At 42.6% G+C, this 144,179-nt stretch overlaps 3 protein-coding genes across 11 annotated transcripts in view; all 3 read left to right on the plus strand.

The window, feature by feature from the left end:
• Positions 1-7,120, plus strand: part of ZMYND19 (zinc finger MYND-type containing 19) — an 8,701-nt gene extending 1,581 nt beyond the window's left edge. Inside the window, exons 2-6 of the mRNA XM_061550565.1 lie at positions 685-744; positions 1,882-1,988; positions 3,656-3,800; positions 4,937-5,116; positions 5,346-7,120. Of these exons, the coding sequence (XP_061406549.1) occupies positions 685-744; positions 1,882-1,988; positions 3,656-3,800; positions 4,937-5,116; positions 5,346-5,489 (636 nt within the window). The 3' untranslated portion in view covers positions 5,490-7,120. The remainder of the gene's footprint in view (positions 1-684; positions 745-1,881; positions 1,989-3,655; positions 3,801-4,936; positions 5,117-5,345) is intronic.
• Positions 7,121-12,362: 5,242 nt separating this feature from the next.
• Positions 12,363-22,331, plus strand: BCL10 (BCL10 immune signaling adaptor). Of its 2 annotated transcripts, none has more exons than XM_061550566.1 (3): positions 12,363-12,753; positions 18,793-19,081; positions 20,112-22,331. In XM_061550566.1, the coding sequence occupies exons 1-3, from the start codon at positions 12,634-12,636 to the stop codon at positions 20,945-20,947; spliced, it is 1,245 nt and encodes a 414-aa protein (XP_061406550.1). In that variant the 5' UTR covers positions 12,363-12,633; the 3' UTR covers positions 20,948-22,331. The 2 variants fall into 2 exon arrangements, with proteins under 2 accessions (XP_061406550.1, XP_061406551.1); XM_061550567.1 differs by having other exon boundaries at positions 20,124-22,331.
• A 4,807-nt stretch (positions 22,332-27,138) lies between these two features.
• Positions 27,139-70,427, plus strand: PNPLA7 (patatin like phospholipase domain containing 7). 8 transcript variants are annotated; one of them, XM_061550570.1, is made up of 39 exons: positions 27,139-27,186; positions 29,028-29,100; positions 30,438-30,515; positions 31,028-31,115; positions 32,399-32,481; positions 32,662-32,759; positions 38,125-38,265; positions 39,056-39,215; positions 40,319-40,399; positions 40,877-41,005; positions 41,607-41,687; positions 42,026-42,049; positions 43,527-43,674; positions 44,416-44,502; positions 44,971-45,003; positions 45,402-45,499; positions 45,753-45,980; positions 46,748-46,825; positions 47,143-47,348; positions 48,355-48,486; positions 49,576-49,699; positions 50,416-50,529; positions 50,695-50,770; positions 50,961-51,113; positions 52,054-52,117; positions 52,257-52,425; positions 52,888-53,070; positions 54,000-54,118; positions 54,625-54,781; positions 55,919-56,035; positions 56,231-56,300; positions 60,190-60,306; positions 62,284-62,432; positions 63,398-63,550; positions 64,396-64,512; positions 64,793-64,880; positions 65,930-66,001; positions 67,320-67,426; positions 68,897-70,427. In XM_061550570.1, exons 2-39 carry the CDS (start codon positions 29,047-29,049, stop codon positions 68,966-68,968), a joined length of 4,248 nt encoding a protein of 1,415 aa, XP_061406554.1. In that variant the 5' UTR covers positions 27,139-27,186; positions 29,028-29,046; the 3' UTR covers positions 68,969-70,427. The 8 variants fall into 8 exon arrangements, with proteins under 8 accessions (XP_061406554.1, XP_061406553.1, XP_061406552.1 ...); XM_061550569.1 differs by lacking the exons at positions 27,139-27,186; positions 60,190-60,306 and adding exons at positions 27,206-27,517; positions 59,418-59,534; XM_061550568.1 differs by lacking the exon at positions 27,139-27,186 and adding an exon at positions 27,206-27,517.
• The last annotated feature ends 73,752 nt before the right edge of the window (positions 70,428-144,179 follow it).

Raw genomic sequence — 144,179 nt, forward strand, 5'->3', positions numbered from 1 at the left:
TGCTTTATAGGAGGTATTACAAACTATACAGTATATCTGTAAATCAAGACGTTACATAGAGACACGGCAAGAGAGGAGGAAGACAAAAGCCTTTGGCTGGACGGGGAATTGCTACAATGCTGGTTAAGCATTGAGGGGTCTTGTAGCTTGTGAGCAGACACGTGGACGCATGACTTGCCAATGACAGCATGGGAGGGGAGGGCCATTCACCAAAACGTGCGTCAAACGTTACCGCTTTTTTAAATCCTTTATATTAAGTTCACTTGCTTGCTTGCTTAGGACCGTGCAAATCTTTCGGTCGTCTTCTAACCCACTTCCCGTAATCCAATCGAGCTGACATTTTGCACACAGACTCGTTGTGCGTGACAATTAATTTTTGTGAAATTTTTTTCCAAAATTTTACACTGTTTAGGAAAAAATAAATAAATATTTAATTACCAATTGTTTAATGCTGCCAGACAATCATCTGACCCATAGGTGGCAGCCATGTCAAGCCAGAGGACGAGAGGACTCTAGCCGCCCCGATGCCACGCATATAAATGATTTATAGTGAAAAACTTTGTTTTTACGGGTTTACTTGTTATCGATGAAATCACGTGAACGAATTGTTTTGAATGTTGCCTTTTAAAGATGGCAACAGTTGGCGACACGATGCCGTGTTCACGTTGTCCCTTGTCTTCGCAGACCAAGTACACTCTCATCGACGAGAGGGACATCCCGCTGGTCGAGAGCTACGCTTTTGAGGTGAGCTTTGGAACATCACAATGTTGAACCCATGACTAGCAGCGCTCGCGATGCTGTCAATTCTTGGGAGCTAAGCAGGTTGGACTATGAGCCTGAATATGACTTGGGACAGATGACCAACCAGAAAACATCAAGATTGTTTTTGGCTGCCACAGGCCAAGTTGTGGGCAGCAAGACGCCAAGGCAGCGAAATCCATTGTTTCCTGCATTATGTGCCCACATATCGCCCCCCACTTCACCAACTTGAACTGGCCAGCGCAGTGAAGAATTGTCAAATTATCCTCCACGGAACTTGTAGAGAGGCCCTCGCCTAACAGTGGATTGACACAATTGCTTTATTTGTGCATGTTTAATATCAACGCAAAGCCTGCTTTGGCAGCCTGCGCCAGTTATCCAGGACATTTTGGGCTGCGGATTGGTAGCGCACAGATTCGTGAATCTCCTAAACCTGCTGGGCTTTGAATTGATCACGAAATGTTAGTACAGCAAGTGGGTTCACGAGCCAAGCTGTGCAGTATTTGAATGTTAGAACCAATTACAGGTTTCGCCAGTTACCCTGGTTTCCTCCAATGTGCAAAACATAATTTAAAAGGGAAATTGGATGATCTTCCCGAATATGGGAAACCTATAAGGTCTTAAAATTGTGAGGCTTTCCTGTAAATTATGGGTTATATATATATGTTATAATATCAAAAATTTCAGTTTCTGGTTAATGCATGTGGATATACTGTGTATATGTATCTTATTGCTGTACATTATTGCTTGCAATTTTTTGCACGTATTAATTGCACATTTAAAAAAAGTAATTACTTGGTTACAGTTCCTAATTTTAAGTTGCCTGCTGTAGTAGATGTGGAATATGTCAATGGCTATTAATATTGCTTGCAATTTTTTGCACGTATTAATTGCACATTTAAAAAAAGTGATTACTTGGTTACAGTTCCTAATTTTAAGTTGCCTGCTGTAGTAGATGTGGAATATGTCAATGGCTATTAATAGAAAACGTCATTAATGTTGTTGATGGTGTGTTGATGTTGATTGCTGTAATGACAGAATTCGCTCTTTGCGATGCATGTGCGTATTTGTCAGTATGTAAATTAATTTTATTTGATCAAACCTCATGTTCGTATTCTGTAGGCAAAGATGGAGATAGATGCAGATGGGAACGGGGCACGAATCTTCGCTTTTGTCTTTGACTTGAACAAGGGTCGTAGTTCGGGCTGCTGGCTACACGAGATGCTGTGGTGAGTAGCACTGGGTGTCGCTGTTACTGTGGCTTGGGGCTAAAGCAGCTGAGAGTGTCATCGAAGCACGGTGCTATACCACTGACATTACAGCTCACTTTCACAATAATGCACTTTCACAGGATCACTTATCACCGTGGGATGAGAGTCGAGGCATGTAGCAACCTTGGCGAAATCCCATGAGAATTTTATACTAAAAAACACTGCTGCGGTAGGTTTTACTGGATTGTGCTGTCTGAAGTGTTTTTGGGTTTGGTCCATGTGTTCGGCACGATGTCAGACGTTTTGCTGCACATTCCTGGAGCCCCTTCTTAAAAAGAAAACCTAGACAGCAGTACAGGCTTGGAGAGAAGCTCCCAGCACGTGGAATAAAACTTTGGACGTCATGCTGAACAACAGTCGGTTCAACGCAAAAACACTTAGGAGAGCTAAGAGGCATAATTGTGATGTTTTTTTAATGCTCTGGCGTGTTATTGTGTGAGCAGACTGCTTTGTGCAGCAGTCGTTAAGGTATAATTAAAAGTACACAATGTGTATGCCATTATCATGTAGGTAATGTGGTGTTTTACATTCGGTACTGTGTTCACTACAACAGAGAACTTAGCCATAACCTTTTTGCAACTTACCGTCTCACGTAGTCTTTAGATGGAATGTGCGCAGCTGCAGTCTTGCATTTGGCACACACACACACCCATATCCAAAAAGCACGGGCTTAAACAAATGAGATCGAGCTCTTTGTGCTTTTGTCAGAGTGGCAGATGGTGGGTGGCATGGGCTGTTTAAAGGCTGTTTGTGTAAACTTTTACAGGGCCACATGGATCATTGCCAGGGCCAACTAATCCCTATTGACCAAAGAAAACAATGAAATGGTGGTGCATGCTTGGAGTGAGAAATAGTTTAGTGATTTGCAATGTGTGGTCGGGAATGTTTTGAATTTTATTTCTGCTATTTTGGCAACTTAAAAAATTGAGCAACCATTAGTAATCTGGCATTATGCTTTAGCCTTTTTTACAGGTGCATGATTTGGCTTGTATTTCCCTCCTTTGGAGAAGAGTAGTGGGAAACAGTAAGATTTGTCAATGACTAATCATGCACTGGTTACATTAAAGGGTCAATATTTCGCAGTGGTGAGGACGTTAATGGTGTACGCACTGGTTAACAAAGAAGTGTTATTACTTGGACATGTAATTCCCAATATGTTATTTGAACTATATTTCTTCCTGCCTCAGCAGTCCACCTGCTGTATTTTTTCACCTAAAGACGATAGCTTATGTTGCGATTGAAACATCATGATTTTGTATTATTTTTCCTATCTACATGACTTTACCGAAAGACCTAAAGAGTGTGAATTCCTGCAGTCACGAAAGCTTTAAGTCAAGATTTATACAGTACAGTTAAAGAAAATCTAGTATCTCAGAAAATAACACAATGTCCTATAAATAGCTATAAATGTAATAAAATGAAAACCATTTATATTTGAAACAATGTCAGCTTTGAAATAGTCGTAAATATAAATGATAAAATATTCAAATAGTGCAACTACATTTGCTACAGTACATTGCGGTGTCCATGTAGATTATAACCTTAAAGTGAAAGATGCTATGACAAATGTGTGTGGAGTGCGTAAACGAACGACGGGCTGAAACTGACGCGCTTGTGTGCAATAGGGAGCGGCACCAAGGAGGGATTGCCACGGGGTTCACGGTGGTGCACAAGAATGGAGTGACTGTGGACAACCGATTGGACAACTTGGAGCTGGTGCACACCAACATGAAGCCGGTCGTGGAAGAGATCCCTAGGAAGCAGAGGCAAGTACCTCGTGTTCGTCCATAGTATTACTACTGTAGTGACATTGCGGATGTCACTGTGTGGTGCCGGCCCGAGAGGGGCACGGCGTGCGATGTACTCGCATAGCGGACATCACGTATGTAGCGACATCGTGAATGTCACCGAGCAATGCCAGCTCTAGCGAGACACGGTGTACGATGCATCGTCATCGTGGACACCCCATAGGTGGGTGTAGTACCAGCCCTAGAGGGGGCTCTGTGAGCGCTGGGATAGCGCTCATTGGCACCACAAATGGCGTGCAGTGTTGACTCCTATAGGAGGGAGTGTGAGAGTGTCAGCCATGGGATGAGGTTACCCTAGGCTATGGCACTCTGGTTGACCCTGGAAGGCACGTGACTAGTAAGATCTACACAAGGGCCCCAGGTGGGGGCTAGGGGGTGGTCACGTGTCAGGGTGAGATCCTACGGTAAGGGTCGAGAAACGACGAGATGTTTCTCGAAGGTGGTCGTGGCCAAGGGCGGTGCCAGCCACGACCCGGGAGCATATAAACCGGGTCCCCACAGGGATCGGGGCTTAGCTTTGCTGTTGTCATCTGAAGATGTACGATCTACGTACAACATCCAAGAAGAAGTCTCCAACATGGATGAGGACCCAAGCCAGGGTCCTGTTGGTTGTAGCTACTCCCAGTAACTGGCATAGTTAGTCTGGTGATCCACCACCATAGGTTATCTGGTAAAGGGGCAGTAGTAACCCCTTTGTGTTAATGTGTTGGTGTTAATAAATGTGTTGCTTCTAAGAAGTACATCTGTGACTCGGTTGAATCCACGACACTACTACTAAACCAGAAGTCTCGTTATTGCATGGGGTAGGTCAGCTGCTTGCATTTTTATTCTTCCTGTTTCTATTCTGTTCCGCTCCTGTTGCCATCCAGTGTACTCATCTTCTTCCACCACTTCCTTCCATCGAGGCCGTCTAATCTGTAGTTATACACTGCTCTTTAAGTCACATTAAGCAGACTGGGATTTTCAGCTGCAATTAACATGTTTTTCGCAGACTATAAATTGCTATCTTATCTCAGCAACTGATGAAAACATGTATAACAATTTCATCACTGAATTGGTTAATGTCCTTGTGTGGTGCTGCTGTTGGGCTGCAGGGAGCAGAGTTTGTATTGGCTGGCCATCCAGCAGCTACCGAGTGACCCGATTGAGGAGCATTTCCCCGAGCTGGGAGTCCTGCGGTACTACAACGCCAATGGAGAGGCAGTAACGGAGGGAGAGGAGGAGAGTGGGGCCTACTACGAGTGTCACTACCCCCCTTGTACTGCAATCGAGAGACAGGTGAGTTCTAAGCTGTTTTCGGGCAGGGAAATAGCTTGATGTTGGAGATAGTCGTGTAATTTATTTTATTATTTTGCTGCCCTCCTGGACCCTTGAGTTAATTTTGTGTATTTATTGCCTCTCCTTGTCTAAAAACTGGTTTTCCAAAGTGCATGCCTTTCTGCTTGTGAACAGGTAAACGACTAAAATATTTGTATCCTTCTCGCTCTTTTCTCCGTAATCTGTGTAGCTGCGAGAATTTCACATCTGCGGGCGCTGCAAAGCCGTGCGCTACTGTGGCTCGCAGTGCCAGCAGCGCGACTGGCCGGCGCACAAGAAGCGATGCCGAGAGCGGAAGCGTTCGAGTCACCCGGCGCTGGAGCCCGAGCGGTGACTTCCCCTGCTGCGTATTTCTCCTTGCGTCGTTGAGCAAGGCCTGCGGAGAGTGATGGGAGGCGGCAGCGGTGCCCGCCCACCGTGCCACTTCACCCTTCCTGGACTCTGTTACTTTTAATGAGAAGAGGTTTTCGCTGGATTTACAAATGCTGCACTACTTATGTTCGCGCGTCTGGGTGGCCTCTACACAATGTGCGCTGTTGGATGAAGGATTTTAAGAATTGTTCAGCAGCCATACTGCGAAAGTTTTGAACTATTCGCAATTCCCTCAATTTCACAACTGCTACCTTCATTGTACATAACAAGCAATGGTTTTTAAGCCGAAATAATAAGTACAGTTTTTTCATACGCGTTATTGGGAAATGTTATTTATAAGTTTCAATTTGCATTCTGATATTTTCAAATGGAATAAATCACTTAAATTATTTGTAACTTGCGGATAGAACATCCAACTTCCTTTTTTATTATTTTAACTTGGGAGCAGTTTTGAATGTTGTAAGCTAGTTGTGGTTTTCTTGGCAGTAATGGTTTTTTACTGCAGTGTTGATTATTGTCAAATCGGATCGTCATTTACAAATGGTGCAGTTGACGAAAGTGTTTCAGTCGGCTTATATTCCCTACTTGGATTAAGATGTGACCAAGTGAAACTGATTATGGTTCACTCGTGCTACACAAATTGTGGCTTTTGACACTAAGCAAATGTACTTAAAAGTTCACAGCGTTACCGTTTGCCAAAGTATGTGGTGTTGGGTTGTTGATTGTTATTTGCAGCCATTGACAATGTTGCATATGGCATCAAACGTGGGTACTTTTGCAGATCTGTTAACAATTTCCACTGGAAGCAAGAAGCAACAGTTTTAAGAATCGATCGCTGGATTTGAGCAGTTTGATATTTCATACGTGTACCATCATTAAACAGTGCATACTTTCTCTGGGTAAAATTATGACGTAAAAACATAATCGGTAAGGTATGATGGCTGCGTAAGGGCAAAAGGGAAAGTTGGACATGCATAACGCATTGCCTGGTTCATCTTCTTGGTTCTTTCGGTAAAGTCACGTAGAAGGGAAGTAATAAAATAATAGAAATAAAACAATAAAATCAAATAATTTTCACGACGTTTCGGCTACAACGCAAGCAGCCGTCTTCAGGTGAAGGAGAATTATTTGATTTTATTATGTTTTATTATTTTATTACTTCCCTTCTACATGACTTTACCGAAAGAACTCAGAAGATGAATCCCTGCAGTCACGAAAGCTTTAAATCGAAGCATTGCCTGGTTGGCTGGAATTTGACTGTCAGGGAATTAACAAGTATGTCTTGTTGACACGTGTCACTTTTTGAGCAGAAATCTGCACCTCTGCTGGCCACTTGAAAGGCTCGTAAACGCATCTGTTGGGCATTTATTTTGCCTGCACGGAGGTAAATAAATGACCTGTGATTTGCAAAATGCTGGTGCTTGTATTGAACGGGAAAGTAAGTAAAACGTTTCTTGCCGTTTTTAAACAAGGGTGCCTGCTTTGCATAGTGGTTTCTTTGTGCGTATTGGATGTTGGCTCATTGACCCGTTGAAACACATTCACTGCTGTGATTTTATTAAAATGTCGGTAAAATAAAGAAGGTAAAATATCTGTTTTGACTCTTTAAAAAGTGGAAATTTCAATCGAGTGCATATGAGGTTTGCTCTTGTGATTAAAAGTTGACGGATATTACTGCATGGTCTTCTGGTGACTTGGCATGAGGGATTAGCAATGTTCTGAAAATAGGAAACCTAATAGGTTGTGGTAAACCCAACAATACTTTTTTGAAAGCAGTCTAGCGTTTATCATTTCTATGTGACGAGACACCTTTACGTGAGGGTAATACATATTTGGAATGTTTTCTGTGAAGTTTTTTCCTTTTTGTGCATTAATATTCGTGAGAAGCATTAATTGCAACGTTTTGGAGCAAACGTAAAGTTAATGCCATCGTGTTGACACTGTTTGACATGTTCAGTTCCTTAAGAAGCTCTTTGCAGGCAGTGACGATGTCGGACATCGTGCCGAACAGCATGGCGTAAAACCTGGAATGCATTCCGCAACTGCTAAAACCGACTTCAGTTTCATGTCCTTCAGGGAAATTGATTGTTTGATTTGAAGGGTGGGTCTTCGGCTACGTTTAGGTGTTGGCTTCCACTGAAATAGGTTACGCGTTCGATGCTCGTTTACTCCGCAACACGAGCGCTTCAATTTGACGTTTCACTTGTGCATTGAACCAAAGCGTCCCAACTGGGAATATCTCGCACGTCTTGATAACAGTTAATGGCTTGGATATCCCTCCTGCAGAGTACTTTACAGAATAAGAAAAAATTTTACCCGTAAAAACAAAAGTTTTTCACCATAAATCCTTTATATGCGTGGCGGCTAGAGGCCTCTCGTCCTCTGGCTTGAGATGGCTGCCACCTATGGGTCAGATGATTGTCTGCCAGCATTAAGCAATTGGTAATTAAATATTTAAATTTTTTCCCTAAACAGTGTAAAATTTAGGATTTTTTTTTCACGAAAATTAATTGTCACGCACAACGAGTCTGTAGAAAATGTCAGCTCGATTGGATCACGGGAAGTGGGTTAAAAAACGACCGAAAGATTTGCACGGTCGTAAGCAAGCAAGCAAACACGCAAGCAAGCAAGCGAACGTAATATAATGGATTTAAAAACATTGCGCGTATTTGTGTGACCGATTGGATAATGGATTTAGAATTAACTGTTAATACCTGTGACTGATAATTGAATGCAACGATTAAAAATCTCGTTTGGTCAGTTGCGCATGTGGGATACACATTGTGGGTTTATCCAGTCACGAGCCACGCCTTGTGAATTTATGTAGCCATGCTTCTAACCACAAATGGGCGTTGTTCAATTCGAGTAATCTTCCGTTCTGCACGGATATGCAGACCTGCCTAATGCCTATGCTGTACTGTATACACTTGGATTGCGAATCTATTGACCTGATGGAAAATCACTTTAGTTACATTTGAAAACAATACGATTGTATCCCAATAATTGGCTTTGTAAAGTCCATTGCACACGTCACCACTTTTAAATGGGAATTGGATTGGGATCCGTGCCAAGTCTGAGTAAAACTTAAACAAGAATCCTAGCCGCCTATACCGAAATCACCGCTTCTGGGTTAATTACTCCAATTATGCAACACAAGGACGTAGTTTATGTTTGTGCTCTGAGGATCAAGTGGAATGCAAAACTGCGGAATCAATGTCAGTTATTTATCTCGTCATTGAACATTTCGTATGTAGAATAATGTATAACTATTCGCAACCAACGAGAAATATAACTTGCTTGCGCATGTCGGTCAACATGCATACCCTTTCAATATGTAGCTGGCAGCAGCCTGTGAGATTACATTCGTGAGTGCAACAGTAAATGGATAGGCTGTTGTGTCTCGTACTCTGTAGGGTAAAGGTGCAGCCCTACAATTGCTTTCTAACGCCACTGCTGGCGGAAGGAGCCTCCACTAGAGCGAGCTCTGAAGAGCCAATCTACAGGATGGTCCAGATGTCTTGTGACCTCCAATTGAATGACCCCTAAAAAAAATCTAGATTTGAAGTTTTCGTGACTGCAAGGATTCATACTCTGTTTTTTTCGGTAAGTCACGTAGTTAAAAAATTCAAATGAATTAAATCACGACGTTTGGGAGGAAACAAGCTTCCGAAACGTGATTTAATTTAATTTTTTACCTACGTGAATTTTACCCTAAAAATTGTTCCCTTTGCTTATTCGTTTCTGTTTTCACAATCGGTGGTATACCAAAAAAAACATTACGTTTTACAGAAATGGGGTTCCCAAGACATCTGTATTATTCTGTTGAAGAGCATTTGGCCTACCCCTCCACACTGTACTCTGGTTTTTTCGTTAAAGTCACGATAAAACCAAAGAGTATGAATCCTTGCAGTCACGACAGCTTCGAATCTCGCCTCCACAGTGGCCAGACGACTTGGAAGAGGTTGGAGTTGTGTGAACATGGGGTTTCGTTCTGACCAGAACTTCACCGCTGGTCAGGGCGAGTCTGAACTGTCACTGACCTTGTCCTGTTTATTCCGTCTGTACGGGTGGTATAACCCACACAAGACGCTGGGGTAGTTTTATTTTCGTATTCAGTGTACTGGTACCGGTATGCAAAACGATGAGGAAATGGGACTTCCCTCGGACGGACGTCACTGCCCACATGTTTCGAGGATACTGCGAGTAACGGTGAGATTCAATCATTGGCACTGAACAATTCACTGCCCCCTCCACCCACCCAAGATTCGATTGTAAATATTCTGGGTAACTATTATCTTGCGGGAGTAGTAGCATCATTTTGGGGTGCATACACTTCTCGACAACACCATTGTCTCGATCAGAGGTAGGGCACATTTTCAAAGAAGAAGAGATAGTCTTTGGTTCTTTCGGTAAAGCCACGGAGGTATAAATTAGAATAAATTAAATCCGACGTTTCGGGCGCAACACAAGCGTCCGTCATCAGGTGGGAAAGCATGCTTGTGTTGTGCCTGCAACGTCGTGATTTATTTTATTCTATTTTATACCTCCGTGACTTTACCGAAAGAACCAAAGAGTATGGATCCATGCAGTCACGAAAGCTTCAAATCAAGAAGAAGATACTTTTTTTTGTCTTTGACCAAATTATTTCGAGAGCCTCATCACATGCGGGTCTGCTTGTATACAAACATTCGGTACACAGCAGCTGACAAACAAACTCTGAATTAAACAAAACAGGTTATGGAATAATTTAGTATTCTTGGTTCTTTCGGTAAAGTCACGTAGAAGGGAAATAATAAAATAATATAAATATAAAACAATAAAAATAATTATTGCTGTGGATTTCACACCTGATGATGATTGCTTGTGTTGCAGTCGAAACGTCGTGATAATTTTTATAGTTTTATATTCATATTATTTTATTATTTCCCTTCTACGTGACTTTATCGAAATAACCAAGAATATGAATCCCTGCAGTCACGAAAGCTTTAAATCAAAATAATAATTTCGTCTTTATTATTTAACAATACAGTTTGTACGTTTTGTCGTCACCAAAACGGCAACTTTGCGACTATGGGACAAGGTCCGATTTACGACGGGGTTTTTCCAAAATTGCGTGTGGGGCAATGAAGTCGGATTTACGACGATCATATTTACGACGGGGTTTCAACATTGCGTATTTGGTGAAAATCGGGTCCTATTTACGACGATTCTACATATGACGGGGTTTCAACATTGCGTCTATGGGGAAAAAACTAAGGTCCTATTTACGACGGGGTTTCCAGGAACGCATTGTGACGTCATGAAAGTGGGGGTCGGGGGGGCGTCTGTGCAAAAACTTGAAAGTGCTTAAAGAAGCGAATAAATATGATTTTAAGAAGCGAATAAATTCGATTTTAAGAAGCGAATAAATTTTATTTTAAGAAGCGAATAAAGTGAATTGAGATATAAAAAACACAAATACGGCGAGCCCCCCCCCCCCTCCCCCCTGTTCGAGACTTCAGAATTAACGAATCTTCCCATGCGCCTGTTGGCAACTTCCCCTTCACTGAATGAGAATTATCACGTTTTTTTTCTAGATTTGAAGCTCTCGTGACTGCAATGATTCACACTCTTAGGTTTTTTCGGTAAAGTCACGTAGGTAAATAATTAAACGTATATAATAAAAATAATAGAAATAATAATAGAAATAAAATAAGAAACGTCGTTATTTATTATTTTATTTTTATTATTTTTCATTTTTACCTACGTGACTTTACCGAAACAACCAAGAATGAGAATGTACATGACATCGTATTCTCTTTTATTGTTCTTTTTGCATCGCATCCAGCAGTGGACTGACCATGGCTGCTGCTGATGTTATTCCGACAAGCAAACAAAGGTCAAACTAAGACACGGTCAATTACGACTTTGGGAAAAACTGGACAAGGATGTGGATTTTTGTAGTTGTTTTGATTGTTAACGGGTGAACAATAAGCAATTTGGGGTCATCGAAAGGCGTTTGAATTTTTCAATTCGCTCGCCTAATTAATATTCATGAGGTGGCGCGCTTCGAAATCGGAACCCCTCGGAGCAAATGGGATTTGAGATCCTCCGATTGGTCGACGATTAGCATAAATTATTCCCGTCTTGAATTTGTGAGGTCATGAATATTAATGAGCTCCCGCGCCTGTGTGAGATCTGATTGGTCGTCGTTTAACATAATTTATTCCCGTGTTCAATTTGTGACCTCATGAATATTCATGAGCTCCCGCGCCTGCGTGAGATCTGATTGGTCGGCGATTAACATAATTTATTCCCGTGTTCAATTTGTGAGCTCATGAATATTCATGAGCTCCCGCGCCTGCGCGAGATCCGATTGGTCGGCGATTAACATAATTTATTCCCGTGTTCAATTGTGAGCTCATGAATATTCATGAGCTCCCGCGCCCTGCGTGAGATCGGATTGGTCGGCGATTAACATAATTTATTCCCGTGTTCAATTTCTGACCTCATGAATATTCATGAGCTCACGCGCCTGCGTGAGATCCGATTGGTCGACGATTAACATAATTTATTTCCGTGTTCAATTTCTGACCTCATGAATATTCATGAGCTCACGCGCCTGCGTGAGATCCGATTGGTCGGCGATTAACATAATTTATTCCCGTGTTCAATTTGTGAGCTCATGAATATTCATGAGCTCACGCGCCCTGCGTGAAATCTGATTGGTCGGCGATTAACATAATTTATTCCCGTGTTCAATTTGTGAGCTCATGAATATTCATTAGCTCACGCGCCCTGCGTGAGCTCTGATTGGTCGGTGATTAACATAAATAATTCCGGTGCCGATGGGGGTGTTCAGCTTCCTCGTTTCTTTTTGGTTTTCTTCTTCTTATCACGAGTCGAGGAGGTGGCCGGCGGCAGCACTTTGTGTGGTTCGCGCTCTTCGTGAATTACAAAACAAAACACAACAAAAATAACCAAACAACGAACAACAATTACTTAGTCGCATCGAATCGTCGAAGTTGAAGGAGCAGGTGGTCTTTGCTTGGGGCCCCCAGCCCTGGGTTTCTCTCTCTTCTTTTGGACGGGAGCCGCCTTTCTCTCTCTCTCTCTGGGGGTGGTGTATGGACGATCTGGTGGGGACGGTGATGACCACTCGTGACAACAACGACAGCAGCAACACCAGCAACAAGACGACGACCATGCCACTCGGCGAAGAAGTTGAGCAGGACATTAAACGAGAGGTAACACAGACTCGGTAGCTGTGTGTGTTGTGTGTGTCGGTCAACACACTACGGTGGAGATGGTGGTACAGGCAGAACATGTTGTGGGGGGAGGGGTGTAACTCACTATAATCGCTAACTCTTACCGTACTTTGCATGTTGGGGGTTACTAACTAGGCTCTCTAACTCTTACCGTACTGTGTGTGCATGTTGGGGGTCACTAACTCGCTAGCTTAGCTAACTCTTACAGTACTTTGTGTGCATGTTGGGGTCATTAACTCGCTAGCATCGCTAACTCTTACAGTACTTTGTGTGCATGTTGGGGTCATTAACTCGCTAGTATCGCTAACTCTTACAGTACTTTGTGTGCATGTTGGGGGTCACTAACTCACTAGCATCACTAACTCTTACCGTACTGTGTGTGCATGTTGGGGGGTCACTAACTCACTAGCATCACTAACTCTTACCGTACTTTGTGTGTATGTTAGGGGTCACTAACTAACTAGCATCACTAACTCTTACCGTACTGTGTGTGCATGTTGGGGGGTCACTAACTCACTAGCATCGCTAACTCTTACCGTACTTTGTGTGTATGTTAGGGGTCACTAACTAACTAGCATCACTAACTCTTACCGTACTTTGTGCATGTTGGGGGGTCACTAACTAGCTAGCATCACTAACTCTTACCGTACTTTGTGTGTATGTTAGGGGTCACTAACTCACTAGCATCACTAACTCTTACCGTACTTTGTGTGTATGTTAGGGGTCACTAACTCACTAGCATCACTAACTCTTACCGTACTTTGTGTGTATGTTAGGGGTCACTAACTCACTAGCATCACTAACTCTTACCGTACTTTGTGTGTATGTTAGGGGTCACTAACTCACTAGCATCACTAACTCTTACCGTACTGTGTGTGTATGTTGGGGTCACTAACTCACTAGCTTCGCTAACTCTTACCGTACTTTGTGTTCATGTTGGGGTCACTAACTCACTAGCTTCGCTAACTCTTACCGTACTTTGTGTGCTAATCTTGTTGGGGTCACTAACTAGCATCGCTAACTTTTACCGTACTTTGTGTGCTAATCTTGTTGGGGTCACTAACTCACTAGCATCACTAACTCTTACCGTACTTTGTGTGCTAATCTTGTTGGGGTCACTAGCTAGCATCACTAACTCTTACCGTACTTTGTGCATGTTGGGGGGTCACTAACTAGCTAGCATCACTAACTCTTACCGTACTTTGTGTATGTTGGGGGGTCACTAACTAGGCTCTCTAACTCTTACAGTACTGTGTGTGTATGTTGGGGGGTCACTAACTAGGCTCGCTAACTCTTACCGTACTTTGTGTGCTGATCTTGTTGGGGGTCACTAACTAGGCTCTCTAACTCTTACCGTACTGTGTGTGCATGTTAAACTTCCTTCGCGCCGTACGTAGCCAACCGCGCTAATCGGAGATGATGTTGTAAAGGACAACAAACTAAACACACACACACAACACAAACAGTTCTAAAGCCAATGAGTGTTCAATCGAGATGACTTAAAAGTTGCATCGCTACCAGCGTCTTCCTAATGTCGGGAGTAAAGGAGCGTTCCAGACGGCCACCGCAGAATCTGCGCATCTGAGAGGGCGAGCGATGTTACTGCTGCTGCGGTGACCACCGCCTTTGTGCGATGGCTTAGCCAGAGAATTCTAGATTTGAAGCTTTCGTGACTGCCAGGATTCATACTCTTATGTACGTGACTTTACCGAAAGAACCTAAGAGTATTAGCCTTAGAAGCCCGCTGCTGCCGATGTTGCTGTTGGCGTGATGATGATGTCTTGTGGCTCTCATTTACGAGATCAGCAAGGTATCGTGGTTCATTTGTGGCAAGCACTTTGTAATGAGTGCGACCTTATAATTTTAATAGAGTACAGTAATAATATATATTCTTGGTTATTTCGGTAAAGTCACGTAGAAGGGAAATGATACAATAATATAAATATAAAAAATAAAAATTCTCACGACGTTTCGACTGCAACACAAGCAATCATCATCAGGTGTGAAATCCACAGCAAGAAAATTAGAATAATGTTGTACTGTAGTATCGCCACACTCCGTGGTGGGCAGATGGCAGTGGGGCAAAACATCCTTAAGTCTGCTCTGACGGACCCTGCGTGTGGTGAAGTATAGTCAAATATTATCACGGTTCTCAGGTGTTCATCATGGTTCTAAGGCAGGGGTCGGGAACCTTTTTGACTGGGAGAGCCATAAAAGCCAAATATTTCTAAATATATTTCATTGAGAGCCATATAGTATTTTAACGTATAATAAATTAAATATGTCTTGCTTTTAATTCGACTTCTGGTGCTACATGGTGTTGCTGATGGCCTTGTAGTCTGGTTGAGCTTCATGCAGGCGTGACCCGTGCAATTTATCTTCAAAACTAATTTCTGTTTACTTTAAAATGACACGGTATTATTAAGCAAATATCACAAGTATTTTAAAATCAGTTCCAAACTGATTTTTTTTTTCAACTCAAAAATTGTCTGGGAGCCATATGCCGTCACTGGAAGAGCCATATATGGCTCGCGAGCCATAGGTTCCCGACCGCTGTTCTAAGGTGTTCATCACAGTGCTAAGGTGTTCATCTAAGGTGGTTTAACCTACAGCCAGGGCCGGATTAAGTCCATGGGCTTTAGGGACTGCAAGCCCAGAGGCCACCAGAGATGAAGTGAAAAGTTGTTTCATTTGTGAATGCTGGATTTTATTTGTTGTTAGCCTTGTAAAAGTAAATTGTATTTTTTTAAACTTTGTTTTCCTTTTGAAAACATTACTGGGGCCCTCACAGTACGTGTAGCCCAGGGGTCTACAAAATCTGAATGGGGCCCTGCCTACAATGTTCACATTCCTCGAGCTGTAGCGTAGGCAAAGTGGGTTTAATGTGTGTACATTATTACTCCTGTTGGCTCACCCAGTTTGCGTTACAGTACTATAGTGGAGTGTAATACTTTAAACTTGTAAACGTGAGCGACTCCCCAACTGGAAGGCAGCAGCCAGATGTTGAGCTGGAGCCAATTTCCCTCCCACTATCAACATTTGCGCTTGTGTATGTTCAGGTGTGATCGGCCAATTCATTAGTGTTATGTCACGGAGGAAACGGAAATAATCGGAGAAAACATGCGACCATGCATATTCTTAGGTTTTTTCGGTAAAGTCACGTAGGTAAAACATCAAAATTAATGAAAATAAAATAAAAATAATAAAAAAACCACATTCTGATGAGCTCCCCCCCTCCTCTCCTCCCCCCTCAACTTGCTTTTAAGGGATTACATCTTGAATCATTGCCTCACTTGATGCAGCTAATCCGGCTGTGACGGTCCCGCCTGATGACGGAGACTTGTGTTGCCTCCGAAACGTCGTGATTTTTCTTTTTCTTTTATTTTCATTAATTTCGATGTTTTACCTACGTGACTTTACCGAAAAAACCTAAGAATATGAATCCTTGCAGTCACGAAAGCTTCAAATCTAGAATTAATGCGACCATGCATGCGAAGGAGAAATTTTCTTATCCGATAGAGTTGGACATTAGTCCAAACGTGTTGTTTTACACTGTGCCTTCTGGCAAGACTTTATTTTAGCACAGGTAAAACCCATTGGGCAATAAATGCTCATTTTCGATGGAGGTCTGGTTACTACGGCAAAAAAATAATAATCTAAGGTGTGATAATCTCAAGAGCCACGGGAAGGGATTTTCGGATGTTTGTGTGAACCACCAACTCTTGTCTCCACGGAGTTGGATTTCAGGCTGTGTGCCACCGCTGTATCGTCATACGAATGTTGAACCTCGATTGAAAACGAACCTTAGAACTGCTTTTTGTTTAGTTTGTTATCGTTCCTCCTCACCTCCGGTTAGCAACATTTGGCTGCGTACGGCGTGAAGGAAGTTCAATATGCATACGTAATACCTTATTACGTTAAGGCTTTACCGAGTCAACTACGTTTAAGACATGACCTTTGACATTGAAGCGCACTACTAAAAACTCGCGCACCAACTTTCGTACTGTACGTACTGTACTTCAACTCTTAATTCTGCAGTCACAAGCCGGTATTTGCCTACACTGTACACTTTCTAGGCTTATTAATGATCCTTGAGCTGGGTTGATTGAAAATGAGTGCAAGGTAGTTGGTCAGATGAATGGCATACAAAGCCATTTACTTTTTGTAAACGCTCAACATCGTGTCTTATTCATAATTATAGAGCTCCTCAGCTCAAGGCGCTGTCCATAGTTTACAAAGCGGCGACAAAAGAGAGTGACTTTATTTGCAAGAACCTAGGAATGAGTGACAACAAAGGGCATGTAGGTGTCACGAAAGGATTAGTGTGGGGGAGTGACGGGATGAAGTGTATGGGGCGAGGGGAGGGAATGAGCAATAATGGTACTGCTTTTAAATACAGTACAACTTTTTTTGCACGTTTTGGGGTAATGAATAACACGTGGGCCAGAGAGATAGTGACTTTACCGAAAGAACCAAAGAGTATGGATAATAATAGTCGGAGACTGTACTTTACACCATTTTTTGTTTTGATGACTAGTTTTTTGTAATTATCCTGAATAGTTACCTATTATCAGCTTTTGGGTAACAGCCAAAACGCGTGTCAATGGCCGAAGCAGTATTACTCGATAAACTAAGTCGTATGAAAAGTTGCAGCAATATTGCATTGTGGGAAGATGTCTTCTTGTGAGCACATGGCACAATCCACTAAGCAATGAATTCCTGGACCCAATTATTACAGTAATTGGTGCAAAGTACAATTCTGTACTTCAACTTTTATCTACTCTGTTTGACCTTATTATCCATCTCTCTGGCCTTTTCTGTGATATGAAGAGGAGTTATTGCCCAAAGCATCATGTATTATATATATGTTTTAAGGCAGTGTTATTGACGAATTCCTTTTTTATTTGGTTTATTGCACACCACTGCCAACACAGCATCGAATTCTATAATTAATTGCTGTGTGTAATCTATAATGGAACTTAAAAAAATTATCAACTGAAACACAACCACAGTTTACTTAATCGGAGTGTCAAATAATTAGTAACTGGTCCGTGGGGTGGCCTTTGCCCACTCGGCTATTGCATCATAGTCCACTACAGGTGAATTCACTTGGTTCGCAGATAATGTTTACGATGTAACAAATATTGCTTCTGAATGGGGGGAGCAGGGTGGCGCAGTGGGTAACAACGCTTGTTGTGCGAGTTTCTTCTCTCTATGCTCTGCATGTCTTTCCTGTAGGTTCTGCGGTTTTCTGCCAAAGTTAATAAAAAAAACAATTTGTAACTGATACTTACCAAACATCCCAATGCTGAAAAATTACCCGCAAATTGTTTGATTTGGATTAACATGGCAACAAACCACGACAAAAAATTGGCAGATCGCTCCTGTATACTTCATGAGAAAAAAAAAATGGTATATAATCTGTTTAGCACAAGACTTGTCCCAACGTAGAACTTGAGGCTGACCCCACCCTATGAGTAATTCCAATCGATGTCTGCCCTCTGAGTTTTGGTGCCCGTTTTTCTTTTTTTTTTTTGGAGTTATAAACATCTGACAAACTTAAATATGTGTGACATTCTAGACATAATTACAATTTACATCGGTCGCAATAATACGTATGTACGAGATGCACAAGCCACCTTTATTATCATGAGCACCTATTTGTCCACTGTTGGATGAAGGCTTCAGGTTGTCCACTATCCCTCTTGTCTTGTGATATCATCAGTATCGCTCCTGCACATGATATAATTGTATTTGTGTAGTCTCGGCAAGCATTACAGTATATACATCTTCTACTTTCCAGCAATTTCTGCAGTGCACAATTAAGTAATGTTTTTTCTAGTAAACTGTAGTACTGTAATAATTAGTATTGCAGTATAGGACTGCTATAGTGGTTCTGATGTTTGCATTATTGCTGTAATAGACTGAAATAATTTAACTGTGATATGCCACGCCTCTATACCTTGCACTTGCCATGAGGTTACACCCACCTGACATTCATTTCAACTCTGCCTCCAGGTGTTGACCAATCTCTTGGATTACTTGACCGAGCGGATTCAGGCCGACAGACACTTCGCCTTTCTGCGTGCACGCAAAGTGCTGAGCCGCAGCGATACGGAGGAAATCTCGTACCAGTCGACGCGCCGACGGCAGGCCGAGCGACTCATCGAGTTCCTAGAGCTGCATCCGTTCGGGTTGGATGGCCTGCTCAGCTCGCTTCAACACGAGGGCACGCAGAAGCACATCGTGGACCGGCTGAACAATGAGTGGAAACGGCTTAGGCTCACCAGGACTGCACAGAACCCAGGTTAGTGGTGTTGGAAGTGGTTAACTTTGGATGTGGAACCAGACAGATCTTTATAGCTTCATGTTACCAAATAACAACGTGGGTTACACGTTTTCATGTGTGTAAGTACAGTAGAGCCCCGATTTACATCTCCCCTAAAAGGTTGCATCGATTGGCAAATTAGTCGTCGCTTTATTGATACCACTGCCTGATTTTGTGTCGCCTCCACCTCACACGTACGTTGCTGACAGCATCGTCCGTCCTTTCTCGTATTTGTCGCCTCTCCATCTTCGCCTCTACCTACTGTGTACACGGACGACTAAAGAAATGTTACAATACTGTCACGTACAATATATTATTTCTGTAAGTATTTTGGTGATTTTTTATACCGTACTGTATCTTTTGTGTCAAAGTTAACCGCTGTACACTCGTGTTGAGTCCTGTATTTTTAGTAATTTTATGTAACGTTGTGGATATGTCTGGGATGAAGGTGCGCCCATAAACACACCGCATCACCGTGTACCCTCTGTTGTCTGGGTTTAGCGCTCGTGTGAAAATTGCTGTAATTTACATCGTTTCGATATTCGTCGTCGCAACTTTCAGGAACGCATCCCCGACGTGAACCGGTGTATTACTGTAGTCTGAGACTTTAAATTTGCGTCCCAGAGAGCCAACCACCATGGGTATATTGCACATTCCTCTTGTCAACATCAGTGTGTTTAAATGTTTCGTCTAAGAATTTATATAAATTTTGCAAGAGGAATTATTATTTAATTTAAATATTTGTTACCAAAATATATCGTGCAGATTTACATGTCTCTTTCATATGTGTGTTAAATTATTATTTTAAGAAAAATAATATAAATGCAAATTCTTTGGAAAGGAACATTTTTTTGTGCAATACCAAATGAACTTGAAACAATTTGTGTTCAGTAAATGTTATTCTGCATATGGCTAATACTGGCTATTTTCTTTTCCATGTGCTTCTCAATGCTCTCCGTTGGAAATGGACTCCTTTCTGGTGCCAATGGTTGTTCTTTATCCTCAACAGCCAACGCATTAGACCGCTCCTTCAGCAGCCCCAGCTGTTTCCGAACAGTGCATCCTGAGAGTGAGAAAAGTGATACTTCACTGGGGTCATCATGCTCTGGAAGCAGCTCTTACCAACACAGCCTCAGCGTTCCGGACAACTTGACTGGGTTGTCCCCAGACGCCTTAAGGCACTCTCCACAGTGCGTTGTTAAAAGTCCTCCGCAGCAGCATTTGCACGATTGTGACAAACATTGTACCCATAGCACACACTTTTCGTTCCAGATTTCGAATATAACTTCCAGGCCAGGTGGTGCGTCAGACCAACCGTCGTACTACAGCAACCCACATATGCACACCACCTCAACACACGGAAGAAGCTCTCCAACTGCTGAGTCGATGGCTTCAGTACAGCCATTAAAATCCCCCAATGCTGATATGCTGCACAGAATACAACCTGGTTTACAAAGCAATCTAGGTGCAGAATCTCCACAACTTCCCAGCTCATCAATCGATCCTGCTGGCCCCAACAATGACTGTATGCCTCAATCTTTGTCAAGTCAATCTGTTCCTTTGAGAGAATTTCAAAAAATGAATCTTAGAACATCTCCTGAAATTAGAAAACCAGTGGAATCTGATGAGTTTGGAATGATTTATCAGCCTAAGAATGTCGCTCTTAATGCTGCTTCGACGGATAGCTGTGGGAAAAAGTCACCTCCGAGTACCACGACAGGCCTTGGTAGCTACATGAGCATTTCTAAGGTGTGGCCGAGGGGTTGTGAGCCAGGCCATTTGCCGAGGCCAGGTGAAGAGGGTGGTCCGCCACTGCCAGAGGAGGACCAAAGTGATGAGGTGTGAATGTATGCATTGTAACGGCAGCCCACGTGTGCTCAGAGATTGTGCTCGGATCTACTGAAAGAAGACGTCTTATTAGATGCAGCAACAATTGTGCTGTCTCTTTATTGGTTCTTTTACGTTTTTTGATGAAATGCCCATTTCTTACCGGACTATCAGAATTGTGACGTCAAGTTTACTGACTAAAAGCCAATCTGTCGTGTGGGTCTTGTAATGTTAATTGGCTTCACATTGGCAACTTTTTATATAAATTGACTTTTCCTCATGGAGTTTTTAGCATAAGGCACTGGAATTTGGATGCATACGGCTTGTTTTTTTTTGCAACAAAACGTCTGTGAGTAAAAAGGGAATTACTTACAAAGCCTATCTATTTAGGTGTGTCAGTAATTTATATCAGGATTCAATAAAATGTTCAATGCAGTCATTCTCAGTAATTTAATGAACGGGTTGGTCGATGGTGTCGTGCAGGAGTTTTAAATCATGCTTTGTCACTTGTTACCAGCATTTTGTCTGATAACTAATTTGATCACGAATTCCCCATTCAAAAAGTATTATAAAATTCAGTACTTGTGATTTGTTCCTGATTTTCAGAATCTGAAAATCAGAAAATTGAGCCGGGATGCTAAATTTTGGATCTGACAAGGGTACATGCCTTTTGTGATTTTTTTTTCACACCAAAGGTGATGTGAAGTGGCATTGATTGATGTCACTATCAATAGGACAAAGACATTAATTTGGTACATATTTTAACTCAGCGGTCCCCAACCTTTTTGGCAGCAGGGACTGGTTTCATGAAAGACAATTTTTTCACGGACCGGGGGTGGGGGGGGGCGGTTTATCATTGGGTCTTTCCCCCTTTTCAAAGAAGCTCTTCAGCGACGTTTGTTTTTTACTCATTTTGGCTCGGGTTCGCTTGTGGGCTTACCAAAACTGTGACTAAGACAAGTGCAGCAGTGCGGGAAAAAGGTGCGGACGGAAGTGGTAAATAAAACAATGGGGGCGGGCCATGTGCGGACTCACCTATCACCTGCTGCTGTGCGACCTGGTTCCAAACAGGCCACGGACCGGTACCGGTCCACGGCCCAGGGGTTGGGGACCCCTGCTATAGTTGATTTGAGTTTCCAAGGACATTCGAATTTGTGCTTTGAAATCCAAAAAACTGTAATCCGAAACAAATCGCTAATATGTGCACATTGTATATCGCTGTATATATTTCTCTGTAAATACCTTTGTCTTTATTTGACCAAAGAATGTTAGCATATCTATAATTTGGACATGCTGCTAGACAAACACTGTTTTTCCCTTATCTTTGTTCGCCAGTTTTACACACTTTTTTTTAGCTAGAATTCAACGTTTTATATCTAAATAAACTGATTTATGAAATGTGTGTTTTTATTTGTCTTTGTGGCATTGTAGAAAGGGCCGCTGTGAAATACATGCTGCTGAACAGTCCAGGGAAAATGCTGTACAAGGTTTGATTATAAAGTTCCAAGAATAGTTTTCCTATTGGAATATCCTGAGGATAGACCTTGCACGTTTTACTCCAATTGCAATGGTAGCGATCTACAGGTAATGGAGAGATCACATCAGCTCATACTGGTGTGTGGCAGGCCTCCGCAGCAGAGGATAATTATCTGTATGCCAGGATTTTCATGCAGATGCTGAGAATTATCCAATTTTTCCTGAGAAAATCATAACGCAATGGAATAGAAGTGTATACATAATCCCAGTCACGAAGCAAAAGCTGCCAGTGTAAAACACTAAATTGACCGAGGCCAAACCTGTGAATATGCTGACTGGTTTAATCATAAAACACTCGTCACCATGCATTTCTCCCAATGGTTCGCGAAGGAGACGTTCTGCCTGTCTATGAGATAGAGTTGACGCCCAAAAAAAACATTGATATTGCAGCATAATGGCAGGAACACGCCACGCTTTCTGCCGTTCCAGTACCCCCCCCCCCCCCCCACCATCAACATCTTGTACCATGTGACTTTTCAGTTCCAAAACTAAAAAATTGCTCTGAACGTAAAGATGTTTGAGTTTGCAATAATAATTTTTTATAATTAAAGCAACGTTATAGGCTACAGAGGATCATGAAAGGACTAACAGATGCGTTTCCAGAAGTTAAAGGAACGCTGGAAAAAGTGTCCGTAAAAGAGACCACTTTGAATAAGGTGGCAACCTAATCGGGAAGTGTAAGGATACATTCAAATGCCACTCTTGAAACATTTGTCAGTCATCCTGCGTTTTAAGTATTCCAATTTCACATTGGATTAAATATACCATCAAGGAATGCTAAGCTGTGGCCCTACAAATGCTTGTTCATGTCACCGTTGACAGAAGGGCTTGCAACAGAGAAAATGAGTATTTGATTTATTCCATTTGACCAGAGGTGGGCCGACCCCATTCACCATACGTGACCTGCAAATTATACTGCTGGGTGGACAGAAACTGGGGAATTATGAAATTTGTCTTTCTAATTTATGCGCTTGGACATGGAGTTGAACCTGCAACCTTTGGATTGCAAGTCTAGTGTTCTAACGAGTACACCACGGCAGCTTAAAATTTATTTGGCATGGAAATGGAAATCTGAGATGACTGTTTAAAGTAAGCAGCTTTTTGTTTGTGTTATTTTTACAACATTAAGACTACTGCACAGGCTTTTGCAATCCATCAGTTTCCAAAATGCTTCAGAGCAGAAGTTGAAGAGGAGTTTGTAATTATATTGTGTTTTTTAATCACAAGTTAATGTTTGTGCACTTGTGTTTTCCATGTTTCGGATCAAATTGATTGCTCAAAGATCCCAAATGCAGTCAAGTATAGTTTTTGACGGCATGTGTAACATCCTTGTTTGTGTATGCAGCGCTCCCCAGTAACAGAGGATTAAGTACAACTAACATTGGTATGTTGTATTGTGTTCTATGTCTTGTGGAATGTATAAGATGCCTTTATATGATGATGTTGATATTGTAATGAACATGATCCATTGTCTATCCATGATGCCACCATCTCTAATGGTATTGCTATGCCATTATCCATATAGTTCCTGCACATAAGCTGATATTATCTCACCGTCTCCTACGGTAGTCATCCTCATGACATTACCTCCTTTGGTTGTCATTCCAACACCGGTCTCATCCAGAAGCCATCCTCCTTTCCAGCAAAATGTATTGATCGATCCCACATACATAGATTGTATGGTGATAATGTAATGTGTACTACTGTATATATACAATTCAGACTCCAAAGAAGTTAAATATTTGTTTCAAACCTATTGCTTAGAAAGATGCAAACTTTTAATAAAACCACGTCTCAGGTAATTTCTGACATGCAGGTGCAGAAGGTTCAAGTCTGGAGTTCATTTTCTCTGCATAGCAGCAGTTCTATTTATAATGTAGGGTAGTGGTTTTCGACCTGTGGTCAGCTAGGTCGTGGGAAGTCGTAGTTAAATTAAGCACAAAGTTATTGGGGCATAGCAGCCTGCAAACGAATGTTGACAGTTAACGGTGGGTTCAGAAGTGTTGGGAACCACTGTTGCAGAGAACTTGCTCAACACATTCATTAAGGGTGCGGTTGACAACCGATGACGTCTGTTACAAAAAGCTTTATCGCTCACCAGATTTCTTCAGTATAAATTTTCAGAAACTGGAGATATTTCGATTTAAAGCTTTCGTGACTGCAGGGATTCATCTTCTTGGTTCTTTCGGTAAAGTCACGTAGAAGGGAAATAATAAAATAAAAAAAATACAAATAATTATTTTATTTTGTTTTAGATAATTATTTTATTATGTTTTATTTTTATTATTGTATTATTTACCTTCTACGTGACTTTACCGAAATAACCTTGAAGATGAAACTGGAGATAGTTGATTGTGGTTATGCTGCCGAATCTTACTATCGAATTGGACATGCTGATCTGAAGTCCTGTAATATATTTTGGATACTGATTATCTGGAAACAAATTATGTTTATGAACTTAACACGCATTAACCTCTTGAAATATATCGAAATATATTCGTGGGTAAAATGTTTTCATGGGTTAAGGTACTTTATACGTAAATGTTTGCAATGACATTCATCACGTCAAATGCTTCATTCCTGCAATATCAAAGCTATCCACACGACGGTATTTAACTGCATGCTACCTCTGATTAGCACGGTTGGCTACGTACGGTGCGAAAGAAGTTTAACATACATTTTCTTTGGGGGGCACATTTGCACCATCGTCACACATCGTCACAAATGTCTGACCCCCCCCCCCCCTAGGTGCGTGACATCATTTATGGACGGCCCCTAAGTACAACTACTTAGTTTCATCAAACCTATGTATTTATTAATACATTTAGTGACAGGCAGCAGTGACAGTTCAGAACCACTACAATAGAGTTTTACGTAACTTTAAACAAATTAGTCAGGATATGAATCACTTCCCATCGTCACACATTCAATGAGTCACGAATGGAATGTTAACGCCTGACAGCAGAGGGCAGTGCAGCACATTCCACATTACTGGTAGGGAAACCTCTTGGTTACACCAGCCTACAGGGGATTATTGTGTCCGTCGTGCAGGGAGGGGCTGGGTGGGGAGGGGAGGGTGGGGCTCGGTGGGGAGGGGCTGGGTGGGGAGGGTGGGGCTGGGTGGGGAGGGGCTGGGTGGGGGGTGGGAGGGGAGGGGCTGGGTGGGGCTGGGTGGGGAGGGGCTGGGTGGGGGGTGGGAGGGGCTGGGTGGGGAGGGTGGGGAGGGGCTGGGTGGGGAGGATGGGGAGGGGCTGGGTGGGGAGGATGGGGAGGGGCTGGGTGGGGCTGATCACCCTGTGGTGCCCTTATAAAACTCAACGTTTCACCTACTCACGCCGGCTTCACAGTCGGGCATATTTGCGGAATACACCACGCCGCCGTTGACCCTGGCCATTGACCGAGCAACCCAACGTTCCTACCAGCAGCTCCCTCCGCAGGAATGTGTTCTTTGAACTACTGTGCTGCTATGTTCTCCGCCTGCAGATACTGGCTTACTGATCAGCGTGGTGGTGGGATATGATCACACAAGCTCACACGACTCGCCAGGCCGTGGACAGGCTCTCATTCAGCAGTAGGTTGTGACATGAGCCACCGTGGCGAGATGTTAACTACCTCGCCTGGTATGCGTGGGTTCGATCCCTACCCTGACGACTGCTGTTTATTTGGGGCCGTCCATAAATGACGTCACGCTATTTTGTACGATTTTTGACCCCCCCCCTTCGTCACACAAAAAGTCAGACCCCCCCCTCCTCAAATATGACGTCACAAAGCTCTGCCCCCCCCCCCCCACTCTGCACTCTGATGTTGTAGGAGAAAACATCATCTAAAAGTCTATTTAATTAAGCAGAACGTGTTGTCTATATTTATTTAAAGTTGCACATTTTGATGTGACGTCACATTTCTCAAATCCAACCCCCCTCGTCACACATCGTCACAAATGTCTAACCCCCTCCCGGTACGTGACGTCATTTATGGACGGCCCCTTTGTTGAGCTTTCATTTGTGGCCAAGTTTTTTTTTTTAAAAAGCTAATAGCTCAGTGGGCCTTACCTGGTAAGATAAAGAGTTTAGTTTTATTTCTATACATATTAAACTTTCACTCTACTTTGCACTCATATCGTATTGTTTATTGTTGTAACGTCCTGACCAGCCCCAACTGGACACCTATGAAAAAAAGCTTTATAGCTCATCGGATTCCTCCAGTATAAATAAATATGATTCCGAAGGGCCACCTTGATTGACCTCGATGTCATATTTCTTGTGGTGAAACAGACCCGTTGCCTATTTTGTTTAACATATTTTGTTTAACATGTTCACAATGAACACGAGAGAACAACCAACAACTGAAGCAGTAACAGCGCTGTTCCCAAACTGCGACCCACTGATGAACTCCAATAAATGAAAAATACGATTCACTTCCTAATCGTACCGTACTAATCGACCCGATCGAATCCATTCGTCCTGCACTACATTTGCGAATCGACGATGAATCGACACGTCCGCAACGCACGATGTAATCGCACGAACACCGATTAACTGCAATCGGAATCGATTCACCACACACACACCCCCACCACGATCACCACCATGGTCAATACCGCCCTCGTGATTGGTCGAGCGTGCCGCCCCTTGGCGGGTGACGTCATCGGGGGGCGGAGTTTGGGCGGGGACCAATCAGCGGCGCGCAGCTGTTGACAGGCAGAAGGCGGAGAGGGCCTTAAGGTAAGAGGGGCGAGTCTCTAGAGCGGTGGTCGATTTTGGCCAAACAACGCCGCGGCTTTCGCGCAATTATCCACTGTTATCGTCCTCTCCCGCGTCTCTCTCTCTCTAATGTAACTCACACGGCTCCGTGTAAACGTTCGGCGATTGTTGATGCCGTTGTTTTGGGGGCGGTGGTTCGGTTCGTTCGCCGTGTGCCGTGTGCCGCGTGCGTTTTGGCAGTGACTTGGGGTAGCCGTGGGTCGTTCTATTTAAACGCAGCAGATCAACGTCGCGTTAAGAAAACATTGCGGCGAGATCGCTTACACTGACTCTTCACTTGTACTATACGCCGGTAAGATATTAACAGTGACACACACACATATACGACGGACGTGAGGTTGTTAAATGTGTGTCCGTGGTGATTGTATTTTTTTCCCTCATGGTCTCTAAATTAAGCACCGCTTGGTGAGACGATCCGTTTGGTTTTTAAGGAGAGCAGTGGGGTTTACTCTGGGATGTACAGGTTCCCGTCTTAAGAACGTGGAAGCTTTGCTGCTTGGCACGGGAATACTGTATCTGAAAACTGATACTGTTGTGGTGGGTCAGCACAATATCATGTTAGGTCCGCCTGTGCCAATAAATACATGGCAAAAGGTAGAAATTCAATGTTTTTGTTGACAAGCCAAGACTAGGGGTCATGGGTGGTCATTATAAGATATTAGACAAAATGTACATATTATTAGACTCCAATTCATCTGTAAGTTTGATCCATTGAAGCATCGCATCTGTTTCCATAACAGTACGATTACTGTGACAATTCTAGACCAGTTTACTCCCATTATACAGGATATCCTTAATTGACCACAATATAGGCTTACATTTTCATTTCAAACGGTAGTTTTAACTCAGCTGCATTTTTATAATTGATCACAGTCGTTTACGTAATCGCTGTCACTCATTGCAAATAAACACCGCTAGCTTGACTTATTCTGAGATCATGACTTTATCTGCTATGTACATCAACTGTTCTAGGCAGGTCACATTGGGGTCATGACTCAACTGGACACTGTGGCATACCGTGAAGCTTGCACTTATATCAATTTCGTTCATGACCACCGCCCACCGTTTTCTAAAAAGCGTCTCCACCAGCTTGCAGGAAACCTGAGCCCACTGTGGCCTCACGTGATTCTTGTTTTGCTTGAGAGTGTGAGATTGTATACAGGCTGAAGCAGAGGTTTGAGGAAATGTAGTTGATGGTTCTTGAGATTTAAATGGTCCGTGGATATGCTTCATAAAGTCTTATGATTCGTCGCTTCGTTGTGAAAACTTGGGCACCTGAGTGCAGTACTGTGTATGGTGGTCTTGAGGTGAGATGAGGGAACGTGTAAGGTAAACATTGTTTAGATTGATTATAGATGCAAGTAATAGAGAAGTAATACAAATGTACAATGTATGTTTGAGATATTTGCCTTCTAGCACAAGGCAGTATAGCTATAAAACAATCTTGACACGATTGACATTTAGCTCGTCGTAATGTGGCCCTGTGTTGGTATAATTCTCTGATTCTTTGGCCCAAGAGAATAGTTTTTCATTGACCTTCAAAGCAATGATATTTAACCGTTAGCATCAAATTCTCCATAAAGGGTTCAAAGTCTACTACAAAACAAATTGTATATATTGTACCCTGAGTCATTAGAACATTTAAATGATAAAACAAGCATGTTTTGTGCAATATCAAAGTTTAGCATTTGTAATCACCATCATTTGTGTATACAGTGTATTTGCGTTATACACGGGTTATCATAGGCTGCTTGACTTAACTGTGAACATCAGATAAAATCTGTCTTTTTTTTACAACACAGATCACCATTTCCTGCCACCATGGTTCTGGATGAGCTAACCAGTGCAGCAAATGCATTCAACATATTCTCACAGGTATTTCTTTTTAAACCACAGACAATACGAAAGCATTTTAATTTAGTATAACACATAGGCTTTCGCGATCAATATCATCCATAATACAGGTAGGTTCCTTTTGGGTTAGATCGGGTAAATATAAATGTGTCGTTAAACCCGCCATCACTAGACAGTCAATTAGTAAGGTTTCTCACGTAAACAGAACATGCCAATTCGTTATTAGTACAGCACACCGGTGTTATGGAGAACAAATCCACAACATTTACAGATTGTGTAAATATATAGATTGTAAATGTGTGACAAACTTTACTTTACGCGACCTTACTAATTGGCTATGTTGGGTTGTGTCGGGTTTAACGAAACATTTATATTTACGTGATCTAACCCAAAAAATACCTGTTATGCATTTTTATTTGTAGAGCACTAAAATGTAACAGCATTTAAAAATATTTTTGGTAAATGTTACATCTAGAATAAAAGGACATTAGGGATTGGACTAATTTTCAGATGTGTCAAGACATTTGTGGGGGTCATGTTAGGAGATGTCAAATGGAAGTGGTGGTGAGGCAGTAGAGCTATAAGAAGTCGTGTTGCATTTTGTTACAGAAACATTGCTCAGTTTAAGACATAGGCTTTCGCGACCAATGTCATCCATAATACAGGGTTTTTTTTGGGTTAGATTGCATAAATTTAAATGTGGTGTTCAACCTGCTACCACCCAACACAGCCAGCTCGTAAGGTTTATTACGTAAAGAGAAGAAACAGAACATGCCAATTTGTTACGAGTACAGCACACTGATGTATATCAGATGGTGGCGGGTTTAACGGCCCATTTATATTTATGCGATCTATCCCAAAACAAACCTTATGGAGGAACATTGCTACAAATTGTGTGAGTTATAATGATTGGTCAACAGATTGTGTTAATGAATTTGCTCGTTTTTTTAAAGAGGGAATTGACAGTGTTATATATGATAGGTTATTTGCACCTTTTATCAGGGTAGAATGGAATTGATTATATGCTGGTTCTGATTGGTAAGATTTTATGTGGGTCTTCTGTATATGCAAGCAGACTTCAAAACCACATGTTTTCACTTCAACATTAAACCAGCAATTTTTACATTACAAAGGGCAAGGGTGTACCAAGGGCAGAAGAAGGACATCAGAAAAAATGGGTTCAGTGGTGCAAGGCCATTGAAAGTGGTGGACAGGATAAGTTTGAAGGCTCAGTAGGAGGGTTCTGAAGATGCAATAAGGAAGAATCAATGGACAAATTACATATTGTTGTTTTATACTTTTCAAATGGATAATATAAGGACACTTAAAATATGTTCATATCAACCTCTATTTCACAGCTAGACCTCTCTGCCAACAGCCCAGCCACCACATTGCGAATTCTCATGTTTATGGAAGAACAATTACAGATCACTATGGTAAGCAGTAGTGTACACTCCTTCATTTTCACCATTTACTGTATTGTGTGATGCCTTGGTTTCTGTTATATGGAACAGGATTGGTTAAGAGGTGTCTGCTTGACTATTGTGTCATTCAACTGTCAGTTTACCACATCCTTTCTGGAAAGAACACCTTTGTTACAAATAATGTTGGCTGGTTTCATGTACAGTATATTGAAAGGACTGGTTTTGTGTACAGTTTCTTGAAATGAGATTTAACCTACAATTAAATATACAGAAATATGTATAATATAAGCTCAGCATCTACGAATTAAAATGACATTAGTTTGCAGGCATACTTGGAACTGAAACATGGGACATTTCCTGGTGACATACTACAGCATTTATCTAATTACAGTTATATCTGTTAAAACGAGCGTCATAGCTCATCGGATTTCTCCAGTATAATTACACATTCTGATTCAGAATTAAATATTCTGATATGTTTGCATGCTGTTTACCATTTAACTTTTCTTAATCTTGTGTTTCAGGTGTATGGTATCCTTATTGGTGCTGCGGTGGCTTTGCTCGTAATTGCTGTGGTCATTTTCTTTGTCTACAAAAAACTCAAGCAGAGATGTGAGTATCTAGATTTGTTATATTGGATTGTTCTATTTTGAAAGGAATCATTTATGGAGAACACTAGTTTATTTACAGATGCATTTTAGTGTTTATTTGTGTGCATTGGCAGACACATTGGCTCAGAAACAAATTTTAGGGAATTAATTTTAAGATACTTTGCTGATCACTCGGCATGCTGCAAGATATATCCTATGGTTCATTTTGACGCCGGAGGCTGGTATTTAATTTCCCTTTCACGGTGGAATAAATACGACTGTTGTTGGAATTATATATTGTGTTATCAATCACTGTATAGTAATTCCTGAAATTGTAACATTGATCTTTATACCAACTAGCAACTTGGACATCCTTTTGATCTAACCGTCTGTCCATCACAGCCAGCCAAGAAAACATTACATCTTTTATAGAACCCTGTCTCTCCACCTTTCTCTTGCCTTCTCTGTACTGTATATCTTGATTTATCTTCATATCTCGCATTGGCTCTTTCTCTATTCCTCTTCCTCCTAATCTACTACCTCGTCCTCTATATTCCTCCCCTTCCACTGTATCTCACGCACTTCTCTCCCCCCTGTTTCTCTCACCTCTCACCCTTGTGCTCCTCATTCCCACCTCTCTCTTTCCCATCTCAATCTCTCTTGCCTCTCCCTAATCCTCCTCCCACACTGGTTGTCGCTTTCCCTTGCTCACCTCTTTCCGTTTTGCTCTCTGACTTTACTCTCCGTTTCACACTTTCACGTTCTCCCGGTACCTCTCCTCTCATTCTCTTCATATATCTCCCTCTATCTGTATCATCACATTTGTGTGGGATACACGGCTGTGGTGGAAGGGGGGGGTGGGTGACGTCAGCACGCACGATCCTTGCTCAACACGGGATGTGGGTAACAGTTGACATCATCATTGCAGAAATGTTGATGTCATCACCACACACGTGCTATTTGCTGTGCGCCAGGGAGCCAGGCACAAATCTAGCCAGCAAACTTTTTTGGAATATAATGATTAATATCTGGGAAATACATAATTATCCCAAAATCTCTCAAGGCATTAATTTATTATAATAAATGATAATTATCAGTTGAACATGAAAGTGCTCTGTTTTGTAGACACTTCCATATGTATAACTGCCCACCGACTCCTTTTTAAAATTTGGTGATTGTGAAATATCAGGGAACATTCTGTTTTTTTAATTAAGTTTCATTTGAAAAACGCCCTAATTAACAGTAATAGCTCTACAAGAGGTATCATATTAAAATTCTAACAGCAATAATTTGTGATTATTATAGACCTTCAAAGGCAAGATGTTCCAAGGTATAGATTTCGCAAGAGAGACAAAGTCATGTTTTATGGTCGCAAGATCATGAGGAAGGTAAGACGTTTTGAAAACCCAATAACACATTTTATTGCTTGCTTGTGCATTAATCATAATCAAGGACATTAATTTGTTATAAATACGGTCATATTTTCTGTTTGGGTAAGCTCTGTTCATGTGTGTCAGCGTCCCTAGATCATGCACGTGTAACACTGCTTCCTAATATGCCACTCTTAGATGTCTCAGTCAACCTCTGCACTGGTGGAGAATGCTACGACAAGCACACAGAGGAGTCGTCTCAGAAAAAGACAGAAGGTCCTCAATTTGGCGAAAAAGTGAGTCTCACTACAACTACCATCTTTTTTGCCTCTGATAGGTCTCGAATTAAACAGGTTTAAAGTGACAACGACACATGGCATATGTGCATTGCGATTTGGTGATCAGATGTTCAGTTCATTGATTGCATTTTGGGAATTGTAGAAAATGGTAATGAGATGAAGCTTCTATTGTCTGAACAAAAACATTTAATTGCTTGAAAAATATGTTTGGTCTGGAAGTTTTTGAATAAGGTTTATATATTATTTGAAATGGTGCATGGTGTTATATGTCTTACCTGTATTTGTGTTTTAATGGTGTTTGCCTACCAAGTGGAATGAAAAGGTAATTATATCAGAACTGCTGTAATTACCATTTTTAAGCACTATACATGAACGATGAAAACATTCTCACACATTGTATGGCCGAATGTTAATTACTTAAGCAATTTTACTTGGAAAGTGTAATGGTACAGTAACCTATTTAACAAAGTCAGCATGCTAGACTAGCAGATGTGCAGTGGGCTGTATTGTATGTACATTGAACCTCTTTCACACCAAAAGTAGCCAACCGTGTTCATCGGAGGTGTGGGGGAAGAATGGCAAACTATTGTGATAAGTATTATAAGTGTCATTCGGGTCATGTGGGTGGTGGGTTCTGAGTCATTAGACGTAATATACACCTCCGTTGCTTTTAAAATCAGTTGTAATACACACCCACGAATTTGCAATGATTGTGTGTGTTGTGGGACACATAGTGTGCAGTCATCCTAATAGTCACATAAGCTCAACTTAGTATATACATGGATATTTAGTTTTTTCGTACACTGTAAACTCGGGGAAAGTGAAACCAATCAAACCTGTTTAGCAGATGCAATCATGTCGTTTGATACGTTGGATTGTATGTCTTTTTGTTAGGGGTCTTCAGCATTCCAAGACAATTTCGTACTTGCAAATGTGACCTTTATTATTATTTATTTTTTTATACCCCCTCCTATCCTTTCAAGTGCAACATTTTTTCTTTTACTTCAGGCACCAACTCGCAAAATGTCAGCAGATATATATCCTGACATCGTCAACCACTAGCCACTGCTAAAGTCATCACACTGTCGCCACCCCACATGGCCCCACGATGCCACTGTCCTCATTGCTTATTTAATTTTTCCATTTTTCAGTGTCTCAATGGCACGTTTTTTCCTTTGACTGCCATTCCATTACAAGCCTTGTCCATTGGCCATCATCCTTCAGTAATGCGCCTTGCCCATTTGCTTTCTTGAATATGATGTCTGATTTGCATTGTTGTCTCTATTTGTTCCCCTGAACCACATGTTCGGAATGTATCTCAGTGTATTTCACAGCGTCCATCTCTCTGTGCTTCTTTGCGTATGTCCCCATTTTAGTTGCATTTTCTTTGTTGGTATCCATGTCTCAGTATAAATACATTTTACTGGTAGGAACCTCCTGGTTCCACCAGCCCACAGGAGATTATTGTGTCCGTCCGTCATGCATCCAAAAATGGGAGGGGTGGGGCTGGGTGGAGAGGGGAGGGTGGGGAGGGGCTGGGTGGGTGGGGATGGGCTGGGTGGGTGGGGAGGGTGGGGAGGGGCTGGGTGTGGGGGGTGGGAAGGGTGGGGTTGGGAGGGGAGGGGCTGGTCACCCCGTGGTGCCCTTATAAAACTCAACGTTTCACCTACTCACGCCGGCTTGTGCCCGCCCTCACAGTCGGCCATATTTGCGGAATACACCACGCCGTCGTTGACCCTGGCCATTGACCGAGCAACCCAACGTTCCTACCAGCTCCCTCCGCAGGAATGTGTTTTGATAATGGGTAACATGCATTCATTTAAGACTTTCTCCTTCAGAGACTTGGGTATGATGCTTTTTAATGGTCAAATTCAGTATTCATTCCATCCTACTCTTGTTGCCTCTTCAGTTAATAATTCTCTATCCAAATATGTTTAAATAATTGCCATGGGGTGCTGTATTTTCCAGTTGTTGTCCTAGAGCAATACCTTTTCTTTGTTTAGCCAACTTTGTTGAATGTGACTTTTGTTTTTTGCCCATGCTTATATTGAGACGAACTTTGCAGCCTATTTTGGCAACTTCCTGTCGGTCATTTATAAATGTCTTATGATATCAGAAAATTGGAGACAGCTAATACTTTTTAACACCTATGGTTATGCCTTCATTTTTGCCATCAATTTTTTTGGGAAACATCGACTAATGTTGCATCGAATAGCACGAGTGAGAGCGTATCTACCTGCTCATCTCCTGATTTGTAGTTTGTCGCTCTCTTTATCCAAACTCAGTGTAGCAGTTTAATTAGTTATAAAAAGAGGTAAATTACTAATTCAACTTCTGAAGAGCCCCGCAGCGGTACGAAGTAAAATCTCGAGAGGAGAAATAGTCAGCATGCAGGCCATAGTGAAAAGCAAACTCGCATTACAAGCAGCTGCAAAAGCATACTTTTTTACATTTCATTTGTTAAGGCCTTATTTTTAATTCAAACTGCTTTAGTCATCCAAACTCGCACAAATGGAGGGTTTCATAAAATATTTAAATTATAAAACCATTTGTAAAAAAATATATTTATATATTTCCAATTAAACGATTACATGGTATGTAGCATTGAGATTACTTTTGATAGTGCACACAAGTTTGATGTTAGGGAGATGAACATGAGAATGTATAAACACTACTGGTATGTAGCTTATGTAACATACTGGAGATGTGCCAAGTGCAATGTTCAAATAAGTTATGTTGAAAGGCATAGGCATTTCATGTGATTTGGCCTTTGGTCGTGTACAGTCCTTGACATCTTGAAACGTGTTCTTTTCAGTTATTTATATAACTTTTTAAAATTGTGAATAGACTTGACTGGTATGTGTTGACAATTTGAGGTTATATACATTCACTTTTATTCCTACAGATCCTGCCACAGTCGATATTACTCCAAGTGTGCAAAGTTGGTTTAATGTTACCTAAGTGTCACTAACCTTTGTTGATTTGCATTGTTTCCCCTGGTCATTTTAAACATTACAAGCTATTTATTAAACACTGGTGGCCTGTCCTGTATACCTTGTGCTTTGTGTGCTAAGGCACTGGAGACATTTTACTGGTAGGAACCTCCTGGTTCCACCAGCCCACAGGGGATTATTGTGTCCGTCTGCCGTGTAGGTTTTTTCTCTACCTCCCCTTATTTTGTGCTTCAGAGAAAACTTGTTTTAACAGTTGGACAAGTATGTGGTTTGTCTGGACTGCTTGGAGATGGGCCATCTTTACATCATAGGGAGGTCACGTTTGGCCACCTCCATGCTGTCTGGTGCAGCAGAAAGTGGCACTCTACCTCGGCTTGTTGGTTCATCGGGGAGTGTGTGCAGGCCTCAGAGTCTGGTGGTTCCCAAAGGGCGCCCCCGTGCCCCCTGTCTCATGGGTCTTGTCTTCTGCGGTGGTGCTAGCTATTACTCGCATGCAGCTTTTGCTGTTGGAGTGTCACAGAGCTAGCTGTGTCCATTGCGGAACTTTTTTTTGAGCCATGTGAGTCCCGTGACTTTATCTACTGATTTCCAGCATCCATCATAGTCTACCTGCAATAGAAGAAGCATAAAAAAGGAACAAAGCAATCTAGAATATTGTGCCCTGGCTGTATGAGTTAACGGCAACACGGACTGTAAGTTCCTGCACCATCAATGCAATTTCCTTCTATGCGGTGCACAGATTGTTTTGTCATCTATTGCCATTTTGCTGTTAACTTAGGATTTGTCTGAAAGAGTCCTCCCGTAAGTTGCTGTGCTTTCCACTTCGTGCCACTCAGGGGTATATCCACCCCTTAAGGCTAGAAGGGGCCAAGACTTGAGGGGCCGCCCATTCTCCATGACAGTTCTGGGAAAAAAGATCCTTAACTGAGGGAACTTTCACCCCCACTGACTCCCAAGTGCTGATGGTACGGTCACACAGTTTACCCCCCCACCCACTCCTGTTTCCCAAGATCCCTTCAGGGGGACATCTCATGCTATTTGCAAGTATATGGGATGTCAGTCTCTTTGACTAGTGAGTCCGGGCTACCGTGAGTGGAGGCTACTCTCTTCAGACACCAATCACATCCTGGCATGTCTGCCGAGGGCCATGCAGCCATCGCGGTGGCCTCCGCAATTGAATTTGGATGCCCTGTTGCATCTTCCCCTGGTTCTAGATCAGCTCGCAAGGCTCTCCCATTCAGAACAACTCCCTGCCCCCCTTTCCCCAAGTGGAATGGGGAGGCGGCTTGCAGTTTAATTTGGCAACTTGAATACAGTCTTGAATCACCCTGTGTCCTGAGCATGCTGATAAACAGCTCTCCTTCTTTGTTACCGTGCACTTCACGAGGGTGGTGCTGACATTCTGGGCCAGCGCTAAAAAGGTCACCTTGGAATAAATTCATGGGGGAGCCACCTTGGCATATGCTACTTTTATTAATCTTCCATTACAGACTGAACATCCTAGTCTCTGCTGATGCAGCCTTTTTGTCAGGCAGTGGGCTTTTCCACTTATATTAAAGGGGTGCTGTTTGCTATGTTAGGGGAGACCTATCGGGTACCTATCGGGTACTAATGTAGCTGCTACCAGGCCAGACAAAAATATAATATGTTTGTAGTTGCATGAAAAATAATTTGATTAGGCTATGGCAGCGTCCACAAGGCTCCTGCCAACACCCCCCAGGTTCAGTAGCACGGCACTGGCCTGATATCAGGTTGTGAAGACTTTCCCCTCCACGACTGGGGAGGTCAGTGAATAGTTATTTTATATGCATGCGCTTACGTTCATGCCTCTGGCAGCTGTAGATATGTGTATAGCTTGGGATATTTGTGTATGTATGCTTGGATCACCAAGCAGGGTGTGGTCGACTCCTCTCTCTTCGTGTGTATGGAGGGGATTGGAAGCTGGCCAGAAAAGATGCTCTTTCTGCAGTCTGGTGGTCTCCAGAGGAAATCCCTATCAGTAACTGATTTGGTGCTGCAAATGCCAAATCAACCTTTATGCTCGTGCAAAATTTTAATTATTGCTTTTGCCGAATACTGATTCCAGCAATAATACCATGACATTGCACTGCACTGTAATCACAGTATATTGCTTACACAGCTTTTGTATTGTCATGTGTTTACCTAAGTTGTCGGTGTCATAGTTATTTGATTTACTGTACAGTATGCACTTTGGCATGAATGATCGTGAAAATACTTGGTTATTGTTGAGCCATGGAAAATGTAAAAAAATCATACACAAGTTTTATTTTTAATTAAAATATTGTTCTTTCCACAATAAGTCTACGTTTAATGAAAGGCTGTTGATATCACCAGATATCTGTTGGTTCTTTCGATGAGATATTAATCTTCTGGTCTATTATTTGCAGAATATTGCGCTTTAAAAAGGAGCTGCCAACGCTACAGCCGAAGGAACCACCGCCAGCTTTGCTAGAGGCTGACCTGAGTGAGTACGAGGTGTCCGACTCAAGGCTGCCCTCCGAGGTCCTCTACATGCTGAAGAACGTACGGTATGTATGTGTGTGTACATATGTATCTTGAACTTCTTTCGTACGTAGCCAACCGTGCTAATCGTCGGTCCCAGGGAAGGACGGAAAACTAAACACAAAAATCAGTTCTAAAGAAATTCGTTTTCTTCATCGATTTAAAAGTGGATAGCTCCAGTGGCTTCCTAATGTCGGAAGGAAGAGAGTTCCATCTGGCTGCAGAACCGCATCTGAAAGCGAACAATGCAATGACCGTCTTTGCCGCTGCGAGGATAACCGGAGTTTGCGTGATGATTTATGCTCCTTGACGAGGAGTGAACACCATTAATTCTACAGTTGGTGGTTTACTGCCATGATGATTTGATGAATTGTCAAGCTTTGGCATCACAGGTTAATTTCAGAATAGATTGCTTTGTTGAACTTGTGCTGTATGTAGAATCTCTAGTTGTATTATCCTTTATTATTTGTACTGCACCTCCCATGTGGTATATTTTGAGGTACCAGAATAAAGGGATGTTTGAGATAATAACAAGAGAATCACTCAGTACAGAACTGCTTAAACAATCCAGTCTAGACAGTTTACACAAACAAGCATGACTATACAATATGTTGTGGGTTAAACACATTTGAAATATGATTCAATGCATGTATAATGAGGATAAGAGTTGATTATAATAAATGAATCAAATAATCTTAGCATCCCTAGTATTTATACGTGCAGTATATGAGAATGTTGATGATTATAATACCCTAAATACAGCAATTTGTGAAATATCAATTGTGTGTTAATGCGCTTGTAATTTTGCCAATGAAGGGTGCTTGGTCACTTTGAGAAGCCCCTTTTCTTGGAGCTGTGCAAGCACATGGTGTTTGTGAAGTTCCATGAAGGAGAGCACATCTTCCGGCCAGGGCAGCCAGATGACTCTATATATGTGCTGCAGGATGGCCTGTTGGAAGTGTGCATCACCGAGAATGTGAGTGTGAGCAAGTTGCATTGGATGTGCCTTTTACATTGAGGACACGTATAGCTGGAAACGAACCACCTGAAAGAAACTTGCAACCCAAAAAACTTTTTTTTTACGTACCTAGTCTGTTATTTTTTTTTCAAATTTTCTTGCTGTGGATTTCACACCTGATGACGATTGCTTGTGTTGCAGTCGAAACGTCGTGAGAATTTTATTGTTTTATATTTATTATTTTCTTATTTCCCTTCTTCGTGACTTTACCGAAAGAACCAAGAACATGAATCCCTGCAGTCACGAAAGCTTTAAATCAAAACCTAGTCTGTTGTTGCAATGATGCTACTTGAGCACACGATGGTGATGTGGATTACCTATGTGGATGTTTTTATCATAAACAATACACCGTCCTTAGTCAATCCGCTGCTGGATGAAGGCCTACCCATGCCGTGATGGTTCTTTTACTGTAATTCACACTTGTCAGTGCGACGAGTATTACTTACCACTGATGTTAGTTGTGGCCAACAATCAAACTCCGATCTCTTTGCGTTCATAGTGCAGTATGTGGTAAGGTACAATGTGTGAACCATTGTACCTTAACACAGCTTAAAACTCGTGTTGGAAATGAAATTGTAATCAAAGAGTTTGTCTCTTTTGTGGTGCATCTTTATTTTTTATTATTAGCAGTTAATGGTTAATTAAGACAGTGGCTATGTGTTCCGTGTGTTTTTGAGGATTTGACTATTGCCTGATCACCATTTGGAATCGGGCAGGTATACACTGTGATGCGCAAGTTTAGAATTTTGTTGCACATCTTGAAGACATTACCAGAGCAATGGAGTGCAAATTCAGGCAATCTGGCTCGACATGTATCACGTATTTTCCTTTACATGCGCTTAGAAAAAAGTTTTGTTATGTGATTATTTCATATATTTTACATAGCCTCTCTGGTCAACAGCTTTGTTTATTCTTTCCGCACCAATGTGTTTTTGTGTACTGGACATTGAAGCCAGAACAGCGTTGTTTGTGATGTCTCTTTGCATTGCAAACAAAAAAACAGATGAATGTAAATATGTTTGTGATAATTTTGTGTTTGATTTTTGTTTGGCCTCGGCTAGGATGGAACAGAGGCTGTGGTCAAGGAGGTACACCCAGGGGACAGCGTGCACAGTCTGCTCAGCATTCTGGACGTAATCACAGTACGTACCCTGCAGTAGGTCATGTACGTCCACAACTGTGCCCGTAGTGAAATAGAAGTTTGATTTGGTGAAGATTAAGCAAGTGTTTAATTAAAAGGCCACAGAGAGTGTCAGATTTTGTACCAGAAAGGCACCACCTATGTAAACAAAAATAAAATTGACTTGACTTTCTCGCATACTAAGTTGTAAACAGCATAGCTTTACTATATAAAAACAGAGTTGATTGTGACCCTTGGATTAACTTTTGGCACATCAGATAGGTAGTTGAATATTTTCAGATGTGATCTGCATACCTCAAAGTTTACCACCTTTGTGGTTGCGGAGTTTTGTAATCATCTGATAAAAATGTCCAGCTTGGCTACTTGTATCAAAAGTATTTGAAGCAGAACCAGATTCAAGCGACGCACATTATTTTTCTTTACGTTTCTTTAAAGCAGGAGGAAGAATGTTGCACTGATGCCATCTTGTGTGTGGCAGGGTTACCCAGCACCTTACAAGACAGTGTCCGCTCGGGCAGCTGTTAACTCAACGGTTCTTCGTCTTCCGGCAGAAGCCTTCCAGTCCGTCTTCCAGAAGTACCCAGAGACCCTCGTCCGAGTTGTGCAGGTGAGAACTCCGTTTAATACATGCTGATAATGAAGCGTTGTCCTTTGGATATACAAAGAATGTTATGTTCATGTTTACACTTGGTGTTGTTGCACTGGCTAGCACTTTTCTTTTATTGTGCATGAAAGCATTGCTCCCTTATCCCTGATGCTTTATTGATGATGTGAAGTAAATTCAAGCATGGCTCATCATTGCCGCACACACTTTATTGTTTATTGACATGCTTGACTGATGTAAAGACATTCAACCAATTTTCTTTCCATCCATAATGGTATAGTGGTAAGTGCACTGCATGATGAACCTGTCTACCTGAGTTTGATTCCCAGTTATGGATAACATCGGTGGCGAATTACATTTTAACTAGTCCTTGGTGTCTCTCTTCACTCGCCTGTATTAATCAGAGTGGTGAAGTATGGTCAAACAATCTCCATGATGAACGTGGCATGGGAAAGCAGTGGATTGACAGAGCTGTCATATTTTTTTCTAGTATCTAATTTACCATAAAGTGTTCTCGACTGGGCTGACCTTGTGACTTTATATGATTATTTTTGCTCTCCTACGCATAATAGAAATATTAATGTAGTTGGTGTGGTGTTTACAGATTATTATGGTGCGCTTACAACGAGTGACTTTCCTGGCTCTTCACAACTACTTGGGGCTCACCAACGAACTCTTCAGTGCAGTAAGTACTTTTTAAAGGCCGTTGAGTAAAGAATGACTTGGTAAACACATAAAAGTGCACATGACACAATTGTTTGTATAAAGGTAACTGCTGGTGCAGAGATGTGGGACAGTGTTTTGTTCAGGGCATGGTGACGCTTCGATTTAAACTAATTTACACTCATTTAAACTTGCGTAGATGTGGAATGTTGATGTAATTTTTTTCAATTGCAAAATAGGCAAATTAGATGTTTTTCTTTAACGCTCTTTCGCGACTTGAGGTATTACACATTAATTTCCTTGTTTTCTAATGTATTAACCTTGTCGAATTTTTCCACATGTCGTTCATAATACAAAAAGGAATGTAAAAAGATGTCAAAAAAGGTACGAATGTTTTATTTTCATAGCAAAACGAAAATGTCATGGTATGCAAATCATGCATTATGCTTCCATAAACGCAGTACAAAATTTCCACCCGCTTTATTGTCTTGCTATGCGTTTAATTTTCATTGCGAGTACCTGGCGCACTTTTCGCAGCTGGCGAGAGACGTTCGTTGCTTTTGCTAGCCATGAATTGCAATCACACGGCATTGTCACTCTGCTTTTTCACGCGTAGTGCATCGCTGGGATGACCACATTTCCTAGTTTTACAGGCATAGGCGGATGTTACTTAAGTAGTTTGTGGGAAAAAAAAAACCATGATTGCACCAGAACACGTGAATGATTCGCATGTCTCGTAAGCCACCGCATTCTTCATGAATTTCACATTTTGATCTTATTCTGGTTAGTATAGTTAAAGTACAATAACCTCATGGAATATTATCCATCTATATAGGTAACGAGCTACCACCGGGTTACAATTATATATTTACCAATATTTTTGCATCGATTATGAAATATCTATTGTCAATCATATAGATTTTATACAGTCCATCCAGCATTCAATGTGAATTTGTTGTGCTCTGCACGGCAGCCACCTGTTATTTTCATACCTTTTTGACCATTCCCAATTACTTTAAAAAAACACTCTGCAATAAAATTATGGATTTATCAAGAGATGTAATGCGACATCCTTTTAAGATGTTGTACAGAAACAATGAGCCTCTGTATTTTATAAAGAGCAGGAGGCAGTAAGTTATGGGCAGAGGTCGGTAGCTGCGAGTCAATGGAGGATCTTGGAAGATAAGCAAATACGATCATGAACATTTTCCGGGATTGCGTTGGGAGCTAATGGAGAGGTTGGGAGTTTGTTGGTGCATATGAGCAGTCTGGCAGTGGAATTTTACATCATCTGGCATTTGGAGATGAGTGATTTGGGGAGGTTATAGAAGAGAAGGTTGCATTAGTTAAGTCCAGATGTGATAAAGGCACCTGGGGAGAGTCTTAGCATCAGCCTGGGTAAGGAAATGATGATTGTGGGAGATGTTGCACAGATGGAGGAATGAGGTCCTGCAGAGTTGAGATATGTGGGAAGGGTACGGGAGCCCATAGTCAATGTCAACTCCAGGGTTTTACAAAGCAGAAAGGTGTTCTGGTGATCCCAACATAATTGTGGAGAGCATGGCTTGGTTTGTGGTGTCAAAATCACCAGACACATCTTGGAGAGTTAATGATTATGCACTCTCACAGAGTGTAAGACAGTGGCCATAGCTTCTGCTTGCATTTTTCATTGCTTGTAGAACTGGCACACGTGCACATTTCTATTTGCTTTCACTATTGCAAAACTGTAAATGGCTGGTATCTTAAAACCCGCTTTGTTGAGATTGCAACGCTCAGTTGATATTGCTTCTGAAGTAACGTCCTGTCTGAAGTTTCACGCTGGTAACACATCACCAAATACTTCGCTTGCCTGACTGTCCAGGAGAGTCAAGCCATCCCACTGTCTAACGTGGGCAGCCTGTCTCCAAAGGCCAGTCCGGTGAGGTATGGCAAGCGTGGCTCTGTCACCTCCCTGGGGACAGTATCCGAACAGCCCACCAAGTCTTCCGAGCCCCAGCCCACACCAGCTGGTGAGTGCATGTCATTCTAAGAGGCATTTTCAGCTTGGTTGTACAACGCACAATGGGAAATGTACATTTGTCTTGGTGGATGGACACTTGCACGCATTCATAGAGATGTTTGTCGACAGTTCAAGTTCATTGATTAGGTGTAGCCTTGTGAGCCATTCGGCTCTTGAATCGGGTGCAACCGCAACAAACAAAAACACGTACATGTACAGACCATATTACAATTACTTTTGATCATTGTTGGATGAGGTTCCCTCCCCAATTTTGTGCAGGTAACATGGGTTACGTGACTTAGCCTTCACCATGCTAAGACATGCAATATGCAGATATAGTCTGGGTAATTTCTGCTTGGGCATTGCAATTTTTCAGGCCCTTGATACTTGATGTTAAGCAGCTGGCACACCCACTTGCTTCAATCATTGTGAACACCACCTGTGGGTGGTGATTTCCTCCAGTATCTTTCTTCCCCAAACTCAACTGTGTTTTAAGGTCATGCAATTCCCATTGTAAGATTTGGTTAAAGTTTTACCACAAAACATTGCACCAATACTTATTTTTAAGAGTATTTGGGTTGTTTACAATTTTATTTAGAAGTTCTACAGTGTAAAAAATAAAATAAAAGTATAAACTTTACACAAACAACACGTTATACTGCGCAGACAACTCTGGCAATTGCTTGTATGAATACAATACTGCACTATACTGTGATGATTTACGAAGTATATGTTTCATTCTGTTCTGCAGGCTCAGAGGGTGCAAAAAATGCTGCTCAAGAGCGCAATAGTCGCTTAAACATAAGTCGTTCCATTTCCATGCCTGTGGATATCACAAGTAAGTAAGAATGTATTCGGATGTGATATGAGCAGTGGCTGCGAATCGACAGTGATGTACTCAACAATATGAACAAATGAAAGCTCAAATCCAATGTCAAGACATGTTTTTATTGGAATGGAATTTATTGTGCTGTGACTGTTGTTTCTTGTTTGCCCACAAATATGTTCAATAAGTACATTTTTCCTGTCTCTTTGGCAGTACTGCATGTTTGCTTTGGGTCATTAACAATTCAATGGTGGCTTTTTAATTAACCGAAGGCACACACTTAAATTGCATTTGCTTCATACATACCCTCATTTTAAAAAAAATCCTTTACCGATGTTTCACTTTTAGAAATTATATTTATAAAACGTTGCTGTGGTGCTGCTGCGGTAGCATTAAAGCATATTGGATGCTTTAAGCTGGCCCTTTTGGTGCTTGTTGCACTGTTATGCTTGCTGTTATATCATTTCTCTGTCACAACAGGCACAGATCACAATCCCTCCAGTCCTTCCGCTTGTAAGTAAATGCTGCATGGCTCTATGGGCTTTTAGTCCACCTCATGATGTTTTCATGATAATGGTCCTGATCTTCAGCTAGTAATTGTTGCTCAATAATGCAGCACTGGAAACAAATATGTGAAAAATGCAAAAATGTAACTAAGTTGTCTAAATTGCACATGCTTCGACATTTCATCTCTTGTCCTAGTTTCAGCTCACAGTGTCCCTTGTAGGAAATGTTTGAACAAAATTTGTCAAGAATTCTCACATCTATTCTTGCCGATTTTTTATTATAATTTCTGGACAATGTAAACTACGTCTTTATCAAAAGCATAGTTATAATGGAGAGATGAGTTGCCATGCAGCATGTTTATTTACTGGTTTGTTGGGTGTCCATGTCATGTTTTTTTGGTTTAGGCCCATCCAAAGCATCGCCTACAGACCTGGACATGGCATTTCAAAGAGCACGTATTGGTACATCTCCAGAGGAGGTGGTCCCCTCAGTGCCCGAAAAGGTACAAACATGACTTCTGATAGTCAGATATTTGTAGTCGTCCCTGAATAACATTCATCTTAGTATTCTTTTTTGAGGATTAAAAGCACCTAAATCTGAAAGTTTTCAAATGTACACCAATATATCTAAGAATGCATGGTTTTGACATCCTCTAATCTGGAATTGTAAACATACATGTTTCATTTTGAACACACACACACACAAGGTTTTCAGAAAGTGGCGATAGACTTATGATTGTCTTTACTTTGGCTCAGCAGATGGCAGTGCCAAAGGATGGAGTCAAGGAGAAGCGGGTGACCGTGATGGAGCTGCCCTCCATAGTTCATCATTACCCGGCATGCGTGGAGGGCGACGATTTCGAAATGAGTCCCAAAGAGGGCAAAATTGAGGGCCATAATGTTGGTGGCTGGGGGGACCGAGACAAGATGAACAGCAAGCTGGAAGCAGCCAAGAGAGACTTGCTAACTCTCGTCAAATTGCAGGTGTGTACATGTACTTTTCCTCGTACCTAGTCTGGCACAAGCGCTGTGGTGATATTGCTGCCAGGTACAAGTGTGGATGGCCATGGTTGTTCGGTTGTTCATGTTGCGTTTGTCGTTGTTTGTGTATATGTAACAAAAATTCTAATTGGTTACTTTGAAACATTCAGAATAGTCTACATTTGTATGAGTTCGATTGTGTATGGAGGTCACAGATACTTAAGAGACCTCGACAAAATTCCATTCAGTGAGTTCCTCAGGCAGATGTGTTGGTTACAGTCCACATGCCTGGCCAATGTATGTGCATTCAGCTATTGTTTGGCCATGTCGACCCTAAATGGGCATCCTGCGTGATATACAACATGTGCGGCAATGTTGTGCAGGAAGATCTGGAGAATATGGACTTTATGACGACTGGTACCAGTTGTGTCAAGATTGGCTGCTATGGAATAAGGCTGTGAAATATGCTCTTTGTTAAGGAGCCATGAACACAAAAATGAACAAGGTGTCAGGTGGCTAAAACACAGTTGGCAGAGTACAGCATGTAGATGGTACATGTGCTAGTCACCTGAGCCACTGGGTGTCCTATAGCCTACCAGAGAACCTTTGCCCCTTCACATGTCCTTGCTGTGCACCTAGCCTGGCACGTACCATGGTGAAGCAGCTATTTTTATTATGTACAACATGTAAATGTATCCTCAGGTGTATGGATGGGTCCTCAGGTTTAAAGAGTCTCGAAATAATGTTTAGCTTAATATATTTTTCTACAGGATCCCTCACTGCTCAATGATCGGGTAACCTTGCACAATGTGAAGGCTGGTGCGATGGTGGCCCGGCAAGGAGATCAGGTGAGGCTTGACCAGCGAGAGCTGTGCATGTATGTGACACAGTGGCATAAGGAGATTCATTACTCTAAAATGACATAAGTTGGTACTCTCATTGGTGTCATTATAGCAGTGTGTTTGCTGTTTTATTTTACTGTCTTTACCACAATAAAGCTAACTTTTGTTACAGCAGCATCTTAGGTGATTAAACTGAGTGTACATCGTGCCAGCATTTTATTAGCACATGTCCGCTTTCGGAAGCATAAACCCATTGCTTTGAGCGATAAAGGGTGCCCACAAACTCATTAATGTGTTGTTCTCATCGCCCCCATGTGGTGCAGGATGTGAGCATCCACTTTGTGATTTCGGGCTCACTTCACGTGTACCAGCGGCTCATCGGCCGCGAGGAAGAGGTGCTGCTCTTCCTGGCTCACCCGGGAGAGATCGTAGGGCAGCTGGCTGTGCTCACAGGCGAGCCTCTCATCTTCACCATCCGTGCTGTCAAAGACTGCACCTTCCTGTGCATCTCCAAGGGCCACTTCTACGAGTAAGGTTACATGTCTCCGTGTTGTCGGCAGGCTTGAGATGATGTTCACTGCTTTGGCTGTCCCTAATTGCTATATTTTCTCGGGATGCTGTCGTGGTGTAATGCTTAGCACAATGCAAGTACAATTCAGAGGTCACTGGCTCGATCTCCTGTCTCGGCCCTTCAACAGTGTACAATCGACTGTACAGTGTACAGTACAGTCGATTGGCAAGGTCACGTGGTCGTTTAAAGTGTGGGTAATCTCATCTCTTCCTAGACGTATTATCTGGTGTGCTATAGTAGGCCAAATACCCTCGAGAGCTTTCGAGTAGAGGCCGTTCTGCCAACAGTGGCATGAGCAAGTAAGTGCAGTTCTGCGCCTTTCCCTTGGTTTACGTTGATGACGTTTTTGAATTGTGGGCTACAATGTTGCAATGATGATCAGATATGAAATGTGTTTTTACCCTCTTAAAATGCTGCTAAGTTTGGTCATTAAGTCTGGTTTTCAAATGCACAGCAATATATTAGTTTAACTTCATATACTTACAGTAAAACCCCGGCAAGCTGGATGAATAGGGGGGAGCGCTGGTCCGGATAGCTAAAAAGTCTGGCAATCAAAAACCACTAATGTATTGCCGCGAGTAAATTGTAAAACTCTTTATCTAAGTATTTTACACATTATACTATGATGTGTTCTTGTTTACTATATTTTGCATTTATATTACATAGCATATTGCAAAGCATATGCTAAGTCATTTATTTTAATATATTCTTTGCATTTAATATACATTTTAGATATGTTTTAAATTACCCAACCATAAGTGCAAAATCTGGTGAACTGTGATCTTTTATACTTTTTCAAACCTTTACCCATTTATTTATTTTCTATTTGGAATTATTGCCAAGTTTGGCTCTACACATCGCTTTTTCCATTCCTGTGTCCAGGATTTTTTTCTAAAATAAAAATGAAACCCTGTTGCAAAACTTCCAACCACAGTATTATTGCCATCTGCGTTTTGTCTTTCAGGATAATGAGAGAAGAACCCAGTGTGGTGCTGAGTGTGGCGCACACGGTGGTTAAGCGGATGTCCGCATTTGTGCGACAAATCGACTTTGCGCTCGACTGGGTGGCGGTGGAAGCGGGGAGAGCTGTTTACAGGTCGGTCTTGTGCCCCACTCGCACTCGGCCTCTTGGCCCATGTGTGATCTTTCCCGATTATGCATTGCTTTGTTCTAGATTTTAAGTTTTCGTGACTGCAAGGATCCATACTCTTTGATTTTTTCGGTAAAGTCACGTAGGTGAAAATAAAATAAAAATTAACCGGCTAAATTAAATCACGACGTTTCGGAAGCAACACAAGCATCCGTCATCAGGTGTGACTGCTCCAGCAAAATTACTGTAGCTCTCTTCATACGCTACAGTACACCTAATGACGGATGCTTGTTGCTTCCGAAACGTCGTGATTTAATTTAGTTGTTTTATTTTTATTTTATTTTGTTTTCACCTACGTGACTTTACCGAAAAAAACAAAGAGTACATTGCTCTGTTATCGATGTTTTCTTTTACCAAATGGCACTTTACAATACTGGTAGATGTATCTTCATCATTGCGCTAAACAAATCTGCGATGCATTTTATCGCACGCACCTATTTAGGATGCGGGACATTTTTCAAGTTACAGGGTATATTTTTATTATATAGGAGAAACATGTACAGTGTAGGCAGATACGCATTACTTCCCTTGTGCCTCGCCATACTCTTGATATAATTCCAAAGTCGGTGTGATCAGTATATACTTACTGCTATAGGTAGGAAAACATGAAAGACTTTCGTATTTCAATATTTTGCACCATACATGACCCAAGTGCAAACCTGTTTTGATAATTAGCTTGTATTGTTACGTGCGCTTTGCCACCCTTGAAAATCGAAACTTTATATTCTTGGTTCTTTCGGTAAAGTCACATCCACAGCAAGAAAATTTGAAATTTTCTTGCTGTGGATTTCACACCTGATGATGATTGCTTGTGTTGGAGTCGAAACGTAGTGAGAATTTGTATTGTTTTATATTTGTATTTTATTATTTTCCTTCTACGTGACTTTACCGAAAGAACCAAGAATATGAATCCCTGCAGTCACGAAAGCTTTAAATCAAAATCTAAACTTTCTTCCGGATACAAATTTAAAATGGTGCCCATATTTAAAACGAAAAGCTTCTTCATAACATTAACCCACTACCAATGCGTTACAGACAAGGAGACAAGTCGGATAGCACGTACATTGTGCTCAGTGGGCGACTGCGTTCGGTTATCAGCAACGACAACGGAAAGAAGGAGCTGGCGGGAGAGTATGGCCGCGGGGATCTCATCGGAGTGGTACGTGACACAGTGTTCTTCATTAAGGATGGTTTGAGCTGCACTTAATAATAACACTGGTCAACACACTTTTTCTGGCATAAGGTATTCCAATGGTTTTAAGGTAATTTTGGGGTGCTGATTCCAAATCTGGCATCAGTTTTTGTCTATCACATCAGGGTTTTGAGATATCAAATAATGCATTTTCAATAAAAACTGCAGAAGAAAGATATTAAATAAATGTGGATATCTACATAAAATTAGATTATGAACACACTATCCTAAAAATACAGCACCATATTTTAATACTAAAGCAGTCACTGACTCGCAACAACTTGCAATCATAAGTGACAGTTTATTTTGGGTAAAATCAATGAAAGTGGTGTATGCCGATAGCATAAAAATGAGATGTGATAGAGCAAATCTGAGATCAGATTTGGAATCGGCACCCTGAAATTAGTCTAAAACAGCTGCAAAAGTCCAGGCCAGAAAAAAAAGTTTTTTTTTTGTTGACCTGTGTAATCGAGCATTCACAAGTTCTACTGAGTTTATACTCGTGGTAATTTAAATTGTTACAAATGAATTGCACGTCATTTTACGTTGTCCCCTTTTCTTGCCGTTTGTTATATTTTTAGGTGTACTCATTTGTCACGTAACATCGAGTATAATGTTGCTCATGAACTTGGGAGTTATCCTGTGTAAGAGGAGCTGACAGTGTTGTGACCATCCCTTGGCAGGTGGAGGCCCTCACGTATCAACCACGGGCCACCACGGTGCATGCCGTCCGTGACTCAGAACTGGCCAAGCTCCCAGAGGGGGCCCTCAATACAATAAAACGACGATACCCTCAGGTTAACCACACTACAATGCTCATTGCTACCCGATGCGTGCTACATTTTTTGCAAGTGCACGTGGGGGTGGAGTCATGACGCCGTTAGTACACTGCGCTAGTCCTGGCACATGCGTAGTGTTTGTCAGTGTTTTGTCGTCAAGCTGTATGTCATGTGCATCGGCAGGTGGTGACACGGCTCATACATCTTTTGGGACAGAAGATTCTGGGAAACCTTCAGCAAGGGAAAGGACCTTTGGGAGGTGAGCAGTGCAGTATGAATCGAGAGTCCGTTTATGAAAAAGCATGTTTTACATTGACACTTGGAAGGCTAAGTAATCAAATTCAAAACTTGATGTTGAAGTTAAATTCACTCGTATATAAGTGTCTTATATTTGCAAAGGTGCGTTTGTTCGATGACAAAGGATTGTGATTGCTTGGTTTTTCATGCAGGTGGTGGACTGGGCATTGCCACGGTGCCAAATAATCTGGACATGGTCGCAAACCCAGCCAGCAACTTGTCCACTGTGGCCATCCTACCAGCCTCAGACGATGCCCCCATCACCACCTTCACGCTGGAGCTCATGCACGCCCTCTGTGGTGTTGGTAAGCTTTGCACTTCACTCTGTCGCATGTAACGATGATGCCTATGACCATAGCACTCAGAATTAGGCGAATCTCGTCAGATCTTGGAAGTCAAGCAGGCTTCAGCCTTGGATAATGCTTGTCTGGATGACCACCATGCACGCCATTGTTTTTTTAGGCAGCTGTAGGTTCTACCTGGTGTGTAGCAGAGGGCTTTGCAGCAAAGGAAATTGTTGTGCTGTATCTATATATGCCCATATCCATGTTCCCTGCTTTCACAAACCCACATTATATAGATTTGGTGAAGTATGGTCAGTTCCCCATGATGGACATGGCATGAGGAGGCCTTTATCCAGCAGGAAATGTGTAATGTACCTCTCAGAGACACTGTCTTGTTCAGTTATGTATATATTTATTATGAATAAAGTCCTCCCACTCACTGATAATTTAACAGGTATCCGCGAGTTGACTATATATATAGTTGGGCAACTTCTGTGACTCTACGCGACGCTCCCTATGTAGTTGGCTGACTACGTAGGAGCGGACGCGTAGTAGTCACGGAGACAATATTAACTCGATCCAAGATGATGAAGACGACGTGCGATGACAGTTTCTTGGTTCTCTCCACAGCAGTTCAGAGCCCTGTTCCACGCCGGCTTTTATCTACCCCTTGACCCGGCCACGCCCCTTCACCCCAACACTCTCTACCCTCATCTGAGCCTGTTTGTCCCTGTCTCAATTATTATTTATGACCACTTGGGTCCCGTGCTATCCTTACGCGACCCTGTCAGTGCCCGTCACATTAATTAGTAACCACGGTCACAAGGAGCCGTACTGGCCCTACACGAGGAGTGGACGTTTGTTTCTTTGTTCCACTTTATGCCCACTAGTAGGTCATATTTTTTTTGCACTTGTCAACACGAAGTAGACTTCGTTTATGCCTTTACCTTGTGGTTCACAGGTCCTCCACTGCTGTTGAATAGTGACATCATCAAGGAGCGGTTAGGGCTGGCTGCCCTTGACAGGTAAATTAAATTATTCAAAGCTTAACTGAAAAAAACATGATGTCACATTCACCGCATAAGTTTTTTGGGGGGCAGGTTCCTTCTTGAATAATGACTAACATTTTCTGTAAATTTTGATTTTGCCACATTGTTAAATTAGCCTGCACGAGTACCGACTGTCAAGCTGGCTGGGCCAGCAGGAGGACATCCACCGCATCGTCCTGTATCAGACCGATATCACCATGACTCCGTGGACCCAGCGGTGCCTGCGGCAAGCCGACTGCATCCTCATTGTGGGCCTCGGGGACCAGGAGCCAACTGTTGGCAGCGTGAGCACCCACAGCCAACCCACACCTGCTGTACCTGAGGATTGTATTATGGTTGCCACTGAGATGAATTGTCCCACTTTGTATGGTGGTTTTAGTAATACCAAAGAGCCCAGAGTATATATTTTCTTTTAATGCTGTGTGTTAAAAGTTTATTGCACGGAGATGAGACGTATACATGCGTGGTGTGGAATGGAAGGATAGCGATTAGAGAACTGTACTTATCTCAGAATCTCTGGCTTTATAAATCAGTGACAGATGTTGCCTACCTGGCATGAGCTTCTGTATGATCAACATTGCTTCAAAATGAGTGCATGATGTGGTGATGTCAACATTATAAACGGAGAGGCAGACTTTGTGCCACACCCTCAGTCTATGCCAGCTCTCGAAAATAAATTACCCAATGGTTCCCAACATCATTGCTTTTGTGCGTGCGCGATGGTGGGTACTGCCATCCGCCCACAGCTGGAGCGCATGCTGGAGAGCACGGCCGTGCGAGCGCTGAAGCAGCTCGTGCTGCTGCACCGTGAGGATGGGCCCTCCCCGGCACGTACCGTCGAGTGGCTCAACATGCGCAGCTGGTGCTCGGCGCACTTGCACATTCGCTGCCCCCGCAGAATCTTCTCTCGCCGCAGCCTCCCGAAGCTGGTGGGTGTGTAGTGCTGCGATGGGCTTTTCATTTGTGTACTCTTTCGGTAAAGTCACGTAGAAGGGAAGTAATAAAATAATAAAACTAAAACATAACAAAATAATTCTCACGACGTTTCGACTACAACGCAAGCAGCCGCCTTCAGGTGAAGAATGAGACACTGCCAAGCTTGGAGCTCTTCTTCCACCTCCAACCCAGCTTATATATAAGCTCCAAGCTTGGCAGTGTCTCATTCTTCACCTGAAGACGGCTGCTTGCGTTGTAGCCAAAACGTCGTGAGAATTATTTTGTTATGTTTTATTTTTATTATTTTATTACTTCCCTTCTACGTGACTTTACCGAAAGAACCAAGAAGATGAATCCCTGCAGTCATGATAGCTTTAAATCGAAATTTGTGTACTCGTGACGTCATATTTAACGGCTGTGTAATGACGTTTCAATCCCTTCATTTGAAATTGTTCCTTTCACTTTCATCACTGTCATCATCATCAGCAGTGATCTATCCTCTGCTGGTGAAGGCCTCAAAAGCCATTTGGCTTTAAAACTGTTGTACCCAAGAGATAATGGCTATGTAACAATGTGTTGATGAGAAAATGTGCTGATTTATATTTTAAAATCGTTATTCTCACAATATATGCATCAAATCATACACGTGAGAATATTTTTTGTTATTCGTATACATGTGGTAGGTAATGCGTTCCTTTGACCCCTTCACTCACTACAAGTCCTACGTTCACTACAATGGAAAGAAAAACCTATTGATTCTTGAATAGAATCCCAACCCCGAGTTTTGACAACTCATCAAATTGCAAAGGGTCGGATCGTTTTCCATGTCTACAATTTTATCTCTAACATGCTATCCAAATTGATATTAACTGCGTAAAATGGCTTTAATTTTTTCCTTGTATTTTTTGTTATTCTGTTACAGAGAGAAATGTACCAGCGGTTGTTTGAGAAGATCCCTGACAGACACAGTGACTTTTCACGTCTGGCCAGAGTGCTCACTGGAAACACCATAGCACTGGTGTTGGGTGGTGGAGGTGCCAGGTGAGAGCTCAGCTTTTGCCAACATTTTTTTGAGTTACTGACTTCTTAGCGTTTGGAATACTGTCTGTGTGATTTAAATTCTCAAGACCATGGCCGACTATTGAACACACAACTCTTGTTTTTATAGCACGTCACAAATGGGACTGCATGGTACTGCTTAGGTTGCCTACTGAGTGTTTCGGCCTAAAGCGAGTCCACTTCTGTGGGAATAACTAAATTAGTGCCTAATTGTTGGATTTAAAAGCGGCAGAATTAGTGTTAAACCCATAATTTAACACTTTTTTGTCGAATTACTGCTAACTTGAGCCCCTTTACAGCCAAATTCTCTGTGGCCCAATTGGCATTACTTTATAACTACTGGCCCAATAACTTGGGGTTTTTATTCCATCTCAAAAAGAGAAGAGCATATTTGATCAATTTAACAGCTCAGCCTACCTGTGTGGGCTGGGATACACCCCTGACATTTTTGACATCCTTGGGCATGTGTGTATCTGTGTACAATGTAGGGGTTGCTCCCAGGTGGGCCTCATTAAAGCCATGCAGGACGTGGGCATCCCCATTGACATGGTGGGAGGCACCTCCATTGGCTCCTTCATAGGGGCTCTTTACGCGGAGGAGAGGAATGTGGGACGGGTGCGGACTCGTGCCAGGGAATGGGCCATGGTAAGGTGACACCATTGCTCGAGCTGGTCCAGCCCTTCAGAAATCAAACTTTACATTTTCAGGTGAACAACTTTTGTACGACTAAATGATACAGGGAGGAACAATGTTCCACACTGCCCACCAGGGATTATTTAGCTGTCTGTCTGACTGTCTGTCTGTCGTGCATAAATAAATATATAATACACACAGCTCTTTGATTGGTGGAGACCTTACAAACAGCTCTGATTGGTGGAGACCTACTGCCGGGTACGGAGAGGGGAGGTGCCTAAGGGAGGAGGGTCAGGGGAGGGGCCTAAAGAAGGGGGGAGTCAGGAGAGGGACCTGAGGGGGGGGGTTCAGGGGGGGGGTTCAGGGGAGGGGCCTGAGGGGGGGGTCAGCGGAGGGGCCTGAGGGAGGGGGGGTCAGGGGAGGGGCCTAAGGATATGGTGGGTGGTCAGGGGAGGGGCCTAAGGGAAGGGGGGTCAGGGGAGGGGCCTGAGGATATGGGGGGTGGTCAGGGGAGGGGCCTAAGGGGGGAGGGGCCTAAGTGAGGGGGGGTAAGGGGAGGTGCCTAAGCAAGGGGGAGGGGCCGATAGTTAAGGGGGCTGGCTACCTGGCTGTCTGCCTGGCTACCTCAAGTCAAGTTATCTTGTACACAGGTAGAGGAACAAGAGGTTCCACACTCCCCACCAGGGATTATTTGTCTGTCTGTCGTGCACGAATGCGCTGTCCAACCAAGTTCCTACCTGCCCACTCCGAAGGAACGTGTTAAATGCACTCGGTCTGGTCAGATCTCAGAAACTCGGCAAAGCTGAGCCTGGTTTAGTACTTGGATGGGTAACCACCAGGGACCAGGAGATGGCAGTGTTGAGTTTTTCCTGTTTCCTTCAAAAGCCAGAAAGCTCATTAATGTTATTGGTCAAACATCCAAATGCAGGAACCTCCTGAAAAAAAAGTCTGGTAAAAAATAGGCATTGTTCTTATTTCTAACTTGTGAACACATACTGCTGGAAAGCATTGGTACAACAAGTAATTAAGCTGCAGGACCAAATTTTATTTTATTTTTACGCGGTGAAATGTATTACAGTAGTGCACATGTGGGTTTTATTTCACTCTCTCCTTAGTTCCTGTATTCTTTTCTCCGAATGCGTAATGTAGGAAATGAAGTCGGTGTTCAGAAAAGTGCTGGATCTTACTTACCCGATCACCTCCATGATGTCAGGACATGCTTTCAACCAAAGCATTAGAAATGTGTTCAAGGACAAGCAGATCGAGGTGAGTGTAACTTAAAGCAAACATGTAAGCGTTTAACCAATGTAATGGAAACTTTTGTGAAAGTTAGTGTTAAATAAACGCGATTAAAGTGTGCTTTCGTGGTTATACAATCGTAATGCGTGTCATCAAAACAAACATTTCACTGTATTGGATTGTGCTTGTAAATTCTGATAACATTTCCTCATTTTATGACAGGACCTTTGGATTCCCTACTTTAATGTTACAACTGACATTACTGCCTCTACCATGAGGGTGCATACCGACGGTAGGTTCTAATTTTTTGTCACCTAAATTATCATATGTTCTTTATTTAAAACTTCAACCTTTTAAAGGTAAATGGAAATAGTTAACTCCTCTCCTTAAAATTAGCATTCATTTGTTTTTTAAGTTATTGTTTACTAATTATTAACAAACTCATTTGGGGTGTTAAAGTTTTGCATTTCCAGGTCAGTTGCTTTCATGTTTACGTCTGTAAGAAAAGCATTGCAGGAATGGAATTCGACTTGTGAAGGGGTAGAATCCACCATGGAGAAGCATCGGATTTTATTTTTCCTGTGCCCCGCTCATGCACTGTGACTACAAAGGCCGAATTTGTATGCACCGAGTAGCACAGTCAAAAAGCTACATTGTCTATGCTGATCGCAAAGCTAATGCAATGTGGTTATGTCACATTAACACAGGGCCAAGTATACAGAGCATAGGGATTTAACACTGATGTATACATTGTGCATTCTATATATTTCTAAATTATGGTCACGTTTACATTGTGAACCATTTTTCTAATTATTTGCAGTCCGTGTGAATGCATTGAGCACGGACTGCTCAGTTTGCCCTATTCGCTGTCAACTGTTACCGCGTCAGTGGGTTGGTGACTCCTTGTTGAATTCCACATGTCATGAAATGTACACCCCCTTGGCAGCGCTCTCCAACCATTTGCCAACGGATAGCCATACCGTCCCATGCGGTGTTAATGGGCGTGCCGAGTTACAACCTCGCCGTCACCCAACATCATACACCAAACTGCAAGATGCATGTGTTGCCGCTTGTCATTTGGATAGCCATGTCCTATATGTTTTCGAAGCCATCCGTCGGCTTTCATTTACGAGAAACATCGGTGACAGCGACTAAATATGCTGGTCACGCACAAAACAATACTAACCATCTTATAATTTAGTATATATTCATTAATTATACAAAGAACGTAGATATAAAAATATACATTTTCTGTTCGGTGCATCATATAGCCATGAAATGTTTTTGTACTGTTTGTTGTTGTAACCTTATTACCTGCCTCGACTGGACATTTGTGAAATAGAGCTTTATTGCTCATTGTATTCCTCTAGTATAAACACATTTTCTGATTCTGCAGTGTTTTTAATAGATAAGTTACTTGTGAGAAATAGTGAATGGTTGCACTAATGTTCAAAATTATACTTATTAAACGATGTTTTTAACGCAATGCATTTTAAATAACATATATCACGAAGTGCTGCACGGTAACATTTTGAGATTTGGCTGCATTAGATGAAACATTTGAAGACACTTTAAGTGAGGCTTAAAATATGTAAACTCTTCTTATGTATACATTTACACTGATATAGAGTATTATTATTTGTGTATTTGGTTGAATTAGGTAAAACATTTAGGTGAAACATTTGAAGACATTTTAAGTGAGGCTTAAAATATATATTTCAACTTTTCTTATGTATACATTTACACTGATATCGAGGATTATCCTTTGTGTATTTTCAAACTCAGAGTAGTTTAATCATGTTATGACACAAGCCTCTAACCTATGTATAATTGATTATAATGTTATAAAATTTTACATTTGCGCCATTGAATTGCAATGTATATCATATTATATAATATTAGTCTTGATTTGAAGCTTTCGTGACTGCAGGAATCCATATTCTCTGGTTCTTTCGGTAAAGTCACGTACATAGAAAAAATAATATGAGAAACACGACGTTTCAGTCGCAACACAAGCATCCGTCATCCCTGTATTATTTTTTCTATCTCCGTGACTTTACCGAAGGAACCAGAGAGTATATGTATTATTATTTGAGTGATTTATCACAGTTTTTCCTGTGGCTGATCTAGACATGAAGTAATATTTTTTGTCCTTAACATGCAATCATGACTGTTATTGAAATGTTTAGATGTACGTTAAGTGCTGTCACCTGGGACATAGTTCACTTAGTACATCCATAATACTACAGTATTACAATCTGTATCTAATTTGGAATCTATTATACAAGCCGTTCCAAATTTTAAAATGTAGCAGGAGGTGCTTAAATTGCTTGATTGTTGTGGCATTTCTAACACTTCTAGCCTATTAATACAACAAAAAATCAGAAGTTCTATGTATCTAACCTCGTGTGATCTTTGAATTGTTCTAAGGGGATTGATTTTTACTGATGAATCCCAAGTTTCCATGGACAATTTAATATCTTCCTTGAGTTACATTTCTATGAAACAATAACTTGAAATTATATGCAACAATTATCAAATTTTAACACGTAGGCTTTCATGACCAATATTATTCATAATACAGGTTTTTTGGGTTAGATCTTGTTTTTTGTGTATTGGAGTAACTGTAAATGTTGATTTTCTCTCCAGCACATCGGTGTGCTGGAGTAGTAACTAATTGGGACATTTTGTTTACATGACAAACCTTACGATTTGGCTGCGTCTCGTGGTGGTGGGTTAACACTTATAGTTACCTCATCTAACCCAAAAAAAGCCTTTTATCAACGATAATCAAAACGAACGAAACGTCGTGATTATTGTCCATGGAGACAGGGACAGTGCCAATGAGTTTTTCAACTACCTCTGTTCTGCTCTTAAAACAAACAGACACTGGCCCTTTGACCTGATATCAATATTTTAACATGATTAACTAAAAAAAGCAGATTCATGTCCTATTGTTACACTGTGATTTGGACTTTTGCTTTTACAATTTATTGAAATCAAATTTTGTGTATTAGAGCTACATTTTCTTTACTTTCGTATGATTGCGTGATATAATTATGTGATTTATCCCCCCCCTCTACTTTATCGAGATCCTAAGTTCACTTTTTTGTTTCATCATAACATGCGACATCACTTCCGGTGCCCCAAACTATTTCCGTTATATTTTTTCGATCCGACAATTATTTTTCATCAAGTCCGTCAAACATTCTACCAAAGTCACATTTACTCGCCTCATTAAGCACTCATTTCTCGCAGACTAAAGAAAAACCTGTGCGTTTGAAGCACAACGTGTGATTGAAGCACACTGCGCGATTGCCGCGTAGAAAAATCGTGTCCTTTTAATGCCTTGCCTTTTTTTTTGCCTCTCTGTCTCGCGCTGATCCGCGCTCCCCTCCCCCCCACCCAGGCAGCGTGTGGCGCTTCGTCCGGGCTAGCTCCTCTTACGCCCCTTATGTGCCCCCGCTCTGTCACCCTAGGGATGGACACTTACTTGTGGATGGCTGCTATGTTAACAATGTCCCAGGTCAGCTTGTCACTCCGTCTGATGTTGTGGCCATTCTCTCTCGCCTGTGTCCGAAGAAAGCTTTATCCCCACGTGCTTCGTGTTGCATGTAGCTGCGGCCGATTTGATTGCAGTCATAGTTTCTCTCGTGCTGCCAAAATGAGATGCCTCTAAAAATATTGTATTCTGCAGATGAGAATCTGCATAAGCGCAATTCAGATGTTCGCGCAAAAATCCCGGCCAAAATATATATTTTGGTCTCCTAAAATATGGCTCTAAGCAACTGGTTTATGCATGAGGAATTCCACCGATGTTTGAAGAACACCAGATAATAATGGTTCTTCTTTAGGATAAAGCTTTCATTCGATAACAGGAGATGGAGAAGATGCCTAAACTTGCATCATGCAGTCAAGTCTACACTGAACGAGGACGTAAAAATAGCAGCATCGGAACAAAATTACTTATAAATGATTGAAAATATATACAGCATTAACAAACTAAAAGCAGGTCATCGACAATAAAATATAACGACGACATTTCCGTGCATATGATCCTTATTGCTGCTTCAGTCCACACTCTGTGTAGACTTTCCTGCAGTGATGCCCACGTTCGTCTCGATGATATAGGAAGCGCTCTGCTTCTCTTCCTCTTCCTGGTTGGGTGTTTTCCCCCGTAGGCTCACTGTGGCGATACACGCGAGCTAGCATGTCTCTGTCAGGGTACCTCCCTCCTCTCTGTGACCCCAAGGATGGCCATTTACTCATGGATGGAGGCTACATCAACAACTTGCCAGGTAACAAGGTTGCCATTTGTAACGGAGGATGAACGAACAACGTGTCACTTCTCGGTTGCCCATCGCAACTCTGCCCCTTTTTTGGTAACCTGCGGAGGCACAAAAGGAGTGACCAGTCAGAAGGAATGAACGTAAGAACTTGTGTCCTTGCGCGTGAACACTGCGCCATCTAAATTGCGTCACTGTCTGGCTCTCTGAGAAATATATCTTCGTCAAACCACCCATGCACTGTGTAGTAATGCTGGCCAGTACATTTATTGTGGGAAGAACATTGGGTATGCTGATGTTATAGAAGCAGACAATCATAGGCAGAGAACAGAGGAAGGTCTTGAGGCTGGACTTCAACAGCGATTTGGAGGTGACAACACGGATGACTTGAGGGTAAGGATTTTCAGACATACAGGGGCAGCAGAGGAGAACGAGTGACGTCCCACTGAGTGATGGTTGACTGGGTTTTGAAAGCTCCATTGCTGGATGGGATAAATGCATGTTATGCTTTTTGTTAGTATTTTGAGATTTTCTATCATCGGTCACATACATTATAGCAATCAGATGATATAAAAAATAATAGATATCAAATACTATTATTGATAGATTGTTTTTATAGAAAAGTTCAATTTATTCTATCCTGCTTGGGCAGGTCATATTTCTAGAAGTAATAATAGTCGACAGTCAAGACTAACAGGAGTAGCAATGGTTGCCAAAGGAGGTCACTTTTGCCCGAATATACGTCCAGCGCAGAGACGGAGCAAATAAAATAAAGTTTTGTGCAGATGCCAGAAGGATTGCTATTTCGCAGGCCTGTGAGGGATGGCGACTACTTGAAGACTTTCATTCAGCTGTGGATTGATCATGGATGACGATGTAGGGGCATGAGGCTGTTGCTATGATCAGTTTACGTTGCAAAACATGATCAGAGAACAAACACAAATTAGAGACTTATTTAACCGTAAAGGAAAGTAAGCCGCCTTGGGTAGAACTCGTTGCTTGAAGGGATAATGGCCAATAGCCAAGACTGGTGATTGATTGGCAGTCAATGGAGATAACGCACCAAACAGGACGATCACTGCAGGGATGGAGTTAAAGATATGTGCTCAAGCGAGATGGATTGTAGCTTCGCATTGGCGTGTTGGAGGCCTTCTAGCAGTGGATAGTTAACATACATATATAGATAAGTACGTGAAAGGGTCCTTAAATTTTTTTGGGAAATTTGGGGGATGTCCGTTATACTGCAAAAAACTAAATACATAACTAAATGTAAATGACTTATTCACACGTAATTAATGCCTAACAGATTTAATCAGCACAATAACACTTTTAAAGCAATCGCTATGATAGACTTAATCTGAGTCACTTGCCATCACCATGAAGCAGAGGTGAAATGCTGATTGTTGGAATACTAAAGAGAGTTTCTAACAGACGTGAAGAAATAATTTTGTTTCAAAATTAATGTAAATACATTTTATAAATCAAGTAATAGGTTTTTACCCTTTCAACTGGTGCAAAAACTGCACCTTTATACAAGGCTTTATAAAATATATATTTTATAAATCAGTTCACTTCACAGGGCACGTGGGTGACTTGCTCGCTGAATTTCATACCATACATAGGAATATAGTTTAATAAATGGTCGTTCACATGCATACAATTGTATTCACTGCAAAGTATTGCGATTAGCATATTTACATTTCAAAGTATTGCCAGGCACACATTGGCATAGAGTTGCATTCTGTAACCTGACCACAGCTTAATTAGTGCAGAAATAGTGTCCTGATTGGAGTGTATTAGTTTATTTTCTCATTTTTTTAAAAAAGTATTTTAGGTAGCCTTTCCAGCTGATTCTGAATTCTGCGTTACTCGAGTCTTGTCTCTGGGAGGTCTTCCTGTTTTTGCATTTATTTTTTTCCAGAAAGCGATTCTTCCTCGTGTTGGGACTTGGGGAGTGCTCTGTGTTCATCGTACATATTTGCCCCACAGCTGACGTGGCCCGGTCAATGGGGGCCAAGACTGTCATAGCCATTGATGTGGGCAGCAGAGATGACACAGACCTCACAAACTACGGGGACTGCCTGTCAGGCTGGTGGTTGCTCTGGAAGAGATTCAACCCCTGGGCTGAGAAGGTCAAGGTGAGGGGATGTTTTTCGTAAGGTTTTGGCATGTTACAAGGGCATGGCTGATGTCATGAGCTGCTGTTATTCTGGATTTCGTCTGCCCAAAGACTTAAAGGCATGCAGAGTTTGTATTTGGAGATACATTTTCACTTTGATGTGAGCCACGTGTGTACGTATGTCTGTTGAACTTCTTTCGCACCTCGCGTAGCCAACCGTGCTAATCGGAGGTGCGACATGGTCAACCTAGACGAGTTAGTGGGCCACATGATTAGCCCCTCGGTGGGCCACAATCTTGACATCGTGCTTGTGCACGAATCATGGCCCCACGCATCACCCTCGACACACTTAGACCAGGCCATCACGATTGGCTCACCAAACCAAAGTGCTGATGATTTTGGTTATAATGCGATTCGTGGCATGTTTCCAACATCACTGTACATCGCTCAAAATAAGTTTTTCCCAAAATGTAACTTTTGCTATCAGTAGCATATCTTGATGTGAAGAAATCACAATTCGAAACTTTCAAGCAGTCCAGCACATTGTCTCATAGAACAGGCTAGGATTATTTTGGACATCTTCTGAATTCATTCTAATTGGTATTTTTATTCAAACTCGAGGCACACATGAAGCATAAGTAATTTTTGTGATTTGGTGGCTGGGCTTAACGCCATCCATTTGCTCCACTTTATAACCCAATTTGATCTCAAGTGTCTGAAACCCAGATTCTCAGCAGTGCCAGCTCAGCTCAGCATTGACGATCTTCTTTGTATAGCTGATGTAGGTGTAGGGCAACAACTATAATTTTATATCGAGGTGATTGAACCAGATCATTGTGTCAGGAGCAGCGAAATGTATTGCTGTGATGATGCCTCTGAATTGTGAACCGGGCATTGAGCCGTTATACGTTCCACTGACAGGGGCCACCTGTCACCTGAAACAGAACTTAACGTGGACATGCCCTTGTGGCGGTTGATTCGTAGGTGCCGGACATGGCAGAGATTCAATCGCGCCTTGCGTACGTGTGCTGCGTGCGGCAACTGGAGGTTGTGAAGAACAGCGACTACTGCGAGTACATACGCCCACCAATCGATCGCTACAAGACCCTGGACTTTGGAAAGTTTGACGAGATTTACGTAAGTACTTAATGCTATGAATATCTTGACAGTGATTGGTGATTATCAGCTTCTCTTTAATATTATTTCTTCTTCTTCCAATGCATTGTGAAGTATATGCTGTGAGCCTTCACTGTGATCTTCAAACACCACCTTGATGTAACAATAATAATCCATTACTCGTTTAGCAGCGGTGCAGTGGTTCATGCACTGCGCTAGGAACACAGAGACCCGAGTTTGATTTTCAGCCTTGGCTAACAAGCGACATCTGAACCAATCCTGGGCCACTCCCTTTTACCAACCCGCACTAACCGGTGTAGTGAAGCATGGTCAAACAACCCCCATGACCAACATGGCATGGAGAAAGCCTTTGTCCAATGGTGGATTACATCGCACAGTTTTAGCTTATAATATGAGGATACAGGATATAAACGAATTTCGATTTAAAGCTTTCGTGACTGCATGGATTCATATTCTTGGTTCTTTCGGTAAAGTCACGTAGAAGGGAAATAATAAAATTATAAAAATAAAACATAATAAAATAATTCTCACGACGTTTCGGCCACAACGCGAGGACGGCTGCTTGCGTTGTGGCCGAAACGTCGTGAGAATTTTATATTATGTTTTATTATTATTTTATTATTTCCCTTCTATGTGACTTTACCGAAAGAACCAAGAATAAGAATAGAAACGGTTTTGCTACATCTATAATTCATTACAATGCAGGTTACATAGCAAAGTGCAAGTTGCAACACCTCTCCAAATTAACAACATGTTACGTGATATGTAGCGCAGATGTGCGGCTCAGTGACACTCTTTATTCACTGCCTGTTTCTGTGTTTGTCTCTGGCGCTGCGACACTGCAGGAGATGGGCTACCAGCACGGCAAGACGGTGTTTGAAGCCTGGGAGAGAGGTGACGTCATTGAAAACCTGTTGAAAGACGGACAGTCGGAGGACTTCTGCAAGAGCAAGAAGCTTGATGTGAGTGCCCTGGAAGACGAAAAATCCATCTTCTATAACTCCAAACTTTTTATGTACAAACATTTTCCGCACACCAAATTTGTATTGTCTTTTAGACTGTGGGTTAACTGGTTTACACAGTAAGCAATCACTATTTGCAAAATGTAAAAGTTCAAATACAACATTGTTTCACTAATGTGTTTTGATTAATAATGCTTTATTGTTTCATAAAAACATGATAATATTATGTTGTAAAATACATTAAAAAAAAATCCACAATATGCTTGTATTATTTTCACAGGCGCTTACATGTCCAAATGCCTCATTCACTGATCTCGCTGAAATTGTGTCAAGAATCGAACCAGTTAAGGTCTTGCCCTCCGTGGAAGGTGAGAATTACGTCTCGGGCATATACAAATATGCTGGTAGAGTTCTAAATGTTAAGCTGTATATACTGGTAATTGACAACAGGAAAGTAAATTGAGTGTCTACTGCAATGTTTTAGTTAATATACTTCATGATTTTTGTTACTTATGTTTATTAAGAGAGATTAACCTTATCACCCTATAAAAAGTCTAATCAAGTGTTTTTTTCTTGTTCTGGAAAGCGATGTGAGGTTATTGTGCTTCAATACTGCCATGTACTTATACTTGCATGCCTCTTAAGTGTGAATCGTGAAAACCACGTGTAACAGGTGGGTCGCAAGAAGGCCTCCCGATAAAACACCTCATTCAAGACCCAAACATCATCAACCGTATCAGAACGTCAGCACCATTTCCACAGTGCCATTGCGGCCATGCAACTCAACTTGTGGAGCAGATAGTAAACCCCCCACTGGTCTGCGCTCCTTCAACAGACGCATATCAAAACTGCACACAATTTCTCCTGAAGCCCGTCTCTTTGCTAGCAGACCTCAACATTGGCGTTTAGCTCCTGAACGCGTTGCCGTACGCAAGAATAGAATGAATGAGGAGTTCTCGTGTCAATAGAATTATCCGTATGCAAATGTGGCACTAAACGCTACGTTTTCATCACCAGAGGTGCAAAACGGCGTTAGAGAACACACACCGTCACAAGGCCTTTATAGCAGAGGACTTAACAGCGATTTAAAGCTTTCGTGACTGCAGGGATTCATTTTCTTGGTTCTTTCGGTAAAGTCACGTAGAAGGGAAGTAATAAAATAATAAAAATAAAACATAATAAAATTATTCTCACGACGTTTCGGCTGCTTGCGTTGTGGCCAAAACGTCGTGAGAATAATTTTATTATGTTTTATTTTTATTATTTTATTACTTCCCTTCTACATGACTTTACCGAAAGAACCAAGAAGACTTAACAGTGCTTATTGCTAGGCACACGTTGAGAATTAAGCATGTCTTAATAGCTAATGCAAGGTTGCAACGAAGTTGGTGGATAAACTTAGCTGTGTTGTCTTCAGACGAACGGGATTATGATGCAGGCGATGAGGGGCTGGATGAGGATTACCTCAGTTTCCAAGCAACCTTTCATGGTACAGCTATCGGCTTGAGTCATTCTGCCTGAACCTCAAGTACTTGGCTTGCATGCGTGCGTTCTTTAACCTGCTCATTTTGCTTTTGCAGTGTTTTTTTGAGTGAAACTGTGTGCGGTGCCTTAGTGTAGTCATTGCTCTGGTTCATAGCTTGTGTGGTTATTTTAGATGTCATGCATCGTGCTTGTGAAGGCGGTTAGTCTTGTGGAGAAAAATGGCTTCATGAGAAACTACTGGAGCCTAATTTCTGACACAATCTACCCCCTCCTATTTTTTGCAATAATTATTTAATGGATTTGAAATTGCACAAAATTGGATTCTAATACGTAGCTCGTAGTTTTGCCATTTTCTCAGAATGTTTTGAATGTAGTGTTGTTTCTTACTCGCTCTATTTAAATATGTCTCAGTGAAGGTGAAGTAATTATTTTTAAGGCACTATAATGTTAATTTGAACAATACCAGTGTCTTAAAGCTCACTTATATTTCACATGAAAAAACATGAATTTTATATTTATCTTTTTCGTAAAAAAAATGTACGCACAAAACACCACCAGGTTGGTAACCAAAGGCTTGTGGGTATGCAATGCCAGTATATACAGAAATAAACCTGCATTGAAGCCAAAATCACAGCGTGCATGATACTGAAGTATGCTGGCAAGTGTTATCCAACCCATCAATCAGAATATTTGACACCTGGATCTGCTTATTCTTGAGATAGATTGGAGGATTGGTTATTGGGTGTCCCTTCCAGAGAGAATATGATCCAAGAATATGCCTTTCATGCTATCAGCCAAACTTAACTTGATAACATAAGGCTATCCCACTTCAAGGTAGTATTACACAGTCTTGTTACTTGGTGTAGGGGCGATTTGGAATGTGGTATGCCAAATGTATCTGCACGCTTCCTTAGGTAAAGCAGGTGTTGGCTGATAATGCTTTTTTCCCATCTGTTGGTTTGTGATGTGTGTTGAGTTTTTTTTTTTAACTCCAGTGGCTTGCTGCAGGATTTCACAACTGAGCAACACGTCTTTGTTGCGATTGTTGTATCCACACTAATTGCAATGTATGGACAAATAGTAAAATTCACCCAAGTGGGACAAATCGCTTGTGGTAATGATGTTCAATGGATTGATATGTAGTATTCAAAAACTACCACTTAAATAAATTCATATTTTTGTGGGCCAAATAAGCTTTAGAATAGCGATATTGTGTGATTGGTTGGTATGTGGCGACACCGATGCAGCTCATTTGTCACGTTGGGGTGAGGTCACAGTTTTATTCCAATGCTTTTCATTTTTTCAATGTTTTTTTTGGACAGCGGACGAGTCGGACAACCAGACAGACTACGAGGACGAGTGTGCGGACCAGCTGTTGGCTGCAGAGATTGACGATTGCCTTGCTGAACACGAGGATATGTTTGAAACGGTACGACAGCCGTTCTGAGCTCAGATATGGTGAAAGAAGTGCCGATTGCCATTTGTGTTGATCTAAATTTTATTTTGAAATTTAGCAAAATTGCTTTCTATTGCGCATTCAACTGTTTCATATATGGTGCAATACAAGTTGCTTTGATGGTGCCTTTTGAAATCGTTGCAGTTAAGGCCTGTCCGGCTGCTGCAGTTTCCATATTTACCAATCAATGATTATGTAATAACACGCTGGAGACGGCTTGTAGAATCGGTCCTTTTATTTCACTTTCTTTGCAGTTCACAAACACTCCCCATTGCTGGCAGGCAACGGGAAGTGTGCAGACAGTCACCAGAGACCCACCACCACGTGGCACCCAGAGCCCCACTCGTGCGTGGCCTCTCCCTCTCTTAGTTCTGTGTCTGACCCCGTGTCTCTCCTCTCTCCCCTTATTTAATGCCTGGGTCACGTGGTACACTCCAGCCAATCCTCAATAGCCTGCGCCGAATGTTCCAGATCCCCCATCAACTCCCGGTACCATGCCCCCGACTTGTCTTCCCATTGGCTGAGGCCAAGACCACCGAAACCAATCACCTAGCTGACATCCCGTGATCACGCTGGGGCCATGCTCCCAGGCTCTCCCCCCATTGGCTGTAAAGCGGGACCGGCCAAGCCGATCACCACGTGAATCTGACATAGGCTCTTATTACAATTACATGAAATATATACAGGTGGTCCCCGACTTACGATGGAGATGCGTTACGACGACCCCAACGTAAGTCGAAAATATCGTAAGTCGAAGATGGCCTAGCCTACCCAGGAGTCTTAAAGAATGGTGATAATTTAGCAAAACAGAGCAATTTACAGTACCGTACTGTATAAACTATATACTGTATGTTTTTATTTATTAATTACAATACTGTATTGCACAGTGAAATTTAAAGTATAAAACAAGGTAAATTCTTAGCCTACTTATATGAACTGCAATTTCATAGAAAGTTTTTTCAGGAAACAATTCTATCTGCTATAAAAACTGTTAACATACATTGAACACCGAGACAACTTAACTCCGTCGACCGCTGGTGAGAGTGAGAGGCATCACCACACAAGGCGGGAGATGCGTACAGTACATCCCGGCAGCGTCCCAACGTACAGCGTCGTACCTCGCATGCTGCTGCGTTTGCCTGCCGCGCGAAATGTAAAATATTGAACAATTTTGTCATATCGCTATCGCCATCGTAAGATCGAAATATCGTAAGTCGGACCATCGTAAGTCGGGACTACCTGTAATTGGTATACGCTGACAGTTGGTATCAGATGCTTGAATTGGTGACGGTCCCAAGAACTGGGTTTTAAGTGTTCCCATTTCAGAGAGGGGATGCATGATATAGTTCCTGCTGTAAAATTTGAAAGCATTTGACCATTCGAGAGATGAGTACTTCAACAGGAACTTACATTCAACGTGTGTGTTCTGTTGTTTCTCTCCAGGACGAAGAGCAGCAACTGAGAAAAAGGAATCCTCATCATCTCAGAGGTTTTACTGAAAACGATGTTCAATAGAGAATTGCACTTAAGTGGAAGTGGTTTGTTTCAGCAATGCAAGCAGTCGGGAAATATCGTGTGAAATGAACAAATTGGTGAGAAGTTAAAAGGATCAAGAAAAAAATAGCCTCACTTCTTTGATTAATGAACATAATGTTCAGCTCCGCCTTTTTTATGTTAATGTTTATTTTGTAATTTTTATTTACTACTGATTAGTCCTGTAACAAATCGCACAGCTGTGTCTCTGAAAGGGTTAATTAAAAGTACTGTATAAATGGAGTGGACAAATCATGCCATTCCAGGGATTTAATGTCAGTGTACCTTTTAAGCCAAATGTGCCTTAATATAGGTTGTCCAGAGTGTTCCCATCAGGCATTTATACAAGTGGTAATTGAATATTCTGTAGTATCTGCTTGTATTTCTTCTTGATTGTCTTGATGCACTTTGACGAGTGCACTCTGCAGAACCCAACATGTCACATTTGGCTCGTTGGAGAGAACTTTAGCATAGCACTTGCGTGCAAATGATGCAATGGGAATGATCATTTGTGTTCGGCCACAATTTGTCAAAATCTAATCATGGAGATTACGCTACCAATGGGTAATGCCATTCGCACACACATGTAGACAAGCGTGCACTCATTACATTTCAAATCCCAAGTTTAATAAAACATCAGGGGCATAGTGAATAGAGATGGTGAAATACTACTGTAGAGTAGTGTTCAGAAAGGATCAGGGCTACCCAATCCGTTCCCATCATTTTTTCCGCCTTCAGTCTGTTGTGCTTCCACGCACCTCCGATTAGCACGGTTGGCTTCGTACGGTGCGAAAGAAGTTCAACGTACATCGTGTGGAACCCAGTGAGTGTAATTGGAAAACAAGCACATGTTACGCGCTTTTATGAAGGCACTGTGTGTGTGGTAAGCCCCATGTTGGCCCTGACCAGGAGCCAAATTCAGACGTAGAAATTAACTTTTCTGTGTCCCTGGTGCAGGCTGTTGATTTCATGGTACAGTGCAACAAGCAATGCAAACAGTAGTGTTTAGTTTATTGTCTGTAATGACTGTCTTTGCTCATGTACTCACTCAGCTGTAATAATTGCTGCTCTTATGTCTTGTTGTACCATTTTATTTGAAAGACTACACACATCACACTGTATGTACTGCATTTGTAGCTAATATGTTTTTTTGCATGATACGTTTTTCTTTATATTGCCAATATATACTATTTAACTGGTGGTTTTAAAGTGCTGTTTATAAAAACCAAAGACGTTGTGCCAATACAGTGGATATATTTTGCCGTCTTAGCATTGACATTTCTTTCCTGTTTTGCGATTTAGAAGTTACTTAGCTCTCACATTTTCCTCATGTACATTATGCTGTGATTGAAGGAATTTTTGACATTTAATTGTTTTAATTTGCAAGTCTACACGATGTATAATTTTAAACGTTCACTTTATAAAGTGGTGAATTGCTGAACATTGTGCGTGTTTTTTTATGTAAATATAGTTATATTCTTTGGATCTTTTGGTAAAGTCACGAAGATAGGTTCTAATTAATAAAAAATAAAATAAATAAAAACTACGACGTTTCGATCACAACACAAGCGATCGTCATCAGGACAATCGCTTGTGTTGTGATCGAAGCGTTGTAGTTTATTTTATTTTTTATTAATTTGAACCTATCTATGTGACTTTACCGAAAGACCCACAGAATATGAATTCCTGAAGTCACGAAAGCTTTAAGTCAAGAAAATATAGTTTTATTTAGCTTTAAAACATTGGAGTGGATGAATGAGTCATTTTAATATTCTGCTGGTTAAATGAAACACATTTTAGTATAGTTAACAATGCGGGTCAATGTTTTTTGTATATGACTGGGAATGCATCCTGAATGCATCCTGCCTCAAAATTAGGTTTGACAAGAACAGTTAAAGAAGAAATGACAGTCCCTAAATATCCTTACATTTTTGGCAGTGAAATAGACATAAGGTACAGCTGTGCACAGTGGTTCTACGCTGCGCTATGGACCCAACAGCATGCGTTGAGTGCTCAGAAGTGGCTCGCATTAGTGACGAATTACATCTGAATCCCCCTGCTGACCAGCACAGCATGGTGAAGTTTTGTCAACAAACCCGCAAGATTGATACGGCATGGATAGGTTGACCTTAGCACGGTTGGCTACGTACGGTGCGAAAGAAGTCCAATATACATGGAGAGGTCTGAGTACAGTGCTGGTTTGCTAGTGGGCAGCACTGTTAAATGGCCATAACAACATGAAAAACACTCTTGAAATTGTTTATTACATTGCCATTTTTAGATAATTGTATATACCATGAAATAGTGGTTCTCATGACCTTTTCCAATATAAATATCCACATATACCATGTATGTTGATGTTGGGTGTGTTGATGTTTTACACTTTATGCCTGTCGTTTAAAGTTGCCTAATTTTGTAAAGTTTAGTTTCATTGATGGGTCATCGAAGTGGAACACTAATTAGTTCTAAAGTTGTTAAGGTTGACATTTTCTGTTGATCACTAGGATTGTGTGCAGAATTTCACAGAGGTGTGTATACAGTATTTGATGACCCCTTCCAAGTAGATGGAGAAGGTAAACAGGAGGGCACCTAGGGGTTTTGGCTTTTGTGTTCATGAGTGATGCTGTCTCGATCACTTGGGATTTAAACATTGATGTTTTGAGACATTGCAGAAAGATTTAATTGGAAAACAACTCCTTTTGTAATTTTGGCCTCAGCCATTGCTGTACATTTTCATTTTAGGAGTGTAAAATTGAGTAAATGTAGCCACAGCCAAAGCACCATGAAGAGTTTTAAATGAGCATTGAAAATGTGGTATCATGGTCAGGTGATGCAATTTGGCATGGCTGCAATACGTGTTTGTGCAATTTTAAATTATTTCCATTGAACAGCATCGATTGCGATCTTGGAAGAGAAATATTGGTCAAATATGCTGAATGCCTGGGAGCTATTGACCGAGTGCACGCTGTGTTTCCACTAGGGGTCAGTCTTATACTAGATGAGTAGATGTAGCTTGAAGAGAAATCCCTGCTGCCCCACTCACTGGCTTGTGGTACTTGTTCGAGTGACAGACGATGAGTCTTTCTTAGCGTTTGTAATGGAAAATTGGCAAGCCAACTCGAAATTTATTATTTTTTCACTGTAACCCTTATCAACTTGTCTGCTTGACAAGTGGTTTTAAGGCTTAATGGATACAATTTCTCACAGTTGTTTGATTGTGGACATGCAAATAACTTCCACAAATAAAACAAGTTCACCTCAGTTCACTTGGTGTCAGGAACCTTGAGTCACCCACAATCCCCGCTGGAAATCGGCATTGTATAACCCCTCTTTGATGGTGTTTATAACGAATGATTTTGGCCTGAGTTAATGCAAGTAAGAATACTGATACATTATATCGGAAATGCAACGTGGTAATTGTTTTCTGTATATTGAGTAGTTTATGGGGGTGTAAGATGGTTCCGAGCTTATAAATTCACAGACCACGACGAAGAGGTGGGTAGATAAACTGCAGAAGGCGTATAGCATTTCTTTAAAGTGTGATTTATAAACGTGCAGATTATATAAATAAATATTAAAGATGGCCAATTCTATCATTATTTGGCAAGCCTCATAGCGTGCTCGGTGTTCCTGCTGTAATTCTCTTGCGTTTCCGATAGATTCGTAATCCGTTTTGTAAATCAAATCAATCTTGGTGCTTACGCCTTTTTTTTAACAAAAAAACACTGAATGGAAAAAGGCAAAAAACTACGGATTCAATAGAGCAACATTTTAAGAAAACTCTGTAAAACCTATATACATGTGACTTTTCAAAATTGGGTTGTTGCTTATTTTCTAAAATGAGTCCCCGAATGCGATAATTTACATATTCGAGTTGTATCGGTTGTAATATAATCTGCATACGTAAAGCATTCGGTAACTTAACCGTAGTTTGAAAACGTTGCATGCTCTCGGAGGGCGTGTGCCAAGGTTGTAGCAGCTATTGTTTTTTTTTAGTCGAGCCGAGAGGTCTCGCTCACATGCCACCGTGGGCTTTCCTGAGGCCGTGATTCGGGTGACTTGCAGAGAGGGCTGCCCTTTTGCGAACACAAGGGCGGAAATAACAAATGTCTTTTCCTGTAAACCCATTTGCCCTCTAAATTTAGACCGAAAAACAATTTTAAGCAATTATTACTTGAAAGTAATTTTTCAAAACGAATGTGGAAAGCTTCGGATTTATTAAACAAAGTTATTTTTTAACAGTGCTCTTTGGTCATGTAAAGTTTAAGCACGCTTTACGGTCTGTTATGTCTTGTGTGTTTTTATGAGTATTTAAACTTATCTTGGAATTTTATTTGATCTTTACTCCACTTGTCGACATCATTTGAACAATCACGTCCCAACCGGTTGTTTAATATTTGTGAGTAACGGTTGGCTGGAACTTTAACAAGTTCGCAATTTCACCTTAGCCCGATGGGCAGTTGTATTTGACATGTGTGGAGGTTGAATTTGCCTATGCCATTGTGCGTGGCGCACTGCATCTGGCTAAGGTTCAGCATCTGCTGATATATTACCGGATGTGGTAAAGTCCAATGTGTTACACCTACCTATATTTGGCTACTTCCGTTCCACCCACACCACCCAATCCATCGCCCACCCACCACACAAACTCGGCACTGCTTTACTTCTTCTGGAAACTGACATATGCGCGCATACTTTTTTTTTTACAAACTAATAATTTAGCTTGCATACGCACACGTAGTCATGTAGTTTTAAATGTCGTCGACTTCACTTCGTACCACATACAATTCGTATTGAATGCTCAATGCAGCGCGCTTGTTTAATTTTTCAATCTGATGAACTTTTTTCGGCAGTTTGTATACCAAAGGAATGCATTGTTGAGAACGAGATTACACAGATTAACTGCATGAGTAATCCGTTACATATAAACAGGAAGGAAGCTTTCAAAACCATTATTTTCACCACCTATGACCAAAGTACCTGGAATGCACCCAATCTTTTTTTTCAGATCTCGCAAGCTAAGCAGGTTTGAGCCTTGGATGGGAGACCACCATGCCACTGAGGTCATTATAGGCTGCTCAGGAGCTATGTGGGGGAGCAGAGGGCATTGAAGAACAATCAATTGTTGTGCTGTACTATGCTTCCATATCTGTGCTCCCCACCTTCAACCCGCACTGACCTGCGTGGGTGAAGTGTGGTCACATATAACCCCCACGACCCACGCAGTATATTATGTTGAACTTCTTTTGCACCGTACGTAGCCAACCGCGACAATCGGGAGTTTGAGGAGGCTCTCATCCACCATTCGATTAACAAACAAAAAAATGGGGGGGGGGGGGGGGGGGGGTTGCTGTACACGTGCGATATTTTCACCAGGAATTGTTTTCATTACTCTATTTATCATGCAAGTTACACATCAAGATCTCAGGACACGCTTCCCGTGTCGTAGAACTGTATGGCAGCGCTCTCCGTTACAACCGTGCGAGATGTCCAAGCGGATGTTTTTTTTTCTCTCTTCCCCCCCCCACCACCACCGCCCCCACTTATATTTAGCTGGGCAATTAAAAGGCTTGCAAGCCGCTGGGGTGCAGTGTGTGATTACGGCTTCCTTCCCGCGTAGACCCAGATAGCCATTAATAACCAGCTCCCAGAGATTCCAGCATGAGCTTGTCATACAGATGTGGCATAGGTTTGGCTCTCATTCTTTTGTACGTGTTTGTGTAATACGTCTCGTGTGTGTGTGTGTGTGTGTTTTTTTGGATAGTTTCATAACTCGTGCATGAATATTTGCAGACGTAAAAACAAAACCCCACCACCATCAACGTAAGGAAATTATTACTAAGTAGCCCCTTTTGCCCGTCCAAGGACCGGGTGTATTGCGGTAAATCTGAAACTTGCAAGCGAAACGCAGACCGCGACGTGACATTCGTTGCATCGATGCGTGTGCAATTTGTAAGGGCGCGGTGACACAGACCTATTTCATGTAAAGGTTATAGTCCCTTAAATTTCGATTTGAAGCTTTCGTGACTGCAGGGATTCATCTTCTTGGTTCTTTCGGTAAAGTCACGTAGAAGGGAAGTAATAAAATAAAAAAAATAAAACATAATAAAATAATTCTCACGACGTTTCATTTTTAGACTCTTGTCTTATCGACAGAAATGTTCTTCACCTGAGGACGGCTGCTTGCGTTGTGGCCGAAACGTCGTGAGACTTATTTTATTATGTTTTATTTTTATTATTTTATTACTTCCCTTCTACGTGACTTTACCGAAAGAACCAAGAGTTATAATCCCTTGTTCATCATGACGTCCTTTTTACTTTGATGTCTCAATAGCGTTACGGAGATCACGTGACGTCAGGGTTCTGCCTTTGTAGTGAGGGTTGTGAGTTGACGCCGAGGAGGGGGGAGGAGGCGCCTCGCCCCCCCCATGTGGAGTGACGTCAGCCACTAATTATTATGAATGGAGGGTTGGGTGTCCATTTAAAGAACGTCACCTTATAATGATTATTAATGAGGGGGGCTGTTCGATGTGGAGTGACGTAACCTGCTCATGATTATTAGATGGGGGGGGGTACTCCGTATTGAGTGACGTCACCTGCTCATGATTATTAATGAGGGGTGGGTGGTGTATTTGGAGGACGTCACCTGCTCGTGATTATTAATGAGGGGGGCTGCTCGATGTGGAGTGACGTCACGAGCGTTAAGGACACATTCCTGGGTGATTATAGTAGGTATTTAAAAATATATATATTTTTGGAATAAGTGCAGGCCACAGCATAAAGGGTCCAGACGACGGGCATCAACATGTGTAGCGTTGGAGGACCCCGATAAAGATCTAGGAAACGATGGAAGAAAGAAACAAATGAAAGGGAGAAATGTATGTCCTGTACGTACGCTGAACTTCTTTCGAATCGTACGGAGCCAACCGCGCTAATTGGAGGCGCGTGGGAAGGAAGGGCCACAAACGAACACACAAAAAAGCAGTTGTAAAGAAATGAGTTTTCAATCGAGATTCAAAAGTGCAAAGCTCCGGTGGCTTCCTAATATCGGAAGGAAGAGCGTTCCAGACGGCCGCAGAAGCGCGTCTGAAAGCGCACGACGCAGTGACCAGCGCCTTTGTTCGATGGCCGGCAGCCGAAAAGGGAAGAAGAAGAAAAGGAACGTGTGACGGGTGGATCAACTCAGAAGGGCGTCGATAAACAGAACATCTCGTTAAACTCGTAGCGATCCCTGCAATGTAAGGATATATTTTTTTTAACACGAGATATGTTGAAATAACTTTCAGATTTAAAAAATGCAGTTTCATACAAACAATAAAAATATAAAGTCTTGTGTCTTCTTTAATGATAAGTGTAACGTGCTTTTCTGCTATTGTAAGATTGTGAGAAATCAAACTGCCTTGTTTTGATCAAATCCATGGACAGGATTTGGTTCCACAAGACTTCTTGCTAGCACTGCCTTATAGCTACCTCGTCCGACTGCAGGGTTTCTCAATAGCTTATCCAGTATGCCACAAGTTATGTTTCATTGAGGAATATTGCTAAATATTGTCAAATTGAGGTTGTGAGACGCTTGAGAGCGAGCACATGCTCAACTCCTAACTTACCGGTAAGCTTATTTACTTAAGTCTCTTTATATTTGCAGGCCAAACTGACATTGCATTGACAGTGTGATATTTATTACAGCATGGGAGGAAGTGTGTTTCAGGATAATGTTAGGAAGGGTGAAGTGAAACCTGTTTAATGCCAGGTCTTTCAGATAAGCGTGTGATTGAGTCTTAGTATCTCACCTAGGATGTGCTAAATATTCCTGCAAATGAAGAATCGTTGCACTTTATTGTAAGGCCAATACACGAAACTCTAAAACAATGCTTCTTCAAAAAGTGGATACAATTTATTGTTCTTTTGCATACCTCAATCGGACTCCCATTGTCCACAACTCATGTTATCAGCAGGACCAGGCCATTCCGTGATTCACCCCATTATTTTCGATGTATTTGTCCCATCACCTCCCGCCCATGTCTCAGAAAAGAGAAAGCATTGCATAGGTTCATACTCTTAGGTTTTTTCGGTAAAGTCACGTAGGTAATTTTTTAAAAAAAATAATAAAAGTAAAATAAAAAATCACGACGTTTCGGAGGCAACACAAGCTTCCATCTTCAGGTGGAACCGTCACAGCACGATTGCTGTATCATTGCTGATATCATTGGTGATACAACAATCGTGCTGTGACGGTTGCCTCCGAAACGTGATTTTTTATTTTACTTTTATAAAAAAAAAATTACCTACGTGACTTTACCGAAAAAACCTAAGAGTATGAATCCTTGCAGTCACGAAAGCTTCAAATCTAGATTTGCATAGGTTGTTGTGGGTAGATGCTATATTTATCCTATTATCTGCTGGGTTCATGGATAAAGATGGTTGCATAATAACTCTGAGAGATAGGACAGGAAGCTGCAAACTTATCCACGATGGTGTTGATGTACAGAGGGAGTTGTGGATTAATCTGGGAATCATTGTCAAACGCGAACATGCAAGTTCTTAAGGGTAACATTAGTTGTGGATAAAAGGGCCGCGTATGAGAGCCAGCAATTCCGTTGTGTTCGCAAAGATGGGACTTTTGGCCAAAATTTGTACATGCCAGCAAAATCATCCTAGCTAAAACTGACACGATGTTAAGGCTTAATTTCTCACAAAAACTTTACGTTATGAAAGATAGGCGTCTACTTTTTGGTTCTTTCGGTGACTTTACCGAAAGAAACAAAGAGTATGGATTCTTGCAGTCACGAAAGCGTCAAATAAAGATAGGTGTGTTAAAGGTCATCGTTCTTAAAATGAAAATAATATTTTGCGTGGTCTAAAAATCCACAATTACCTATTTTTGCCAAAAATTGTCCTGAAAACTAAATTCAAATTTCAATATATATACTTTAAAATTATATACATAAGTTTTTCGCGTAAAGTAATTTTTGTCTCATAAATGATATGACAATCTGTGATGCAATCGTAAATGTAATGCCGTTTATAACCTTACGTGCGAGTTGGCAGTTGTGAGTCTTGAGTAACCACAGACGTACAGCCATGTTCGAACACAGCCGTAAACATCGCTTATTTAAACAAAGGATCACCCGCTTCTCTCAAGCTCCTTATGGCCACGTTCTCTTATTTGAACGGGAAGGCGATCTCCAGTGACTCACTGCAAGACCACGAAACTCGGCAGCGTGGAAGAGACAGCAACTCTGACCTACTTACATACAGAGCGATTCTTCTTGCTTGTCTCTTGCATAACGTTTCTCTTGATCCAGTGCTCCTCTACATTGCACCCTTATCAGCTTTTCAATGCGCACACACACACACGCGCTTGGCTAATCTGGTAATCGTTGTCAAACACAAAGGCGGAAATTGTAACAATCCTGTTTAAAAAAAAATCCCTTATCGCAACATAGGCAACGCTCACGAGGAGCGGAGTTACAATCATTGTCATCCGATGCTGGTTCTCAGCTCCTGGAGATGTGGGGGAGGCACGCATGTGCGATGGCAAAGGGATGTTAGAACGGCCTTACCCGCGAACAGGTGGGTGTCTTCCGGCATTGTTTTCTTAACCTTTTGATCGTGCATCACCCACACAGATGGACATCTTATATCCGGCACGTGGTTACACTTGCAGTGTCCGTACATTGTAGATGTGCCTATGACCCATTTCAGCAGGAATGTGCCCTGCTTTGTCAGGTCTCGGGAAGGTTGAAGGAGGGTTAAGCCTGGATAGTGCTGGGATGGGCACCCACCATGCGTAACAGGTATTATAGGTTTCGGAGATGCATCGTGGGCAGCAGATGACAGTCCAGCAAAACCATTGTTGAACTATACTCTTATGATCCCACATATTAGCTCCCTGCCTTTACCAACCCACACAGACCGGTGTGGTGAAGTATGGCTAAACCATCCCATTATCTGTGTGGCATGGAGAGGCTTTCATCCAGCAGTGAATTGACAAGTATACATACATATATGCTGGCCATTCACTTACAACAACAAAAACACACTGAAATAAAATTGATGAAAGTACTCTCCTACAAATTGTATATTTACATGCATTTATAGGTACATAAAGACAATATCTCCCATTTAGTATTGTATACGTTTAGGGAAAGTGAAGTGGTTAACAAATCACGCTGTGAAACCGGCGACCAGAGTTTTATTCTCAGCCTTGTCTGTATCTTGAACTTTTTTCGCACCGTCTGCAGCAGTCTGGAACGATCTTCCTTCCTATATTAGGAAGCCACTGAAGCTATGGGGCCGTCCACTTAGTACGTACGCAAAAATCTATCAAAACTTGACCCTCCCCCCTCCCTGTACTTCACGCGGACTTTTTACCCCCCCCCCCCACCTGCGTACGTTCGTCTGACCCCCCCCCCCCCCACCTCGAATCCTATAGAACGGCCGATATTTAATCCACGCAGAAACGATCAAAGATTCATAATATTAACGTGTTTAAGCAAACAGACAGTCCACCGCCGGACTATCTAACTAATTTGAAGGCCAATGTAGACACATTATTATCGAGGCTTCACACCCCCCCCCCCCTCTCCTATGCGTACATTGTCAGTAGACCCCCCCCCCCATACACAAGCGTACGCGTTTGGGTTAAACCCCCCCTCCCCCTCCATGCGTACTTACTAAATGTATGGCCCCTATGCACTTTTAAATCTATATTGAAGACGCATTTCGTTAGAACTGCTCTTTGAGTTTAGGTTGCTGTCCTTCCCCTGCAGCTCCGATTAGCACGGTTGGCTACGTACGGCGCGAAAGAAGTTCAAAGTGCATGCATCCCAGCAATGTATTGACAAAGAGCTCCATGCTGGATGATGTGACCAGCACTGCACCCAGCCACATTTGTCTCCCTAACGTTAATACCACACAAGGCATCGTTTACGGTTAAGTCAACCTCAAGGAGACCCAGACACAAACTGATTATGCTTTGCCGTGGAGCATTATGGGTTAAAGCACGCAGAGAATAGCAGAACTCAGCAATTGTTTAAGAGCGCAAACTCTGGGCCAAGGTTTGGATACCACTTGCTACTGACGTGTGTTATGACCAGGAATTAAACCTGAGTTGCTGGGTTTGCAGCATACCGTGAAATGACTGTCACCACTACCCCAATACATACATGGCTAAATATAGAGAGTGGAGTGGTGGCGCAGTGGTTAGTGAGCTCAGCTATAAACGCGGTAAACCTGAGTTCAGTTCCCGATCATCGCTAACGTCAGCGGTGAGCGATGTATGCACTGACCGGCATGGTGAATTTTGGTGAGATATGTTCAAACAACCACCTTGACTGAGAGGGTACAGGGAGGCCTGCATCCAGCAGTGGAAGGGGTTTCATCTGTGGTGTTCATAAAACAAAAACCCATTGCACAGTGGAAAACATTTATGAAAGTGATCAAAATAAGATCGAGTTTCACTCTTCCAAATATCATAGCCGCAGTGCCATTTTCTGTTCCGGAGGTGCCAGGTTCGTTGCTATGTTGAGGCCACATGTAATTCAACATTTGGCAATTCCTTAGTAACAGATTTGATGTTTATCTGATGGAACAGTTTATCGCTCTTCACCTGCAAACTGACGGGCACATCAAAGGACAGCGGAAACCTGTTATCACTGCACAATAGTCTATTACAACTGCTGTGACTCACTGGACAGGACCGCTATTTAAATTCTTACATCTCTCACTGGACAACTTAACGTGATGCTTATCGCAGGCCTCTGTCTGCAAAACGATAGCATCTAGATGAGTACTCGGGAGTCCACAACCGGACATGTGTAACTAAGTAATCTGCAGTCATTCCCATACACGTTGAGTTGAAGGTGGGAGAGCTATATGAAGTTCTTTGTTCAACGGGTGTCCGATCCATGCTCGGTTCTGCAATGACGGAAACATTACAGAAAGTTACATAGATGCATTAAACAATAATTTGTAAACTCTTACAAAACAACAACATACTATGGAAGAGGGAAAAAACTGGAATCGTTAACATGATGCAAACATAGGAATAAAGTTAAAAGTGCCAATTTCGTAATTGTCAAGTCATAGTTGCAAATCACTGCGCCAAACGTGGATGTCGTTGATATGAAGCGTGAGTTTTAAGGGCATTTCTTGACAGTAAAATCCTACCGAATTGAGACAGGACGCAATGGTACCTACCCGCCGCCTGCGACATATACTTAAAAAACAAACTGGTTCGCAAAACTCTTGCCGTGGGTTTATCGTTTCACTACCAAAAGAGTAAAATCAAAGCGTTCGTCAGTCTCCAGCGTGGGCTGAACGAGCTGCGATTGCCTTCGATTGCAATGCGAAAATGTCTCTGCAGCCTTCGTGGTTCCAAGCAAGCACTTGATTTGGACTAAGATACATTTTTCTAACCGTGTTTATATTAATGCTGGTTACAGTTGAGTAGCGAAGATTGTTTGAATCTTGATTTTGCGATGTTAAATGTATTGCTGGGTATGAGTTGAGGTTTATGCTATCATCGATTTGTTTGAATGTTTATTTCACTGTTTGTGTGCAGTTGTTAGATGGATTATTGCATCAATGCTTCGTGGGTGATGACTGTGGCTTAGGGGGAGACGTTCATCCAGCAGTGGATTGCTCGTGATTGGTGATGATGCATACATTTATTCTGGATATGCATTCGGATAATGTGCTGTGAAAGATGCTTACCAAACAAACCTGTTGCCTGGATGATTGATGATGATGTGAGGTCTAATAGGCATTCAAAGTTACAATCTCACATCCTCACCATGCCTCTCTCTTCTCTATTTTCTACACGCCGCTGTAATGATATTGTCCAGCACCTCTGACAATCAGCACGGGCCAAATAGGAACGCACACGCACGCACAAAGACGAAAGCTAAATACAGAAATGAAAAGTCGACACCGCCACGCGTATTCATCACCTGCAGTGGTTATTGTTAAAGTCGGCTGGCGGAAATTGAAAGCGAATGGAAAGAACAAATATTGTTATTTGATGATTCACGACGCCTGTCGAATGCTGTCTTGCTCACACGTATGGCCAGAAGAGTCCAGCAATTGACTCTCGTGAAATTCATGGGAGGTAGGGGTGTTTGTTTGTTGTAGTACAGAGTTAGACTGATGGCCTTAATCTAAGTTGTCTTGTGGTTGTTGTTGTTGTTTGACTTGCATCCCACTGGGATTTTTGCACACAGCGTTGGTGTACGGTGCTTTTTCTGCAATATTTTGCTGTCTTTTCTTGGATTTTCTGTTTGCACTTAGTCACATATTCACTTTAAGATGTTTTCTTGTTCATGTTTGTGTTTTTTTTGTTTGTTGCGGTTGCACCCGATTCCAGAGCCGAATGGCTCACAGGGCTACACCTAATACATGAAACTTGAAACTTGAGGGTGGGGAGGGGCGGCTTCGACACAACCGACCACGATGCTCGTCAGGAGAAGCAGACCACGGATCATCTGCCTGAGATGCCCTGCAGCACCACAATGCCGCTCCTCAAGACGTTGGCAATGCCAACACCAGAAGCGGTCGTCCTGTGCAGAATGTCGGGAAAAGACCGCGTCGGTTGGGGACCGTCCATAAATGACGTCACGCAGCTAGAGGGGGGTTGGGGCAGACATTTGTGACGATGTGTGACTAGGGGGGGGGTTTGAGAAATGTGACGTCACATCAAAATGCGCAACTTTAATAAATATAGACAACACGTTCTGCTTAATTAAATATACTTTTAATAATTTTTTTATCCTACAACATCAGAGAGCAGCGCCACATTAAATATGCACTACAATGACAATAGTTTAAAGCGATTTGAAGCATGTTTTATTGGGGGGAGGGGGGGGCAGAGCTTTGTGACGTCATATTTGAGGGGGGTCTGACTTTTTGTGACGCCGTGTGACGAAGGGGGGGGGGGTCAAAGGTCAAAATCGTCATTTATGGACGGGTCCTTGGACAGGTGATGACGACGTCGAAGAAGCAATTTGACTGCCAAGCTGGTCATGCAACCCTGTCCACATTTCCGATGCACATTGTCGTTATTATTTTATATACGTTCTACATGTGTCGATTGAGTTTGTGCTTGAGCTTACTACTCATTACAGTATCATGCACCCATCCTGTGGGGATCCTTCCGTGGGGTCGTCTTATATAATTAATAAACCAAATTATTTGAAGATGGATTAGTTGCTTCAGTTTTCAGTTTCATTTATTAGGTATAGCCCTGTGAGCCATTCGGCTCTTGAATCGGGTGCAACCGCAACAAACAAAAAACATGAACAAGAAAACATCTTAAAGTGACTATGCAAGAACAGAAAAATCCAGGAAAAAAACAGCAACGTCTTCCAGAAAAAGCACCATATATCAATGCTGTGTGCAAAAATCCCAGTGAGATGCAAGTCAAACAATAACAACCATAAGACAATTTAGATTAAAGTTATCAGTCTAACTATATACTACAATAAACAAATATGGCTAAACCAAAACGTTTTCGAAATCACCAAAATAAAGCTATAAAACAATGAAACAGGATCATAGGAACTGTGATTCAAAATCTACAATAAACGATATACGTAACATGTACTACCAAACTTTGCAGCCATAGCTGGCAGCATGAGTCACTCCATAACAGCAGGAGAATCAGTAGCAGAATCAAACATTTTCAATGCACCTTTAAGATCAGCACACTATAATCAAAACACAAGATCATACTTTGCAGTGGTCATCCGGAGCGATACATTTGATTTGAGGCCACTGAATAGCAGTGGCAGCTAGGGGTGTACAACTCCTCTAGAGCAGTTTTGAGTGAAGATCTCACAGGTAGTGATTCAAGTTGCAGTTTGTTAAATGAAGTCCTTTATCTCTCTATGGGGTTGTCATAAACAATTGTGCCAGTGTTAGAAAGAGGATGTTGTTGAAGCTGAATATAAACAGGAAAATATATATTTTTAAAATGTATGTCACCCATGAACTACCGCAGTATAATCAATGGTTTGTGCGGCTAAATGTTTACATTTCTACATTGTCTGATGCCCCGTTTATCTACATCAACTCCAGTGCGTAAACAAACACGAGCTTTTATCTCTCGATGCTGCCGTCTCACGATGAATTTCCGCTACGATTCTGGCGGTCCAACTTGTCACATTTGGCAATCATCGGATGTGTGCCAAGCGCACTACGTAACCATGCCCCCCCCCCCCCCCCCCCGGATGGAGTCGACTGATGAAGACGCCGAGGTGAGCCGCGTGTGGTGTGCGATTAGCGATGAGTGGAGGTTTGAGACACGCTGGCACCGACGGACACGCACATCCATCTCTCCGTAAAGACGCCACCGGCAGGCGCACACGGGCGTGAGAGGCTCGGGCAGACGCACCCTTAACGCTGAACGTCAGGGCGGTGCAGTGAGTGCCTCCACGCTTGTGCTTCGCAACAAGTTTCCGCCCCGGGTTTTGTTCCTGATCCAGGGTGCCTGCCTGCGTGGAGTTTGTACGTTCTGCCTCCTGTTCTGTATTGGTTTTCCTTTTGTGGACTCCTCTAGTAGCTAAAATAAAATAAACACATAACGTAACTGGTATTGGCCAAACATCCCAATGCTGAAAAAGACGCAATTGAGATTACCCATCTTGAGACTCCAATGATGTTTCCCTGGGTAAATAATAATAATGTGGTAGTTTAAGTTGACTGCTTTTGTGAACTCCTCCAATAGCTAAAATGAAAAAAAAACATGCATTGTAAAATGGTAGTGGCCAAACATCAAAATACTGAAATAATTACACAATTGAGATTACCCATGGCAACATCGTACAAAACTCGACAGGACCCTAATGAATAAAAATCTTGAGACTCCGGTGAGCTTTCCCTGGGTAGACAATCGTAATAATAATAATGTGGGAGTTCAAGTTGACTCCTTTGAAGTGCTTGTGAAAGCCAACGGCACAACCAACCGCGTGCGCGACCTTGCAGGGGGGTGGTCCGAGGTGGCGCTGCGGCAAAGCGTCCCCCGCCTCTTTCCCCGAGTGAGAACCGCACGGGATGCTGCTGGATCACATTGGTGTGAAAAGTAGAGGCCGGCCGTAATTCGGTTTCGGTTTCGGCGCCGAAAGTTGGCAAATGGCCTCTTTCGGCATACTTTCGGTTTCGGCCGAAAGTCAAATTTTAACTTTCGGTTTCGGCCGAAAGTCAGTTTTTTTACTTTCGGTCTGGTTTCGTTTTCGACCGAAAAGCAAATCGTCAAATGGACTCTAACCAGGAGCGTAACATGCGTGGGGCAGGCAGGGGCTGCCTTTCCCCCCATGCTGACCAAAGCTACGAGTTGGGACCCTCTTGTCAACCACCCACGAGTTATATTTTCAACAACAGTGTAAAATAACAAAAACTGATGTGATGATGTGATTAGGTAAGGGGAGCCGCGGTAGATAATAGCCTCGGTGCGACTGCGTGAGAAAAATCTAATATATTGGGGCCCCCACCTGCCCAATTGCCGCACCCCCTGAGCTGATAATGTCGTCACTACGCCACTGAATCGAACATTTTTGCTCTCAATCCCCCGCAACATCCGATGAGCACGGTTGGCCACGTACGGCGCGAAAGAAGTTCAACATACATTCACATAACGTCATCATGCTTTCACGTAGGGATGGGCCACAGTGCTGCGCTCATATGTTGGCGCTCGGCGGTGACCACTCGTGACGCCCCCAATTCTGGGTGAAACATCTGCGCCGCGGGCAGAGAGCTCAACGGGAACACGAAGTGCGAAAGTCTCCGACGCGACCGATCTTCGCTCGCGGCATTCACGACTACAATTTGCATAATTGCCGGTATTGCAGCTATTATGTTATTTTGTGAATTTCACATCTCATTTCGGCCGCGCGCACTCATTCATCATCATTTCTGGCTTCCTGTACAGGTCCCTAATGAGGCATGGCGTCAGCATTTGAAGTCTATTCATATGGTTAAATAATTAATGGTACGCGCACTGAGGAGTACGAGCATTTTGGACATCGCTTGTTTAAAAGTGCAGACCTTCCGGGGTCTGATAGCGCTCTGCGGCATAACACATGTCCAAGTGTGGTGTAGGATGCAGATGGAAAGAATGAAAAAGAAGGATCATGGGGGGTTAGAGAGGGAGCGTGCAGGATGGGCGTGTTGAGTGCTGTCACCCCATTGAAGCGTCCATCTGTGGCGCGCGGTAAATGAACTTGCACAAGTGAACAGCTATGTAGTTTGAACTTCTTTCGCACCGTACGTAGCCAGTCGTGCTGATAGGAGGTGCGGGGGAAGGACAACAAACTATACCAAAAAAGATGTTATTAAAAAACTTAGTTTTCAATCTGGATTTAAAAGTTGCGTAGCTCCAGTGGCTTTACAATATTCGAAAGGAGAGCGTTCCAGACGGCTGCAGAAGGGCATAGGAAAGCACGCGATGCAGTGACCGCGTGCAAAACAATGCCTGGAGGCATTGTGGCACATTCATGAATTCTGCGAGTCAAAATGCGGTGTGTTTATTTGTTAAATCGGGAAAAGAAGTGCGGCTTTGCTATGGCAGATGCCATGGGTTCTGCAATGCTGCCCTGCATTTCAACACTATTCCTGTGAGGTCTGACAATTAAACAGGCTATATTTAAAACGAATACCTCTTCAGGGTCATATTCGTTAAAGTTGATGTATTCCACACCGCGCTGTACACGCACACATACGAAAAAAATAAATATATACCGGACAAACTGCTCTCACCCAAGGAAGGAATTTTCTGTCAAAATAATGATAATTATATATTGGAGCTCATGTTCATCAACAACCTCATTTGGAACTGTTGCGTTTTTTAGCGGTCTTTGTTGACGCAGAAGTCAGCTCAATTAATTCATTCTCGAAGTCTCCCACAAGCCGTGCTATCTTGCAGTCGATTTGGGGGACGGGGGGGCGGGAGGGGCGTTTATTTCACGCAACATGTCAAACATTTTTATATTCTTAGGTTTTTTCGGTAAAGTCACGTAGGTAAAAAATGTTAATTAATAAAAAAAAATCACGACGTTTCGGAAGCAACACAAGCCTCCGTCTTCAGGTGGAACATTCAAGTGGAACAATGTAAAACATTGCCGTTGCACGACCGAGGTGTGTAACACGCGCGCGTAATCTGTGCGCTTTTCACTGCGCGCAATGGAACGGCTGCCACTCCGCACGGGAGGCAGAAGCGTTGTCACCCCGAAAGCGGCCTTCAAACGGTGCCAGGACGTGCGCAATGGACCCTCGTGTGAGCCGTTATACGTGAAAGACCGCCACTACCACCACCACCTCTTGGCATCGGTCTGCCATGTACGTGATAAGCGCGTCTCTTCTGTGCGGCTGCCGTGTCAACGGTCAATGGGACCTGAGGCTCTGTGACAGCTTCCATGACACGCGAGATGGAGCCACTAATTTAACCAACTCCCCCTGCACGCACGCACACACACACACCCGCCCAGCTCCCTCGCTTTTATCGCGGAGTGAGTCGGAGCATTCCCGGCGGCGCTCACAATTGCAAGAATATTGTCACGGTCGCATAATAGCCGACTTGATGGCGAGCCGGCGTATCGCCACAATCCTTCAACGGAGGGAGAGAGAGAGAGAGAGCCCGTGCAGTCTCGTGATGTATCTGTTTACTTTTTGGGTTCCCAGGCTCCGGTCGCCAGGTCTGCGAGCCAAATGCCCTCCGGTCAAACAAAGATGACTCTGTGTTCAGTCGAGAAAATGTGGAAACATCTGCACCGCATCTCCGCCACGGGTCTTCCAGAGTTCTGCAGATAACGTTATGGGGCAAAAAATACATCGGGTGACCCGGGTGTGCAGAGAGGGAACAGCAGGAGAGGTGCGTGAAGGAGAGGTACTGTGGGGAAAGGGAGAAAAAAGTTAATTACATTTCGATTTAAAGCTTTCGTGACTGCAGGGATTCATCTTCTTGGTTATTTCGGTAAAGTCACGTAGAAGGGAAGTAATAAAATAATAAAAATAAAACATAATAAAATTTCGATTTAAAGCTTTCGTGACTGCAGGGATTCATCTTCTTGGTTATCTCGGTAAAGTCACGTAGAAGGGAAGTAATAAAATAATAAAAATAAAACATAATAAAATTTCGATTTAAAGCTTTCGTGACTGCAGGGATTCATCTTCTTGGTTATTTCGGTAAAGTCACGTAGAAGGGAAGTAATAAAATAATAAAAATAAAACAATAAAATTTCGATTTAAAGCTTTCGTGACTGCAGGGATTCATCTTCTTGGTTATTTCGGTAAAGTCACGTAGAAGGGAAGTAATAAAATAATAAAAATAAAACATAATAAAATTATTCTCACGACGTTTCGGCCACAACGCCTCGACAGACCTGGTTTTCACCTGAGGATGGCTACTTGCGTTGTGGCCGAAACGTCGTGAGAATAATTTTATTATGTTTTATTTTTATTATTTATTACTTCCCTGCTACGTGACTTTACCGAAAGAACCAAGAAGAAGATAATTGGTTCTTTACCCTTCTATCTGGCAACAGATAGAAGGGTAAAGAACCAATTATCTTATTTTTACTGGCAAATGAGGTCCCCATAAACCAAGAAGAAGTTAATTACATTTAGGGCAGGGTATAGCTGGGGCATGCATGCACCAGTGTGGCTACCTGGTGCGATGTGTAAAAACATTGCCACGAGGGAGACAAAGGCGGTCGGGCGTGGTGCTGGCCACCCACCCACCCCCTCGTGTGCCTTCATAGGCGCTCATCGCTAACGGCACTTGCCTCAACAGTTTGTTAAGGATTTACTGGGGATTTTTTGTCTTATACTGAGCCTGCATTGACGGTGCTGAGTCCATTTATCTACTCATCGCTGTGCTAGAGCCACTCAGTGTTGTGAGTTGAAACCACGTTTCACCGTTTTGCTTTTGATGAGGCCACGATGCTTTGTTAAGAGTGGCCAACTCTTACACATTTTGAAGCGAGCAAAAGCATTGGGCCGCCGTTGAATTATCTTCGACGTAAACGCGGACGTTTTTGCAAACATTGTAGATGAATGCGTCACGTGATTCACACAGCGATAACGTGATTCAAACGCGCAGACTTGATGTCATCCAAATGTGATTTATGTAGACAAACAAACAAAAACCACTTTGTTTGCTTTACACACGTGGGTAATGTTGGCGTGAGTGAAGTGGAATGTGATACGCCTGCAGGTCTGAACGTTTCGACGGCAAAACGCTACACCTGGGGTTAAACTTGGCTCGCTTCGATTGCGATGAAAGATTTGGGGTACAAGATGATTGTATACAAAGCAAATATGAATATCAGTTGCAAAAAAAACAACAACACCAGGGTAAAACACATCTAAGTTTACCTCCGCAAATGAAATTCAAAACCATTTGAACTCTTTAGAATGTTTTTTGTCCAGAATTTTTGAAGGATTATTTTTCTTGCTTTGCCATGAATTGAACATCGCCAGTCCATCACACATGCCAAACATTTATATAGAATACAAACGGGAAAGTGCGGAAATAAACCTGGGGAGGCGCATGCTTCGAAATACATTGTGAGGCAGAGAGAGAGAAAGAACCTACGCAGGTTAGTGACATCATTCAAACCGTTAAGAATATCGGGCGTGGGTAGGACATGCCACGAGAAGGGATGATGGCCAACAATGATTATAATGATGTAGTAGCCGAGGGTTATCCACCAAAGAGATGGAGGAATGGAATTGCTTTGTGTGCAGGTGCGGGGTGGATTATTACATCACAGGAACGTGAGAGGTGGCGGTGGCTTGGGCAGGCTTTCATCTCGCAGTCGATTGATCATGACCGAAAATCATGAAGATGATTTAAGCAAAAGGTTATTTATTTAGCATTTTTTTTTGCAGATACGTTTTCATTCAGTGATGACGTGAGAACTGTTTTTGTTTTCGAGCTATCGTCACCGCATCTGATTTGTCTCATACAGCTACGATGAGCGGGAGTGGTGCTGATTCCGCTGAGGAAAAAAAAGTAACTTTCACAAAAAGTAATTCACAGTGCAATGCTTAATTTGTGCCGTAACTTCTTAGCGTTAACAAAAAGGTCGCGTGACACCCCACCCCATACCCCCGTTGTATAAACTACAGCTTGTTCTTGGAGATTGGAACTATTCGACAGTCGCACCACGGGAGCTGCCGCGGTGCGTGATGGCCATCCAGAGGTCGCCGGTTCAATTCCACTCCATCTCCTGGGCGAGGCGGTTGAAACGAGGGACAACATTTCTCAAATCCCCCCCCCCCTCCGTTCTCTGTCCCCAAAACAGTACACGCGTGGTTCACCACAGTCGATTGGCAGGTCGAGTGTGATGGGGTAAAGTGTGGACAGCTCTCGCCTCGGCCAAGACGTCTGGCCAGCCAGGAAGTGCAGGCCAAGTGGGCAGATGCCCTCCCGAGGGCATCTCTGGAGCTTTCTCTCTCTCGAGGAGGTCCATTTGTTAGCAGTGTGTTGAGTAGGTAATTGCAGGGCTGCACCTGTAACTTCACCACAATGGTAATGCATTAAATGTGATACATCCAAAGGCGGGGTACTTTTGGCATCTCACGCATTGAAACATTTAGCTTGCTTATTCTTTGGTTCTTTCGGTAAAGTCACGTATAAAGATAAAAGATAAAATAATAAATTAGATAATTTTATCTTTATACGTGACTTTACCGAAAGAACAAAATAATAATTCCTGCAGTCACGAAAGCTCCAAAATTAAGACATTTAGCTTGAATCTGTCCGGTACTTTGTTTCATCCATCTCATCTTGTAACATCTACAAATGCAAGACACCATCGTTATCCAAATTGCTTTCTGTTTATGATTCATAATATGTGCTAGATTTGATTGTGTTATAGGCTTTAACCGGTTTTGGACGTGCAATCATAATTTTACGTCTTGTGAAATGTATTTGCCAGTCCACTGCTGGATGTAGGCCTCCCCGTGCCTTTAGTCAAGGGGACTGTTTGACCATACCTCACCATGATGGTCAGGGTGGGTCGGTGACGGGGATGACCGAGAGCTGGTTCTGATATCCCTTCCAGACTAATGGTATATACTGAGCATCGTACGTCTTCCTGTTGTAACGCATCGGTATCATTACACTGCACCACCCATCTACACATACTCTTAGTTCTTTCGGTAAAGTCACGTAGGTAAAAAATGAAATAAAAATTAATAAATATTTGTATTATTTTTTATTGTTTTTATTAATTTTAATTTCATTTTTTACCTACGTGACTTTACCGAAAGAACTAAGAGCATGAATCCTTGCAGTCACGAAAGCTTCAAATCTAGAACCATCTACACATCTTCGATGACACTGCACAACCATTCAAAAGGCACGACCATCACCACAGCTGAGAGAGAGAGAGGTTCCGATAGAATGAACGCAGACTCGGGGAAATCGCACGGTCCTCGGTTAATTCCGTTGGTTGTCACGGCAGAGGTGCGTGCGCGTTCACACTGTCCATTGGGAGGAACGCGACCCTTGGTCCACGTGCGTCACTGAGACTGTTGAACCCAGGTGCCGGGCGGGATCCACGATGAACGCAACCACGCGAAGAACGAGGCACTTGCTCCTACTCTTAGTTCTTTCGGTAAAGTCACGTAGGTAAAAAATGAAATTAAAATTAATAAAAATAATAAAATCACGACGTTTCGGAGGCAACACAAGTCTCCGTCATCAGGTGGGACCGTCACAGTCACATTTGCTGCATCAAGTGAGGCAGGGATTCCAAGATGCAAGCTCTTAAATGCAAGTTAAGGGGGAGGAGAGGGGGGGGGACCTTATTAGAATGTGGTAGCCAATGAATGGAAGGTATCGGGAGGGGTGGGGCGGGGCTAAAAGGGGGGGTTAACCCAAATGCGTACGCTTGCTCCTGGCCACGTCCAATCAACGATCGCCAGTTTAACAAGTCGGTGGCCATCAATTTGGTCCGTACGCAAAAAATCTGCCGAAACTTGACCCCCTCCCGCCCTCCCTGTACGCACGCGGGCTTTTTACACCCCCCCCCCCTCCACACCTGCGTACGTACGCCTGACGCACCCGCCTCCCAGAATCCTATAGAACGGCCGATATTTAATCCACGCAGAAACGATCAAGGATTAATAATATTAACGTGTTTTAAGCAAACAGACAGTCCACCGCCGGACTATCTAACTCATTTGAAGGCCAATGTAGACAAATTATTATCGAGGCTTCACCCCCCTCCCCTCCTATGCGTACATTGTCAGTAGACCCCCCCCCCCCCATACACAAGCGTACGCATTTGGGTTAACCCCCCCATCCCCCCTCCATGCATACGTACTAAATGGATGGCCCTTAGTAGTAGTAGATTTTAGCGACCAATATCATCCATGATACAGGTTTATTTGGGGGTTAGATCGCGTAAATATAAATGTGTCGTTAAACCCATCACCCGACACAGCCAATTAGTAAGATTTTCAGCGGTTAGTGCATTGCATAGTAACTAATTGCCATGTTCTGTTTACGTGACAACCCTTACTAATTGGCTGTGTCGGGTGGTCGCGGGTTTAACGATGGGTTTATATTTACACGATCTAACCCAACAACAACAACATGTATTATGAACGATTGCCGGTTGGCACGACACAGACTTGGGTGGCCCACCGTGACTCTTGGTCCAGATTCCTTGCGGCTCGCGAGCCTCCTTTGGTGTCTTTTTCAACGGTTTTACTTAACTTGATTCCTCTGTTGGTCGTGGTCAAATCTTGTCATCAAAATTGAGTCTACTTCCTGTTGTCTAATCATTTCTAAAATTTTCGCACGTACTCAGATGCGGTGACAATGCATGCCTGTATCAAAATCGGCATCAATTAATCAATTAATTGCCTCTTTTAAAGCAATTTACATTTTGTATGGACGGCTTATTCATTAAATATTTATTTGTGTAGGTAAAAAACGCCGCGGTCCCTAAACTCTGGAATCGCCTCGCCCAAGAAGCAGGTGCCATGTGTCTCAGGCGCGCCTGCTCCGTGTGAACGAGTTACGGAAGTCATCAATTAATTCAAGTCAGCGTTGATGTGGGAGCAGACGCCGCATCATTGACGTACTTCTCGACCGCGAGTTAAACGAAGTTGTTAATAAAACCGTTGTTAAAAAAAAAATATTTAATGAGTTTATTTGTTTTTCAACAACGCGCATTCTCTCTTCGAGAAGCCACGCGGCTCCAACGTCGGATGGAGGAGGACGTGGGTGGGGGTGGGCGGACGACGCGGAGAAGTGCGTCACAGGGCTTTGGCGTGTGCCAGAGGTCGCAACCGGGTACCCGATACCCGTACCCTACCCGATACCCGGCTACCCATACCCGGCCGGGTACGGGTACCCATTTGCGACCCTGGTGCGGCCGGGTATGGGTAGACCATGAGTCACTGGTGAGTAACCGTTTGTCACTCATTTCCCAACGTCTTGTCTCTTCTCACAATTCAAGTTCCTAGAATCAACCCACCCACGCTTGCAACATGGCTTCATCCCAGAGGTCGCAATCAGGTACCCGATACCCGTAACCTACCCTTACCCGGCCGGGTACGGGTAGGGTACGGGTACGGCCGGGTACGGGTACAGGTACCCGTTTGCGACCCTGGTGCGGCCGGGTACGGGTAAGGAATCAAAACTCGTTTGCGACCTCTGGCCGACGGTGCCCCGCGTGGGCTTGCTCAGCAGCAGGGGAGCGTTCCTGCGTTCGCCTGGACGTGCCTCGTTCACACCGAGTTTCACAGCACCACGGATGTTCGTGCGCGCCGCGTCAAAATAAAGAAATGCGGCTTCACCAAATCGTTCGGACGTCATGCGATGCACCAGCTGGAGCGGGCCGAACTTGCTAGCCCTAACCAAGCATCTCCATGTTTTCGGCATGAAGCCAGTTCACGGCGGGATGGTTAATGGATGTTCACGTACAAATATGGAAAATTAGGAGCTGCACGCATTTGGATGTTTTGCTATCTCTCCTCTTTCCTGCTTTCTAACCCTGATCTATCCCTTGCTGGAGAATCATCTCGACCAGTGCCTCCACATCAGCACTACTCACTGCTAAGGAAGGTATTTCCTGGGTATACACACATCTAATAAATATATCACTAATATTACGACATTATCGTGTTTTTTATAACCAGTGTTTCCTTTTCCCAATGTTGATCCCAACTGTGCTATTGGTGTCATGTCCAAGGCAATGCTGCCCTTTGTGGTAGAGAATGCCACACGGAAGCAGATATTACAGAGCTACCTTTGACATCTCTTCAAGTGACCTCTTTGTAACCAGTTTCTAAATTACATAATGCCGGAATAGTCTGCAATATCACATTTCACGCTACGCACCAATTCAAGTATTGAAGTTTGGCAAGTCGGAATAAAAACACAGAACAGTGAGTTCAGGCGTGGATTTTGTTTGTGCGAGTTCCAGACGAAGAGGCTTTCATGAATTCACATTTTAAATCTGGTGGCAAAAACATATTTTCCTGAACATATGGAAAGCAAATAAGAGAGGGGAATGGGGAGGAGGTCTGCGAAAAATTCCAAAGGACATCAAGTGCGACGTGAAACTGTACAAGAAGAGAGCAGAGTAATCCTATAAACGGTATAATAACGTGCTCCTTTTTTTTATACGATAGTACCTTTATTGTCGATAGGCACACTGTGCCATCAAACCAGCTAAGAGAACACCTGGCGTGTATTATTTGGGAAAACAGAATCACAGCTCTGTTAGTCACATCGGTGGGCTACCACCGTTCCCATTGGCTGTAGCAGTGAGAGCAATGGGAGCTTTGCTGTGCTCCCATTGGTTGGATCAGAGGGAGCAATGGGAGCTTTGCTGTGCCCCCATTGGTTGGATCAGAGGGAGCAATGGGAGCTTTGCTTGCTCCCATTGGCTGGATCAGTGGGAGCAATGGGGGCTTTGCTGTGCTCCCATTGGCTGGATCAGAGGGAGCAATGGGAGCTTTGCTGTGCTCCCATTGGCTGGATCAGTGGGAGCAATGGGGGCTTCGCTGTGCTCCCATTGGCTGGATCAGTGGGAGCAATGGGAGCTTTGCTGTGCTCCCATTGGTTGGATCAGGGGGAGCAATGGGAGCTTCGCTGTGCTCCCATTGGTTGGATCAGGGGGAGCAATGGGAGCTTCGCTGTGCTCCCATTGGTTCGATCAGTGGGAGCAATGGGAGCTTTGCTGTGCTCCCATTGGTTGGATCAGAGGGAGCAATGGGAGCTTCGCTGTGCTCCCATTGGCTGGATCAGAGGAAGCAATGGGAGCTTCGCTGTGCTCCCATTGGCTGGATCAGTGGGAGCAATGGGAGCTTTGCTGTGCTCCCATTGGCTGGATCAGAGGGAGCAATGGGAGCTTTGCTGTGCTCCCATTGGCTGGATCAGAATGAGCAATGGGAGCTTCGCTGTGCTCCCATTGGCTGGATCAGAGGGAGCAATGGGAGCTTTGCTGTGCCCCCATTGGCTGGATCAGAGGGAGCAATGGGATATTTGCTGTGCTCCCATTGGCTGTAGCAGTGGGAGCAATTGGAGCATCAGATGCAGGTTTCATGACCAACTTACGAAGAGATTGTGCAATACCTTATCCATTTTAGCAGGGCGCCAAACGCATAGCACATGACCACAGGCAGCCCCGTTGCATAGCAAGACCTCCGGCGTGCAGAGTGCCCTGCTGAGGGCTGATCCTTATTGGATTTTGTTTGTGATCCAAGATACATCGCGAGATACAACATAAACCTGCACATGTGCCTGATTTATTACGCTGTTCTTTTTGTTAAATATGCCATTTTGAGGCCAGACGTAGTGGGGGCAGTAACGAGTACGCACAAAGACAAAGATCCCCCGTAAAAAAATGACCAGACTGGTGGGGCAAGTGATGTTATGAAGGCCTGAACGGCACACGAAGAGGTGGGTGGCCAGCACCACACCCGGCCGCCTTTGTCTCCCTAAGTGGCGATGTTTGCACAGCGCACCACCAGGTACTCATTTGAGACTGAGTCGGCCTAGGGGAGGTCCAGGACTGGTGCAGATCATCACCACTTGGTGTTGGCACGCATACAGACGTACGGACACACGCACACAGCCTCTCGTTCTATTGTCCAAGAATCCACATGGAGGATATTTTAAGAAGTTCCAGTGGGATTCTATACTGTGGGGGGGGGGATAAAATACAGCAGTGCTAAATGTTCACGTAACCCTATGTGTGGCATGAGTTATATATATATACATATAAAAACGTCGTACATTTTAACCAGGCCATTTTTATATTTTTGGTTCTTTCGGTAAAGTCACGTAGAAGGGAAATAATAAAATAATATAAATATAAACAATAACAATTCTCACGACGTTTCGACTGCAACACAAGCAATCATCATCATCAGGTGTGAAATCCATTTTTATTCACATCAATGGAGGCTTATTCTTGGTTCTTTCGGTAAAGTGACGTAGAAAAAAAAAATACAATGAAAAATGAAAAATAAATATAATACGTTGAAAATAATAAATGAAACCAAAAATCCCAAAGACGTTTCGATCGCAACACAAGCGTTCTCTCGGCGCCTGATGAAAACCGCTTCTGTTACGATCAAAACGACGTGGGTTTTTTTCCTTAATTATTTTCAATTTTTTAATTTCTTTTGACTTTAAAATTATTATTTTTATCTACGTGACTTTACTGAAAGAACCAAGAATATGAATTCCTGCAGTCACGAAAGTTTTAAGTCAAATCAATGGAAGCTGAAACCTTTGTAATCGCTTATGAACAATATTAAATTGCTGTTTCAAGCTCTGCACTTGAAAACTTAGCAATGGTTTACAACATCAAGAGCTTTTATGTTATGACTGTAGGTTATACCTTTTCGTCTTCCCACTTTTATGCCTCAAGTTGTTAAATTATATGACTTGAAATGCATTCATGAGAGGACTGAAAGTACAAAGCGAAAATAAACGAGTAGAAACTATACCAGCGAGTGCAATGCACCTCATCTTGTCAGATCGCAGAAGCTAGGATCAGAATATATATTTATAAGGGAGGAATCCGATGAGTTATAAAGCTCTTTTTCCCACAGATGTCCAGTAGGGGCGGGTCAGATCGTTGCAACAACAAACAGTACAAACACGCGATAGGAGTTTTAAACTATAGCATATTTTTTGTATTTTACCAGGTAAGGCCCACTGATCTATAATAGCTGTTTTTCACAAGTGACCTGGCTACAAGTGATTGCTCACGTGATGATAATAGTGGCTTATCATCACGTAGAAATGTATTGCAGCCAAATCCTCTAAACGCACTTTTCTAAACGTGGAGGGAAAAACCGGAGGAGCCGGAGAAAAATCCACGCGACCATGGGGGGAGAGACACGCAAACTCCACATATACAGGTAACAGGTGTCAGGGTCGGGATCGAACCCACGACCTTTGCTGTATCCATCAGCAGGGTTAAGTTTGGGTGGTGCTTGGTGGGCAACCGCCGTGCATGTAACAGGTGCTATAGGCTGCTGCGGAGCTTCGTGGTTGGGAATCAGAGGCCAGTGCATAAGAGTATTTTGCTTCACTGTACTTGTATGTCCCCAAGTGCATGCTCCGCGACTTCACCAACCCACCTTGACCAGCGTGGTGAAATATCGCCAATTACCCCAATTACTCCAACGATGTGGGGAGGCCCTCATCCAGCAGTGGATTGACACAAAAGGCCCGCGCATTACAAGAGTATATATTCAAACGAGCGATTGAGCGCATATTTGAAGCTGGCCAAACAAAGACGCCTCACTGTTTTAGAGATCCAGTGACTTTTATTGCCTTGTCATGAAAAAAAAAATACACGCGCTAAATTGGCTTCATTGTGTCAACATTCCGCCCGGAGGGGACTGGGACTCGCTCGCAGAATATCCGGAGCGGTGCTGGCCACCTGCAAAAGCGCACTGGCACCTAGAGGCCCGTGCGACGGAGCGAGTTTATTTTGAAGACCGCCACCCATGAGCGGCATGTCAGATCTTTTTTTTAAAATCCTTTATATTAAGTTCGCTTGTTTGCTTAGGACCGTGCAAATCTTTCGGTCGTTTTTTAACCCACTTCCCGTGATCCAATCGAGCTGACATTTTGCACACAGACTCGTGCGTGACAAAGCATTTTCGTGAAAATTTTTTTCCAAATTTTTACACTTTTTAGGAAAAATAATATATTTAATTACCAATTGTTTAATGCTGCCAGACAATCATCTGACCCATAGGTGGCAGCCATCTCAAGCCAGAGGACGAGAGGACTCTAGCCGCCACACATATAAAGGATTTATAGTGAAAAACTTTGTTTTTACGGGTTATACTTGTTTGATGTTGACGAATGCAAAGGCACTCTGTGACGCACCTTGCGAAACCTCTCAATCGCAGCCCGGCGTTTCCACACTCCACGGTGACCTCCCATGTGTCTGTCGGTCTCACGGGGGGACAAGCAGTGCATCTGAAGACACGTCAAGCTGACCAAATCTCACATCTGTTGTGCAATTAATATTGCAAGTGAGGATGAAGGGCTACTTTTGAAAAGAGCACAGGTTGTACCATTAAGGGCATGACAAAAAAAATTAACCCGTAAAAACAAAGTTTTTCACTATAAATTCTTTATATGCGTGGCGGCTAGAGTCCTCTCGTCCTCTGGCTTGAGATGGCTGCCACATATGGGTCAGATGATTGCATTGCACCATTAAGCAATTGGTAATTAAATATAATATTTTTGTCCTAAAAAGTGTGAAATTTTTGACATTTTTTTCCACGAACATTAATTGTCACGCACAACAAGTCTGTGTGGAAAATGTCAGCTCGATTGGATCACGGGAAGTGGGTTAAAAACGACCGAAAGATTTGCACGGTCCTAAGCAAGCAAGCGAACTTAATATAAAGGATTTAAAAACGTGATGATATGCAGACCCATTAAACACCGCTTAAGCATCCATCCTTTAATTCCTCTTTTAGGCAACATTAGCACAGGCTCCTAAAATGTTTTTGTAGCCTATGGTATAAGCAAGCCACGATTGAATATGAAGTCAACTCGAGAAGCTAGGTCAAATGTAGGGCCCTGCAGGTTAAAGAACATGATTGATAGCAAAGAAACAGAGGGTATGTTTATGTTATATCGCTTGTGCAGTGCATGAGGGTTATGAAGTAATCCCTTGGGCTGCTGAAAATATGTAAACAGCACAATACACTCCCGTCTTTCACTCTAGTAGGAGCGAGAGTTCATTACTCTGTCAGCCACTATCTTGAAAGTTTAAAAGGTGGAAAGGAAACACCTTCACTGATAACTTGCTGAGTGCCATTTGGGACTGAAAAACTAATTGTTGGGTTTACGATGAAAAATTGTCTTTATGGAAAAGTCAACACATTCGTTAAGAGCACTGCCTTAAAAGGAACAATATAGGACATGAATGTATGTGCTATGAAGAAGGGTCTTTGCTCGAAACATTGCCTATTAAATATTTTCTTTTGAGGCCACATTGTTGTTGTCGAATGCGTTGGTTTTGTTGCTGTTGTTGTTTGTGCGTCTGTACCACTTACAACGCAGCATCATTACATAATTTATTAGAATTTGTGGATTCGTGTTGCACGTGTCTCTCAATTTAACTTGTGTATACATATATATGTCAACATTCGGTAGGGTCAAGAATCAGCATGTATCTTGCTTGAACATTCACGATAATAAAATTATACTAATTTACAGCCCTTAATTAATCCACTGCTGAATGACCACCTACGTGTGACATGTTGGTCACCAGGGGTTGCTCTTACCATACTTCACCATGCTGGTGAGTACAGATTGGTGAAGGCTCAGGACCGGTTCGAGATATCACTCACCACCACTGATATTCCCCGTGGCCGGCAATTCAACTCAGGCGGTCATATCGCTCTGAGAAAAACACTGCGCCATCAATGCCACTGCTGGCATCATCATCATCATCGTTATTATTATACGTAAGTGATATGTGTCTCATGAACATTAACGTTCACAAGTACTGCCCCGGCCTGCACTGGGGACACATTACTAAGTAACCTGGTGGCAAGCGTCGGAATATTGACCGACCTTTACAACTATCACACGTGGCTTCAAGGCGTACAGAAGCCTTACACAATTATGAAAAAGCCCCTTATGTTTAACTGTAAAGATGTATTTTCTTTCTTTTTCCCCCCCTCTGGCATGTTATAGGGTTACATTTTTCTAACAGGGTGCTGTTTTTGGTTATAATGGATTTATTTTGTAACAGTAGCTTAGTCAATTCATCAAGCTCAATGGAATTGAATATAGCGCTGCAGGATTTTTGTCCAAGTATGTGTTATTGGAGAAAAGCACACGAGGAGAAAGTGAGGCAGAGACTCGTGAATTGTCTCGTAAACAGTTACGCTTTCGTGCCTGCATTTAAACCTTAAGAAACAAATGTTTGCAATATTTCCAACAGCTTCACAGGGAGTGCCAAAACTACGTACTCGTTATGTCAATAATAACATACTTGCTTTCACAAGCGCACTGGAATTGCAATCCAGAGGTCACTGGTTAGATACAGAGATCATAGCAGTTGAAGCAACTACCCCCACTTTGTTCAGCCAACAGTATACATGTGGGCGCACCACAGTTTGTCGATCGGCAGGCCGCATTGCGGTGGGGTAAAGTGTGGCTACTCCCACGTTTTCCGAAGTTAACGCCAAAAAATACTTCGTTGAGGGTATTTTTTGGGCCTTCTCTTCCATGCCTGCCAGACGTCTCGGAAGACTTTGGAGTACCCCACGCTGTACCCCACCGCATTCCTCCTCGAGCAGAAGCCCTTTTGCCAGCATGTGGCTCAAGCGGGCAGTTGCAGGGTTCTGCACTTTTACCGTTGGTAGTACATGTTGTTTACGTCGTTTATTGTGAAAATTCGGTCACAGTTCCTATGATCACTGTTTCATTGCTTTTATGGCTTTAGTTTGGTGATTTTCGAAAAGTTTTTTGGTTTGGCCATGTTTGTTTGTTGTAGTACAGAGTTAGACTGATGGCCTTAATCTAAGTTGTCTTGTGGTTGTTGTTGTTTGACTTGCATCCCACTGGGATATTTACACAGGGTTGGTGTACGGTGATTTTTTCTGCAATATTTTGCTGTCTTTTCTTGGATTTTCTGTTTGCACATAGTCACTTTAAGATGTTTTCTTGTTCATGTTTTTGTTTGTTGCGGTGGCACCCGATTCAAGAGCCGAATTGCTCACAGGGCTATACCTAATAAATGAACTTTGAACTTTACTCAAACTGCCACCGCACACCTCTTAGTGCTACCAGCGTGAACGTTGCAGCACTGCTGGACTGTGCCGAATCGCATTGAACTTGCCTTGGATGTTGTTTCAGTCTCCAACGCAATTTTGACTTTGGCACTAATTACGATGATAAACGGATTGTTTTGTTGGAGAAAAGTACTTTTAAATGTGCATTCCTTTCGTCGAGCTTGCAGGGGAGCTTTCCTTACCGCTGCAATGTCTCAGTCGTGCCCTCCCAAGGAATGGCCAGAGAGCTCTGATTTTAGTGGCAGCCTTGTGCCAAGGGGTGTAAATGAATACAAACGGGCACTCAAGGGTGAAAGGCAATCCACTGGAATGCACCAGACACTGGCTCCTGCGTTAGCAGCGGTAAAGGCGAAGCCCTGCAATTGGCGGCTCGTGCCACTGCTCGCAGAAAGGGCCTCCCGCTAGATGGGAGCTCCAGTGGGTATTTGGTTTACTCTTCTACGCTAACCAGATGTGTTGGAAGGAGTGCGAGTGCCCACACTTCACCCCACCACACACATCCTGCCAATCGAATAACTGCGATGTACCCACTTGTTTATATTTCTGGGCGGAGAGAGGTCGGGAAGGATTTAAGAAACTCGTCCATCGCTTCAACTGCCACGCCGGAAGATGGAATCCAACCGGTGCCCCTCGGATTGCAGGTCCGGTGTGTTAACATCATACAACGGCAGCTCCCTGCTGTGTGAGTAACTCGCCACGGTGGCTAGGAGATGTTAACTACCTCGCCTGGTATACAGGAGTTCATGGGTTCGATCCCGACCCTGACACCTGCTGTAGATTTGGAGTTTGCGGTGTCTCTCTCTCTCTGTGGTCGCGTGAATTTTTTTTATCCCGGCCCTACGGGATTTCCTTTCACATTTAGAAACACGCCTTTAGAGTATTTGGCTGCTACAAATTTCCACGCAATAAGCCGCTTCGTTTAATTATCATTTGTGTTCAGATCGCTTCTGAAAAAGAGCTATATAGCTCAGTGGACTTTACCTGGTAAAACAAAGATAGTATCGTTTTAAAAATAGTTTAGTTTTAGATCCAGTTTTGAACCTTCATGTCAAGGCCCAAGTGGACCACTCCATCGTGCATTACGGAGCTCACTGTGGCTATTGGTTTCGGAAGAAAAATCTCCACACACACCTGCATTAAAAGGTCCCCGTTTAACATCTTATATGGTCATGCATCTGTGAGGTATGTTATTTTTCTCTTTAGGATCTTTGTTTTATTTCCATTCACTGAGCAGAAACACATGTCTGCGGTCACACGCAGTCACACGTACATTTACATGCTCAAAACATTTGGTACAATGTCATCAGTTAACCATTGCTGTCTTTATAAAGTAGTATGCTTGTGACCTTTACTCTTTAAGGAATAACAAAAAAGGGAATATTGTTTTTCACGTTGATTCTATCAATCGATGTTTTAATTGATGGTTGGGGGTTATGCATTATTCATTGCTTAGCATTTCCTCATGGTCCGGCATGAGGGATTGCTGCCATGGTGCAAAGGTCAGCTCACTCGGCTTGCAATCCAGAGGTTGCCATTGCAATCTGACGGCGAGCCAGCTGGTTCAGTTTCATTTATTAGGTATTAGCCCTGTGAGCCATTCGGCTCTTGAATCAGGTGCAACCGCAACAAACAAAAAACAAAAACATGAACAAGAAAACATCTTAAAGTGACTATGTGCAAACAGAAAAATCCAGGAAAAACTGCAAAGTCTTCCAGAAAAAAAGCACCGTACACCAACGCTGTGCAAAAATCCCAGTGGGATGCAAGTCAAACAACAACCACAAGACAACTTAGATTAAAGCCATCATTCTAACTCCGTACTACAACAAACAAACATGGCCAAACCACCTACCTTTATCCACCCGGCAGTTTTAAATGGCTACACCACAGTTGGTCTACCATCGGTAGGTCGTGTGTGGTGTGTAAAGTGTGGGTACTGCCACCTTTTCTAAGAAGTATGGTCAACATGGAAGCGTCGGCTAATATTACCACCTAGAGGGGCTTGCTAGCTGCTCCCTCTAGTGGAGGCCCTTTCGCCAGCAATGGTGTGACCAAGTTATTGTGGGGTTGTACCTCCACCTGTTACCTATCATTGTGGCTATTCGATAATGGAACGAAATCATGGATCACGACTTATTCACATTTTAACCGTGATTTCACAAACAACCTCGAAGCCAGAGGTTGAACATCGGTGGCCTTGGTGCAGTGTTAAGTTTTCAGAATCATTATCAAGACCCACCATATTTTAGCAAGCCAGTATATTAAATCAATTTGCCTTCCATCAAAACCATTAAATATCCCACAACGCTCGTAAGCAACATTTGGACCGTCTGTGTTGGTGTCAGGACCAAATGAATCACCTGCAAATGTTGTAAAATAGTAACCGAAATTTGCAGCACCTTGAACGTAACACGCTGTGCCCGGGAACACATTGGACGGGGCGTCTTCGTGCATCTACTTAACTCCACGCGAAACATCATACGAAAGGCATCTGAAGCAAACTGGAATAACAACGAGGATCAAATGCAAACGGGTCACACGGAGTGTCACACTGACAAGGGTGTTCGTGGTGCGTGCTGATCCCAGATATTCTCACGTTGTTCTCGCCACGTTCTCCTGTGATGTGCATCAGCTCTGTGAAATTACTCATCTCACCAGGGAGTGGATCGCTTGACCCACCGGCTGCTTAGCCAGATTTTCCATGCTTGGTTTTCAACGTGCGGCCAACTGACTTAATGTGAACTGCTTTGGAAACCAACCAACTCACAAATGCAATAATGACTTGCCTGGTGACGTGGGTACCTTGAAAACCCCATGCCGATTAGATTTGTCTGATTAGAGATGAGTTTTTGATAATGTCCCACTCATGTGAGCTCACTGTCTCTCACCACTGACACGATAACCCCCCCCCCCCCCCCATCAGATATAAATAAGTAAAAACCTGCTTACATCTAACTTTATGCTCAACCTGAAACCATTTAAAGGGACGTTGTCGACACATATCACAGCATCGCAAGAATGGAAAGTCTCTGACGACTGGCTAAGACTGACCATTTAAGATGGGACGTGGAAAATATCTCAGTCAGAACTGTAAACTTTACATTATTTCGTAAGTCCAGGGCGGTAATCCCCGAGGTATGCGTGGATTGTGCAGTGCTTCTAAGCAATGTGCCACTTTCAAAAGTCCTCTAAGTGCAACAGCGGCTGTCTGCTCCTGCGCTAAATCTTTGGCGTGCAGATACAAGGAGACCAATCCACGTGCAAGCACACGGGCACTTGAGTCGTACACGGTGGAAAGTGACCTGTCATCACAACCCTCTCCTAAACACACTCGCTGCTGTTCCTTGTTTTATTTATGACCTTTACAGAGATAAGCTTCTTGTAGTGCCCTAAGCCGTGTGCTTCGCGATGTGTCTAACATTGAGCAAACACAATGTCACCCGCTTGCGCTAATCATTTGTAATGGGGAGCGTGTGACTGCTTGTTTTTGTTGTTTTATACAAATCACGTGTGTTCAATATAAAGTGTTTGCTATACTATTAGGGAACAGACTTATTGCACTAACAAAACTCACGTCAGGGCCAGCTGGCTGGAAGAGCAGATAGTTAAAATAATATATATGGGCAGTGACATTGCACAGCGGGAGCTCGTTCATCGGATTGTTGCGGACGTTCACGGTTCGAATCCATGCAGCCACCCTGATTAATATTGTGGGTGCTATAACCGTAAAAAACATTACACGTCGCCTGCTTCCCAGTGGACGTTAAAGGCTCCATGTTGTCGTTCACCAAAGGAGGCCATTTCGTGCCAGCGTCATGGTCCAAATTCACCAAGTTGAAAAATTCCCCGAAAATTACTCATTATGGATGACAGTATGGACCTTATGTATGTAGAACTTCTTTCGCACCGTACGTAGCCAACCGCGCTAATCACAAGGTGCGGGGGAAGGACAACACACCAAACACAAAAAGCAGTTCTAGATTTAAAAGTGCATAGCTCCAGTGGCTTCCTAAACATCTAAATTGAGCAATTCATTGCCCCTATTGGAACACTTGTCAGGACCCTCCTGATAATAGCGTCATGAGGCTCAGTGAGGATTTTGTTGGTAAACAAATATCAAGATTAATTTAATATATTTCAAATTGATCTGAGCTACCTGTTAAGTAACTTTCCATTCACCACTTTCTTAGGCAGCAAATGATAAAATGCCTCGATAAAACAAGGCTTCAAAACGTTTAAAAAGAGACAAATCTGGAAAAAATATCAATATAAAACACAGATAATGTGTGACATTGTATGGAAATAAATCACGCATTCTTTGCTTCCCATTCATCTCCTCGTGTGCAGACAGCGCAGCCGTTAAGTTCATCCAGTTTCGGGCTCGTGGTGACGACGACGATGATGATGACGACGACGACGATGATGACGATGATGAAAACGATGATGATGATGATGACGACGATGTGACAGTGCACAGCTCAGACCAATAGATGCTCCATTGGTCTTCCACTGATCACCACAGTCACATGTGTGTCACTGTCCATCAGAGTAGCCCCACTTTCTCTGCATGTTGACTTTTGACCTGCCCACTCCCGCGAAGGTGATTTAAAAATCCAGGTGGACCGATCTTTCTCCGTGCCAGGGGCCACTTTGATGTACGTTTTGACGTCCTTCATAATTGCGTCACATCTATTGCTGATTTATTCATGCAATTTAGGCAAGCAATATAATCTTATTAAAACCCACACAAAGCCTCAAGTGTCCTTTTTTGTCTTTTGACTGGCAGAAAAAAAAAGTGGAGACATCGATCATTCTTGACGGGTCATGTAAATGGAAAAAAAATATAAAGTTACTCATTTTCCATGTAACTTTACTCAAGACTCAGAAACGCTGTCTGCAATGTAACGCCGCCTTTGTCAGCAGACTGGGCACGTGCTACGTTTTCCATGTGTTAAGGGCACTGGAATGAATCCGATCCACACTGTGGTCATTCCAAGATCGGCTGACAACAGCCAAGCTTTGGAAACACTGTGCCCATGTGGTAATCGTATTCCTGTTGAATATTTGAGGGTACCTGATCAGACGGTGCTTTGACAGATGAGTTGGCTTTTCCCATGACTAACAATGAACGACGTCACATTGTTACAGAGTCACGTCATTCCTGTTATTAGTAACGATAATGTGACTCCATTCGATAATGTGCAACACTATAGCTATTATAGAGATGGAGTGGTGGCATAATGGTTAGCACAGCACGCTATGAACCATGGCTCACGAAGACATCTGAACTGGTCATACCCCACATCCCTTTCCCCGCTCCCCCCTTCACCAACGCACATTGACCAGCACGGTGAATTATGGTCAAACAGGCACAATGACTGACACAGTTTGGGGATGGCCTTATCGAGCAGTGGATTGACAAAAGCCTGCAAAAAATATTTTTTCTGTGCACAAAAAGCTACAGTGCTCCACAATACAGATTTTTTTTGGGGTTAGATCGAATAAATATATAAATGTGTCGTTAAACCTGCCACCACCCGACACAGCCAATTAGTAAGGTTTGTCACGTAAACAGAACATGCCAATTCATCACGAGTACAACGCACCGGTGTGTTGGAGAGCAAAGCCACAACACTGTTTCGGTAGGATGATATTTCAATATTGAATCCATGTACATAACAAATGAATGATATGTACTGACTGCGAGTAGTACACAGCACGAGTACAGGCTGTTAACACGTAACTTGTTTGGGAAAGCGCTCTGGGCTGCAGCGTCAAAATGGAGATGGAGAACCCATTTATCAAAGCAGATTCCATGGATCCATGTGGGATCATCTGCCCGTCAAGCACTTTCATCGACGGTTTTGGTCAAATAAAACCACACAAAGCCAGCCACACGCACGCACGTGTGGGGCGAGATTCATTTTTATTTTATTTTAATGAGTTTAAAATGGTCTAAGGGACGAAAAGCTGAGATGTAACATCCCATTTATAATGTAGCGTTGGTGGCTGGTGGCTGGTGAGGGGGCGGGGGGGCTCTGGGCTGGCTTTTGATGGCTGCTCGCCATTCGAGATCGGCGTATGCAACAGATTAACTGCGGACGTGAGAGCTGTTCTTCATGTGCTGATGGGAGGGTGGAATGCAAAACCCTTCCGCGCTGCGGTGTCTTACCACCCAGACGGAGGACCACGAGACCTCAGATTTGGATCATGAAAGGAAGGCTGGGAAAAAAAGGCAACATTCAAATGAATGTGTTTTAAATGCAGTGAGAACAAAAAAAAGCCCACACCCTCTGTTTTTAAAATGAAATTTAAAAAACCCTGCCTTTGTTAAAACATTGAGAGCACCGATTTAAAGCTTTCGTTACTGCAGGGATTCATCTTCTTGGTTCTTTCGGTAAAGTCACGTAGAATGGAAATAATAAAATAATAAAAATAAAACATAATAAAATTATTCTCACGACGTTTCGGCCACAACGCAAGCAGCCGTCCTCAGGTGAAGAACAGGTCCGTCGAGAAGACAGAGTGTGAATGAGACAGAGTCTGAATGACTGTCTTCTCGACGGACCTGTTCTTCACCTGAGGACAGCTGCTTGCGTTGTGGCCGAAACGTCGTGAGAATTATTTTATTATGTTTAATTTTTATTATTTTATTACTTCCATTCTACGTGACTTTACCGAAAGAACCAAGAAGATTGGGAGCACCATTAACAAGTTTATCTTAAAGTTTCAGACATGCCTAATCTCATTTTAGCGAGAGATTTAGCGTGTAAGTACTTTGTACTAATCCACATTCACTCTCCCGGCTCTCACCCAGAAGGGGACTTCTGCCTACAAATTTGTGTTTTCGCAGCTACTGGTGGAGGGGGGTGGAGATTTTTGTTTGGACAGCCCTTGTCCAGTGTGACGAACCTCGAGCAATCTCTTCATTGCCTTCAGAGTGCCACTCAAGAGACCACGATATGCTGCTGCTGTTGCTGCCGCTGTGAATGCGCGCCACCCGTTCGCCCCCATGGGCCCTTGCGGGACAGAGGCGAGGAGATGGAGCACTCGAGGCAGGGGCAGCATTGTGGCGACGGGGTCACGTGCTCACCGGACCATTCACGTTTGGTGGAATGTGAATTTTGTCCTCTTTTTTTTTTGTGAGAACTCAACCAGCAGATTTCGATTTAAAGCTTTCGTGACTGCAGGGATTCATCTTCTTGGTTCTTTCGGTAAAGTCACGTAGAAGGGAAGTAATAAAATAATATAAATATAAACAATAACAATTCTCACGACGTTTCGACTGCAACACAAGCAATCATCATCAGGTGAAGAACAGGTCTGTCGAGGCGACAGCGTCTGAATGAAACGTCGTGAGAATTATGTTATTATGTTTTATTTTTATTATTTTATTACTTCCCTTCTACGTGACTTTACCGAAAGAACCAAGAAGATCAACCAGCAGAGTCAACCCTCAGCTCCTGCGAGCTCTGGTTTACTTTAAGGTGGGGGGGGGGGAAACACCACACTTTTATCGTTTCAGAAAACTACAGCTGCTCAATAGATGCCCACTCCAGGTACGAATTGCGGCCCTCGCCGCCAGCGACGCAGGTTATTGAGTGTGCACAGGTGGTGCAGCATCTGCATCAGAATATTTTATTACGCTGGAGGAATCTGACGGGCTGTAGAGCTTTTTTTGTTTTGTCACCGATGCAGTTGTACCAGGGGGGAGGGGAGACTAGCCATGGAATGCCGCTGTCTCGTTCGCCACCAGACCTCGTTGTCAGTCATTCAGTCAGCACAGAACCCTCGTTGCGACCCAGGTGAGAGACGCATTGAGGCCACAGGTTTCGCTTTCAAGGGAGACCTGGGTAACCGAGGCGCATACAAGAGATAACAACGCAATTTCGCGACAGAAAAAAATGTAACATTACGGCAAATAAAATAAAAGAATATTAAAGGTTTTTGGGTTAGATCGCGTAAGTATAAATGTGTCGTAACCCTCCACCACCCGACACAGCCAATTAGTAAGGGATTTGTAACGTAAACAAAACGTCAAATAGTTACTACTTCAGCCCACCGGTGTGTTGGAGAGTAAATCCACAACATTTACAATTTGAGTAGTACGACGTTTCACTGGTAATTACAATCAGCATCATCGGGCGATTTGCCAGAATATTGGTCGCGAAAGCCTACGTGTTAAATTTACAACAACGCAAACGGTTAACTGAGGTTAAAATGACCACAGCAGATTAGTTCAGGCCAACAAAAAACCGATGAAACCGTTCGTTCTCATCACGGTTGCTGAGGTCAGGCCCAAAGGCCAGCAAACAGACGGCACACCATGCAAGGTGCATGCTATTTTGTACAACATCAAGTTACTATAAGAATTCATACTCTTAGTTTTTTCGGTAAAGTGACGTAGGTAAAAAATGAAATTAAAATTAATGAAAATAAAATGATAAAAAATCCCCCCCTTAACTTGTATTCAAGAACTTGCATCTTGGAATCCCTGCCTCACTTGATGCAGCAAATCTGGCTGTGACGGTCCCACCTGATGACGGAGACTTGTGTTGCCTCCGAAACGTCGTGATTTTTTTTATTTTATTTTTTATTAATTTTTATTAAATTTTTTACCTACATGGTGACTTTACCAATAACACTAAGAGTATGAATCCTTGCAGTCACGAAAGCTTCAAATCTAGAATTACTATAAGAACTTGGGCAAAGAGACAATGGGTGGGAATTCCGAAGTCGAGTAGAGCGGAGACCAGTAGGCAGCCGGAAGCGTTTCGATCCGCTGCACGGTGGTGAAATAACAACGCGTGGATAACACGAATCAGTCAGTCGGCTTGATGGAGTCTTCAACATGGGAGGAGGAATCAAGGAGTGCAGTTTTTGGGGCACAGTAAGCATGGTGGAAGTAAAACTATTTAAAACTAAACTATTTTTTATTTAATTTTACCAGGTAACCCCCCCCCCAAGCTATGTAGCTCTTTTTCAGAAGCGACCTGGTCATAAATTATAGCTCAACGCAGTGGCTTATCGTGTGGAAATCTATTGCAGCCAAATATTCTAAATGCATGTTTCTAAACGTGGAGGGAAAACCTGGAGAACCTGGCGAAAAAGCCATGCGACCACAGGGAGAGAGATATGAACACTCCAAATATACACGTGTTAGGGTTGGGATTAGACCCACTGCCTCCTGTATACCAGGCGAGGTAGTTAACATTTTCTTGGTTCTTTCGGTAAAGTCACGTAGAAGGAAAATAATAAAATAATAAACATAAAACATAATAAAACAATTCTCACTATTATTTTATTATGAAGGAAAATAATAAAATAATAAAAATAAAACATAATAAAATAATTCTCACTATTATTTTATTATGTTTTATTTTTATTATTTTATTATTTTCCTTCTACGTGACTTTACCGAAAGAACCAAGAAGATGAATCCCTGCAGTCACGAAAGCTTTAAATCGATAGATAACATTGTTAAAAAAAAAATTACATCTCACCACCTTGGCGCCCCAGTCTGCTCGACTGAGCCATCAGCATGGGAGGAGGAATCAAGAAGTGAACTTCTTGGAAACAGTAACCATGGTGGTAGTAGCGACGAGGGAGTGATAGAGGAGGCGACTGACTGCCAATGAGTGAGCGTCTGGAGTGAAAATCCGTGAGCGCTGGATCATCAAGCAACCTTCCGTTCACAAACACAGTTGGGTAGACAATACCCGAGAACTCGCACAGAAACTCCACACGACTGGGGAAACCGCGCTGGAGAATGAGAGTGAGGCTGGTGCTGGACTGGGTGTGTGGGATTTCTCTCCGAGTCCTCCACATTTGGAATATTTCCCTCCAAATGTTTAAAAGTATCAAGAGTATTTCCACGCGATTAAGCCACTTGGTTGAGCTCTCGTTTGTGGCCAGGTGGCTTGTGAAAAAAGGATATATCGCTCAGTGGCCTTGCCTGGTGAAATACAAACAAATTGTTTGAACTAATAGGAGTTTTCCCCTTTTTTCTGGCAACAAAACTGACACCTTTTGCAAGGAATCATGCTTACATTAACCACAATACTTGCAGTCAAATGCAAACAAAAAACAATACTCTGATAATGTATGCATTGTCTTTGAAACTGATTGGTCCACACCAGAGACAGCTTTCTTTGGAGCCTAGTCTCATATGGTGTTCGACCAGATGACGCCAAAAGGCACACAGTTTTGTTGCCAGAAAAAAGGGGAAAAACCCTATTAGTATATTTTGGTACTGGCAAAGGAGGTCCCATGATGATGAAATTGTTTGAAGTTTTAGTTTTGGGGAGGAGCGGGAGCAATATGCACTCACTATTCCCAAGCTTTCGGACTCACCCACTCTCTCGGAATCCATTGAACGTACCGCAGCACAACACGTGGTAGAGATCTGTGAGCCGCACATCGTTGCGGAGGTAGCAGAATATACATTGCATTGACTAAAATGACTGCTGCGTTGGCGTGAGAAACCACCAATGGGACGGTAGTAGCATCTCAAAGATTTGAGAGCCACTCTTTTGACTTTCGCTGGGCTAAAACACGATTTTTTTCCCAGCTGCTTTCTCGTCCGTCGAAGGCCTGGCATATTGAAACTTCTGCAGCAGATTAACCCTAACAATTAACCCTGGCAGTTCGCACTGTGCAGTAGTCATAGCAATAATAATAATACGTGTACACGATTAAGAGGCCGTGCGTGCTTTTGTGTGTTTGGACTTCGTTGAATGCTTTCCCTCTTCTCTCTGTATTGTGCCAGCTATGTTCTAGACGGATGGAAATCGGGTTTCTCTTCAATCTGTAGCAGGTGCACATGAGAGGCCAAAACATCTCCAAAGGTTCGCATTCAATTTCTGGCACTAGCGAATGTCCCGTGGATTGAAAATGAACTACATAAGCCATTAAACGTCTGGTGGGACGTCACATGCATTGATTGGCTACAGCTCAGATGCCTCACACGAGGCTCCATTTCTGCATGGCGAGAGGGCTGCATCTTTTGGCAGAGAGCTGCAAAGAAATTGATCTGCTGCAAATCCTTTGTAAATCGCTGAGCCCTTGATCGGAAGCTCACTTCCAAGAAGCAATAAGATGAGAAGGTGTGATTGTGGGATCTTTCTTTAACCACAGCTATGCCATCTTCCGTGCGTGTAAAGCTCCAGGTTTAGGAGCGAGGGTGGCCACACGTGCTGCTGTGGCCCTTCATCTTCCCCATTAACCACACGCAGCTGGGTTCCCATGCGCAAGCAGTGGCACTTTCCATGCAGGGAGGATGCGCCCAATCAAATGGAAGGTAGACAAAAGCAAAAACTGCGCCTCCCAGAAATAAGTCAACTTTCTTGGGTGTGGACCAATCAACTTCAAGGACAGTTATGTTTTTTTGTTGCATAATGACTGCAGGTATTGTGGTCTATGCAAACATGACTCCTCGTAAAAAAGGTGTCAGTTTTGTTGCCAGATAAAAGGGTAAAAAAACAATTATCATTCCTTTGCGTTGACAATTGCCAGTGATAGCCAGGCAAAGTGGCTTAGCGGTAGAGGTGAGTGGCTCACAATTGAAAGGTTGTGAATTCATATTCTTGGTTGGGGGATTGACTCAATAAAATCAGTAACCTTTTTGGGGGGGAGGTCAATACTCTAGTAGCCGTCTTATGGAGAGATGCATCCCTGCCATTGGAATGTGGAATTGTCACCAATGGTTCAGGACTGTAAACAAGGGATTAGCACTGCCTTAATGCTCGTTTTAGCAGGAAATCACCTTCAATATAAACATCTCTCCAGTATTTTATTTTTGTTAAGGGCCATTTTGAATGGAAGAACTTCCTCTGTCATGGTCCGAGTGGCAAGTGAAAACTCATCAGGGTAAGTGAAAAGGAAGGAAGGCCACAATGACCGTGACATATTCTGCTTGGAGGGATCACAGCGTTGCTATGTATGGGGGGCGCAGGGGGGATAAGAGGCGGCACGATGCAGGGGCGGTGGCAAAGCTGTCAACTTACGCGAGAAACAGAATACCCTGCGTCAGAAGCACCGCACACACCTGTGTAGGACCATGAGGGCACGGCACGACTGAACAGGTGCGGAGCCGATACTTTCACCGCTAAGAACTCTCATAAAGAGAAGCCCTTGCCAACCCATTCCTCTTCACCACGTCTGTCGGCAAACTTGTCACGACGAAACTTAAATAGAGGTCTTACATTTTTTTTTTTTGGCAAACACGAGAAGTGTAATTGGTCGGGTAACGCACCGAGCGCGTTTGCGGTTGGGACATCAGGACAAATGGTTTGCGATTGCAAAAAAAAGAGGAATGCGCCACTGGTGTTGTGGAGAGCCGGCGACAGGCTGAGAAGCACATGGCCACGACAACACGCCCCATGGGGTTTAGCGAGCATTGCGTGAGTCGATTTTGTTGTTGTTGTTGTTGGCGTGAATGAGAGTCCTTCTGTGTCGTCGTCGTCGTCATCATCATCGGCCGCAGTCAATCTGCCGCTGGATGAAGACCGCCGCAAGCAGATGCCGCCTACTCTTTGGTTGTTTCGGTAAAGTCACGTAGTTAGAAATAAAATAAAACAAATCACGACGTTTTTTTTCCCTTGATGACGACCGCTTGTTGCGATCGAAACGTCGTGTTTTATTTTATTTTATTTCTAACTACGTGACTTTACCGAAACAACCAAAGAGTATGGATTCCTGCAGTCACGAAAGCTTAAAATCAAGATCAGACGCCACCACCTCCTTCTTCAATTCCCCGCAGTGCAAAAAATCTACCCTGAAGTTGCACGCGAGTTGATGCCATCGTCCCCATCTCATCGTTTGATGGCCCATCTGGTGCGAAACATTTCTTAGCAGCTGCTCTTTCATCCGTTGCGACCATCAACCATCATCCCTTCTCGCGAAGTGCCCTGCCCAAAGCCCATTTGTCTTGACAGTTTTCATAATATCTTTAACCTATGTCCTATAATCCATCTGTTCCTCTTTCTGTCTCAGTGTTATTCCCAGCAGAGCCATTTCCATGCTTCTTTGCACGTGCTGAAGCTATTGTTGCATTTCTGTGAGTTAATGATCATGTTTCCAAGCCACACGTCACAGCAGGTAGTATGCACTGATTTGAAAAACTTTCTTCTTGAGTTTTGAATCAGCGAGCACATGATCAAGTTTGCTAAAAATAATATATAAGGTATTCAATTTGTTAAAATGTTTCTATTGAATCTTGACCTAAAGCTTTCGTGGCTGCAGGAATTAATATTCTTTGGGTCTTTTTGTAAAGTCACGTAGATAGGTTAAAATAAAAAATAAAATAGAAACTACGACGTTTTGATCGCAACACGCTTGTGTTAAACCTATCTACGTGACTTTACCGAAAGACCCAAAGAATATGTCTCTATTGCTGCTCCTGAATATTTGTATCCCCAGAATTCTCCCAGGAACAAATATTCGGCAATCATTTTTACCTCCACAGAAATAAATATTAGCCTCTCACGAGCACCGAATGTGTTACTCTCCACGTGCTTTTTGTCTAATGTTGTATTAATTGAATGTAGATTATGCAAGTGACATGCTATTAATTGGTTGGCATCTCCAAAACGCCCTCCTCGCCAGAGTCATTTATGTGGCCCCACCTCTCGCGAGCTCCTCAAACTTTTTGAAAGAGCTGCATCGCTTACCGGTGCGTTCGAGAGTCGAGTTCAAGGTCCGCCGCGAAGACAACCGGTTAACCAACTTAGCTCAGCAACGCCATCCACCCACACGTGCCGTCACGATATCTACGCTCATCTCGTGTGGTGGACCTGCTACTGCTGCTCCTGTGCGTCAAATCCATTGGGCTTAGCGAGAGCAGAACGGAGCTTTTCATCTGCAGCCCCGGTGGTCTGGAACAGTCTCCGCCAACTGATGTCCGGTCAGCCGTTGCAGTCGGTACTTCTGAGACTCGACTCAAAACATGTTTTTCTTTTTCTCTTGCACTCCTCACAGTGCCATCTGCACTTCCATCTCAGCTGTTTGCTGAATAGGGTGCGTTCTCAATTCTAGATCTGAAGCTTTCGTGACTGCATGGATTCATATTCTTAGGTTTTTTTCGGTAAAGTCACGTAGGTAAAAAATTAACATTAATAAAAGTAAAATAAAAATAAAATAAAAATCACGACGTATTAATTTTAATTTTTACCTACGTGACTTTACCGAAAAAACCTAAGCATATGCGTTCTCAATCTTGGATAGAATGATTGAGGGTTAGGGGAAATAAATGGATTCGGGTGCTGTTGAATAAGGACCAAACGTATGGTATTCAAAATAAATAAAAACTAAACTGCAAGCAACCTGAGCAACTATACTATAAATAAGCGGAAATTAATGTTGAGTTGAAAATGCATGGATAATGACGTCTGTGCAAACAACATAACTTTTTTGTTGTTGCAAAAATCAGAGGGCACATATATGCATAAAGAGACCCAATTTTCCCAACTACAGGTTTCTTGGGGGAGGTAAAAATATTTTATTTTTATCCTGGGGGAATGGATATTGAGAGCAAACATGTATTCTCTGACACCAGTTTGGACAAATAATGCCACTGTGGGAACCTGAGCTGAGCCCACTTGACCTCGACTAGCCTCCCTCCCAGTGGCTGATGGAACGTGGCATCAGTTTCAAACAAGACACAAAACAATGTGTAAAAAGCACAGGGCCATTGTGCATATGCAAAACAAACCATCGGCATTTCCTGAATAAGTGCATTGTGGACTTCTTGACTTGGATCACCATCAAAATAAAGTTTGAGCAAATTTGTCCCTGCTGGCAGCAGCAGTGATGCAAATGATTGACAACTGTAGAACAGTTTCTGTCATAACTAGGCCTTCTCAGCACAGTGCAGTTAGCAACTCTCAATGTGGCAAGGTCTGCCTCCGGGAACCGTACATGTGGAGTGCCCATATATAAGACCACAATGCACTTCTTCAGGAAATGCTGATGTAATTTTGCATTGTATGCACAAATGGTATTTTGCTTTCAACACAGGTTACACTATTATTCTGTTACGATGGAGTCTTCTTGTAATTTACTATTGTTGTGAATGTGGCATCGCAGGCTGTCTCCTCTTGGAAGCACTTAGCTGCCTCGTGTATTCAAGTGATATTATGTAACTATGACGTTCACATGGCACGCGTTTGCATGGGCAGAGCCCATGCATGCTCTCAACTCGACATGTCAGCATCCTAATGTGACTTATTCCATTCAACTCCAGGTTATACATTCCACAATCATTTCGCAGACACTTTGATTCTGCCAGTGACTTGGATAAACGTGTGTAGTTAGCGCCTCCACAATACCAATGTGTTAATGTGCATGGCTGCCTTCCAGTCTGCCACCACAAGCAATTAAAATGAAAGAAGAAACCCTAAGAGGTTTATTATTTTGGCACCACCCAGTAATCCCTCTCTCAAGCTAAAACAAGCCAAGTGCTGATTACAAACGTATTTAATTTTATTTAAATGTCCTCAGAAGGCATATTGTTTTTGTCTATGGTCCCATACTTGCCACTTTGCCAGACACGTGTAATGTATAAATCAGTTCTCAGCTCCCCAAATGAAAAAAGAAAGATACAATTTTTTTTGCTTTCTGGAATGCCACCACCTCTCCATGTTCAGACAAACAAAAAATGGTAAGAATTCCCGTTTTAAATTTCCATAAATGATCTTCAAAGGTGAGATATTTAAGCCATCCTCCAAATGGAGCATTAAATTCCAGTAACTTGACCATGAATGCAATGTTGCCAATCTAAATACAAAGCAGAGGCTCTGAGGTGGATTTCTAAGTTGAATGCTTTGATATATATATATTTTGGAGCTGTGCGCGTGAAAGTGTTGGTGCTTCAACAAAAGCGACTGTTTTCTTAGCAACAGAGCGGCTGGGTATGCATGCTCAGCTTGAATTATTTTATTTGTCATGAAGACGCCAAACTAAGCGCCTTCAAAAACAGAAGACAACAGTGAGATTAGCCATCACGAACATAAAAGCTACACATTTTGGAGATCTACAATAACATACAGTTGTAGCCTGGAAGCCAATAAAGTTAATACTCCACTCAATGACAATCACTACGATGGCCAATTGAAACAGAACACCATCATCATCAGTCATAATCTATCTACTGATGCATGGAATTATCTCCAGACTGTCGTCATACATCTCTCCTCTCGAGATGTAACAATCTAGCTCCTACACACAAACGGACTTTATCGCTCCATCTCCATGGTAGATGCCCTCTTTGTGTTGTTTCTGATTGTATGTTGAACTTCATTCTTGCCGTACAGAGCCAACCGTGCTAATCGGAGGTGCGGGGTGAAGGACAATAAACTAAACACAAAAAGCAGTTCTAAAGAAATGAGTTTTAAATATAGATCGTAAAGTGCACAGTTCCAATGGCTTCCTCATAACTTACACAGCATCAGCAAATAATGTGTTCATTTCTTTTCACTGTCAGGATGATGCCTCTGACGTTCTCTGTTTCACACGCGTCTCTTTCTGTCTCGAAGTGTGATTGCAAATGTGCATCTCTCTACGCTTCTTTGCGAACTTTTCATCTTTTGTTCCAGTCCATGTTTCTAACCTGTATGGATTAAACAGAAGATACATTTCCCGTATTTCAGATGAAAATGTGGCCCACATTTACCCACAAAATATATTACCCATCTCGCCGTTGCACATTTAAATAATTCATTTTAAACCTCTCACTTTCTATGGGTGTAATGAGGAATTGATTAGTCAGTTTCAATACATTGTGAGTTTCACGTTGCACACATCTATCGGTATGTCATGTAATGGTTTCACAACACCCTTGCAAGCCACTGGGGATGCTACGATTCAGCCACCAGAGATGCGACCATTCACCGCAATGTTGAAAAAATTTACCCGTAAAAACAAAGTTTTTCACTATAAATCCTTTATATGCGTGGCGGCTAGAGTCCTCTCGTCCTCTGGCTTGAGATGGCTGCCACCTATGGGTCAGATGATTGCTTGCCACCATTAAGCAATTGGTAATTACATATAATTTTTTTCTAAAAAGTGTAAAATTTTTGAAACATTTTTTCACGAAAATTAATTGTCTCGCACAACGAGTCTGTGTGCAAAATGTCAGCTCGATTGGATCACGGGAAGTGGGTAAAAAAACGACCGAAAGATTTGCACGGTCGTAAGCGTGCAAGCAAGCAAGCAAGTGAACTTAATATAAAGGATTTAAAAATAAAAATAGACAGCATATCATTCCACCACCATGACTTGCGAAACGTAATCAAAACACCAAGAGGGGAATGGTTGTTATATAATTACACGTCTAATTGTTTGAATAAATGCAATGAGGAGCTTTTTCAAAACATTGTGGACACCCACCCCCCCCACCGTGAGCTTGTCTGATCGTATCTGGGTGATTGTAAAGACACTGCTCGCATATGATGCACGGTACGCGCATTCCTCCTCACTTCCTTTAATTCTCCGAGGCTTTCCCGTAAACATTTACGACACCCGAGTTTACAGTAAATGCTGCTCTTTTCGCAAACATATGGCGCCTTTGAATAGAGAGCGAAGAAAATTAAATTGTGACACGAGACAAACGGGGCATGCGGTTCACTTACGCTCAGTACGAACTTTCTTCTGCCCCGGCTCGACACAGCCCCGGCGTGCGTGTGTAAGTGCTAGCGTATGTTTGTTCTGTGCATGAAAAAATTGCGTTTGCATGACGATGATGAGTGTGATGCCAGTGAATATGACGATGGTGCTGATGCTATAAGCTATTTTAGAATACATTTTTTTTTACCAGGTAAGGCCCACTAAGCTACATCACTCTTTTTCAGAAGCAACTTAGTCACAAATGATACGCTCAACGAAGTGGCTTATCACGTGACATTGTTGTAGCAGCCAAATACTCTAGACACGTGATTCTAAATGTGGAGAGAACAACCGGAGGACACGGAGAAAATCCACACGGCCACGGGGAGAGCATGCAAACTCAAAATATGCAGCAGGCGTCACGGTTGGGATCGAGCCCATAGCCTCCTGTGTAGCCACGTGAGATCATTAACATCTCGCCACCGTGGTGAAATGATTCACGTGCAATATCTACGAAGAAAAAAATACCCACGAAATCAGTGGTTCTTAACCTGGGGTGCAAGCACCCCCTGGGGGTGCGAAAAGCTCTTTCTGCAGGGGCATGTAAGTACAACCGCTTTGTTTCAACAAACCCATGTATTTATTAACATTATAATTTGTTTTACGATTGAGAACCAAAGGGGTGGCAAGGCTGCAGTAAAGGTTAAGAACCACTGCTCTTAATGCACATCACGTATTACACCTTTGTAATACGTTACATCTCTTTTTTTACATTGCACCTTTGGCCACCCAGCAATATAAATGGGTGCAGCACAAGTAGTCGATTGGTAGGTCGCGTGTCGTGGGCTAAAGGGTGGGTACTTCCACCTCTTCGAAGAGAAGGCCAAAAATACTTTGTTGTGGGTATTTCTGGCCTTTCCCTTCCATGCTGGTCAGACATCTCGGAAGAATTGTGAATACCCACACTTTACCCCACCACACGCCTCTTTCGAGTGGAAGCCCTTTTGCCAGCAGCGGACAGCGAGGGAAAGGAGACCGAATGCCCTCTAGCGGGACTCTAGGACAGTATTGAACTTACACCATTGGAACCTCATTTGCCAGTAATCTGGTCCAACCCATGTGAGACTAGGCTCTAAGGAAAGCAGTCTCGGGTGTGGACCAATCAACTTCAAGGACAGTGCACATTATCAGAGTTATGTTTTTTGTTTGCATTATAACTGCAGGTATTGTGATCTATGTAAACATGACTCCTTGTAAAAAAGGTGTCAGTTTTTTGTTGCCAGATAGAAGGGTAAAAACCCGATTATCAGTATTGAACTTCCTTTAATAGATTTGGTGATGCCCTTCAAACAGCAGTGGCATGAGCAAGTAAATACAGGGCTGCACCTTTGTCTTTTTATGAAGACACACATGGGTGTGGAGCAGTGACGCAGTAGTTAGCGCACAGCACTGTGAACCCGTCAAGCTGACTACGACTCAGAGGTCGCAACCGGGTGCCCGATACCCGTACCCTACCTGATACCCGGCTACCCGTACCCGGCCAGGTACGGGTACGGGTAGCCGTTTGCGACCCTGGTGCGGCCGGGTATGGGTACGAGTAGGCCGTGAGTCACTGGTGAGTAACCGTTTGTCACTCATTTCGGGTAGGGTACGGGTAGGGAACGGGTATCCGTACCTGGCCGGGTACGGGTACTGGTACCCATTTGCGACTCTGGTGCGGCCGGGTACGGGTACGGGTAAGGAATCAAAGCCTGTTTGCGACCTCTGCTACGGCTCCTGAGCACTGCTAACCTCCGATGTTGAGTGGCATTTGACCTCACCCATTTTCACCAGCCCGCACGTGCCAGCGTAGTCAAGTATGGTCAGACAATCCCCATGGCAGACACGGGAAACCTCATTCAGCAGTGCACTGGCAAATGGTAGTAACTTATTATTATACTGACACTACACCTCTGAGAAGCGCAATACAAACGTAAGAGAGTATGTTAGGGTGTCCACTAAAGAAGTGTAAAAATGGATGGCCATTGTAAAGATACAAAAAATACCCTGAGTGGTTTTGCCACTGTGGGAGACCTCAAGAGAGCAGCACTAAGTGTGACACCTGACCACTCATTGAAGTTAACTTCCCCCCGATTAGGGGATCAAGGCACAACTGGCCCGATGGAATTTGGGGCCCCAGCAAAACATTATATTCCAAGGGGCAGTTACGGGGGCACTGTAAGATGCTGAGCATTGTATCACTCACCGAGACATTGAATTCGTAGGCAGCGTCCACAAACTAAAACCGATTCATTCATTCACCACCGCTGTGGGGCCTTACAGGTACACATTTAAACTCCACGTTCACCTATTATCAATGCCAGCACTCCTGCAAATGTTTCTTCCCACCAATGAATTCTTTCAAACATCGGTAAAGAGCATATTTCGAGGCTGTTATGTCTCTTACTGCAATGGTCTTAAAATGTAGGTTTCCCTGGGGAACCAGACTCCACCCTTCACGGAGACTCAACGATGAATTAATGGCTGGGAATGTGCAATAGAACGTATGTCCTGTCAGAAGGAGCTGTTTTACCCTCGAATTATATATTTTTACATAGAATGCATCATCACAACATTATAGAGTGTCAATTCAATTATGAACATGACATTTTGGGCGAGTTATTTTGGATTTATTTTTGTTGACACGTGTCACAACAAAGCCACATGTTTTGAAACTGCAATCGTTAAGCCTGAACAAGCTTTTCGATTTAAAGCTTTCGTGACTGCAGGGATTCATCTTCTTGGTTCTTTCGGTAAAGTCACGTAGTAGGGAAGTAATAAAATAATAAAAATAAAACATAATAAAATAATTCTCACGACGTTTCGGCCACAACGCATTGTGATCGAAACGTCGTGAGAATTATTTTATTATGTTTTATTTTTATTTTTATTATTTTATTACTTCCCTACTACGTGACTTTACCGAAAGAACCAAGAAGATGTCAAGCTTTTATTAGCGCCTCAATGCGAAATCCGCACCCGTGCATTACCCAACATATTTTTTTCCATACGTGATTGCGTAGTGATGACGTCCTGCACAATGCACGCAAGCCTAATAAATTACAATGTTGGGAAATTCGAACATTTCGTACGTTGTGAAATTTGTCCTTAAGCGCGCACAGTTAACGAGTGAAGACAAAAATGTGCATCGATGAGTTGTGAACTGCGCTGTAAAATAAGAAATTTACAAACATCGCTAGCCTCCAGACAAGCAACGGACACAGGTATATTTTCTTGGTTCTTTCGATAAAGTCACGTAGAAGGGAAATAATAAAATAAAATAAATAAAACATAATCAAATAAAAATGAAATTTGTATTATTTTATTATTTCCCTTCTACGTGACTTTACCGAAAGAACCAAGAAGCTGAATCCCTGCAGTCACGAAAGCTTTAAATCGAAATTTGGACACAAGTATAGTTTGCTACACAGAGTGGTGGCGCGGTGGTTAGCGCACTGCACTTTGGAACCGGAAATCTGAGTTGAGTTCAGTTCATGCCCCTCCCTCCCTGTCCCCGCCCCTCAAGGTCATCATCCAGCAGTGGATTGCCAAAGGGCTGAGTATGACAAGTTAGACACAAATAGTTACCGCCCAAAGGAGAGGATGGCCCTGTGTGAAATGAGGCAAAAGTGGCAATAAAACCCAATAAAACCCATTGTAACTATTTTTTTTTATTTTTACCAGGTAAGGCCCATTGAGTTATATAGCTCTTTTTTCGGAAGTGACCTGGCTTTCACAAATGATAGCTCAACGAAGCGGCTTATCTTGTGGACATTCATAGCAGCCAAATACTCGAAATACTCTACCAAATAACACGCTGCCTTGGCCTCCCCCCCCCCCCAAAAAAAAAGGCTCCCCATAATGAGCTACCAAGCTTGCAGGAACCCGCGGGTGGCTCTGGGTGAGAGGTCTCCTCCTGGCCAATTCCCCGCAAAATACTCCTCTGACGTTGAGGCGCAGTGCTCATTTGATTGACAACTTAAAATGGAATTCCACCAGGTTGATTTGGTCACCGAAACATTTACTTTGGAACGTATTTCACCGCTTCATATATTTGTACGGTAGTAATGTCATCAATGGTAATGGTTGATGATGCCATTTAGAAATTTCATTATCTTGCAGACAAATATTATTATATCAATATTATTTGAGGATTTTGGAACCACACTGCATGTTAATATTTTCTCAGAGCTTCCTCTATTTAAAAGTCCAATATACAGCTGTGAACATTCCTCTGCAGGATGAAGACCTTCCCAAGCCGTCATCACATTTTCCGTATACAGTAATGTTATACGAATCATTCGTGCTGGTATGCTTGAGTTTTATGTCACTGTCCATTTGGATGAAGGCCTCTCTTCAAGTTGTGGTGGCCACGAAGGTTGTTTCACCATACTGCACCACGCTCATGATGGAGTGAGAGGAGGGGAGCGGTGAGGAGTGTTATGTCGGGTAATCCAGTGTCCATCGTCATCGAGTATGCCCTTGCTAGAACAAAAAAAAATCCCCCCCCCCCCCAAAATGTACAGTTTTATAAATATATAAAAAAATCAATTAAACACGCATCTCATTTAATTATGAAATTAAATTAGATGCACTGAGCTTTCACGTTAAATACAATAAAGAAACCTCAATGTGTAATTTCATCTTGTAATTTTGATCTAGATTGCAGCAAAGATCACCGCAGTGGTATTTCTGGAAATGGAGGAGTCGAGGGATCGGGGCTGAGGGGCGGTAAAAACATTTATCCTGGAAAGTATTTTTTTTTATAAACTCTCACTTAATTGTGGTTTATGCCCTTGCAGCCAACCAGTAACAGCCAACCTAAATGAATAAATGCTGCTAAAATTGGCTCCTGTTGGAACGCCAAAAGTCGATTGCAAGCTAAGCATGCCGCTGGCCTCTCTAACCCTGCCGCCTGGCAAGCATTGCTCAAGCAGCTTAACCCATTCTGTCCCCCTCGTTTTATGGGCTTTTGTCCAATGCAACAGAAATCCAAAGTCAAAATGTAACACGGGATCGTACAACTCATGAGACTGCGGTGGAATTTTTTATTGCCCCGGGATTTTGTTTTGAACGTTAATATGAGCGCTTGTTAACAATGAGAGTCAGTATAAAAAAAATTACGTTGTTTTAAAAAAACAAACTAAGAAGCCAAATTTTGATTTAAAGCTTTCGTGACTGTAGGGATTCATATTCTTGGTTCTTTCGGTAAAGTCACGTAGAAGGGAAATAAGTATATAATATATTATTGTTTTATATTTATATTATTTTTATTATTTCCCTTCTACGTGACTTTACCGAAAGAACCAAGAATATAAACTACAAAGCAGTTTGTTCTGCATGGATCGGGAATTTAAAAGGCATAAGAGGTCATTACTGAGAACTCTCTCCCTAGGGAAAGCAGTATATCCTGAGCTGTTAATACATCTTATTTGTCTTTCTAATGACTGTTTCCTTCCTCTCTTGGGTCAACGACATGTTTGGAATTCCAGTCGATTCTCGTATGAAAGGAGCAGGTTACAGGAATCCAAGGCTGGCAAGAGCTGGTAAGGTATCGAGTTCTTATAAAAAAAATCTAACTTATTTTGACAGAAGCGGTGTCTCATTTAATTTTAAGCAGTCAACTGCGAATACTAAATCGCTTTGGTTTATTGGGTCCAACACGCTCAATAATAGCTTAACCATCATTACAACAGGTGGTAATTTCCTCGCCGGTCCCAAACGTCTCGAGAAAGATTGATGACGGTGTTAAAAATACCTTTAACAAAAATGCTGGTGATTGCTCGAGCAGATTTTCCTTTTTCATAGACGTTTTTTGTTGATTTATTTTTTCTTTAACAATGACCAAATATGAATAGTTTCCAAGTTCGCTTGCATTTTTGAAGGGATATGAAATACTATTTTTAGCAAAGAGTATTTAACCAAAATCCCGTAGGTATAAAACAAAATTAATTTCTGCCGTGTTGCATATGTAATCAACATTCCTGTTGAATATTATAACAGGGCTAATATTATATACGAGTAACTGGTAACAGGCTTTGCTAACTTTCCGTCGACATGAGCGTCACACTCCATTGGAGGCAAATTACTTGGTTCGCTACTGATAGAAATTGCACATGTTAAAGTGGTCCGAGCCTAAATTTCGATTTAAAGCTTTCGTGACTGCAGGGATTCATCTTCTTGGTTCTTTCGGTAAAGTCACGTAGAAGGGAAGTAATAAATAATAAAAATAAAACATAATAAAATAATTCTCACGACGTTTCGGCCACAACGCAAGCAGCCGTCCTCAGGTGAAAACCAGGTCCGTCGAGGCGACAGAGTCTGAATGAAACAGCACACGAGCTTGGAGCATATATATAAGCTGGGCGCCTTGACAAAGGAATTTGCATATCAAGAGGAATTTAGCATATTTATGGGAAATGCAGGAATGTGATTAGTACATATGCATGTGCATTATGGTTTTCACCTGAGGACGGCTGCTTGCGTTGTGGCCGAAACGTCGTGAGAATTATTTTATTATGTTTAATTTTTATTATTTGATTATTTCCCTTCTACATGACTTTACCGAAAGAACCAAGAAGATGGTCCGAGCCTATTGAATAGATTGTTAAGGTGTTGATTGTGTTGAATGTAATAACCCTAAACAATCATTCAGCCGCATGTTTTTACTTTCCTCTGAGTCTGCACGATGAGTGAAATCAAGTAACCCAAAGATGTCATTTTGAGGGTCCAAATTAAAAATTGTAGCTTGTCATATTTTTCTAGTTATGATACCATTGTCTTTCACTGACATTTGTGCCATATTTCAGCATTATTTCAATTCGAATTGAGACGTAAACTCATTAGAGTTTACAAAATGCATTAGAATATGCATGTCACTCAGTCAAAATCATCCATTTGAATGTGACAAGTGGTGAGATGTTAACTACCTCGCCTCGTATACAGGCGTTTGTGGGTTCGATCTCGACCCTGACGCCTATATATTTGGAGTTTGCATGTTCTCCCCGTGGTCGCGTGCATTTTTCTCCGGATCCTCTGGTTTCACCTTCCACATTTAGAAACATGCGTTTAAAGTATTTGGCTGCTTTGCATTTCCACATGATGATAATGTAATCTTCTTCGTTGAGCTCTCATTTGTGGGCAGGTGGGGAATAATACAATAATAAAACATAATAAAATAATTCTCACGACGTTTCGGCCACAACGCAAGCAGCCGTCCTCAGGTGAAGAACAGGTCGTCCTCAAGTGAAGAACAGGTATGTCGGAAAGACAGCGTCTGAATGGCCATTCGGACGCTGTCTTTCCGACAGACCTGCTCTTCACCTGAGGACGGCTGCTTGCGTTGTGGCCAAAACGTCGTGAGAATTATTTTATGTTTTATTTTTATTATTTTATTATTTCCCTTCTACGTGACTTTACCGAAAGAACCAAGAAGATGAATCCCTGCAGTCACGAAAGCTTTAAATCGAAATTTAGTTTAGTTTTGATCAATTAGCCACGATCTATCTCTTACTGGATGAAGGCCTCACCAAGTTGCCATCATTTAATATTCTTGTGATGCAACAACAATCCACCCGGTTCCTGCACATGAGCTCATCTTATTGCTCCATCTCCACTGTGTGTGCAGTCATGCAAGCTTCCTTCAACCAACGACTACTGTAAAAGAATTACACATTGATGAGTAATGGTAATAGATATATAATATTACTAAAAGTAGTTTAATGGCACGAATGAGTACGACAAAGGAAATTCGTAAGTCGTCAAGAATTTAGTCATCATTTCAAAATCTTGGAAGGTTCCTAAAGCTGCTATATTGGGTTCTATCAAACCATATAAAATGACGAATATATTTTCCATGGCATGTGCTTTTATTATATTACATTTTGTAATAAGACATGTATATTTTCTATTTGGGTGAGGTTGGAAGATATGCAAATAAATGGCTTTAAATAGTTAATAAGGTTTGTCGGGTGAGGTGTCTTCTATATACAGCACCGGGGTTTGTTTAAAATCCACGCAAGTGAAAATTAAACACGGACAATCAGAACTCCTTCCAGCTACCTCGTGAGCGAGACAAGAAAGCCGGCCTGCTGAGTAAGCAAACAGCCACATTTAATTGGTTATCCGAACTAAGGAGCCATCCGAAATAAGATCGTGATAGTCTCATCACACACACAGATGCACACACTTCACTGCGAGAGAAATCTGGAGTTCATAGAGTGAATTCCAGAATCACAGAATGGACATCAGAATTCACTGACCCTGCTTATGAGACACTGAATGTAAAAAAAAACATGACCAGAGTTTGCATGTAATATACCAATGCTACCGAAAAAATGCAAACCTAGCTCTTAAAACATAGCGTTATTTTGATGTGCAGGGACTAATATATATGAAGGGTTCGGTGTATTGTCTGCGTATTACATTCATTTAACAACACACAAACGTGCGCTCACAAAACAACAAGATGCACAACTTCCATTGCACACGAATGTCATGTGACTACCATGTTGCACGTAGACACGGCTGAGAGCATTGCACATGTCACGTGGTGCATTTATGGCATAATGGGGGACAGTGCGTTCCTCTGTCGTTTGTGAGCACACCTTTTGTGTGTTGTTGAATTTACTGCATTTGTTTACAGCCTGCACGCATTTCCCAGTGGTTGGCTGTTTCCTTCATTGACATAAAGTGCAGAATCGTGTTATTCCACTAGTATTATGACGCATGCTTAACCAGGAAGGCCCCCCCACTGCGTCTCCAGACTATTATTAGGAGGGTCCTGCCAAGGGGTTTCAGTAGAGGGCGACGATTGCTGTGTACTTTCTAGATCCGATTGAGTAATTTGCGGGTAATTCTTCAAATGTGGCAACGTTTGGCCTACTCTTGCGAATGCCACGCCGAGGTCTTTGACGTCCACTGGTGAGCGAAACAGACGGTGCACGGAATTAATTTTTTTGGTTGATCCACCCACGGTGGACCGCTGGATTCGAACCGCGAACCTCTGTGAATGTTGTGCCACCGGCAGATTCGAAGACTGATACGAGTCGGGGCTCTTTGCGACAACAAGGCCGCCTGCCTCAACAGCGATGTGCCATCGACTTCAACAGTTTCTCTGCACACCAAAGCTGGCGGCGTTACTCTTACTAGAGAGACAGGAGAGTGACATTCCATTCCCTCTTCACGCAGGAACTCCGATGGAGACGTTAAATATGAAATCCGTCAATTGTATTCAAACACCATATGGTTAAAGAAGATATGCAATGCCACTGTTGCCCAGATGTTCCCTCACTTGTGAAGGTACGTGCAAAAACAGTTTTATTAAGTGTGAGCACGTGTGTGTGTGTTGCTCAGAATGCCTTATGTTGCAATGGAAATGGCTCACAAACCTTCACGAGCAAGGCTCACTTCACGAACAGAGGCATGTTAAATGAAAACCTCAGCTTACGAAAATAAATGTAATGTCAACACTAAAGTTCAAGTTCAAGGGTGACCTCAATAGGAGACTTCGCTGTTCGTCTGAAAACACTCACGTCCCCACATCTATTAAAGATGACCAGATTTTAACTCCATCACCTGGTATGCAGGAGGGTCGTGGGCTCGACCCAGACCCTGACGCCTGTTGTAGATTAGGATTTGACATGTTCTCCTCGTGGTGGTGTTGATTTATCTCCGGTTCCTCCGGTCTCCCCCTCCACATTTAGAATCCACGTGCGTTTAGAGTATATGGCTGATTTGCATTTCCACCTGATAAGCCACGCTTCGTTGAGCTATCATTTGTGGCCAGGCCGCTTCTGAAAAAAAGACCTATATAGCTCAGTGGGACTTACCCGGTAAAATAAAAATACTGCACTTTAGTAGATTTATTCCATGAAAGGCGTATGGCCTCTCACCTCTGACCGATGTGCAAGTTGAGACAAAATTACCCTCTGATGAGAGTTGTCTAGAGCTCCCTGTAGTGGATGTCCTGCTGTCAGCGGTGGCAATGAATTTCAGGGTTGCACCTTTACCTGCAGTGTAAGTACGATGCATATTGCTGGATTTCTCAACAATATGCTGATGTTCTACTTCCAGCCATAAGAGGTCAGTATTGTTTTACTTTATTCATTTAATTTTCCTGTCGTTACAAAAAAGACTCCGAACCCGAGAACTGGCCACTCAATCTTTTCACATAAATTTACCAATGACAAAAATTACTCGTTTTCAATCTGTCAGCTTTCACGAGAAATATTACAATGTGGAGTACAAGACGATTTGACGTCTAGCTTTTAACGACGGAGTAACATTGGGCGAGGAGACCACTTTCTCTCTCACCTCTGATAGCTTCTGCAGCTCACAAGTGAGGTGCTCTCATCATCGGTAACTATTTTCTCATTGAACATCAAGAAACGTGCGACGATGGAGCAGCTGCACAGGACCTTGCTCTGTACCCTTCACGGCTATGTGCGTTGCACGGATGTTGTGCAAATGGGAGGTGCGTACTCCAGCACCGTTCACACACAAACTGGTGAGCAATACCAGAGCACCAGATATATGTATGTGTGAGTGCGTCAGCCACTTCAGCGGGACTTTATTCCTTTGGGCCTTTCTTTCTGATCTTCAAACAATATTTTAATTCTGGAAATATCCCAGTTTTATTGTTTCCTGCCTATAAACATGTCCTTTTTGTTGAAAGCAGGGAGTTAGGTGGAGTTATACCACGTCATGGCACTTCAACGATTTTTTTTTACTGCCACGCTTACCTAGTCATGCCACGGTAAGAAATTCGCCAATTTGTACCTTAATCTCGCCCATCAAGATGTCATCATGGCCAACATAGCAAAGCTCTTTTTGCTTCTTCTTTTCACAGGAATGTAGCGCTTTATAAAAAAAAATGTTAATATAAAAAGTCATCGTTAATACAAAAAAAACCTGAAACGTGCACAAAGACGTCTGCATAAATCCATGCTTGGAATTACACTTAGAGACAGAGAGAGAGAAGCACGTGGATTAGAGGGCAATACGCAGGTTAAAAATATAATTCAGACTGCTAAGAAAAGTAAGTGGGCTTTGGGGAAGACACGTCAGCGAGATGGCAAACGGTTTAGAATAATAGTGGCAGCCAAGGAATGGAATGTGTCTGAGAGGAGTTCCACTAAGGAGACAGAGCAATGATGTCAGCTCGTGTGCAGAGTGGACATTTCATTGCGAGACAATCATCTCACAATCGGATTGACAGTGGCTGATGATGATGATGACTTTAAAGATGTTGATTTTCAACACCAAAAAAACCTGCCACTGTTTCAGTGGGTTACCAGCCAGCGCTTCCTCACATTGATTTTCCTCATCTTGTGCGGCTCAGGGGTGCCTTAATGACCAGCCACAGGGCACGCATTGTCTCCGATGCTTGGCATGTACGATCGGGGCGTTATTTTGAGAACGCTTCGATTAGACAGAAGGTCAGCATGCATACAACGCCGGCAGAATTTACTTGATGGAAGCTTTGAGGTTGAAATGCATTTGCCATAAATATGCTAAATTCCTCTTGATATGCAAATTATTTTGTCAAGACGCTCTTCGCCCCTCCACCCCAGCATAAATAGTCGCTCCAAGCCTGGGGCGTGTCTACTTGACAGACCTGTTCTCCACCTGAAGACGGCTGCTTGCGTTGTGGCCGAAACGTCGTGAGAATTATTTTATTATGTTTTATTTTTATTATTTTATTACTTTCCCTTCTACGTGACTTTACCGAAAGAACCAAGAAGATTTGTTAGGAGTTGCGAACAAATGCCTTGTGGAATCAAGACCAAGGAATGTTCTAGACAATGCGAGCGAAACGTATCCAGTACGCGAGCAATTGAGTCATGCATAAAAAAAACCAGTGGCATGCAAGAATATTTAATATTTATTACGTACAAGTTGAGATGTGGCATAAAATTGCACAACGTAATTAAAACGTCCACAAGTGCCCCATAATCGGATGTGTTTGAAGGATGGTCAACTCCGTTCAACTCGACGTTTTTTGTTTGTTTAATTGTCCAAGTCACTGATGTCCGTGCGTAAGCGCTAACGAGTATTAATGGTGGGAAAAGGTGTACTGCAATTGCAAGAAATGCAGTCTGCCCCGCGCCTTTTGTGAAGGGGTAATCTGATAATGGACGTTAAAACTACTATTCATGTCAGCGTGACGTCAGGGGCAGGGTCATGCGTTCACACCAAAACCGCAAGCATGCAGAAGCCTTCCCGTGCGTGTTAACCACTCGTTTGGATGGTCCATTGTGTAATCAACACATGTTGGCTAAAGCCGCGCAAAGTTACTCAGCAAGAGCATTTCACGGTTTATTTATACAATGCATACCAGTGGGCACATTTCAAGACTGCATCCAATACCTGAAATCTTAGTCCTATAAAAGAAACAGAATACTCATATTGTGTTTTTTTTCATCTCACTGGTGGATCAAGCCTCAGGGACGTTTGCAAAGGCGTCACGCAGGAGCCTGGACGAGTGCTTTCCATTTCTTCTTGAAATAATACGGATGAAAGGCCAAGCCAAACCCACAGGCCCTGAAATACACGCCGCGAGGTTTCACCGCAGCCGGGACCCCGCTCACCCTTCGTGCGCCCACGATACTTCTGATCTGTCAATGTAATATGTGTCCGTCAATGGAAAGTACACACCAGCGGCGTGCGCGCCGGTGGCTGGGTGGTCTGAGCAGCGAGCGAGGAGCGAGCGAGCAAGCGAGCGGAATAGCGAGCTCACCTCTTGAGTCTAGGGTTCCACGGCTCAGCCACCACCCCCCCCCCCTCCCGTGATAATGTGTTATGGGAACATTATCAAATAAGCATGGCCTCCGACTGACGGGACGCGCCGACTGCCTGCCCATGTGCGAAGAAGGGTCCCAAGAGGATGTACGCAAGAGCAAGCCATTGTGTGCCTTGGTCATGGGCAACATTTCCTCGCACATCCCATGAACAGTCTCCCTTTAAATGTGGCCAAACACCACTGCGCAAGCTGGTTGCTTATAGCACGAGACCGAAGGCTGAATAAGTAATAAAAAAAAATGTGTTGAAATGGCATTCTGTTCATCGGCTTTGGTGTCAGGATCCCAAAGCGCTTCTCGTAAGGAGTCATGGAAATATTTCCGAACGGTGAGAACAATTCTTCTTTGTTCGGCATCGTTTTGCGCATTTGAATGGAAAGTGGAAAGTCCTGGGAGCTGTGGCTCCTAAAGTATTTATACAATTTGCAGTTAACAGCCGCTCCTTTAAAACAAGGAAAATGCCAATGTGACGCGCAGAAGGGGACAGTGACTTTTAATTATACAATAAATGGGAACTTTATTTATTACAACATCATTTTCAGTTGTCGTGTTTAATTTTACCATGTGTTATGCGTAATGCGCTATGTATAATAAATTATTGCATTTGCAGCATCAGTGTTAATAGCAACAAATATACAATTAGCCGAAATTGTCGTGAGAAAAAAGTACAAATAGATACTTACAGACCTTTAACCAGGGCATCAATGTGAGCCAATTGGTAAATTAAAACGTCATTTCCTAATTCAAGCATTTCGTTGCCACGATAAATGCAAGTCTATTTATGCTTTCAATCTTCACATTTAAGTGACTGACTCCAAAGAGTTAAAATCTCCCCTTACAAAAATAACATCCCAACTCACCCAGCCAACAGCTGATTTCTCTCAGGATTACAAATGATTGAAACAGGTAATCGGACAATTAAAACAAACCTAATGTTGAGCATAAGAATGCAACTTGCGTGGAAGCTAAACGTTTCGAAAAACATCATAGACAAGACAGTGAGCGGTGCCTCATATTCACAGTTTAGAGGAAATGTGTTCTCTTTTTAAGTCTGCAGACTGCAGCACAGGCGTCTAAAAAACACAAGGAAGTCTGGTCAAAAAAGTGATGTAATTGGGAGCATGTGTGCATTGGCATGGCTCTCTCTCTCTGACGCACAAATAAAGAGGCCTACCACTTTCCCTGCCTGCTCGCCGACTGCCTTATAAGGAAAGGAAGTCGTAGAAAACAACGGAAGGAATTCAGCAGACGTTTAGGCAAGCCTCGCCAAAACGGGTGAAACTTGGCCCATGTATTGTCTAAATAAACGATTATGTGGAAAACCTTGAGAAATGAAAATTGGCTCCATGCTTTACCGTGAGCAAAAATATTTTCAGATTTCCACATTTTTTAAAACTGGGACGCAGGTCTGTACATTTCTGCGTTCGTGATGACACGTGGTCAATTTGAATGATAAGAAATGGGACGCTTATGGGTATAGCGGTTTCCATTCATTCCTGTCACATATCCCCCTTCTGTCTAATGTAGGATTATAGTAAACTAAAGACACTTTCTGGTTTATGCCATGACATACGTAGGATGCAACTTTTAATTATACAATAACATCTCATCCCAGTCTGTCTCCTACGATGGAATGCTTTGGATATTTGCAAGTAGTTCCCATGTGGATGCTTAACCTGGACTTTTTATTAGCCAAATCGGTGATGTGTGAGTTTTTTGGTGTCTACAGTTATTTATTTAGTTATTGTTTTTTTCCAGGCTTCTAAGTGAGACCATGCTGTAAGCACTAGTTTAAGGAGGAATCTCTTTCATATTCTTAAAGTCCTGAATCATTGTTATGACTAGATATCTCTGCCAAGTATCACACAGCAAGATATATGTATGCTCAACTTCCTTCACACTGTACTTAGCCATCCGTGCTAATCGGAGGTGCGGGAAAGATAGCACGTCTTTAGTTTTTACACCACAAATCAATTCAATTTTGGAGGAAAAGTGGCACAGTGGTTAACACACTCTGCTAGTAACCCAGAGACCTGATGTTCATTCCTGACCTGAGTTTCATTTCCGAATAGCATCCAGTCATGCCCCCTTCACCAACCCTGACTAACCAGCATGGGGAAGTATGGTTCAAAACAACCACATGATCGACACAGTGTATAATAGCTTCATATATCAGTGGATTTCCATAAAGATTGTAAATTATCTCAACTAATTAATTAATGTAACTGTCATGCTTGCACTGTATAGTTGGTACACGTGGTATTCTTACAGTTCATGGCTATCGTAAAGGCACTTGCTTGCCTATAACTGATCCGTAATTGATTACCAATTTTTTTGCTCAATACAGAGCCCCATTTTTACTTGGAGATGCCTCTTCTCTGCAATCATCACTCTTTCTCTGGTTCACCCAGCAGCTTCAACCCATAATCTCCGAGGTGTTGGCTCCTTGCCTTGACATGCTGCATTCATTCCCTGAGCTGTCCATCATTCTGTCTCAAGCCGTTACTTCAATATGTTGGTATCTTAGTTTGGAAAGGAAAAAAAAAACAAGCAGTGATGTGACTTCCTTCTGTGGCCACTTGGTGGAACGCACGGTAGATATGATCGCCTATATATTTAAAAAAAATGTCCTTTCGTGCACCTGTTGTAAATATATTTTTAAACGCCGAATGCAAATACAATAGTTTATCCTGCACGTGCATCCTCAGCATAAAACAAAACTGCATCCCTAGATAGCATGGCCCCTATCATAATTAAATATTTCCCAAATATATGTAGAATTAGTGGCCAAGATATTGTTTTGTTTTCTGGGAAATAAAAGCATCTATTTTATTTCCAACCGACCAGGTGGCTCTGTGGTAGAGCGAGCGATTCACAATCGGAAAATTGCCTGGAGGTCGACTCAACTCGTCATTCCTCTGGAGTTGATAACAACAAAAAGTACAAGTGCCACTTTTGTGTGGGGAAAAGTCAACGGTGGTTTGTCCCCATGCGTAGATTCGCCCCCATCCTCGGAATGTGGACGTCTCTGCCACTGCCTCAGCAGGGCTGTAAACAGGAGATGAGCACTGCCTCAATGCTCAGTTGAGCAGGAAATCACTTTGACTTTGACTGTTCTAGCAGAGCTGGAATACAGGTTAGCTTCACGAGCCCTCTACAAATTGTGGGTGTGGGGGGGGGCAAGAACAAAAAACATTCGATGGCATCTTCTTGGTTCTTTCGGTAAAGTCACGTAGAAGGGAAATAATAAAATAATAAAAATAAAAACATAATAAAATAATTCTGACGACGTTTCGGCCACAACGCAAGCAGCCGTCCTCAGGTGAAGAACAGGTCTGTCGGGAAGACAGCTGTCGAAACGTCGTGAGAATTTTTTGTTATGTTTTATTTTTTATTATTTTATTATTTCCCTTCTACGTGACTTTACCGAAAGAACCAAGAAGATGAATCCCTGCAGTCACGAAAGCTTGTAATCGAAATTCATTCGATGGCACTTTTGAAGCCCAATGCAATGTTTTTTTGGTGTTTTATCAGGAAGTCAATAAGTGGCTTATTAATAGATAAATGTAGAAATCTATGATGAGTCTCAACATTTTGATTAAATGTGGCACAAAAAGAGGCCATGCGACACCTAATTAACTATTTATGTAATCGAGTAACCAAGGCAGTTCACCCAAATTCTGGAAACCGTGCACATAATTTGGGTTCCAATTTGAAATGTTTATCAACAGGTCTTTTGGCATCGTGAGGAGAATCCTTAACAGAAATATTTCCCTGTTGTGCTATTTGACCCTTGATTCCAAAAGTAATTTAACATGGCAAGCATTCAGAATGTTTTTTAAATACTTGAAAGCACTGCAAAATGCAGCAACACTTTCCACAACTCATTAGTGAGACAAATCTTTCTTTAAAGTAAACTTAACCCGCCGTTATCAGTTGTTTTCCTCACCCCCTGGAAAAAAATCCTCATGAACTGCATTCAACGATGCCTCCCACCGTAATTATTTTTTCCCTAACGTTTAATTTTTCCAAAAAACACTGCGCCGAAATGCTACTGTAAACAAGCAGACCGCTTCTGTTTTGGCAGAGTCCGCTAGAAAAAAAAAGTACTGCAAGTACGGCGGCTCAGGAATGCCCTGTGCTGTTGGAATGTCTCGCATTACAATGCGTCTTTCTTTCAAAGCTATTTAAATCAGCAAAAGTATGCCAGTCTGTTCCAATAATGTGAATAAGAGGCTTGAGAAAAGGCAACAGGTTTCAATGGGAACACGGGGACACCTTGGCAGAATAAATCAATTGGCATACTTTTATGCGCGTAAATATGCAGAAGGGTTTAGAGTGCAAAAGCCTTGCAGTCAACATAACAGTCTCACAACGTGTTTGTTGACGAACTATTAAAGCAACATAAACTTTGGGTTGATGAGCACGAATTAAGAACGTACAAACTAGGGCAATTCGTGAGCATTTTTGTTTTAAATATTTTAGTTTTCTCTGCCCGTGGAAACTTCAAGACCCCCATGGAGCCACAAAAAGATACCATAATTTGACTCGAGCAAAGAGAAATCGGTAATCCATAGCGAAAAATCAGTGTACCGTTTAATGGAAAGAGAAGCACTAGCATAAACCAAATTAAATATGATGTGCAATGGAATGCATTTTTTGGTTTTTAAAATAAAATGGCCCAAGTGAAATTATATCCCAATTTAAAAATGCCAGACTGCACTTTTGTGTAGCCTCAGTGGCGTCTCTAAAAATGCGAAAATGGCTTTAAATTCTCGGTGTGTAAACTATGAGGGACTATTCAGTCAACAATCCCTGAGTAGGAGCACTCCAAGTGTACAGTTGTCATATGTATTTTTTTTTACAAATTGTGCCTGAAACGGGCCCCATTCGTCAGCGCTCGCACAGAATGGGAATGTTGGTGGCGATGAAGCACAATGGGCATCTGTGACAACTGACCAATCAAAGTCGCGCAATTCTGCAGATGACATAATTTACACATCACCAACAATGACTTTCACACGAGGCCTGAAACGTGTTTTTCTACAATAGTTAAAAATGTAACCTGTTATTACAGACCACAGACTGCCGTTCATTATTTTTAATCAATGTTGAGGTTTACAAGGATGCTGCTGTGGTGTAATGGCAAGTGCGCTGATAGTAGCCAGTTCGATCTCCCAGCATGAGTTGAATAAAAGTTTCTTCAATTCCCCCTCCCCTACCCCACCTTAATCCACCAAGTAGCATACATGGGTGCACCACAGTTTAGTTGATCAGCAGGTCACCTGTGGTAGAGATGAGCTTTTGGGTAATCTCTACTTGTCCAAGATGCCTGGCAAGCATGGACAAGTGGGCCAAAATAACCTCGAGAAGGTGCGATCTCAGCGTTCCAATTACACAGGAGAAATTGCACCATACTTGTTTACAAAATACACTCCATGCAGATGGGAAGACGAAATCGGCCAATATTTAAATTACAAATTTCCATTTGCCCTCCGCTGTCCATGCAAACCTCCTACCCAGCTCAATCAATATTGACAAAGATGACCGTGTCTTGTCAATTGTAGGAGTGTGGTGTGTTCTTGTTCAGTTGCAACACATATAACATAACAACAATAACTCGGCACATCCATCAATCATACTGCCCTCAAGAGGATTGCCTGACACATCACCAATTTTTCTTGTTTTTGTTATGTTTGGTTATTACGTGCTTGTGTACAGAAAACAGCACCAGGAAGTGTTTGTCCTTGAGAGGGATTTGAACTCTGAAGATCACCCAAAGCGACGGAATGCGATGCCAGTGCAACACATCCACTGCCGTCAAGAGACATTTAGAGGCCCACTTACTGGGGGGGCCCAATCCCTTCCGTCAGGGTCACACCGTGCCCGGCAGTGCAGGTACTGGCCCACGACCCATTTACCATGCCGTGTGCATGTTGAAACTTCTTCTTGGTTCTTTCGGTAAAGTCACGTAGAAGGGAAATAATAAAATAATAAAAATAAAACATAATAAAATACAATTCTCACGACGTTTCGGCCACAACGCAAGCAGCCGTCCTCAGGTGAAGAACAGGGCTGTCTCAGGTGAAGAACAGGTCTGTCGGAAGGACAGCGTCTGAATGAACGGCAGACCTGTTCTTCACCTGAGGACGGCTGCTTGCGTTGTGGCCGAAACGTCGTGAGAATTGTATTTTATTATGTTTTATTTTTATTATTTCCCTTCTACGTGACTTTACCGAAAAAACCAAGAAGATGAATCCCTGCAGTCACGAAAGCTTTAAATCGAAAAATAAAATCCCTTCCGATTTGTTTGGATCCCCCCCCCTGCATTAAGCTTGAACACGATTACAAAATGGTGTAAGAAAAATAAAATTCCGTTTTCTATTGAGGAGTTGTGAGAATGTGTGGCCAGCGAGTTGAAGGTAGAAATCATCTTGCACAGCGCTCGAGTGAAGTCATCGCTTGTGGAGAGATCTAACTGGAGATGAACAAGCGGTTAGATCACTTTCAGCTCACTGGCAAAAAATGTGATGAACTGCTGTTTTGTTATTGTTCCTGCCAATTCATGCTGCGTCATTGCTGAAATCCATGTGGAAGCAAGTGGAGGGATAGGTGTTGGTGCATGAGAGAATGCAGAGAGATAGCGGGATGAGGGATAATGATTTGCGTGACTCATATTTGCAACACAACACTTTTTGGCTTCGGGTTATTTTCCTCCAGTCGGTGAATGCTCAATTCAGTGAGGTCATTTTTTAGCAAATGTTTATTTTGTTAATGCAATCCAACAGAAGGAAGTACATTTTACGATCTGGCAGAGGTCTGAGTACCCTGTGTCCCCTGTGTATTATGGTGGCAGCACAGGCCTTTGCTAGGGATTGAACAACATTATAAGATTAATATTTTACATAATCAAAATTTTTAATGGTTTCAGAAATCAGATAACATCATAAACATCCACCAATATAAACATCGGCTTATTTCGAAGTCTCGCTCTATTTAATGAATAAAATACATTATGTAAACGGAATAAAAATTCACCATAAGTTATGAAGTAAAGTTAATACATTCACTTAAGGTGAAAATAGTTTTATAAACATATATTGCGACTCAACTCTCAGAAAATAAAAAGTTGCTCTTATCAAGATGCTCATTAAATTGCCAATAGTAACATAGATAAGTAAATATCCATATGCAGACCATTTTCACAATATCATGTAATTAGAACTCCAAATGTCATAATGGTCACCAATACAACCAGAAACAAACACCTCATTAAGTATACGCACATAGATCCTCATAACTTGTTTTTGGGGCAGACTATTTTATTTTCAATGCATTTATGATGAAACAATTTGTGTATTACAATCATATAGCCATGACAAATGTTTATATTAATACAGGCATCTTTTTCATTTTTATTGAAAACTAATTTCTTTAGAATTGCTTCTTGTGTATACTTTATTGCCGTTCCCCCGCACCTCCGATTAGTACGGTTTGGCAACGTACGGTATGAAGAAAGTCCAACGTACATACATACATAGTACAACTGTCACCAGTTTTTTTTTATGGGTTTCATTAGTCACGTGAAAAACGTTTGTGAAATAATAATAATAATCAAAATGCAATTTATAATGCAGACACTATTTCACAAACGTAAATGACCGTGACCCAGAGGCATGGAGCCAAGTTGAGTATAGCTTGAAAGCCAGCTTGACAGAGGTGGGGGCCAGGTTAATAAAGAAGTGGCTTTTTACGTGTTTCTTATCGTCGGTGGAGGTTGAATGCTGTGAATTCGCAGCGGAGTAGCATTTCAGATGGCGAGTACTGCAACAGAGCGACGGTCCTAGTCTTTGGTCACACAGAGGAGGAGGAGGTTGTGAGTCGTGCCACCGAGAGGCACGACCATGAGCTGTAGTGCAGAGTGTCAGGAGAGCCAAGAGAGTCGAAAGGAGAAGCACGGTTGCACAGGCGGGCGATCTTGTAGCTTACCGTGCTGGCGATGAGAAGTCAGTGGAGGGGGTGGATAGAGGCGAGGGAATCTAGCCGAGGATGACATATTTGGTGCACATTGCTAGAGAGTTGATTGTAACAAAAGCAACGCCCAGACCCTGGGTACGTTGTGCATGCTATGTGAAAGAGCTAGGTGGCAGATGTGGGCATGTGTAAATCTGCAAGGGCAGGGAGTATCATGAAGATATTTCCGAAACCATTAAGATGTTTTAAACGTGTCTTCAATCACCGTCACATATGTCAACAAAAGCCCAATTTCTCTTGTGCAGAATAATTATTCTAGCGTTTTATAGTACAGAGTTAGACTGATGGCCTTAATCTAAGTTGTCTTATGGTTGTTGTTGTTGTTTGACTTGCATCCCACTGGGATTTTTGCACACAGCGTTGGTGTATGGTGTTTTTTTCTGCAATATTTTGCTGTCTTTTCTTGGATTTTCTGTTTGCACTTAGTCACATATTCACTTTAAGATGTTTTTTTGTTCATGTTTTTGTTTTTTGTTTGTTGCGGTTGCACCCGATTCAAGAGCCGAATGGCTCATAGGGCTATACCTAATACATGAACTTGAACTTGAACATATACTACAACAATGATCATCAGCAGAGGATCAGTCCACTGCTGCATGAAGGCCTCCCCTAGATGCTGCCACCTCGCACGACCCTGTGATGAAACAATCCATGCAGCACCTGCACAAGATCTAATCATGTTGCTCCATCTCTTCGGCGAACACCCTCCGAGAAAGTTTGACACTCGCGTGTAATTGCACTTATAGGGAACGTCACGTGTCATTGTGTGGGGGGATGACGCCTCGTGGAAAGGTGCAACATGACATTTACTGTGCAAGGGGCCGGGTGGATGTAAGACATCAACTCAGAGCTGTTGCGGTTATCATCACCCCGACCCTGCAGAAACACAGTTTTATTAAATGCGTGCCTTCCCAAAATGGTTTTAGCACAACGGCTGCATTTGTACAAGAATGCAACACATGTCATCTGACCGAAGTGGTGCCTCGGTCATTTGTTAAAGCACGTTCAGTGACGCATGCGATTCCGAAAATCTTCATTCTTAGAAAATCTATGAAAACAGGACTGTGGAGAAGCTTCAAAGTCAGCTTAAAGAAATAAATGAAAAAGAGAAATCACAAACATAATATATTACAACATGACTCCATGCAGTATTAGTGATTCTTGATGCAATGTGGGACCAGAACGCGTGCGGGCGGGCGGCATATGGCGCATTCCTCTGGTGATGGTTATAATGTCACACAATATTTGTACATTACTCCAACAAACATGAAAATCAACCGTATTTTGGACGTGGCTTTTGAGCTCCAAGGTGCAACAGAAAAACGTATAATGGCATTCCGTTATACCCAGGGGCTTTCCCAAAGAAATGTACTGTGACATGTGCACACGAACAAAAAAAAACACCCTCTGGGCAGATTCCATTGGCCAAACCACAGCATTTCAAGCATATGTTCAGGGGAAAAAAATCCTATTGAAAATCCTTTGGCTAAATCTTTGTACATGAGTGGAAACTTTGCAGATGGAAAAAAAATGCCACGTTTCTCACCACTTGTCAGATTGTGCGCTATGGGAATTACGATCTAGCAGAGGGATAACTACGCAGATGGGTCACGTGTATCGGCACCTTTCAAAGGAGTGCAAGACCTCCTATTCCCCTTGCTGCACTAAGTGATATTTTCCCAGCCACACGTTTGCCGGGCAAACGCCGCCCGATGTCAACCATTCCATTCGGTGTCGCGGCGAGTGAAGCATTCCCAGAAATGGTTGTATCCTGTAATTGGGAATGCAGTTTAATGACGAGAATTCTTGTCACCTTGGGCTCCTATAAAGCGACGCATTTTGCGTAACGTACAACTGAGGTAAGATGTGAAGCATGCATATAACGCAGCCCAGCTGGTGATGTGATGGTTCTCCGTCCTCCCTGGCGTGTGAAAGTTACGAGTTCCTTTGGTCATACCGCCAGAGTAATGGGCCATAACCGCTTTAAAAAAAACGATAGGTCCTGAGGCACTTTTCACCATATTTTACAAGCCTATGTTGAGAGCGGAAAGCAGGTAACACCTGCAGCCATTCTAATGGCATTTCATTAAAGAACTATTCTATACGCCGATAAAAAAATGTGTTATGCGGAGTTCAGATCAAACATTGCTTTGGCTTCGAGTAGGCCTTGTGTAAGCATTTCATGAATGTGTCCGTAAACATCTCTATGTCGTTTATATATGGCCCCCTCGTGATAAATAACGGCTTTTAATTGGATGGGCTACACGTGGACGTGTGAAAATATGTTAAGACGCACGCTTGCCTAAAACGCTGTGTTCGTTCATTGTGCACATCATGCGTGTCGCATCTGAGTGTTCAGTGGAGCATTAGTTGCATCTGTAGTTTATTAATGACTGCAAATAGGCATGTAAAGCACAAACGTATGGGTTGAAGCTGAACATTAAAAAATATATTCTATTATTAGTAACAAGAGAATGCACGTTTCTTCAACATGTTGAATATATAGAGTTGCACGTGGCTTTCAAGCTCACATAAATGTCATGTCCCAGCGATCAAACAATGCAAATAACAATATATCTCGCTTGCAAGACTTCAAGACCCACACTGCGTACTAAAATGTTTAACATTTATATGGGCATATATCACCACTGTCTCACTGCACGGTGCCGTTCCTCAGCTCACACACCGCCTCCATGGCACCTCGTGATGCCGACAGGCGAATGTACGGCTCAAAGTTTGCGTGTACACCTTGTGCGAAAAGCCTCTAGCCGGTACAAATGTAGAGATTAAAAACTAAAAAACATCATCTAGAAAATCGCAGCAGAGCTTTTAACGAGCTTACTCATAACCTCGAAACTCTGGGACCCGTTTAAATTGCCCAGTGGAATAGGGATTAAGGCCAGACAGTAGTAAATGTATTTCTGAATAAAACATGGCCTCAGGGCTGCTGTCAAGAGATTTACAATGTTCACACATGAGAAAGGGCCCCTCATTAATGCTATTTCTGCTAATACTACAATCAGAAATGTTAGGGCAGAGTACGCTATGCAATATTGTGTTACATTCACATGATGTAGATGGCCTTTAACTGATGAAAATATTTAAAACAATGGCTAGCCATATGTAATAATGATACTAATGATTCAAATGATTAACCCAGGAAAGCCACACTGAGTATAAGCACTAGTTCTTTAGGAGGGTCCTACACGTGGACGTTTGGCCAATATTATGAATGTGTTTGACATGTTGGAGGAAATCAGAAATACACGGAGACCCCCCCCCCACACACACACTTACAAAACACACACACACACACACAGACACACACACACACAGACACACACACATTTACAAGACACACACACATATAAGACACACACACACTTATAAGACCCACACACACACTTCCAAGACACACACACACTTATAAGACACACACACACGTATGAGACACACACACACACACTTACAAGACACACACTTACAAGACACACACAGACACACACACATTTACAAGACACACGCACACACACAGACACACACACACACACAGACACACACACACAGAGACACACACACATTTACAAGACACATACACACACTTACAAGACACACACACACTTACAAAACACACACACACAGACACACACACACAGACACACACACATTTACAAGACACACACACACACAGACACACACCCACACAGACACAGACACACACAGACACACACACATTTACAAGACACACACACACATAGACACACACACACACAGACACACACACACAGACACACACACAGACACACACAGACACACACACACAGACACACACACAGACACACACACACAGACACACACACAGACACACACAGACACACACACACACACACAGACACACACACAGACACACACACTTATAAGACACACACACAGACACACACACACACACACAGACACAGACACACACACACAGACACACACACACAGACACACACACACACTTACAAGACACACACACAGACACACACACACTTACAAGACGGGATTGCACTCGGCACTGCCATCTCCCCACGCCAACAGCCCCTGGCAGGTCCCGGTGGTGACCCGTGCAAGTATTAACCAGGCACAAAACCCCGCTTAGCTATCAAAATCAGAATAGATTCTAGTTTGCAGTTGGCCATGGTCAGTAAACAATGATCTCTTACGACTCTGATACCGGATATTAAATGTTAAATCTGGCATATTTTACGTGTGACACACATGCCTGAAAGTTTTTTTTTTTCACATGTGATGTTCAGACCCTTGGCTTGGTAAAGACAAGCATGATGCACGTTACACAAACACATTTAAAGTTCAAAGATCACGCAATCCCTGGACGCCCATGCTACGTGTTACCACCGAGTTTTCTAAAC

This window comes from Lethenteron reissneri, chromosome 12 (genome assembly GCF_015708825.2).
Source record: "Lethenteron reissneri isolate LAM-NWPU_2019-01 chromosome 12, ASM1570882v1, whole genome shotgun sequence".
NCBI lineage: Eukaryota > Metazoa > Chordata > Hyperoartia > Petromyzontiformes > Petromyzontidae > Lethenteron > Lethenteron reissneri.

Bases quoted from the DNA above. Each gene is read 5' to 3' on its own strand.
- BCL10 (XM_061550566.1), top strand. From the start codon at position 12,634: ATGGACGATCTGGTGGGGACGGTGATGACCACTCGTGACAACAACGAC. The intron at 12,754-18,792 runs GTAACACAGACT...CTCTGCCTCCAG, and splicing joins AGCAGGACATTAAACGAGAG to GTGTTGACCAATCTCTTGGA. The intron at 19,082-20,111 runs GTTAGTGGTGTT...TATCCTCAACAG, and splicing joins CAGGACTGCACAGAACCCAG to CCAACGCATTAGACCGCTCC.
- PNPLA7 (XM_061550570.1), top strand. From the start codon at position 29,047: ATGGTTCTGGATGAGCTAACCAGTGCAGCAAATGCATTCAACATATTC. The intron at 40,400-40,876 runs GTACGTACCCTG...TGTGTGTGGCAG, and splicing joins GCATTCTGGACGTAATCACA to GGTTACCCAGCACCTTACAA. The intron at 60,307-62,283 runs GTAACAAGGTTG...TTTGCCCCACAG, and splicing joins CTACATCAACAACTTGCCAG to CTGACGTGGCCCGGTCAATG.